This window comes from Lipophrys pholis (assembly GCF_963383615.2).
Source record: "Lipophrys pholis genome assembly, chromosome: 3".
Lineage (NCBI taxonomy): Eukaryota > Metazoa > Chordata > Actinopteri > Blenniiformes > Blenniidae > Lipophrys > Lipophrys pholis.
In genome coordinates, this window is record NC_137627.1 from 9,911,334 (window position 1) to 10,044,208 (window position 132,875).

General features: G+C 41.4%; 7 protein-coding genes across 14 annotated transcripts; 5 read left to right on the forward strand and 2 right to left on the reverse strand.

Moving 5' to 3' along the window:
- Positions 1 to 4,132: 4,132 nt before the first annotated feature.
- On the reverse strand, positions 4,133 to 28,317 carry LOC308107881 (beta-galactosidase-1-like protein 2). Of its 2 annotated transcripts, XM_080460455.1 has the most exons (19): positions 27,847 to 28,317; positions 26,766 to 26,948; positions 26,041 to 26,109; positions 25,478 to 25,573; positions 24,005 to 24,113; positions 23,435 to 23,527; positions 23,228 to 23,309; positions 22,438 to 22,502; positions 21,570 to 21,654; positions 18,821 to 18,964; positions 18,045 to 18,125; positions 14,333 to 14,439; positions 10,065 to 10,211; positions 9,496 to 9,567; positions 9,139 to 9,217; positions 8,913 to 9,000; positions 7,063 to 7,177; positions 5,904 to 6,020; positions 4,133 to 4,629 (listed from the first exon to the last, which is right to left on the reverse strand). In XM_080460455.1, the coding sequence occupies exons 1-19, from the start codon at positions 27,945 to 27,947 to the stop codon at positions 4,543 to 4,545; spliced, it is 1,920 nt and encodes a 639-aa protein (XP_080316581.1). In that variant the 5' UTR covers positions 27,948 to 28,317; the 3' UTR covers positions 4,133 to 4,542. The 2 variants fall into 2 exon arrangements, with proteins under 2 accessions (XP_080316581.1, XP_080316582.1); XM_080460456.1 differs by lacking the exon at positions 18,045 to 18,125 and having other exon boundaries at positions 27,847 to 28,297.
- Positions 28,318 to 31,194: 2,877 nt separating this feature from the next.
- Positions 31,195 to 36,228, forward strand: LOC308107220 (beta-galactosidase-1-like protein 2; the record flags this gene model as incomplete). Its single annotated transcript, XM_080459428.1, has 18 exons — positions 31,195 to 31,358; positions 31,496 to 31,564; positions 31,669 to 31,764; positions 31,845 to 31,953; positions 32,032 to 32,124; positions 32,232 to 32,313; positions 32,399 to 32,463; positions 32,627 to 32,711; positions 32,834 to 32,971; positions 33,053 to 33,133; positions 33,222 to 33,328; positions 33,863 to 34,009; positions 34,148 to 34,219; positions 34,607 to 34,685; positions 35,206 to 35,293; positions 35,540 to 35,654; positions 35,878 to 35,994; positions 36,118 to 36,228. The coding sequence occupies 18 exons, from the start codon at positions 31,195 to 31,197 to the stop codon at positions 36,226 to 36,228; spliced, it is 1,818 nt and encodes a 605-aa protein (XP_080315554.1).
- Positions 36,229 to 37,489: 1,261 nt separating this feature from the next.
- ilvbl (ilvB (bacterial acetolactate synthase)-like) lies at positions 37,490 to 45,267 on the forward strand. Its single transcript, XM_080459666.1, has 14 exons — positions 37,490 to 37,956; positions 38,857 to 39,058; positions 39,236 to 39,363; positions 39,505 to 39,755; positions 39,939 to 40,038; positions 40,156 to 40,253; positions 40,423 to 40,559; positions 41,394 to 41,528; positions 41,643 to 41,757; positions 41,904 to 42,073; positions 42,317 to 42,387; positions 42,473 to 42,544; positions 43,642 to 43,747; positions 43,854 to 45,267. Exons 1-14 carry the CDS (start codon positions 37,843 to 37,845, stop codon positions 44,030 to 44,032), a joined length of 1,878 nt encoding a protein of 625 aa, XP_080315792.1. The 5' UTR covers positions 37,490 to 37,842; the 3' UTR covers positions 44,033 to 45,267.
- Positions 45,268 to 46,109: 842 nt separating this feature from the next.
- fam118b (family with sequence similarity 118 member B) lies at positions 46,110 to 55,674 on the forward strand. Of its 5 annotated transcripts, none has more exons than XR_013935257.1 (9): positions 46,110 to 46,230; positions 47,143 to 47,232; positions 47,487 to 47,739; positions 52,477 to 52,704; positions 53,447 to 53,575; positions 53,701 to 53,998; positions 54,131 to 54,208; positions 54,507 to 54,588; positions 54,668 to 55,643. XR_013935257.1 is itself a non-coding variant. In XM_080460580.1 (8 exons), the coding sequence occupies exons 2-8, from the start codon at positions 47,150 to 47,152 to the stop codon at positions 54,518 to 54,520; spliced, it is 1,083 nt and encodes a 360-aa protein (XP_080316706.1). In that variant the 5' UTR covers positions 46,110 to 46,230; positions 47,143 to 47,149; the 3' UTR covers positions 54,521 to 55,673. The 5 variants fall into 5 exon arrangements, 3 of the variants coding, with proteins under 3 accessions (XP_080316706.1, XP_080316707.1, XP_080316705.1); XR_013935258.1 differs by having other exon boundaries at positions 46,132 to 46,604; positions 54,668 to 55,663; XM_080460580.1 differs by having other exon boundaries at positions 54,507 to 55,673.
- Positions 55,675 to 56,413: 739 nt separating this feature from the next.
- On the reverse strand, positions 56,414 to 61,550 carry srpra (SRP receptor subunit alpha). The gene is made up of 15 exons (XM_080460578.1): positions 61,462 to 61,550; positions 61,206 to 61,343; positions 60,846 to 60,929; positions 60,583 to 60,746; positions 60,116 to 60,276; positions 59,858 to 60,023; positions 59,537 to 59,690; positions 59,302 to 59,432; positions 59,076 to 59,197; positions 58,899 to 58,985; positions 58,499 to 58,671; positions 57,896 to 58,109; positions 57,623 to 57,786; positions 57,432 to 57,530; positions 56,414 to 56,934 (listed from the first exon to the last, which is right to left on the reverse strand). The coding sequence occupies exons 2-15, from the start codon at positions 61,326 to 61,328 to the stop codon at positions 56,806 to 56,808; spliced, it is 1,971 nt and encodes a 656-aa protein (XP_080316704.1). The 5' UTR covers positions 61,329 to 61,343; positions 61,462 to 61,550; the 3' UTR covers positions 56,414 to 56,805.
- Positions 61,551 to 62,131: 581 nt separating this feature from the next.
- On the forward strand, positions 62,132 to 68,503 carry tirap (toll-interleukin 1 receptor (TIR) domain containing adaptor protein; the record flags this gene model as incomplete). The annotated part of the gene is made up of 4 exons (XM_080459693.1): positions 62,132 to 62,234; positions 62,436 to 63,017; positions 63,611 to 63,750; positions 68,456 to 68,503. Exons 1-4 carry the CDS (start codon positions 62,192 to 62,194, stop codon positions 68,501 to 68,503), a joined length of 813 nt encoding a protein of 270 aa, XP_080315819.1. The 5' UTR covers positions 62,132 to 62,191.
- Positions 68,504 to 72,633: 4,130 nt separating this feature from the next.
- Positions 72,634 to 100,147, forward strand: st3gal4 (ST3 beta-galactoside alpha-2,3-sialyltransferase 4). 3 transcript variants are annotated; one of them, XM_080459571.1, is made up of 12 exons: positions 72,634 to 73,070; positions 78,560 to 78,627; positions 81,556 to 81,627; positions 83,261 to 83,342; positions 83,692 to 83,781; positions 85,061 to 85,158; positions 85,947 to 86,010; positions 86,608 to 86,703; positions 89,017 to 89,206; positions 89,682 to 89,819; positions 97,580 to 97,732; positions 97,824 to 100,147. In XM_080459571.1, the coding sequence occupies exons 3-12, from the start codon at positions 81,570 to 81,572 to the stop codon at positions 97,911 to 97,913; spliced, it is 1,059 nt and encodes a 352-aa protein (XP_080315697.1). In that variant the 5' UTR covers positions 72,634 to 73,070; positions 78,560 to 78,627; positions 81,556 to 81,569; the 3' UTR covers positions 97,914 to 100,147. The 3 variants fall into 3 exon arrangements, with proteins under 3 accessions (XP_080315697.1, XP_080315698.1, XP_080315699.1); XM_080459572.1 differs by having other exon boundaries at positions 72,674 to 73,070; positions 81,578 to 81,627; XM_080459573.1 differs by having other exon boundaries at positions 72,723 to 73,070; positions 81,475 to 81,627.
- The last annotated feature ends 32,728 nt before the right edge of the window (positions 100,148 to 132,875 follow it).

Below are 132,875 nucleotides of genomic sequence, written 5' to 3' on the forward strand. Positions count from 1 at the left end.
AACCATGAATAGGTTGACCAAAGATGTTTTACTGCGTTTCCCTTCAACATTTCACATTTCAACTTTGAGCACCAAGTCTATTTGGTTACAATACGGGGGGGGGGGGGAGCAAAGTGTTTTGGGATAAAATAAACATCTCATGTTGCAACTTTAGTGAACTTTTACCTCGTGTTGCACAGTGAAGTGGTTAGAATTCATGTCTTATAGCAAGAAGTCTGAGTTGGTTGTTTCTGAGTGAAGTCTGCATGTCCTCCTTGTGCATGCATGGGTTTTCTCCAACTAGTTTCCTTCGCCAGTTCAAAGAGGTTTAAATGGTGACACTGAAAAATTGCCCATAGGTGTGAATGCGAGTGTGTGTAACCGTCTGTCTCTCTGTATTTGCCCTGTCACAGACTGATGACTTTTCTAGGGGGTACCATGCCCACACCCTTTGCCAGCGCCAGTGTCCCGTGACCCTGAGTTGGATAAATCGGTGTAGAAGATAGATGTGTACGTTTATCTAGTACAGTTCAACACTCTCCTGGGTGAAGGGGCATGGTGTTATCGCTCTATTCACCACCAACAAGCCTTTTTAATGGGGATTCAGTAAGTCTTAGGCTCCGTTTACATGACAACGAATACGAGTGTATCCGCAGAACTTTCTTTACTTTCCGGGGGGGTCCGTTTACGCGACACCCGTGTGCCGAGCCACTGTATCTGCAAATTTTTTATACCGGCTCCCAAGGTGGAAAGATTCTTTCACAGTCACTATTCCCTCCTGCAGTACTGCCGGAGGCTATAGAGCGCTGTTAGTGTGAATGTGCATATCTTTCCCCCTCCCTCCCCTTCCTTCCTCCTTCCTGTTCATCAACGTGTAAACAAACATGGCGGACCCGTAGTGGTATGACTCGCGGTCTGTATTCTAGTTTTATCATCCATATCAGTAGTTTAATAGTTGAGACTCACCCCTGATAGCATCCGATGCGTCATCAGTCCATGCGGATGTCGAGTTCTCTCCATTTTCTTCATGTTTATAGCTTATTGTTCTCTGCACACGTCTCTGTGGTTTTCACTACAAAGTCAAGCAACAGCGCCCTCCCATGGCCTGGCATACTAACTCCATCGTTGTCAGTGTGTCTGCTGATGCAGTGTAAACACACTCCCCCTTTTTTTTTTTTTTTTTTTTTTTTAATGGATTAGGTGTTGTCATGTGAAACGTTGTCATGTAAACGGGGCCCTGATACAATACATATAGATTTGCCTTTTTTGCTGCCATAATGACTATGACCACTAGAGGGTGCCTTCTGTCAAATCTATAGTTTGCATGAATGTGTAATGCTGGCATTTTTTCATTAGTTCAGGATGCAAAACTGTGAAGACGTCCATGCATGGTTTAAATTTATCTGATGTTTCCGTTCTTTTCCAAACTGTTATCCACGTATTAAATCGAATCATGAATGCAGTGCTAAAGTGACAACCGGCTAATGAAAAGCACAACAAAAAGTAAAATTTATTTTTGCTAATGATTCGGTAGTAGTGTTGCCACGCCATCTAAGCTGATGTCATTATCTCATGCTTTGTTTTTGTCTCAGTGTCCATCTGTGTTGTACATTACCTGGATTTCAGAAGGGAGCCTCAGTACCTCCAACAATAGACATTAGTAGAAGCAATAGCGCCGTGTGGCTGAACACTTTAACAAAGTTATTCTGCACCTCGTATAATAGAATCTCTCCTCTGCTTGATAAATCATCCATATAACACACAGTGGTGGCTTGTATCTAACAATGTCCGGCAGAAGTAGATGGAGATAATTCAAACACTGAGCCTCTGTGCTATTGCCAGATTATCTCTGTGCACCCCTTCCAAACCCCCCCCCCACCCCAAACCCCCCTACACACACACACACACACACACACACACACACACACACACCAAGAATCGCAGCAGCACTAAAAAAAAAAAAAACTTAGACCCTCTATCCGCTCAGGCTCATCAGCCAGAGAAGATATATTATTACATATTTCCCTTTGAAGACAATAAGACATGCAGACAATGGCTGCTCTGTATCTCTCATCACGCCAACCGTATTTCATCGACTGCATGATATTAAACTGCGGCGGGATCTCGCGTGGACATCGCAAACTATCCTCCCATTATTTATTCCAAATCAAATTTAATATATTTATTTATCTATTTATTTCAAGCTCAGATGTGCAATTGAATCACAGCAGTGTTCTGCCGCCCAATCTGGATTTGTTTCCAGCTGCTCTATAAATACAGTATGTGCTCATACAGTATAATCCACACAAAACATATAGATCGATAACAGTGCTAAAAATAAGTACAACATAGGCTCTGATATTAAATAAGCTATGCTAAGGTGCCTTGAAAAGCTAATTAGTGAGACGTGATAAGACATTCTGATCATCATTTGAAGAGCAGCATTGTTGGTTGGCAACTTGTTTTTCCAAGAGAAATGTAATACCTACTCTTATTTCCTATTTTGTTTCTTATCAAGGCGGAAGCAAACAACTGTCATGTGGTGTAAACATCAGTGTGCGGTTGAATGGGATCCTGTGACGGTTCCTCAAGCAGCAGAACAACTCAAAGGGCTTCATCTTGAATGAGTGATGTTGCTCCCACTTTGCCCAGCATCTGACGAGAAATTGTAATAATGCATGGAGCAACATCTCACACAATTAGCCTGCTGGAACCCAAACCAACACACGAACTTCAGTATCTAGAGTCAGCGAATGAGCATCACCCTCTGAGGGCTTCTAAAAGGCACAAAGCATTTCACACGAGTCCTCCCTTTTTCCTCATCTCCACCGTCATGTTTCAGCCTCATGTGATTCACATTTTATGCATGTGACTCTTTAAGGTTGTTTATTTGCCACGACAATTATGTCTCAGAGAAAGATGTTAGTTGAATCAAGATAAATAAAATACCTGAGAAGAAGCACACCTGGTACTGTGTATTGTGTTCAATGGACGTCTTTAATGTGCAAGGTTTATTTTCCTGCACCCCAACAGTTGTACGAAGGCTGACCCAACAAATGCTGGAAGTTTTTTTGTGTTCATCTCAAATTAAAAGCCATCCAGTTCGGCTGTACACACGAGGTTCTGACCTTGTCTCGTCATCCTGAAAGATGACACATTTGGGTTATGGCCCCACATCAAATGGCTCAAGGATTTATTTTTTTAAATAACATATTGTTAACAATTTAAGCCTACCGCTGGAACAGTGTTGAGTTTTACTTTCTACAAGTTCCACAAAACTGAAGACACTGCCTAAATGGGAGTCTCACAATTTATTGAAAAACTAATCCGGTTTTAAATTAGCCATTTAAGTAAACTGGCTTTAACTTGAAGTAATACCTTAAAGTTCCATCAGCAAATTTACAACTGACATTATTCCCTGTCCAAACTCCTACCAAAGCTGTAAAGAGAGATAAATATACTAATTAAGTGTGTATAAAATCCAGACACCCAAAAGGGACACGAGCAAGTTCACACCACTTGAATAGATTTCTTTATCATTATTTCAGGGCGGAAAACCGGTTAGCGGCTCCAGCTGGGGGCGCGTGAAATCAACAGATACAAATATACAGATAAATAGGTGAGGGGAAGGCAACGCTGGCCTTCTTTTGAAGCTGGTCACTAAAAGTCTCTGCTGGGGCCAGTGGCCCGTTTATGTCGTGCTCTGCTACCCTCTGCAGGTCCTTCATGTTCTCTATACAGCGTGAGATACGCACAGTGAAGCAGGATATACTGTACACTTGTACATGTATGTGAAATGTACAAAAAGCATCCTTCGTCCCAATATCCCAGGAAGCTGGAGGAGCTGCGTATTAATCTTACGTCAACCTCCCCAAACCAGCATGTACTTTGCCATTTGCTGGAAATGCTTATCCTCAAACTTGACAGCACACCTTCACTGTGGTATCAATCTTCAAAGAGAAAAATGGTGATGACATCCAGACACCCAATGCAGTAGATGAGTTTAAAAAAAAAAAAACACACATGAAAACAGATCTTCAAACAGTTTCTGATCTTATTTTTTTTTCCTCTGCAGAGGCTCGCAGCATATCACCAGAAGGTAAATTTGAAAAGCAACCAGTGTTCAGAATAAATAAAGCAAGTACACAAGCTTCCTTGGCCTTGGTTACTTACACTGGCTTTATTTGCCCTTTTATACACAGTCACCATGTAAGCATATGAATTATGTCTTTTTAGAGGAAGAAACTGAATAATATAATAGAGGAAAAGCTTCTAGTGTGTCCAGATAAGCATCATGCGAAAGGATTCAATAAGATGTTATAAACATGGTCAGTTGTGAAAAAAAAAAAAAAAAAAAAAAAAAAAGCTGCTGAGAGGAGTTTAAACTCAGCTGCACTGCTGATATCATCCTCACTGACATGTGTCTCTTTTGAGTGCTGCAGGGCGGCGGCGGCGCCACCTGTTTGGATGCTGCTCCCAGCGGGTCTCCCCTGTGTCGACTCACACCACTCTCCCATCACTCTCCTCTCCCGAGCGTGCCCTGCGCTCTCCCACCTCACATTCTCACTGGACGTCCACAGGCATGCCGTAGTCAGGGCTGCTGGCGAACTGGATCTTGCCATCCGTTTCCTGCTCTTCAAACACGATGACCTGTGACACGGGCAAAACATACCAGCTCAGCCGGGGTCGTGGAAGGATGCTGGCGAGTAGGCGGCTGAGCGCTGGTATCAATATATGCCCTCTCGCAGAGAAAGAAAGTAAGAAAAGGCAAGGAGACGATACTCAGAAATATACTGGATCCAGCTTAGGGCCTATGCAATAGATTTATGAAGAGCTCTGATACGTTTTAGATTATTTTAATGTTTTGTTTTTAAACGTCTTTGTGGATGTGAAAGGTAGGTAATATACAAAACATAAAATGTGCACAGGCTGTCTAAATCTAACTAAGAATACCAAGGATCAGGCTGTACAGTCTGAAACATTATAAATGGATGAGCTTCGAATGATTTTGAGACCCATAAACTCATGACCATGTGAAGTTAAACACCTACAGATCAATAGAAAATAGATGGACTAAAGTTAGAAGATGACTTTCTAATAAAGTTTAAACAAATTTGGATATTTCCAGGTTTTCTGAACTTTATTGTAAATGGATAATTAGAGTCTGTTAGCTTCAGTGATATAAATTCATTTAGAAGTCTGGATTTTCTGCAAACTTAACCAAATCTGAAGTTATTTGATGAAACTTAGAAGCATTCCAAGTTGAGAAACATTGTACAAGCAGCTGTATAACTTACAGCCGTTTCAAATGACCCAATAACACCTGTCTTTGCCCTTCATGAGCTGTTCCAGTGCCCCACGGCCCTAAACTGTATGAAAATGGATGGGATGGATTAAAAAGTCTTTTGAATGAACATAGAATGCTTTCAGCTAAAAAGTCCTGGAAAATCTGTATTTTTGTTGAAGATATGCAGTTACATTTAGTTTTCCATTAAGTCCACTTTAACCTGTTGTGGAAAAGGTAAAAATCTTTTATCATAAATAGTTTTACCTTGACTAAGACATCCGTTCTACACAGTTTAAATATATGCAGATCCAAAGTCAAACTGAGTTTAGGCCTAACTGTTACACTGCGAATACAAATAATAGTAATAAAAAAAAAAAATGCCCTTAAAAGTCCAAAACCATCACACCTGCTTTACAAGCTACAAATAAACATTGCAACAAAAACTATTAAACTATGGTGACAATTATAGTTTTAAGGATCGGATAAAGATATGACTAATGTTGCTTTTTGCTTTGTACCAGAATCACAAAGAGTACTTTCAGTACCGATTTTTTGTTTTAGTCTTTTCCACACTATTGTACTTCCCTGTCAGCAACGATCCATCCCAGTCTCTTAAATGGTAACCACACAATACTACCTGGTTGTCCCCCCTGTGAAGCCAGGGGCCGGGGACGTAGAGAGTCTGCTGAGGGCCGATGGTCCAATAGCGTCCCAGATTCTTGCCGTTTATGAACACGACGCCTTTGCTCCAGCTCTGTGAACACAAAATGCCAATAAGGGAAAAAAAATGAAATGAAAATTATTTATGTCTACAAGCAAGATCACATTTGTAATTTTGGCCTGGCGAATGCTGGGTTGGTGCTGATGATAGCACTTAACTTCTCCTTCCCCTGGTCAACAAGCACTCGACTTATCCTACTAATAACAGTATTTAGCATAATTGCATAAAAGAAAACGAATCTTTATATATATATTTTTTTTTTTTTTTAAAGAGCCTTTGAACAAATCCTCTGATTCTACTTTATTACTGTGTAAATTTATCCAATGAATTATAAGTAAAGAATTATAATAAAACTGCTCAAAGAGCTTTGCCTGAAGGGCCCATTTCAGATGTTTATTAAATAATATTTAAATTACCAATCATGACACTGATGATGGAAACAAAAGTTAATCATCATCATCATCATCATGTCCTTCTTAATAATAGAGGAATGATTCCAAATAATATAAATATATATATATATATAAAGCAATTCAGAGTGAAGTACAAACCTGATGAATTACATCTGTCCTGAATTAGTAATTCTGATGTGAAAATTCAGAACAGACAATCAAAGTCTGTGGTGACGAGCGTTTGTTCAGCTTATATCAGTCCTGTTGTAACAAATTCACCGAAACGCACCAGCCGATAATGTGATGTTTAATGTGATGTTTAATGTTCATAGCGGTTGTAGAGAAAATCCTCATGGTGTTTAGTTTGAAAATAAGGTATTAAAGTGCAGATAGGCCTACGGCCGAGGTGCAGTAGTGACAAACACAATACGCATTTGTACAGACAACCTCAGCCCTCATAATGTAATTTCTCAGCTTCTATTGTTTGGAAGAGATCGAACTTGTCGGTCGTGTCTCAGCAGATCCATAAAATCTGATTTTAACAAAGAAGTTAAGCAAAACAATTTGAAGACACCCGTCCAAACGACCTCCAGAATAGAAGTGTTGTTGCGTTGTCATGTTCCAGTTCCAGTTTAATAAATGAGGCGGTCCGCACTGAAAGCTGCGTCATCTGTCCCACTCACGGGGAGTTTGATGAAGGTGTCCTTTGGAAAGCTGTTTACATACAACCTGCCCTGGAAAAACCCTGGGAAGGAGGATTGCTGCCGCATTGACACCCAGCGGCCTGATTTCTCAAGTCTGTGGAGAGAAAGAAAAAATCTGCTGTATTGAGGTAGTTTTTTTTTTTTTTTTTGGCCAATTTGATCCAAAAGGGAAAAAACATCAGTTTTGACTTTCATGAGGGCCTGTTTGTACCAGCATATCATATCCTGCATACATTTTTTTTTTTTTATTAACAGTAAGTGTCAAGTTAAAGTTTGTTCACTGGTGACAGGAGAATCGTTCAGCTCTGCTAACGCCATCAGGTATATTTTGCCTTCGAGTAAATTCAAAAGGTTGCCATGATGCGAGATTAAAACTCAGACAAGGCTTCGGGGCTCGACATTTTCAGCACGGTGCAGCAACTTGCTACCGTTTGAGGACAGACCCCTGAATGGCCGGAAGCACAGCTTTGGCGGAGATATTCGCCGAAGAAACTAATCTCAGTGGTGAAGTGACCAAGACGTTCCATATCTTTGGGTAAATGATTTACGGGTTTAGGTTAAATGTAAGAACATTTATGTTAATATCGACAGCAATATATTGGGGGACATTGACATTTTGCAGTATAATTATAAATAATTCATGCGTGGAGCGCACCAGATTATGCAAAGAACCTCATAATGCGTGGTTGATTTGAAGTTCAAGAGAAACAGAATGTGTCAGAGGCTCAATTTCTTAGAATGAGTGATTGCATTCTTTCATTACACTCTTATGCTTGTGAGTTTGTGACAAAGCATCTTGTATTTTTGAAGAGACTGTTTATTTCCATCTCCAATGGTGCCACATTTAAATAAATAGATTGTTCATTTGTGGGTTGAGCAGCTTAACTGAGTCTGTGTGTGTGTGTGTGTGTGTGTGTGTGTTTGTGTGTGTGTGTGTGTGTGTGTGTGTGTGTGTGTGTGTGTGTGTGTGTGTGTGTGTGTGTGTGTGTGTGTGTGTGTGTGTGTGTGTGTGTGTGTGTGTGTGTGTGTGTGTGTGTGTGTGTGTGTGTGTGTGTGTGTGTGTGTGTGTGTGTGTACACCTCTGAAAATGGTAATACAAATCAGATTTTTCTATTTACCTACCAACTCTTGCTCAGATGACACTTATGCACCTGCCTGGCAACAGAGGAGGTCAAAGAAAAGACTCCAGGCGCTAATATGCCTATAATTCACCAATCTAGCCAAAAGGAGTCAACAGCAGAATGGGCCGTTTGGTTTGACCGGGAACATTTTCACGGGTCTCTCAGCTCTGCTGCTCATCCCACAAATGCATGTTCCCAGCAAATGTAGCCCCATTTAAAATCACAGGATTTATTGCCAAGCTGCATCGATACAGCAATGCTTCATGTTTGTTTTTTTCCACAAGTGAATCACCAGATTATTTGTCATTTGACAATCATAAGCATGATCTGTCTTTGACAGTAAGTTGTTAAATGACTTTTTATTTTTTTTTTTTAATGCATTAAGTGTATCACTCAGTAACTCCTTGTTTGTTGAGGCGATCAATAGCAGACGAGCGGTTTCTGCACCCTCTGGCTATTTGACCCCTTTGCAGATGGGAACATATTATGACCTACTTATGAACTACTTTTAATGCTGGTAATTTAACATGTTTGACACTGAATCAGAAGGGGTGTGCTTTGGTTTCTGAGCTGTGCCTTTCGTGTTCCCGTCGTGCTCGTGTTAAGCTGCACGATAATCAGCCACGGTGAATCAGGGGCGGGCTGCAGTAATGACAGGAGAATCACAAACACAGAGAGGAAGCTGGATAATAATTGAGCGACACAAACCTGTTTACAAAGCCCGGCTTCATATCCAGACTGTGAATAATGAAGTCTCGTAGGAGCCGCTTGTTAAACTCGATGTCTCCAACAAGACCTGAAAGGTGGGCCAAAGCTACTTTCAGCTTCCTTCTGAACTCTAGCAGACAGGTTATGTAGTTTCTTTGAGAGTTTTTTTTAAAAAGGAACAGTCTTCGGAGAAACGTGTGATCACTGCAGCGTCTACGAGCTGTACCTTTGCGCTGATCGTCCAGGGTTTTCCCATAATTCACCCTTCCACAGTTCTCCACCAGTAAACTCAGAGTTCTCTTTCCCTTGAGTAAGAAAATACATGAAACTTTAGCAACGCCATCCAAAAGCGACGGACTTCCTCGACAGAAAAAGATCTTGAACCGCAACGAAGGCAAAGAAACACCTTTTCTAATAATTCATGACGTGAATTGGTTATCTGTCATTATAAAATCTGCAGTTGGATTAAGACGGAGCTCTTCCTACCACAAACATTCACCACAGCCTGCTGTTAAAAATTCTCATCTTCCTCTTTTTGAAAGAGCAGACTGGATCTGAAACGACACACACGCCCACGGGTTACCTTCCCATCCGGTACTGCAAGTTCTCGCGTCTGGTAGTCCAGAACACCGACAAAATGTTTGTCCACGAAAACCTGGAAAGGAAAGAAACCAAAAAAAAAAGCTTTCGAGGGTGGCATGGAAAAAGAAACATCAGAATTCAATAAACTGTTGGTTAGAATATTTAAATGGGGCTCATTTAATAGTGTGTGCCACCTCAACGTTCCAAGGTTGGTAGTTTAATCGCCTTACCAAGTGTCTTTGAAGAAACACGATACAGGTAAGAGATATACTTTACCATATAATGTGGCAGCACAGAGGAACTAAAAACACTACTCCGTAGATAGCATGAATATTGTTATATTAAGTAAGTTTGTCCTGCACTGCATTCACTCTTTCACTACAGTCTCCGGACGGGGCCCGGTCACAGTATCAGTTCGTTAGCGGCACTTCACAAGTACAACAATCCGGGGTGAGATTCTTCACAAGTCCGCTGCAGCTTTTGCGGCCGCAAATGTTCTCACAAATACAAGTTTGTAAAGTGTTGTTTGTGGTTTGCGCCGTGTCCGCGTCTGTGCTTCCCGGTCCTCACCAGCGCTCTGTCCCTGACGTTGTTCTTTGAGTTGAGGACGCCGCCGCTGGCGATGGCGGTTTGGTAGAGCGCGTAGCCGTACGACTGCCCGTTGTTGTTGTTGGCAGGCAGATTCTCCATGTTCACCGGCTTCTCCGACTTCAAGGGCTATTAAAAAAAAAGGCAAAATCTATTAATACTTCCGTGTTTAAAATGCACAATTTGTCCTATTCGCTTCTTCGGCAACTCAATATCGCCACCCACCCCCCCCGCAAAAAAATAATGCTGTGTCCTGAATGCAGCTCTGAGCTTTTGACCATTGAGTTTTACTTCAATAGTGAAGTTCATCCCAATTGCTTTCTCTGTGAATTTTAACTTGGGTGACTCGTCATACAAAGAAACAAGGAAAACTGTCAAAATTTGCCACAAACTTACATTCTATTAGTATTTTAAACATTGTTCCCAGCACTTGTTGTGCAGCTTAATTTGAAGCCTTAAATCTCAACCTTTCACGAACATATTGGACTTTAACGCAGCTACAGTACTGCCGAGGTTATTTGAAACATTCGTGATTAGGATTTATTGTCAGACAAGGGTGCAAACGTGACAGCTTGTTGCTGTCTAAAGCTACTGTATTCCATAGATTAAAATTCATTGTGCCAAGTTAGCACCATCTGCTACCTCAGGATAAAGAGCGAGTGGAAGCACTAAGACACCAACAAAGGGAGGAGGCGTCGAAATATCTCAAAATACCCCAAAACACACAATAGAGTCTTAATAAGCTGAATTTGACAGATTGTTTGATGCATTAGTGTCTTGTTATTGTTTTTTTGTTTTTTTGCTCTTGTCAATTGTGTCGTGAAAATGTGATATTTTGACAGCCTTGATTGACACCATTTGAAAAGTTGTCTTTGCAGTTACTGTCCATGATGGTACTAAATGTTTGTTGTACAAATAAAGTCCCCGCATTCCGAACAATACCAGCTTGACACTTTGGCTGACGACAAGCAAATTGAGCTCGCCTTCATTTACATGATATTAAAAACAAAACAAAACAAAACCAAAAAAAAAAAACGGCTGATGAAACTTTAGAGGACAAACTGAACAGATTGCACTAAGACAAAAGAGGATATTCTCTCCGTTGCGGCAACAATTGTTTGTTTCATCCGATTGCACGCTGATGAAAACACAATTTTAACGCCGTCTGCCACGTCTGCTAATGGGAGGAAGCGAATCCTGCACGCCGGACTCTTCCATGTGCAGCTGAAAAGTCCCATTTTAGGCAATGTTTTGAAAATTTGTTCCATAAAGTTCTCTGTATTTAATTAAAAAAGTGCTATCCGGGCAAATTGATTCTTGCGATTCTCCCATTTTCAGAATGACTCGATCCACAGTGATGATTTATCAAACCTAATGATGCTTTCCTGTCGGCCGTTCAGAGCAACTCTTTTATTGAGCAACGCTCTCTCGCGTACCCTTAGGAGGTGCATTATGCGCCTTTCACAAGGCAATAAACACTCACTGCTATGACACAATTAAGCACATACCTCTGAACACAGATACAATATCAAAGTCAGACAGCCCACTCGGTCTCTGACGCCACTGCGGAGAGAGCGTAAATGAGGGTGTGTGGCTAGTCAGGGGCAAAGTAATTGTCGTCTCAGAGGGAGGCAAATTATTGCAATGGGGAGTGAATAATTAATGTTGTAAGCAACTGCCAGACGTGCTGCGTCTGGTTCGGAATACAAATGCCAACCGAGGAACACTGTGTTCAAAAAGAAGCGGTGGACACGGAAGCGAGAATTCATGACAACAACATCCAAACAAGTTGTTGAACCAAGTGCTTTTTTTTTTTTCAGTTTTTTTTTTCCTCTTGGCAAGGGGAGCTTCTCCTGTTGCAGGCAGACTTTATTTCCACAACAATCTGCTTTACAGTCATAAAGCTGCACACAGCTGATTACTGCTGGTCCCTGCACAGGCCACTGGGGTAGTTAGGGAGGAAATGTCTCGCTCAGAAGTGCTTTGCCATTAAAAGCGCAATGTTACTCATTCATTTCCCCACTCGGATTTTTTCTGTTGAACTACAGAGGCAAGCTGTGGCCAATCAGACCTTCAATTAAGACTGCTTTTTTTTTTTTGTTATATCTATTTTTAATGTCTTCTTTCAAAAAAAAAAAAGAAAAGAAAATTATTCTAAATTCCAGGAACATAAGCCAAGTTATTTTGTTTTATTAACATCAACTCAGCACAGATGGTGAGGCAATAAAGCAGTCTTTTCAGCTATCACGTGAAGAATTAATCATTAAATCAATTTTTCTTTTCATCTTGAAGACAAATCTCATAAAACGGCTAATGTAGGCAGAGCGAACTACTGCAATACGTGACAGTCTAGAGCACATTTTACTTCCGGAGCCACATACAACAAAGTTTTTCTCTTCGAGTGGCCCGGACAGGTCGAATACAGACATTATAACTTTTACATTTTAAATTTAAAGCATACCATTGTAATGATAACCCCCCTGGTGCAAAATACAGTGAAATGTCCAATAAACTTATTTTATAGGTGTTGCATTATGCATGTTTTTCTAAACTCACCCTGACAGCAAGACTTTGAAAGTTAATGCCGCCTAACTCATTGCGAGCAAACCGTCTTTCATGGCTACGTCACCAATATCTCAGCTCGAGTCCGAGCGTTGTGTTGTGTCTGCTTCTATCAAAAAATAAATAAATTAGGTTTAAAAATCAATAGTTTCCATGACATTTTTAGGATTTGCTTGGTGGTTTTGAGGGTCAGATTTTAACCTCTTATGGACCGGTTTAGGCCTGTGGGCCTTATGTTTGACACCCCTGGCAAAGACGTTAATGAGAAGTGCGAGCTTGTTTTTGTAGGTTTGCAGGTTCAAATCCCACTGCTGGTTACCACTATGGCTCCCAGAGCGACGCAGCAGCCCACTGCCCCGAGTATGTGGAAACTATGTGTTAATTACTGAGAAATAGAATCCCCAAGGATCAATGAAGTGTTAATCTGTTCCATCACTGTCATTGAACAATGGGCTTGACTCTCTTGATAAATGTATGAACATTTTCATGATACTAAATGCTTAAGTTCACATTGAAACACACCACATCAGATCTAAGAGCAACAAATATTAAAAAAATATTATCCAAACACAACTGTATAACTCCGGGTTTGAATAAAACTTGTGCCGAGGAATGTGATGTGTGGGAGTTTAATTTATTAATGTAAGTTTCCCTCTGGATGTGGGAGAGGTAACACTTTTTTATTTTTTTTTAAACTTAATATTGATATACATTTTTTAGATGTGCTTTGGCCGGTCTGCTGGTGAAGCGGCTCTTTTGAGGGCAGTGGTGGCCTGGAGGCTATAGAAGTAAACTTAGGATCTGGAGTTTGCAGGTTCGAATCCCACAGCTGAAAAGTCACCACTTTGGGTCCTTGAGCAAGACCCTTGACCCCCCCCCCCCCCCCCCCCCCCCCCCCATCAGCTCCCCGGAGCGTTGTAATGTAGCTGCACCTCCACATCCGCATCCGTAATAGGATGGATCAATGTGGAAAAAATAAAGAAATTCCCTTGAGGATTAATAAAGTATATGTCTGGTTAGTTTAGTTAGTTTAATTACTTTGCAGGGGAAATATATTGTGTCTCTCCCTATGGTGAAAGGAATTAAGCAGAAGAGAGCATTAATAATTAAGAGTTCCATTCTTTGCTGATAAATTTACAATACATCTGTCCATTACCAAAAACCATCCTCCACCCAAACACTGAGCAAACTAATATGGAACATAGAAGCATATGGCTCGAACATTAGTCAATCAAAGATGGGTCAGCCAACCAGAGGTAAGATTATACAATTCTGTAAAAGGTGTTTTAGATGCATACAATACAAATTGATGTTTTATTGGGATTAAGACTGCAAATAAAACCTTGAAAAGTTTCACAAATTAGACCATTAATGTGCAGCAATGAGGAGCATTTGCAGGACGTGCAGCAACTATAAATACATCTGACAATACAACAGCCTTGGACAACTCAAATGGAAGGATGCAGGAAAACATTCAGTACAAAAACACACCACTGCTTTGCTAAAAGCACATTTTTTTCCTGACTTACTTGAATTACCTACAGCGGGTTTTTTGTTTTTTTTCTTCCCCCAGTTGCCTGTAAATAACCTGGTTAGGCATTGCGGGAGAATATTATTTTATGAGATGATGGTACTGTTTATTATTTTTTGCCTCCAATCGTGGAACTCTGTGTGCGGCTGAAGCGTACCTTGTCAGTGAAATGCAGAGTGTCCCACAGAGAGAGCTGCTGCTGGATGACAACAGGCTGATACGCGCGCCTTTCCCGGAGAGAGGGCAGATCAGGCAGAGGCTGAGCTTCAAAAATAAAAGAAATTAAAAAAAAAAAAAAAAGAAAGAAAGAAAGAAAGAAATTGAGTGTACATTTCAGTTTGTTTTCATCCTGCACATGCACATGAGACTATTATGTAATAATGCATCAAATTTATGCATAAAGCATATGTATTGATACAATCTGAATACATATATTTGAAGTAGATGCTAATTAAATTCTAACATGGAACTAGAGATATTTCTAGAAACTTTGCCATAAATAAAACCTTTTTTATCAAATTACAGAACAAAAAGAGAAGCAGGGCAGCTCTCATCAATTCATCTCATATACTCAGGCCACGTTTACAAGGGTTTTTACAAAAACGGAGATTTCCCCCGCTACGTTTGACAGTTGCCAGTAAATCGAAAGCCAACAGGCACACCTACAGGCAAATAACAGTAATCACATCATTAAAAATGATAAAATATGCGTAGAAAACCCACAAAGACCCAGGGAGAACATGCAAATCCCACCAAGTAGTCCAACGGGTTCAAACATTCTTGCAGTGATACAACGCTAGTGTTAATCTCTGTAGATTATCTTGAAAGCCATCTACAAAATCACTCCTGTGTACTGGCGTCACAAACGACTACATATTGGTTTTAACAAATACGTCATTAAAAATACACAAATAGGTGTGGAACCTAAAAAAAAAGCATGGCAGGCTAATTCTGACTAGTTTATTCCTTTCTTATGGTAATAAACGATTTCGCATTTTCAAGAAAGATTCAATAAAAGTCAATTTAGGCGTCCAGTGGAAGCTGTCCGTGGCCATTCTCCCTCCACTGCACTGTCCAGCCTGTGTGCTTCAGTTTACAAAACACTTGCTTGACAACGATTAACAGCGTTTCCTCTGGCCTCAAACTGCTTTTAAAGGTGTTAAAGCATGCGGAAGCACCAGCAGTCCCTCGGCAGCATTTCTTTCACACCAAGTGGTAACAGCAAGGTCACTTAAGGGAGGCTTTGTTGAGCACGATGGTCAAAATATTTCTTCTGAATAGTTTTCTCAAGTTCTTATAATCCACTGGCTTCTGCTACATCATGGATTTTATGTAACCGAGCAAGATGGAACAGACTTTTCACCCTTGGTTTATTTTATTTGCCTATTTCACACCTTATTTGAAGATAACGAGGCAGTTTTTGAGCTTTGATATTTATATACATATATATATATAAATATATATATACATACATACATATACATATATATATATATATATATATATATATATATATATATATATATATATATATATATATATATATATATATATATATATATATATATATATATATATATATATATATATTTATTTATCTATTTATTTATTTTTTCTTCGTTCACAGACTATTAGTTGTTGAAAACATTGCTGCTCATTTACTGGCACACTTAGTTATTAAGTGCAAATCAAGAGGTATCAAATCATCCTCACAAACAAGTGCAAATGAATACACTTTGTATGATCACAACGTTTACTGAAATGCCAAGTATATTCAGAAACCAAGAATAAATAAATACAAATCAAATATCTGTGCTTGAAATATAACTTCATTTTTCGTTGCAAAACCCACTGGGTATCCGACCTGCCTCGAAAAGACATTAGCAGCTTGTGGGACACAGTCAGCCCCGTCCCAATACTTTGGACCTACAAGTAAATTTCCTAAAAGCGTATGAATTATTAGACAGGTCACAATAGGATGATGGTACGTTTTAGGTGCATTGGAACCAATTCTCACTTGAAATGACTCAAAACTAAAGTGTTTTTTGAGGTTTAAACCATCAAATGCACATTGATTGAAATTAGAGAAATATGATCAGTCTCATTGAATTAATCGGCAGAATTTGCTCCTATGGTAGATATTCTTCGTCAGAACTTGGCCATCTGTTCGTAAGAATGGAATTTTTTTTAAAGCTCTCACAATGATCAAAGTTGTCCTGCTTTAAACACAATTTCTGGGATGACTTGAGACATTATTGTTCACTGTGGCAGAAAGTTATCTGTCAAACGATTTGTATGCTTTTAAAAATTGATTTGAAAAGTTACATTTCGATCGATTTCAAGTGAAACATCTAAGCAAAATTAATATTTCATTATTTTTGGGATACATATGATGCCTCAGAAATGCAGCCCCACAATATGATGGCGCCTCCACCATGTTTTGCGTCGTATGGCCTTAGTAACGTCTCCAACAATGAAGATGGTGTGCTGCATTGCCAATTTGGTTTACCCTGTTCATTAAACATTATTCAAACAGAACTTTAATTTATTCATGGCCCAATTCATAAATATTATACTTGGGGTTTTGTGTCTTTTTCTAAAAAGTAGTGTCCCCCATATCTCTCTGCCAACGTCTAAATCAATTCTGCGTTTGATGAGAAGTGAAGGTTAAAACCACCATTTGAAACTGATGGAGCTTACCACCGGAAATCTGCTATTGGCAAATAAATCTGTATCACAACGAAACCGATTCCACTGCATTCATATGTGAAGATATTCGTAAATATGTGGTTAGAAATTAGGGGCGAAGAAAGAATCATTCCAGCCTAAAAAAGCCTAAAGACAAACAGAGAATATTAATAGTATGCTCTTGTATTGCTTGTACACAGATACTGAACAGAGAAACTGAACAAGTAGCCCTTTTTTACGAATTTCATATATTGCACCCTTGAAATTTCTGACAGCTGAGGAATAATAACAAAACCCCAAAGCATATGCATCACAGTCTATTTTCAGAGACTTTAATAATCAACGTCTGACGGATGAGCCTGAATTCATGCAAAACATATGCGGGGAAAAAAAAAAAAAAAAAACAAGCCCAAGGGGCAAAGAGCAACTGACACAATGTACATGGCTTGACAACCAAGCAATAATAAAATATCAAGCTGATCTAATTAAAGAATTGGGTCATGTGTTTGTGGTTGTGGAGAAGAACACAAAGCATTCTCAGACTCACTCTATCCAGGCCACTGCTCATTGTTCAGCAGACTACAAAACACAAGGATGAATCACACAGAGGCAGCCTTTCAAACTGTCTTCAAATGACGCAGCACTGGGTGAATGATTACTTTGTTGAGCTGGATTCAATCCAAAAGGTGCCACAAAAAACTCCCCAAAAAAAAACAAAAACAAAGAGTCCAGGCCACGAAACCCTTGAGACTTTTGGCCCTAACTATAGAACTTATGTCCTATAAATTACGTTCAAAAACTAATACAGGTGATTTTTTTCACAACAGGTAGTAACTGTAGATGTCAACTATGTGCACGAAAAAAACCTCTCACACACACACACACACGCACACACACACACACACACACACACACACACACACACACACACACACACACACACACACACACACACACACACACACACACACACACACACACACACACACACACACACACACACACACACACACACACACAATGATCCATGCTCGTAATTTGCAGCATTATCCTGCTGCAGCCAAAAGACAAGAGCTTCCACAAGGAGCATTCACTTCAGTGGGAGCAATGAACAGAAGTGGGAAGAAAGAGAAACAGAATAAAATGCGAGGCCCGTCTCAACAGCAGCACACAACACTCACTGTGGTAACGGCTGAATAAATTCCTCAGAAGATGGTACTTGGAGGTGTAATCCCCAGCCTCGGATAATGGAGCATCGTAATCTGAAAGATAATGCGCTATCAGAACAGCAGACTCGGGAACCAGGGAGAGGCAGGGATGCCTCTTACCGTGGCAGATGCTTTCACTGTGCTTCCCTATCAAACATCTTGAGACAGCAATGGGCCGAGACACATTCTGGTTTATCTTGACAGAAAATGGCGTCTTTTTGAGGCAAGGCGGGGGTAAAACGCATTAGGAGGCGTAAACACAGGTATGGAGACGGCTGAAGGTCAGAGGTGGGCCTTGCCTCGCGAAGGAGTCGTGCACAGAATTCTCCTCTTTTCTGAGGCGCGAGGTCATTACAATGTTAAGCACCCTTGAGGCGGATATAAAACCCATTGTGCCAGGTTCAATTTAGATTTCTCATGCATTTCACGAGGTAATAATTGCATTTGTGAGCACTGCATATTCAAAATTTAGCTCTTCCGGAAGGGGAGACGCGGGTAAATAGCGACTGCAGCATCTAGAAGTGTGTTAAACATCCGAATGATGTTTCGACTCAAGTCAGGAAGACATTTTCAGTGAAAGTATCGATACTGATACGCCATCACTGTTGAGTGTTGTAGTTTATGATAAAGCAAAAGAGAAACAAACATGGCTGGGACTGTTCTAGTATTTTGTACTGAATCCTTCCGGCAGTTACTTCAGTTCACCACGATATACAAGTGTGAGAGATAACCAGATTCATCATTCATACCATAGCTTGTTACCATGGGCTTAGGTGCTGGTAATCCCACAGCGAGTGCGCCATTCATAAAGCCGAAGTTCGTCCCTCCATGGAACATGTAGAGGTTGATGGCCATTTCCTTATTGAGAACTGCAGTGACCACGGGCAACATGTCTGTGAAAACGAAGAGAAGACAAACACGTAATATGGCAGGTGTTTTTCGGGTTGCTTTCTTTTGAGTGATACATGAGCCGGAGAATCTATTTGACTTCGGCTTTAACAAGCCAGAGCCACTATTTGAGTAATCCTATTGGCCTCAATTCCATTTCAATTGAAACACCGACGAACCTCAGCCACACATCCTATTACATGCTACTATAATTCATTAGAGGGCACCGCTCCCACCCATAAAAACGGCCTGCCGCCATGCACAAATTAGCTACCTATATTTTGCAGTGGACAGAGTAAGGCAAGTAATTAAGTATTCAAATTGAACCTTAGCAGTGAAATTGGACTGGGTTTAATGATTTGAATCAAGGGCATGAGCCTCGGTGAATAACAATTGGGCAGGGTGAGTGACAGAGCCGGACTCTGTTGGTTTCGCGGCGGTGGCACAAACTGTGACCAACTGCCAGGCGTGCAGCAGTCTGCAGAGCGCTGAACTGTCAAGGACATGAATCCCCACTGAATATTCCAGTGTTCATTTCATAGCTGTGACACTGTCTAGATGGTGAAGGCCTTTTCTTTTTTTCTTTTTTTTCTCCACCCCCCCCCCCCCCCCCCCCCCCCCTCCCTCTTCCCTTCGCCACCGAGGAGGAAAACACATAAGAAACCTAGACGGCTGCTCCTTTCATTTCAAGAACATTTCTTGTTAAGATGTGGATGGCTGCTGGGAATGACGAGTAAAAAGGAGGCTTGAGGCTCTGCACTGCGTGTCTGAAATAAGATGTTCCCAAGAGCAGTGGAGACGGTGATACCGGAGTGTGTGACAGCCACTAATCTTTACAATTGTGAAAAGGTGCCATCATTCATGTCAAAACTGTACATTAGCCGGAAAATATTACCCTCGTGGCAGCAGCATGTGGCCCATGTTATACGGCACATACGTCAACGATAACGTACCTACGAGTTAGCCAATGGCTCCTTTATATGGATGCTGTATTACGACTAAATCCTTGGACTCCCAATATGTTCAGGGCCCATAGCTGTGATACGGTGATCCTGTCGAAACGGATTCTGATAAAAAAGTTTGCGATATACCACAAGAAGAACACAATGAACACTACGAATACGAATAAAATAAATAAACTATGATACTGTGAATAAACCAGGAGTGACGATGCACTGTTCCACTTTTCCTGTACTCATACTTCACCTGTACATACACTTAATGTTCTTTTCGGTATTTATATTTATACAGCACTCAAGATTGTGCTTAGGGTAACCTTCACACAGCTCCTACACTTATTTATTTATTTTTTTTTAAATCAAGTTGTCTAAAAATGAGGCGCTTTACCCTGCTTTTCTCAAAATACGATGCTAATATGACATGCGTCTTAGAATTCAAATAGATTCTTTTTCTGACTGTCGTGCTACAGGCTACAGCTAACCTTGCAGTCAGTTTCTTTTTTTTTAATGGGTTCATTTAAAAGAAATGTTTTGAACTCCCCTTTGAGCTTGCTTTTACTTTTGAAAATATGTTTTTAGAAGCAAATAAAACCAGGATCGAAGTCAGCTTGGTGCAATCACACTGCAAGAGTTTAAATCTCCCAACGACACATTTTGCATCAAGTAGCCTGAAACTGCTCAACAATGACTATTTTTCAAGAGCGAAAGGTTGCTTGTACGACATCATACAAGAGATCAAGCAACAACAAGAATTTGAACTGTGAAGGTTTTCATTGTAATTGTTTTTACAATCGATGGGGCGGCGTGTCCAGAAAAGCCAAACAATGTAAACATTAAACATCAACAAATAAATAACCAAGACTGCTAACAATGTTGTTGTTTTTTTGTTTTTTGTTAGACCGTCTTTAATGATATATTTTACCTAATCATCTTCAGCAAGTTGTTAATATTGCAGCAAACCGCTGTCATGTGACTTGTCCAGGGTGTGTGTTTGTGTGTGAGTGTGTGTGTGTGTGTGTGTGTGTGTGTGTGTGTGTGTGTGTGTGTGTGTGTGTGTGTGTGTGTGTGTGTGTGTGTGTGTGTGTGTGTGTGTGTGTGTGTGTGTGTGTGTGTCAACAGCAGATGGGAAGTAAAAGGTGCAACAACTCCCCATTATGCACAGGAAGTGGCACTTGGCTCACAACCTGCCACACATGAAATCTATAAAAAAAAAATAATAATCTGCAAAAAAACCCAAGAACAAGAAGGAAATGAATATACAGTCTAAGGCGCTGTGCCCTGAGTGAAGGCTGAAGACCATCTTCCATTAATGCATCTCTCACAACTCCCCGCCATGGCAGTGTGCTACTCCTTACACCGTCTTTCCACTGGCACAGAGAATATTTTATTTTCAGCTAAACAAGTTTATCTCCAGTCTTTCTTACCCTAAGGCGTCAAATCTCTTACCCTGAAGACAGTCCATGTTCCACTCTGAAGTAGCTCGCGGCACAAAATCTGTCTAATCCCTGCCTGAAATTAACCGGCATTAAGAAGCAGTTTCACCTCGACATCATTTTGAATACCTGATTTGGTCATATCAGCGATCGCGTATGTCTGTCGAAAGAAAAACGCCTTGGTGAAATTTTACCAGAGAAAAATAATAGTGCCTCACCTTCAGCAGTGTAAACATGGTGAAGGCCGCCCCAAAGGTCAAACCAGCCGGACCAAAACTCCATCACCATCTTAGGTTTGTGGGGCTACGTGAAGAAAAGAACGCTTTAATGCTTCTGGCAGTGTAAACATTTTGATAGCAAAACACACTCAGCAGAGCAAAGCATGTGTTTGAATGACCTTTTCTTTTTTTATGCCCATTTCTTTTTTTATGCCTATAGTGACTGCCGTACCCTTGAAAATGTTCTCCAAAGTATAATACAAACATTCATTTCAAGATGCATCTCGTATCTCCAGTCGAACTTTGCTTTGTGTTCTTGTAAATAACAAAACGCAACATGACGGTAACAAGTACTGTATAATCAAATGACAAGCGCCTCACCTCAGAACGTACAAATACAACATTGAATGTGCTTTATTGGAGACATCTATTAAAAGAAAAAGTAATTAATGATTAAAAAATATGAATGAGCTGAAGCAGTTTACAATAATTAAATGGTCCGAGGTTTCTCCTGGGCATTGTACAGCTCTGATCAGCAGCTTGGCTGAATTGATTGCTGCCAAAGGAGATTCAACCAGTTAATAAAACTGATTCATTCGCCATTTTTCCACCAACACAATAAATGTTTAATGGACATGTTCAGTAAATACAACAAATACTATAATTGTTGGTTGAGAATGTGTAAAACACATCGCCTCTGTTTATTCTTAGTCCAATTTATGGAAAATTAATGCACAAGACTATTCTCAAAAGGTTCAAATATTTTTCTTGACGCTGTAAATACCTATTCATTGTACAGTTGAATAACATCTGCAGGTAATTAACTAAACACTGAAGGAAAAATAATGGGGACCCAGTTCTGACTCACTTGTATTTCATCCAGATATTCAATATCCTTTTGGTTCAGTTTTTGAAAGTTGATGGTTTCCAATGCTTCCGCCAAGGAAAGAAATCAAATATTAATATAATAATAAATGTCAAACAATTATCAAAATAAGTCAATAACTGTAAAATTATAGAACATGATTCCCCTTTAATTCACAAAGATTGCAAAAAGCAGAACACTATTGTAAGCTGCTGGTATGAGCGAGCCACAATGTTGACAGTACAATGCAATGCAAGCCATGGCTGAGAAAGATGAACAAACAACAAACACAAATACAGTAATAAACCGATATACTTTATGAATTCTCTCAGGAATCGTCATTATAAACTGCGCCAGAGGATCCTCCACTGTAGCAGCAGGAACAATGCTAATGTAGCGGCAATTACAGATAATAAACAACAGTCGTAAAATAAACAAACATGGTTTTAAAGCAATAGTTACACATGTGTGAGCAACACCGCCAGCATATCTCAGCCAGTGTACATGGGATAAAAGGGAATTTACTGGTGCAGTGGATCCTCCGTGTCGAAAATATGGTTGTGAAATGTAGTTGCATGACACTGATATGCCCTTGGCACCATACTGCATAAAACACTCACCATCAACATAGTGTATAATGTGCATCCTTGTGTGTGTGTGTGTGTGTGTGTGTGTGTGTGTGTGTGTGTGTGTGTGTGTGTGTGTGTGTGTGTGTGTGTGTGTGTGTGTGTGTGTGTGTGTGTGTGTGTGTGTGTGTGTGTGTACACAGGCTTGTTTGTCAGTCTGACAGTACCTCCTCTCACTCCTCCGAGCTTCAGTCCTTCCTTGTTGTCCGAGGTCAGCAGCAGCTCTGTGATGCCCCTCGACAGCAACGCCTGGCAGAAACAGAGACGATCAAGCCAACTAAACAAAACTGGTTCTTTGTGGAAGCGCGGTCCCCGTTAAGTGCTCCCAATTAATTCTATGCTCAAAAAAAAAAAATAGAAACGTGCTTTCTTACCTCTTTGATGAAAGGCATGTAGTCTTCATCTTGAGCGTAGGAGCCATACTCATTCTCCACTTGTACCGCTATAATTGGGCCACCCTTGGAGTACTGTCCGTTAATTAGCCAACAAATAGAAGACACACATTAGGGTTTGGCAGGAAGCTCTTGACCACCTCTACCACCAAATAAAAAAATATAATAAAAGGTACTGTTAGTTGGAGCACAGGCAAAACACTGAAAGAACAAGCTGAGCAGTTCATGTAAGTATGACAACCATTGTCAACAATGCTAAGATGATTCACCAGGAGTTGCTGTGTGTCCCCCTCCCTGCCTCCACGGGCTTTGTCTCAAACAAAGCAGAGATCTTAAAAACATGTTATATTGATTGCTGTAGGAAGGAAAATACCAATAAGAATAGCTCCTCTCATTTGAGGTGGACATTGTATTTATTCCTCATCAGCTGTAACACTTAATAGTTTTTTTTCCCTCTATTGGGGAGCTGACAAAAACGTGTTTACTTTTTCCAGGTCAGAAGCCCTTCAACGATCATTTTCAGGGTCCCCGGCGGAGGAAGAAAACGTCTACCTGATGTGGCACGACTTTCTTGATGAGTCGATCAAAGAAGGAGTCGACTGCGTCGGTGAATCCCGAGTAGGTCGTTCTCAGTCTCATGTTCTCATCCCGCAGCAGCCAGCTGAAAACAGATTGAAGCAAAAAAAAAAAAGTCTAAAATGTATTCCTGGGAGCACTCTCTTCAGGTTCCAAAACGTATCACACCAAACTAAGCACGACTGTCAAAATGTGGAGGGAAGGAAATCATGCTTCATGTGTCCCTCGAGACGCCGGCTTGATGAGTATCAGTAAAGTGTTACCTCCACCTCACACTCCCCAAGGTTGGGAACGACTTCCCCTTCTCACAAATCACCAGATTACCTATCTTAATCTATATTGATTACAGTAGGAAATGACCTTGTCCGTTAGGGGGATGTATTTTTGCCAGGTCTCATAGCCGTGCTCTCTAATATGTTTCTAGAATCTCGGCTGGTCTTTGTAGCAAGAGCCAACAAACATATGATATATTTATGCTTCTTTCATTAATGTGGTTAAAGAGAGAATGCCAATTCTCAACTGGCTGTGGGCAAAGGGCAGGAATACACCCCCGGACAGGTCGTCAGTCCATCCCGGGACTAACAGACACACACTCACACCTACAAGCCAAAGCAGGGCCGCTAAAACATGCGGCTCCAATGGCCAAAACCAGCCTGCAAAAAGGTTCAATCTGACCCACGGAATGACTTTGCAAGCAAAATGAAGACATCAGCATCTGGTTTTCCAGGAGCAGTACCTGCTATTTCTAATTTATTCACTGGGGATCGCACTGTTTGAGTGGCCATTAAGCAACACTGAGATCCAAACTGTATCCCACAGAGCAGTGATGAAACCGCGAGTCTGTTTCTTAGTTTCATGGCGAGAAAAGAGTATGAGTTTCAAAGCTTCATAGGATGAAGGTGAGCTTGTGAAAATAATATGCATATCCTAACACACGCTCAGGGAGGTTTTGGTTTTTTTTTTATATTTGCTGATATTTTATGGCATTAAAACTCAGGAAATACATTGTCAGTATGTATAGCTTGTGATTTATTTGGCCCAAATAAGATAAAAAAACAGGGTCGTCTTGTTGGAGATTGCTAACCACTGCACCGCTGTGATGTCCTCCTCTATACATGGAATGATCTGCTTGACAGTCCTGTTGTATCGTATGTAAATCCTTGTAAGGCAGAGCACCAGAACGCAGCGGGTGAAACTGGCCAAACACTTGAATAATTCACGTAACACTCATGAATTATTTCCTAGATTAGTCTAATGCATGTATCCTACAGCAAAGACACTGCAAAACTAACAGATTACCTGAACTGAACAAAATCCATTTCCAATCCAATTTAAAGGATTACTCTTCGCCCCCGCTGCCGAACAATGTAACTCCAGCTGTAAGGCATATGCATAAAGCATCTATAAATGAAATCGGACACTTCGCCGTGGCGCCGGGATTTTTTTTACCTGGGGAGGCCGCCTAAATCCCACTCGGCACAGATGTACGGCCCCGGACGCAGAATCACCCAGAGGCCCAGACTGGCTGCAAGATGAAGGTAAGCTCTACAAAAAGAGATGCAGAGTGTTAAAGATCACTGCCAGCAGGGATCAATTCATGCAGTTTACTCCAGATAATATGAAGAAAAGACAGTTAATCATTCTCCGTTCTAAATAAAGACCGTGTTAATTAGAAATGACGCGTCAGTTCAATAACATACGTCAATTCATTTTTCAGGCCATGCTCTCAGAACCCCGTGGGATGACATTCTGTCTCCAGTATTACGTTGACACCTTTGAAGGATCAATGCAACCATAATCAATATTTAATCACAGCCATTGACAGAGCTCGGCCAATTCTTCAAAAACATTTTTTTTTTTTCTTTTAAAAGGTAGACTTGCACCTTTCAGCAATGTCAAATATCCCCATGAGTGAAGCCAAGTTCTCCTGCAATGCTGCAGTGCCACCTGCAGGACTACACCAGAATTACAACGACGGATTTCAATAAGAACAGAATCTGTCAGGTTCTTACTCCAAATCCAGCTGACCCTCGAAGATGTACACCCCTCTTTCAGGCTCATGCAGGTTCCACGGTACATACCTGAAATGAAACGTTTTCCGTGGTTATATTTTTATTTTTTAACAGCAGCCAATCGACACATTTTTTTTTTAACATATTATTCTAAATTGGAAAAAAAAATGACCGTCCTCTTGCTCCAAAAATACTCAACTGACTTAAATGTCTGTGCTTGAATTTATTCAGATGGCTGATCTGTGAAGCCTCCAGCAAAACTTTCCGTTGCCATTTATTTCATCAGGCTGACACGTATTGATCAGCCGTGACATAACCACTGACAGATGCAGTGAATAACATCGATTATCTCTTTATCATGGCATCTGCATCAAGCATTAATTTCCTCAAAATTGATGTGCTGGAAGCGGGGGGGGGGGGGGGGGGGGGGGGGAATGGCCAAGCGAAAGGATTTGAGGGAATCGGAAGAGGATTAAATTGTGATAGCTGGCGTGAGAGCATCTCCAGGACGGTGTGGCAGCCTGACAAGGTTCATTATTGACCCCACCATTCATCCTTCTAGATTTAAACTGCGAGAATACTACAGCAAACTGCCAGAGGTCCGTTGGAGTCCATGCCTGAATGGGTAAAGACTCTTCTGGCAGCAAACACAGTGAACTTCACAACAATGTTTTTGCCTCACTGGTGTCAATTCAAGCAACTCTAAGTTTGAAGTGTGAGCCTACGTCGTAAGAGTATTTAGGCCACAGGCCTTCATCTTCAACAGCCGGTCCTCCCAGTAAGCTCTCGGGACACGGAAGTAATGGATGGAGCCCCCGAGGAGGGTGAAGGGTTTCCCCTCAAGAGTGAAGTGAGATGAGTCGGCCCTCAGACCTTCCACACGATTCATTTTGACTGCAGGGCGGCTCCTGTGGGAGGGAAAGACAGCAGATGTGATTAAAGGAGGGCTTCTGCGACTGGACGCACGACCATGAAAATCTGGCCCAGAAGAAAGGGGATTAAAAAACAGCATTCATGTGCAATCAAAACAGAAGGTAACGCCACTGGATTGACCCTTCAGAGAGCATTCGTTAAAATAATTCAATGGGCAAGATTTCGACCCCAGGGACCATTTTAAATGACGGAATGTCAAGGGTCAAGTTTCTCTGAGACCCTTTCAAATCAAAATAGTGAAAGATTAAAAGTATGTGGGAGAAGGGTGACACTGACAAATGTGTTGTTGTTTTTTAAAAAAAGGATATATTAAGGTGTTATAAGAATTGCGATGACATCAAATTATACCATGTTTCATATTCTATCACATTTTCAGACTGAAAACCTTGAGCAGGTGATCATTTAAGTGAGATTTTCCAAAGGCAAAGGTGCAAATCACATCTCATCAGGGTTAGGGTTTTAGCAGCAGAGGTGCCTTGCTTTGTTTTTGACGTGATATTCACGATGTGAGGAGGACATCACTTTACAGACAGAATTAAGCAGGGTGGCAGCATGATGAACCCAGTCTCATCCCGATCAGTGAAGGAGATCTCAGGTTGTTGACAGGCTGAGATCTCACCTCACACCATGCAGACGTGTCAGTCACAGATCAGCAGGTCAAAGTTCAGGAAGAACTCGGTTTTATCTCTTGCAAACAAGCAGATGACACAGGGAGCAAACGTGACCAAAGGGGAAAATCAGTTCAAGCAAGGTGCAGGAGGGGCTTGACCGTGATCCAAATTACTGACACTTCAAGTTGAGAGAAGGGGGAGTATTCGTTCACAGATCCAGCTCTTCTCAGATAGATCAACTGCGTGGACCTGTGTCTCTCACCTGTTAAACTGATAAGCGACGATCGCTGCAGCGGCGACGCAGAACAGAAGAAAATATCGCTGCTTTAAGGAAACTCCAAAAAACACGGACGAGCATGCCATTGACAATACCAGCGGGTCTTCTTCAGAGCAAATCACACCTGCAGCTTACGACCCTCAAAAAGTGACTGAGAACATGAATCCTCCGGGTGGTTCGATGCTCCCCGGGAAGCCTCTGGTCCTGCAGCCTCGGGCTCGTCGGGGTCTGCAGTAAGAACCGAGGAGGAGAAGCGTGTCATAAAACTTCCCCGCAATAATAAGAAGCAGACGGCCGCTTTTAATTGTGGACGGCAACTTCCGGAAACTACTTCAAAAGTGTGTCAAAGTTCATGTAAAGTCACAAATAGCTCACTGCTAAGATAATTAGTTTCTAGAAAAATGCTGCAGTGCAGAAGTTGTCAAAGTGTCACTACGACGTCCCCTTTAAGGGACCGTCTCAAAATGACGTTTCTGGATGGACGCGAAGAAAAAGATATGCCTCACTATTTTATTTATTTATTTATTTTTTATTATTTTGCAAAGAAGAAAATAAAAAAAATATTGTGTTCCTAAATTAAAACCAGTTTATGATTATGTTGAAATTGTTTTAGTTTCATTTAATTTCGAATATAATAATAAAAAAAATTCAATACAATGGAAATGAAAACAGCATACTATCAACTAAAAGTGACAAAAATAGATGAATGAACACATTATTAAATAACTACTAATTAAATACATAAATGTGTCATTAAATGTCTTGACTTAATAAGTAGTAACCAGCAAGGTGTAAGGATCCGTCCACTGACTTTGATCGGTGAGTTTGACACATAAAATAAACTCATGAAGCAGGGCAACACTGGACCATGACATAATTAATTAAATAGTGAAATAATTCTATACGTTTTTCATTAAATGAAATTATATTTTAATGAATTGATAATACATTTAAATAACTATTTGATGGTGTATTTATTTATATGCCGTATTTATTTATTTTCAGCACTTATAGTCCTCCATGGGAAATTAATAGGAAGGATAATATGCATATTGAATGCTGCCGCCTCTACCCTGCAAGCAGATAAGCTGGAGTTCATCTATTTCCATCTTGTGATTTTTCCCCAACCAATTACATCCTCATAATTTTAAATATCCACAAAACAAAGTAAATAAGCAACCAAACAGTAAATAAACAAGCATTAAACAAATTGTAAGAATAAGAAACACATAGTTGCATATTCAAGCCTTTATCCACCCTGCACCTGGTGAACATTATCAGTTTGTACCACTGTTTGAAGTGGTTTTTGGACACTGCCTGAGCGCCTTCATCAGTCTGTCCCACAGTTCCGCCCCACTTTTCCAGGACAGGAATACATATAGTTATTTTACACATTCAAGAGTGATTTGAAAGTTGGAACTTTCCGGAAAACATGAAAAAAGAACATGGGAGAGCTTCAAGAAGCTCTTCGAAACCTCCAACACAGCAGAGGTTTTGATAAAAGTTGAAAAGTGTACTTGCTCTGCATCAAATGTTATGTTCATCTTATTCATGCTCTTGAGTATAAATTGTGAAAATACAAAGACATGGACATCAGGTGGAGCACAGTCTTATAAAGAAGGTTGAAACTGTTATATCTGAAGTCAAATCAAACAGTTTGAAAATAAATAAATCACATATTGAGACTGCAGTTTGCCGACGCTCACCACTGTCACTTATACACAACCACATACAGTGAAAAGCAGCCGAGGGTGCCCATGGGTACCTCACCCTGCTGGTCTGTCCAGAGGGTAAAAAAGTAAGCAGCAGTTCAAAGTTGGTGTAAGAAAATCTTACAAAAACTCTGCAACGTGTAGCAGTTACCAAAAACGACTACAAAGGCACCCATAACACTGAATCTAATTAAGATTCACAAACTAAAGGAATCAATTGTAGTAATTTATGAGCCAAGCAGATCAACAGTTGCTATGCAACCTCAAAATGATGAAGAGGTAGAGAATAAATAGCAACCGTGCAGTTCATACAGTGTTTATCTTCAAAAATTCAGTGCGTAAACATAGATCTTGCCTGCCCTCAAGCGATGAACCCACATTTAAAGCAACTGCAAGGTAATCCGGGATTATTACAGCGTGCACAGCTTGTTTGACCAAGTTTTGCGTTACCAAGTGACTTTTACCTTCGCTCTACCTGAGCTTGAACCTGGCAGGCAATCTGCAGGGTCTGGCAACAAGGTGGCATAAAATAAATACAAGTTAACAGTTCGTACATTCACCATCCAGGAGAATTGAAACCTCATCAAAAGTCAGACGTGTTAGGAGAATGAAGGAAAAGGCTCTCGGTGTGGTGACAGCCATACTGAAGGTCTGATGCTCAACAGTAAAAAAGATTATTTTCAATAGAATTTTTTTATTCAGAAGTTTAATATACAGCAAGAGTGCCTAAATGTGGAGTAAAGAATAAATTGTACCTCCTGAGCTTCAGTTCATCCTCCTCTAGTTTAACATGTATGAAAACTGGAAAATAACCACATATTCACATGTGACATAAACAAAATGTTCCGTTTCCCAAAAAAATCCAGTTATTTCCATCTCATTTTTATTTGCACAAATCCTCATGAGCATGTTTTGTACATCTCTGCCCTGAGCACTATGATGTTTAATGTTTCACTAACGCATCACCAAAAACAACCAGAGAAGGACAAAATCATCAATGTGTTGAAAAAAAGACTAATCAGCAGATATCTACAGTCGAACATGATCACTGTGTGCATTGTATTCTGCCCCCTGAATGCTGTGTGTGTGTGTGTGTGTGTGTGTGTGTGTGTGTGTGTGTGTGTGTGTGTGTGTGTGTGTGTGTGTGTGTGTGTGTGTGTGTGTGTGTGTGTGTGTGTGTGTGTGTGTGTGTGTGTGTGTGTGTGTGTGTGTGTGTGAGAGAGAGAGAGAGAGAGAGAGAGACTATTATATTTTTGTTCTGAAGCAACAATAGTTTCCCTTATCCACAGTGTTTGAGGCCTCCCAGCACCATCCACCCTTCAAGCACCCTCTGGTAAGCATCGATTCAAGCCACAGCTTTGACAATGTTATTCGCATTATCTGTGTAATTGGGATTTTTGACATTTCAGACGTTCCTGTCATGCTTTGGTAAGGTTTTGTCGTTCTATTCTATCCTCAACAGATGCGTGATTTATTACAGTTTTTTTTTCGGATTCTTTTGGCACAACTTTTGTATCTCATAATTCATGGGATTCGACCTTCCAACAGAAGATGACTGTTTTACTTACATATTGTGTTCCTTTTTTTTGTTTCCCCAGCAGGAGACGTCACCTTGAAGAGAATGAGCCGTTTGGAGGGTCTGAAGGCCAACTCGTCTCAGTTTACTCTGGAGGGAGAGCCTTTCCAGATCCTGGGCGGCTCCATTCATTACTTCCGTGTGCCCAGAGCATATTGGAAGGACCGACTGCTGAAGATGAAGGCCTGTGGTCTCAATACTCTCACAACGTAGGCTCCCAATGCGCAGTGCATTTTTTTGTAATGGTGAAGGCCAGAAACCAGCAAATATATTTAAACAGTGCACTCTATAACAATATATCTGCCTGAGATTTAACACTTGAAAGGTTTTTTAATAATGTCTTCAGATATGTGCCATGGAACCTTCATGAGCCTGAGCGAGGAATGTTCAACTTTCAGGATCAGCTGGACATCAAGTAAATAGTTTCTTTGTTGTTGTTGTTTTTTAAATCGGTACATTAAATACCTGTCAAACATTTGTATCGGTAGAGAATAGAAAAGGTCATATTTCCCCTCCCAGGGCCTATGTGACGTTGGCGGCTGAGCTGGGTCTGTGGGTGATCCTGCGGCCTGGACCTTACATCTGCGCTGAATGGGAATTAGGTGGATTGCCCAGGTACTGCAACCTACACATGTAACTTAGATGTAAAAAGCAGCATTTCACCAACATTGTTTTCATCTCTCTCTCATTCTCAGCTGGTTGCTCCAAGATAAAGACATGCGGCTGAGAACAACCTATCCCGGATTTGCCGATGCTGTCAGTTTGTATTTTGACAAGCTTGTCTCAATTATCAGACCACTGATGGTAAGTCCAACTCGCTTTCACGTTTTACACCAAATCGATCCGTCAGTGTCAGCGAGATACTTTACCTTTTTTTTTCAGTTTGAAGAAGGAGGACCCATCATTGCCGTCCAAATAGAGAATGAGTATGGATCATATGCAGTGGACGACGGGTACATGCAATTTATCAAGGACGTGAGTTCTTTATCGCCTGTCCTTCAACTTTGAAATGCTTACATTTCACCATAGTGTTTTTAATCCATTATAGGGTTTTTTTTCCCCTCCCCTTTTACTTCCCTTAGTGTCTCCAGTCAAGAGGCATTAATGAGCTCCTGCTGACTTCAGACAACTGGGAAGGCTTGAGATACAAAGGAATGGAAGGAGGTAGTAGAAAAACCTTGAGCTAAAAATATGTTTGACCTTAAAATTATGTATTATGCATGTGAACATGTGATCCTGTTCATTTCAGTTCTTAAAACAGTAAACCTTCAGAGACTTTCGTTTGGTGCGATCCAGCAATTGGCTGACATGCAAGTAGGTGATTTGATGGTTATGGCAGTTTAATATGTATACTGCTGTGATGTGTGAAATATCATTTTTAATAGATATAAATGAGACAATTTGTAATTTGGGAAGTTTCTGGCTTTGGCAAGCTATGTAGCCTATACGGTGTGCATATGTATTTTGTTTTGTGCAGCCCGACAAACCCTTGATGGTGATGGAATATTGGTCTGGCTGGTTCGATGTCTGGGGAGAGCATCATCATGTGTTTCATGCTGAGGGTAGGAGGATGAAGCACTTTTTTTCACACTTTATTTCACTGTTTCACGTCACCTGCCCCTCGATTAAAACGGACACCGTCTTGAGGAATTGCTCCATCTTTTGCGTGCTTCCCCCCCGACAGACATGTTAGCTGTGGTGTCTGAGATCTTGGAGAGAGGCGTTTCCATTAATCTCTACATGTTTCATGGTGGAACCAGCTTCGGCTTCATGAACGGGGCGATGGACTTTGGCGCATACAAATCTCAGGTCACCAGTTATGGTGGGAAGGCGTCGCCATCACAGCTTCCTGTATCATTCCGACACATACTGCTCAAACAAATGTGCTGCGTTTTTGTTTCAGATTACGACGCTCCTCTATCTGAGGCTGGAGACTGCACCACAAAATATCAACTCTTGAGGAATTTATTCGGCCAGTATCACGGTGCGGTGTCCTTAGGCACGATTAGTTTGCTGTTGTCATCATTCAGAATAAAGGATTCAAACATAAGCAGACCTAATTTGTATTCCAGCTGAGCCTCTTCCTGAAGTGCCCTCTCCTCAGGAGAGGAAGGCTTACAGCCCGGTTTTCATCCAGCACCACCTATCACTGTGGGACAGCCTGCACTTCACAGAGAAGGTAAACAGCAGATGCTTAAGCACCTGTCTGATGTGACAGCTGATTAAATAATCTACGAAACTAAAAAAAAAAAAGCTATATCCACAGCTCAGCTAGACCATATCATCATTTAAATGGAGGGTCCTTCTGGAAGGACGGCAGACGTAGTGTTGTGAGTGCGAGACAGACAAAGACATCTCTGTTATCAGCTTGCGCGTCTCGTTATGCAGTGATATAGCAGCGCGCTGCTTATGCTTGAGACGGATGTCTCACACCTGGCGGCCCAGGATTGGCCATGCATCAAGATGTCAACACCCTCGTACTATTTAGAATGAACCTCTCAGATGCTGTGTGGTGAAGTCTTGTTGTGCAGGGGTGTTGCCGTGTCATTGCTCATCCAGATCTTGTACAGTTTTATGTAACAGGAATCGTATTTCCGACCCCAAACTTCGATGATGTATTGCATTTCCTCGTTCCACACAGCTGCAGTATTACCTTCTCTGCGCTTTCTCCTGTCCAATTCCCCACATCTGACATGTTTCGGTATTCATACAGCCGTGCAGGTCAGAAAGGCCAGTGAACATGGAAAATCTTCCCGTCAACAGCAGCAGCGGTCAGTCGTACGGCTACACGTTGTATGAAACCACAATCACCAGCGGAGGAGCTTTGAACTCCAGGAACAATATCAAAGACAGAGCCCTGGTGAGGACCTACAGAGACACACACACACGTGCAGACAGGCTCACGCACTTTGAAACATGCATAATGCAGTTTTCGAGCATATTTCTAGGTGTTGTACACCTCCTCCATCATGGTGTCATACTGCATGTCGCTCTGTAGGTCTTTGTGGACAGACACTGTGTTGGTACTTTGGATTACAAGATTCATGAGCTTGTGCTCCCTGATGGCAAGGTAGGTTTATCGTGAATTATTTTGGGTGTGTTTGTATATAGTGTGTGTCCGTAATCATTTGAACATACATTTAGTTTTTTACAGTTATATTGAGGTGACAAGTAAAGGTGGAGACTCTAACTCAAAAGGATTTTTTTTTGTTTAAAGTCTGTTGAAAACCCTTTTTCTCCCAAAAAAAAAAAGCATGGTCTTTGTTGTGTGGCCGTTTTCAATTGATCTGATCATTGTTGTACACTAGTTGTCTTACATTCTCGGAAATGACAGCTCAACTGCTGAGATTTGGAAGGACACTCCCACAACTAGCACTTCTTTTTTTTTATTCAGTAAATCAGAATATACTATAGCCACACACATGTCTGAGTAATAATTGTAGTTTGTGCATCAAAGGGCAAGAGGACATTGAGCTTTCTGGTGGAGAACTGTGGAAGAGTGAGTTTTGGGAAAGTTCTGGATGAACAACGCAAAGGTATTCTTCCTTCACAGATGAGTAACATATTCTATTGCTTTTGCACGAGTTTAATGATCTGAATCCGTGTTTTCACATTGTACTTATGAACTGAGATTTCAGGTGAGTCATTGTGTTTATTCATTTTACATCAATTAAGTCAACGCCAAAGGAGATATTCCAATTGTATATAATATGACATATAATCATTAATCTGGAACAGACCTGTGCATTGTATAGCCTCCGGGCCACACGTGTCCGTTTTAGCTGTCCCTGACAAGCCCATGAGGGGTTGGATTAGATTAGATATCCCTTTATTAGCCCAAAATATATGGTGCAGAGTCAAGCCAGAAATGTGTGGTACTGTGTTTGTGTGATTTTACAATGAGCACTGTGTACAAAGCAGTAACTGTAGTAACAATGCGACAACGGCTTTTAATTAAAGATGTATGTTATAGCTCAGGTCTCCACAATAGTCTGACTAGTTTTTTCACGTGAAAAGTATCTGTCTATTAAAAATGCTTGTTTTACCTTGTTACAGGTATTGTTGGAGACATTGTGTTGAACCATGCCCCGCTGAGAGGATTTACAATCTTCTGCTTGGATATGAAACCAAGTTTTATAAAAAGGTTTGCATCTAGATTTGTTTTCAATCATGTAAAACTGTAACAACATTCAAAAAAAAAAAAAAAAAAAAAGAGAGAGATGTCTTTTCATGGAAATCTTGGGAAAAAGACAAATATTTCAAATGGAAAATTCTGCTCATCGATAAATAGGGATAATATCTTATGCACGTATACCTATATATGCTCATCGACCTTGTACCTTTTCATGTGTTTAAGTATGATTTTATGTAAATTCTCTCTTTTGTCCAGATTAATAAATGCTGGTCCGTGGAAAACTGACGTTCAGTCAAAGTGTATGCCAGGATTTTTCCAGACCAGACTCTTTGTGGACGACGCCCCCAGAGACACCTTCATCAAGCTCCCTGTGAGTTGATCTTGCTTTCTAAAATTATATAGTCAATGGATATACTTTATTGATCACATGAAGGAAATTGTCGATAGTAGAAGTAAGAGTAGACACAAAAAATATTTACTTTGAGCCCATATTTGAAAAACGAATTCAGCAAGCTATTCATCATGTATTTTTTTTTTTAAACTTCTGGTTGAAGAGTTTGTCTGTCATCTGTGCACTGATCCTTCATCAACAGGGCTGGGGCAAAGGAGCTGTCTTTGTCAATGGACAGAATCTTGGGCGTCATTGGTTCATTGGTCCTCAACATTTCTTGTATCTCCCAGCACCTTGGCTCAAAAGTGGAGAGAATCAGGTAGGTTTATATCAACTATGTAAGACTGCAGTCTTCAGAGATGACAAAGAATCCCTTTTTTGGGGGGAATACTTGATAGTTTGTAACCCATTATGATAACTGTGTCCTTCACTTCTCTTCCAGATTGTTGTTTTTGAGGAACAAAAAGCAGATGACAAAATTCTGTTTGATGTAAACCCGGATCATGGAAAGACCATTGATGTTTACAAACTTCCCTTTTGCACACTGCTTTGAAAAACAAAAAAACAAATGTGCATATAAGTGACATTTCTATGATGAAATGACCGAAGCAATTAATGCTCTATCCATACTATGTGATATGTTGTCTCCTATCATTACATCCTACACTTCTGTACATTTTAAAGATCATCCCAAACATTTTGTAGTATTGGGTTTATTTCCCTTTGAGATTTATATAAGCTCTTGTCTAAATTAACAACATGGCAGAAAATATATCTTACGAGCAATAAACTGATCTGTTCTAGGTGTCAATGAAATACTTTTATCAGTAACATGACTATTGTGTCTGAATGATAGTGTTCTCTGAATTACAAAAATCTTGACATTTGATTAAAATAAATGTGTTATTATACTCAAAATTTAAAGACTAGTTCAGATAATGATGTACAACATTTGTATGTATTGAAAGTTCTGAAATTAGATGAATGAGAAAACTGCTTTGTGTTCTCACTTTAACAAATACAGGAAATCATTATACGGGTTTCAACTTTCTGCTTCTCCTTTTTTACTCCACCTCTTTGAACTTTGCTCTGTTTAGAAATATCTCCTCTTGACCTCAGGCAGAAGACACGCTCTCACCTGTCTCTGATTGGACCAGGGGCTTGTCTATCGTTGTGGGACTGCTCTCTGATTGGACCAGATGCTTGTCTATCACTGGGGGAAATATCTTCTGTCCCACAAACCACTGTATCCGTTTCTCTTTGTTTCATAATAAAATAAACTAGGTATCTTACAGAGCTGCATAAACTTCAAATATCACATTATTAAATCATTCTTGTGTCTGCCTTTTTAAGAGGCGAGGTGCAAAGAATACTATCCCAGGTGGCCGTTTTTTTTAAATGATTATATTAATTTTTTCTTTTTTCTTTTTTTTGTCGAATAACTATTCTCGAACAGTTAGGAGTATGGACACAAAAAGAAAATCAAAATGTGCAAAACGTTCGAGAATAGATTACTATGACTTTTCTTAATGATTCGGCTCACAATTTCTGAATAAATCTCAAAAATCTGCAAAAATGTCCCATACAAAGTGGATGGGAGAAGTATTTCATGGTGGATATCAATGGAGATCAGCGTCAAACGAGAGGGAGCCACGCAAAACTCCCTCTGGAATGTTCTAGTTTGTAATTTTCAATTTGTATTCTGTACATTTGCAAGTAGAAATCCTGCATTTATGTCCTTTAAAACTCACCTGAGATTGTGTAGTTAATGTATGGATTTTATTCTGAAAGTACAAGACGGAAGTAAAGTGAGTGTCGTCAGTTAGCTTAATGGTAAACATCACAGGTATATTACCGATGCTCCGGTGTCGCCGAGCGCAGCAGATGCGGAACGAAAGGTTACCTGGCAGTTTCAACTTACCGAATAGTCGATTAAATGTCCTGCTCCGCATATTTATCATCACCGTGTCGTTGTAGAGTTTCTTCGTGAATGCGCGGCTAAAGTCAGACGTTTAAAATGGTTGTATAGCAGCTGTGGGAGCAGCTCTTTAGTATCTTTAGCTTAGCCTGAAGCGGTCAGCTGCTGAAGAGTGCGAGTCAGAGTCGTTTTTTTTCTGTTTTAATCGTAAGTTCAGAAAAGCCTTTCCGTTTGCTCCCGCATCCTGCCATGGAGTCTTTCGAAGTGATTGGCACTGTTCTCGGGTGCTCTGCTGGCATTGTGGCGACTGGGCTCCTGCTCGCAGCCTACAAACTTGGCTTGCTGTACCAGTTGTTACACAAGGTAGGTGTTGCATTGTAATAAGCCCCCCCCCCCCCCCCCGTCGTGTTTTGCACCGATTGCTAACTAGAATACTATGTGTTGTTGTTTTGTTTTTTTTAAACTGCATGCAAAATACTCGTGCAGTGTCTCTGCACTTGTGTTTCTGTTGAGCCCGTCACAAGTGAGAGGTAACAAAGACTTGTGGGTAAACTTTGAACCAGCCTTGTGGTTTCTCCTGGACAAAGGTTATCTAAACCTTGCACAAACCCCAGAGGCTCATCGCTTCGGCCAACCTGAACAATACGCGGCGATTGTGAAATATGAAAGGCCACATAGATAAAAGGTGAGGAGATAATGTGGCTTGTGATCTGAGGAGAAGCCAGCAGTTCACAGTGACAGCAGTTTATATAGTCCCCTCCAAAAGTATTGGGACAACAAGGCCAAATCTTTTTGCATTTGCTGTTTAGAGAAGACATTTTGGTTTAAGATCTAAAGATAATATTTACAGGTATTTGCATCGAGGTGTGTTAAACAACACGGAACATGCCAACCTTTGTTTGAACCCACCCCATTTTTCAAGGGAGCAAAACTATTGGAACTTGTGACTGACAGGTGTTCGTTGTTGCCTTTTAGGTTTGGGTTTTAGCTTTGGGCTTAACCTATGATTGCTGCATTTCCTGTTAAAGAGGATGAACCAACGTGAAGGCCAGAGAGCTGTCTGTGGGAGAAAAGAAGGGAAATTGATTACAGCCTTTGGACAAACATTGGCCAGCACAACTACCATAATTGGCCTTGTTCCAATAGTTTTGAAAGACACAAGACTGTATCTCTCACTTAATCGCCTACATTTTAACCACTGATGCATCATCAAAAGGTTTGCTTCTCTTCTTCTTCTTATTTCTGTTCTTTGGCTTATTTTAGACGGAGACAAGGAGTCCACGTCATGGGGGCGAGAGTGTGGCGGAGGTCCTTCACGCCCATGGAGTCAAGTTTGTCTTCACCCTCGTCGGTGGGCACATCTCACCCATCTTGGTGGCTTGTGAGAAGCTGGGCATCCGCGTTGTGGACACCAGGCACGAGGCCACTGCTGTCTTCGCTGCTGATGCTGTGGCAAGGCTCTCAGGTGATTTCAGCTGCATAAACAGACGACTGGAAATATGACGTGTCAATGTTGAAAGAGGTTTACATGTGAACCTTTTGCGATGCTCAGCAGTCCATTCAATCTCTCCATGGTGAACACAAGCAATTTTTATTCATCACGACCAGCTTCCATTCTGTTTCTTGTAATATGTTGATTCAGGTACTGTCGGCGTTGCTGCGGTGACGGCTGGCCCGGGCCTCACCAACACTGTGACGGCAGTGAAAAATGCTCAGATGGCTGAATCTCCATTACTGCTCTTGGGTGGAGCTGCCGGTACACTGCTTCAGGTGTGTGGGAATCATTATACAACCCAAATATGATGTTGATGGCCATGTAGAGTAACCTAAAAGCAACTTATGCTGTTGTCACACAGCACAATTGGTGTTGAACGTCTCTTTTTAAAATCTGAATGGTTATTTTTGGCACAGGGCCGAGGAGCGCTGCAGGATATCGACCAGATGTCTCTGTTCAAGCCGCTTTGTAAGTTCTGTGCCTCCATCAGAACTGTCCGGGAGATCGTGCCCACTGTCAGGAAGGCGCTTGCCATCGCTCAGTCGGGAACGCCGGGTCCAGTTTTCATTGAGTTCCCCATTGACACCCTCTACCCGTACCACCTGGTGTCTCAAGAATTTGGTGTTAAGAACCCTCCTAAAGGCCTGATGGGGAAGATTCTGACATGGTATGTCATCTGCGTCTAATAAATCTAAATGTTGTTGTTGGGATTATATAGAACTTAAAACTGCACCATCATACAGTAGAATGTTCCGGCTTTGTTGACTCCAAATGACATTTTCTTTTCTCCGTCCACCTTGAATGCTGTTTTACATTTAGAATAGTTTATTTTGGTCTGATTTATTTCCAGGTACCTCCATAACCACCTCATGAACCTGTTTGCTGGAGCCTGGGAGACGAGAGATGTTTCCCCTCTACCAGTTCACATCCCTCAAGCCACTGATGATCAGGTTGGTTTGGTTAAAAGATCTAATCAGGGAATGCTTTTATTATTTGGTCTATTAAAAGTTTAGGGGTTTTTGTTTTGTCAAATATCTTTTGCCTTTTCTTTCGTTTCTCCAAATCAGGTGCAGAAGTGCATCGAGCTTGTGAGTCGAGCCAAGAAGCCGGTCATTCTGCTGGGGAGCCAAGCAACGTTACCTCCAACGCCAGTCGACAACATCAGGTAGAAGAAGATGTTCGGCTGTAAAATTGTCCTCTGAAATTTGTGTTTGTGATACCTCCGTGCCGTGACCGACCGCGGTTAGATTCTCGTCACTTTCTAAGGCGCACTCGAAATGATATTTCATGCTGCTCGGTTGTGCCATGCGTCTGAATGTTTCCCTGCTTTCCAGGCAGGCTTTGGAAGGTCTGGGGATCCCCTGCTTTCTTGGTGGCATGTCCCGTGGCATGCTGGGTAAAGACAGTCCCATCCACATCCGACAGAACCGAAGAGATGCTCTGAAGGAGGCTGATGTGGTCCTCTTAGCAGGTCGGACTAACAACTCTGCAGTGATCATCGACATTTCAACTTTTTTCATTTTCCCAATGTGGTTTGAATGTGGTTACGTACCAACATATGTAGCAGTCACTATGGGAGATCAGTAAACACCGGTGCCCGTATTCAAAAAGCATCCTAGGACTAAAAGTAGCTCTTAGTGACGTCACTCTTAAAAAAAGAAAATCGTAGAATTCCTCAAAATTTTAAGATTTTTCTTAGAATCTTCCTTTACTAAGATAAAAGTAATTCATCTTAAGCCCTCAGAGAGCTCCGATGGTGGAAAACCGGTAAAAGGAGTGAGGAGGATCTCTAAGAAGCCTAAAAGTTTCTTAAACACACAAGATGACGGAAAGACAACGAGAAAAGAAAGATGTTCTCTGAATCACTTTTTAGCAAAGATTCCTTACTCTGAACCTTCAGGCTGTTAGGAGCTCTCTGAGAGACTCAGACGCTCCGTGATTACGGGCACAGCTTGTGCTAAGAAAAGCTTCCATGTTTGATTGAATTTTCTATGTGAACTATTTATTGTGCACCTGATTTTCTCCAGCATAATAAAGTTAAGTACGTATTTTATCCAGGACAGTGGGACGGCAGCACAGCTGATTTTATATCGATCTTTTAGTTTTTTAATGCCTGACTTTGACCATTAGGAAAATGCTCCGTCAACCAGTGATGGTTGGAAAGCTGTTAAAATAAGATGGAGATTCAGGACTGACAAACTGTCTGCAAATTCTCAGATTTTTTCAGACTCCCCGGTGGAGTCGGTTGAATCACCAACTGGTCAAAATTCATCAAAATATGCTCACGGGAAGTTTGTGTTTTCAGGCACCGTTTGCGACTTCCGTCTGAGCTACGGCCGAGTTCTCAACAGACGCAGCAAGATCATCGCCGTCAACCGGGACAAGACACAGCTGCTGAAAAACTCTGACATGTTCTGGAAACCAACTATAGCAATTCAGGGTAATTTCAGAATTGAAGTAACAACCTCACCCTTCTTTCATACAGGATGACCTCAGACCAACATGTTCATGTGAAATAGATGGACTTTACAGTCGAAATCTGTTGTGCTTTTAGGCGACGCCGGTTCATTTCTAGTGCGACTTTCAGAAGGGCTTAAGGGCCACCGTTGTCCAGAAGAGTGGCCTCAGGGCCTCAAAGCTGGAGATGTGACCAAAGAAAATGCTAACAGGTAAAAAACTAGGCAAGAATTTAAGGTTCTCCGGTGGACCTTTGCACGTCATTATGTTTTGTAAAATCTTCACGGGCACGCTCACAAGTTCTCAGCGGCGTCAATAAAATGTGCTCACGACAAACACCCGCACTTGTTGTATCCAGAGCTAAAGCTGACGAGAAAACCGATCGCCACCTGAATCCTTTGAAAGTGATCCACTGTGTGGATGAGCTGATGGATGAGGACAGCATCATCGTCGCAGACGGGGGAGACTTTGTCGGAAGTGCTGCCTACATCATGAGACCGAGAGGACCAATGCGATGGCTGGATCCAGGTGCGGCTCCACAAACACACAATTTGCGTCACAGGTCTTAATATTTAAATGTTGGAGGCCATTTGACGTTGGAAATGCAAATTGAGACAATTAATTTAACGGTAAAACGAAGCTGCCGTACTTAAGCACGACCTCACGCATCTGAATTACAAGTCATGTGTTGTGTTGTGCATATAAAGAGTGTAATCTGATCTCAGTCCTGCGTCTCTCGTGTCCTATTCACAACGTTCCTTGTTCTTGTAGGAGCGTTTGGAACTCTGGGAGTCGGAGGTGGTTTTGCCCTGGGGGCAAAATTATGCCGGCCTGAATCTGAGGTATGACAGTGATTCAGAGGTTTGTCTGACTGTCTTTTTACGATTTAACACAATTAATTCTGCTCTGTTCCTCTTATTTTTGAAGGTGTGGATCGTCTACGGCGACGGTTCCTTAGGGTACAGTGTTGCAGAGTTTGACACATTCACCAGACACAAGGTAAAGTACCGAAATGCTATGATTTTATCACAAGTAAAAACAGAATCTAATCTACGGGAAGGATGGAAGCTGTGATAGTAGTGACCCCTAAGCGGCCCTCCTTCTGTTCCCGGCATTTGACTCTGCTTTGTTCACGGCTTCATTTTTGGATTCCCCCTGTCTGGACGCTTGAGAATAAACCCTCTTTACTGCCATCGGTCATGACTCTACTCGTGGGTTCACCGCTCGCTCTGACACAACCATGGTGCTACTCTGGTCGCCTCTGTGATTCATCTAAATGTCCTCTGCTGGCCTCTTTCACTTTAAATGAGTATCCATGTCAAATTACTGAGCAAGAAACCGAAATGAGTGATGCATATAATGGTACTTTCTTTCTTGGATTCTTGTGTTGATGTCCTTAAATGGATTCAATCTTGCTGTATGTACACTTCATCTCATCCTAATAGCACCCTTCTTTTAGAATCAGAAGATAACTTAAAATATGCAGTTTGGTATTTTCACACATTTTAAGAGGACTCGTTCAAAAAAGAAATGAAGGCCCCTGCATACTCCCATTTAGAAGCCATAAGAACAAGAAGAAAGTTCTGCTGTGACGTCAGCCAGCTGCCGGAAAGAAATGCTTTTTCGGCAGGGCAGTTCATACTCCGAGAAGTCGCTGTCGAACTCGCAGGCCACGCCCCCTCACGGCAGGCACACGTCTAAGAAGCGGCGTTTTAACTTTTCAGCTGCACAGCTTATTTCTCCCTCCAATGTTTACAGAAATACATTTCTCTGAACTGTTTCAGTAACAAAAGAGAAAGTTGACGTCAGTCCGGTCTTAACCGCAGGAGCTGACAGCTTTGGGTGATGCGTTCAGGTGCATCACGTAAGTCCGCCCTCTGACATGTTAATGAGCTGCAGGGCTCATACAGCAGCGAGGCTACATGCTAAACAGGATATAAAATATGACTGATACAATCATTAGCGAGCTGGAACACACATTCGCAGCACACGGCAGTGCCGAAAGTTTCGGCAGTGCGGCACCGAACCAAATTCCTGTCACGTTCGGAAATGTTTCACGCCCCTCATGAATTAAATTATTATTATTATTTTCACAGACACCAGTTATAGCTGTGGTGGGAAATGATGCATGTTGGAGTCAGATATCCAGAGAACAAGTTCCCATTCTCGGCAGCAACGTGGCGTGCGGCCTCGCGTTCACAGGTAAGTTTTTTTTCCTTGAATCAGTGGTGTTTGTTTAATTGTTCAATGCAAAGTGTCACGCTGTAGATGCTCCGTGCTGGATTGTATGTCCTGCTTGTTTTTGCAGACTATCACGTTGTGGCGGACGGCTACGGCGGTAAGGGCTACCTCGTCGGGCGGGAAGATGAGGACAGGATGAGTGACATCATTAAACAAGCTCAGAAGGAGTCCCGAGAGGGCAAAGCTACGCTCCTCAACGTGCTGATAGGGAAGACCAACTTTAGAGAGGGCTCCATCTCGGTATAGAACAGCTTTGTTTTGGCAATAACTGCGCTTGCCTTCCTCAAGTCTTTTGAAGGAATTCAAACTTTTACCAGGATCAAGGAAGAATCTCAGAAAACAGAAGCGTGATACTCAGTTCAACCCTGACCAGACCTCTTTCCTCCCTTTGTGCCCTCAAAGCCATACTCCACCGGTGGAGGAAATAGTCTGACAATGTGCCGATCTTGCGTAAGAATCCACCAAAACCATCCGTTTGCAGCATCTTGCCTTTCATTTAGTTATTTACAGTCTGGTTTTACTTGTACCTACAAACATAGCTCCAATCCTGCCAAGCTGAGGAACTAAAGCTTTTTGTCTATGCCCTGCTATTCCTGGGTTCATTCTGTGCTGGTACAAAGCAAAAACGGTACATTTTAAAAGGGAAACTCCACGTTGTTGATGGATTAGTCCTCTTCTGGGACTTTCAGGTTAGACACTTGACCTTTATACAGCCTATTGTAACTATTGCAAATAAACCAACGACCGAGCTGATTCACAAGTGAGAACGTTGGTTTACATTTGTCCGGTATGCCTTTTCTCCTGTTCAGACATGCGAACAGAGAGACTTTTTGTATGGAGGTTACAGAAAAACTTTGAGCTGTAATGGTTGATTAGATGGTGATGATTTTGAGATTTTAAAAAAAAAAAGTGAAGGGAGTTTTAATTGAATGTTGAAGAATGAATAATGCTATGCCTTTTAATGTTAGATTTTATCAAATATATTTGTATGTTTTGATTGAAAATACATCTATTGATTGAGTTGCATATACAATACTAACTTATATGCAGTGGCATGGCCTGTATTTATTATATGCCTATTTACAATATGTATTGCACTATGATTATAAGTTATTTCCCCACCAGGTAAATATGTGGGTCATTTCACTCCAGTCTATAATACTGTTTTGTTTGGTCCTTGGACACAGAGGTCAGACTTTATGTCACGTAATATTGATTTTGCAAAATTTTAGAAAAAGTAAATGATTCATGTTCCTTTGGATGATTAAAAACCGAGCCATGGTGTACGAATGTCCACAGTCTCAGGGTTCATATTGTCTCTGTGTTAGCCTCATAGAAGTGTCTTCATCTGTTTATGTTGGGATGTAACAGGATTGAAATGTGGTGCCTCGAGCTTGTTTCAGACATAAATCATGTAAATCGTTTCAGTGTGATTCTTCATCAAACATCAATAAAGACTAGGCACAAGAGCAAAAGCAGTTCTTTGTAATCCATTTCTGGCATTTCTCATCACAATTTATCTGATTTTCATCAAAGAAAATACTTCTATTTCACTTTTTGGAAAGGCTGAAACTTTTCTTCCAAATACCACATGTAGTTCTTTACTTTGGACAGTAGATGGCAGCATACGTTATAAATTCAGCATGAACAACATTGTGAATGAACAATTCCTATCAGACTGACAGCTCAACGTGGAAAGAAAGTATTTTGTCAAAAATGTTGAAATATCAGAAGTTAAATACTAATTATTGCTAGGGGTACATGGAAAGCAATACTTTGATACGTGTAGCAGATCACAGTGTCCTTTTTTTTTTTATTAACAAATGAAAAATAGACAATTAGTATGATGGGAAGTGATCCAGACATTTTTGTCTAAGTGTATATATATATATATATATATTTGCATGCATGACGATAATATTTATGAGATTTCAAATTTGCCATTTTGTGCAGAGCCTGGTGGGAATCCATGGTAAAAAAAAAAACACGAGTTGAAGTCATAGATCATAATGTACTATTTACACTCCTTAAAAAGAACTGCTGCGTTCAAATGTACGATGTACATTTTCAATCTGACGAATGTCATCAGCCGAAGGGGAAGGTATGGTGTTTTGCATTCGAAAAGTGAAGGCAAACAACCATGTCAAAAACGTCCTTCAATCAAAAGCTTGATTCCTCCCCCCCACCTGTTAATAATAACTAATGTTTTCCTTCCGTGTCAGTCAAAAGAACATTGACGTGTCCGTTCGCCCATGCCGCACGTCGAAGCGTCCGAGTGTGAGTTTTTCCCACAGTACGCGAACGCATCAGAAGAGCCGGCTTCAGGCGGCGTCTTTAGCGGCTTCAGACGGGCGATGTGCGTGGAAGCGACGGGAGACCACGGCACAGCCTTTTGTACCCTTTAACCGTATCCAGGAGGAACTGCTGCTCCTCTCGTCTTCACGGTGAATAACCATCGTTTTTAGTCGCCCCGTGTGCAGCATGACGAGGAACCCAGAGGCGCTTTCTGCCGTCTAACAACACCGGAGCGACTTAGCTAGTTAACGCAACAACAAAAACTAAGTCGGTTCGCGAAGCGCCAGCTGGTGTTAGTTTCGCTCGGTTTTGGTAAGCTTTCCAGGTAAACTGTGCAGACGCTGACGTTAACTTTTATTTCCAGGTCAGCATCAGAAAAGCTTAAAAGCGGGTTTAAAGCTATTTAACGAAGCTGAAGTTAATACGCGCTCGACTTGAACTTTACAGGAGTGCGACGTGAACAGAAGTAAACATTGGAGTTTTTTTTTTTTTCTTTTTTTTTTTTTACCTCATTTTCATTAAGGTAAGGACCTGGATTAAAAAGCTGTGTTTGAAGGTAAGCTGTGGTGAATATTGCTCTGAATATTCTGCTCATTGTGCCCAATGCTCAGAGCGGGGTACCACCGAGGACACTTGGGTCTAAGACGTCCACCACACACGTGTCTCTCAATGCCGGACTCTTACCGCATCGATCACTTTACATTATTAGAGACATAATGGCAATAATTCACATGGTTCTGTAACTTGGTGTCAGGTTTCCTGGACAAGTGTGGCGTGTAATTGTGTAATGCTCTTAACCATGTGTCATCAGTGTGGCGTGTTTGCCAGGAGCATTTATAAACTTAGTTCCTGTTTGCCTGGTGTTATGATGTCTAGATGGGAATCAAATCTGCCCATCACATGCAATTTAGGAGTAATAAATATGTTTCAGTGCTGACTTGTCAGTGGAGAGATAGATTTCTTGGTCTATCAAGTATGAGGTTGTTTACTGAAGTAATCGTTATTTAACTTGCTCCACCGAGGCTTTAGATAGTATTTGTCTGATCATGTTTCTCTTCCAGGAGCTGGATGGCTTCTGTTGTGTCAGTGAAAACTGAGAAGCGACCTGCAGCTGATTCTCAGGATGCAGACTCCAATGCCAAAAAGCCCAGGTAAGCTTCGAGTGTTGCCTCATGAGTTTTCAGAGCTGCACATCATTCACTAGTTATGTCATCCAGACTATTTTTGCAAATTCTTTAGTTGCTCGTTCTTGCCTTTCCTTTCATTGAGGTATGCATTAGTTCCACACTGCATGCTTGTGCACTTGAAAACAGTTTGCTTAGCCTTTCATGCTAGTTGGGAAGATTTGGGAAGCATCGTCATCTATGGATCACGTCATCACTCAATCTCTCTGCCTGCCCCAAAGGAAACTGCTGCCCAGCCTGAAGACCAAGCGAGCGCCTGAGCTGGTCCTGGTGATCGGCACAGGGGTCAGCTCTGCCGTGGCCCCTCAGGTCCCGGCTCTCCGCTCCTGGAAAGGTCTCATCCAGGCTTTGCTGGATGCAGCTAATGACTTCGACCTTCTCGAGGAGGAGGAGAGTCGGCGTTTTCAGAAGCACATGAGAGAAGATAAGAATTTGGTGCACGTGGCCCATGACCTCATTCAGAAACTTTCTCCGGTAAGACTGTCTGAGCTTGTTTTGCCCCTGCCTCCGTGTTGTCCGTCGCCCATTCACACACGTTAGACAGTCCTGACCTCAGCTGATGCCGTTTAGTTTCAACCTCTATAGATTGACATGAGCCATTTTTGACCCTATCGGATTAAAAGGCCTGTTGCTAATAAGGCTTCATTGTCTGCCCTGTTTTGAGGAACACATCAATGCTGACACAAAGTTTTTAGTCAATATATAGCTTTATGAAAACACAAGGATGAAGGCAGGTAATGGGAAACACTTTCTTTTTGTCTCACTCCTTTATCAATAGCACTATGCACAATATGCAAACCTGCACAGAGGACGTTTTCTCTTTCTAAAGGTCTTTATACTTTTATTAGCCCTTCATTTTCTAATCCCAAAAAAATAATGCTTGTTTTATTGTAGTGGGGCACTGGCTGAAGATCAGTGCAGAGCACATCATTTGGATCAGAGCGTTTTCTCGCCTCTGCTGTTTCAGTTTAAACCACAAATGCACAAAAGTTTTTATTTGTAAGAGCTTCCAAAAACTGTTGAAGTGATGTAGTGCAAATTTGCTGTTGCTTTTATTTAGCTTATTATGGTTGTTTCTTCAGCCTAAATCCTGTCGCTACAAAAGCTTTCTATTGGGGGGGAAAGAAACACAACATAAATGTTAAGACTTCATCTTACACAGTACATTTCCCTTAAAGAGAGAACACAGAAAATACTGCATTGCAAAGACAAGCTCTGATTGTTAAAAGTTTTGACTGATTATCACAAATATTTTGCACCGTGGACAGACGGCCTATTTGCAACTTGAATCCTTCAATCAGAAATGACATTTTTCCCTCACTTTTTGTTGTTGTTTTCTGCCGTTTGACTGAAACCACAACGTATGAGCATATATACAAGCTAAATGAGCCTTAGTCTATTACGGGAAAACCTCACAGGAGAAGTAATGAATTGCAAATATTCGCATTATTGTATTTAAATAGTATTTTGACTTCTTGTACTTTTGACTTTCAGTCATTTCTGGACATTTAAATGTAGAATGTAATTTTACAAATCTTTCAGCACTGTTTCTACAAATTTGTGAACTAGATTAAATTGTGTAGTGTACACCCACAATATGAATTAACGTTGAATCCGAAGATGCGCGTGCTTGTGTTCCTCATTTTAACAGAGAAAATTCCTGTTTTATATTTAAATTTGTCTACAAAACAAATGATCATACTGTTGTTTAGTGTGACTGTGATCGTTTAATACGTCAAATCTGCTTGCAATTGACAGTGTAATTAAATTAAAGTTACATGTCACTCACACTTTTTTTAGCTTTTAACAAGAGTACTTTGTAGAATGTACTTGTGCTGAGCCCAATTTGGGAAACGTAATAGTAGTTTTCTAAGTTGGATAATCAAAAGCACTTTTCTGAACAATCAGCCAAACCATAGGAACAAAATCATATCAATATCATCTGACGACACGATAAACACATTTCCAGAAAGATCCTGAAGAGCATCACCCTCCGGTTCAGTGAGACACGGCATTTATTTATTTTTATTTTTAGATAGTAGAAAATTCAAAGCCCCAATTAAGCGAGATTTAAAAAAAAAAAAAAAATCCCTTTTTATCATTAGATCATTACAAATATAAACATACGAAAATGGTCCTATTTCCATATGACTCAGTTCCATCCGTAGTAAACCAGTCTGGGCTGGACCAGGGCTGGCAGATGGGAGTCTTAATACCGTTTGCCTCCTGTGTTAGTCATGTCTCATCGCACCTTTGACATTGATAAAACACGCTTTGTTTCAGCCCTCAGCCTGTTGCAACAAAGGGAACAAACAGCGCTTTTATGGCTTTATCCATCGTGTTTATTTCAATCCACAGTCGTGCAGACATCAGCCCGCTCCCGTTGGCTACAGACACACAGCAGGGTCCAGCATGCCGAGGAGAACAAAAAAAACAACAACAACAAAACGAGCACACATTATAATGTGAACCAGCCACCCTCCCCTTTCACCTCTCGCTCGGATTTTCCACTCGGACAGATTTAGAGCAACCCCCAAGTGTACAGTAAGTTAAAGCGGAGCATATGTCCGTATCATAAAACGCCCTTCATAACGTACATGTGCAGATATTTTCTCACACGTAAGCAGGAGAGTTGTGGTGAGGCGTTTTATCGCCTTCTCACAGTAGACAAGGAAATTCCTCCCAAGTTGTGAATCATAGGATTCGCCGTAGGCATTGGGTGAGGTACAGTATGAAGTTTAACCCCGCTTGTTCCAGTAAATCATCCCAGAACGTCTGGTATGTCCAATTGTTCAGGACTGTGAGAAATCTGCCTCCTCTCCACTTTCACTCAAGTGACCATGGGGGGGGGGAGAGAGAGGTTAACCCACTTTTATGGATTTGTGTATCAGCTGAGTTCCTTTGGTGTGTGATGAAGTACTGTGGAAGTAATGAGGGTAATCTGAAGTTAAAACACAATGCGACTGCTTTAACCTTAAACCCTGTCACACCTTTGTGTTTATGTTCGTTAGGATCGTAATCTGAGTTGTATTAATCCTCAATCTGGCACAGAATGCAAATGAGGACTCCACATGTATGTTGCTGAAATAGGTTTAACACAGAAGGACTTTTCCTCAGTCTATTGCATATTATCTGTGGAAAGATTCTGATATATTAGGGGGAAAGTATGTATTCGTTTTGTATGTACATTTAAAACCCGAGGCCTGCACTATGAAACTGGATTTTCTCTTATCAAGGTAAACTCTGGGTTTTACATCCTACAACTCGGGTTCACTTCTTACCGGGGTAAATCACCAATGGTAACTGAATGGCGAACCTGCTCTGAAGCAGGTTATGTTCTGGATAAGAGATCAACGAGTGACCAATCAGATCTCTTGGGGAAATACTATAGAGTGCTTAGGAGAGAAACAATTTTTAGAGATGGATAGATTTAGAGATGTCCTTTTCCCCGACTCCCCGATGAAATGACACAATAAAGCCTCGTCACTGACCGCTTCGAAGGACTTGTTCCCAAGCCTGTTTAGCTACACTAGGGTTGAGCTGAAATGATAAGGTTAATAATAATAATTAAAACAGGCATTCGGTCAAGGACCCATTTCTTTGCGGAACCGAGTTGGTGTCACTCGTTTTTGCGAAAAGTTGGTAAAGTACATGCACGCTAAGTAATAAATAAATAAATAAATCCACGCGGCCCAAAACAGAACCTTTGCCACCAATTTAGCAACGGTAATAATATTGGTCACACGTGGCACAACTGCAGAAACGTGAATCCTCACCATCACGGTGAGAAATTACGCTAATATTCCAAAACTCACACGGGAGAAACTGGGGCTCAAATGAACTCGATGGAAAATATAAACGAAAGGAAAAGCACCGAGGAAGCTCTGCCCTGAACGTCTTTGCACTCTGATCACTCCATTTCCATTGCAGTCAGTTTCTACTGTCCAATGAATTAATATTGTGTAAACTCACGAAGTTACGCATTAACAGAGTCTGGCTTTTGATATGGAAACGGTGTCGCTTTTGCCCTGGATGATGCATTTGAATTCTTCATATTTTCGAGGAATCATAGTTTGCTCCTCTGTGGTGTAATAAGCTGCTCTGCGGCGTTTGATCAAGCGCTGTAAAAAAAAACTCCCCTTTTAAGTGAACGCGCACCAATCAGCGAGTTGATAACCTGCTTCGCAGCGCAGCTTGTCGAGGATCGAGAATGCCGTACAGGCCTGTGGCGTTGCCGACCGGCGTTTTGATTACTTTTGAAACACAAGTTTAGAGATGGTCCAAGGACACAGAGATCAGGTTGGCTGCTCTAGACACTAGATGTGGATAATGAGCTTCTTCCTGTGGAAAGGACTCGTGCTGTTGAGCCCATTAGAGCTGTAATCTGTAGAAGTTGCCTTGTGCTTGGATCACCTTGGTCACTGCTACTCTGCTCTACTCTTTGCTATTCTTAGCAGCCTGACTCCTCCCACCGCTGTATTCTTTTTTTTTTTTTTTAAAGAATAGCCCCATGAAGGTAAGGATGCGCTCCAGACTGAATAATCGCAGCCATTAATCACTCATCCGACGGAGGTTGAAGGAGACTTGAAGAGCAAGATACCGAATCAGAGAGGATTACTTAAAGGAGCATTTGAATCAGAAAACAAACAGATGATTCCGCTCCAACCACCTAAGATGAGTTTATGAAGGGCAGTTCTATGGAAAGCGTTGCTCATAGAAAGATGTGGCGTGTTTAAACCAATTCAGTGGTGACGTAGTAAAGACACAAACACTGCGAATACTTCCGCGGCTTCTTCTGAAGGGGAAATCCTTTTGTCATGCCTTCTGCCCTGAGTGAAGAAACTTCCAACACTCAGCCGTTGCTCAACCTGGGTTAATGCACTCTATTATTTTCAGGATCACATGCTCTCTCTCGAGTCAATCCCATAAAAAGTCTTGTGAGTTTGCACATCGGAGCTACGGTTTGATCGAGTCGCCAGTATTTAAATTTTATTCAACTTGGAATACTTTCTCATACAAAGTTGTCGATTGTGAGCGTTCCATGGGAAAGGAACTGTTACTATCATGTCAGTATTCGGTAGCTCGATCATTATATTAATTGATGTCGTGTCCCCAAAACTAGATTCAACCAGACTTTGCAGACCGCCGTCGCAAATTGGGCCGATCAATTCCTATCAGTCATTGCTGGGTTTATTATTGTTTTCTTTACAGAGAACGGGCAATGTGAGATCCACATTCTTCAAAGATTGTCTGTACGAAGTGTTTGACGATTTGGAGTGCAAGATGGAGCACGCCGGAAAGCATCTCCTGCGGTCCGTGCTGCAGCTGATGGAGAGCGGCGCACTCGTCCTCACTACAAATTTTGACAACCTATTAGAGATCTACGCCGCCCACCAGGCCACCAAACTGGAGTCTCTGGATCTGACGGACGAGAAGAAGGTAAAGAGTGTTTGGATTTTTGCCATGGCGTTAATTGATCCGTCCTCACACAATACGCGTCGTCAGCATTTTGTTAATACCAAGTGCAAAGGTCAGGAAAGCACTCGGATAACGTCGGCACTGCATGTTTAGAAGGGCTCAAAGTGTTTAGCTTTAAAATCCTGACAAATTTTGGTTCCATCTCCACACTGGTAACTCAAGTATTGCTGTCCGATTCCTTTGAAAAACGCAACAGGTAAATCGCCTTGTAACGACTCTTGCTGTTTAAGCCCATTGTTGAATGCAGCCATTGCACAATCGCTCAGGGAATTTACCTGCCGGTTGGAAAAGCAGAAAATGCTCTGACCTGAAAGAGCCCTCTGTCTGACAGGTGGAGCAAAGTTAAAGTTGAGCTGGTGTCGAATTTTATTGATGAAACAATATTTGCTTTCGGAGACTGAAGGGGAAGTGTGTGTTTTTTCCTGGTACGGGTAGATTTATTTCATTCTCTGATCATGTTTTCGGCAAAGCCTCATTTACATACAGTAGCATATAATGTATGTTCCAGTTAACTGAAAGTTAATGGCCCGTTAAAGGGAACAAACAAATCGCAAAGAATTGATCCGTTTTCTTCATCCTTCGGTTTGCCGCTCAGTCCTGGTATTTATGCCTCGTCTCCATCAGGGCTAATACGCTTCCAGCCAAAACAGGATTTTGTTCACCGGACTGTTAAGTGTGTGTGTACGCTCATGTGTTTGCCTAGGTGTTGGAGTGGGCTCAGGAGAAACGGAGGTTAAGTGTTCTCCACATCCATGGCGTGTACACCAACCCCAGCGGCATCGTGCTGCACCCTGCTGGCTATCAGAATGTATTAAGGAACACAGAAGTTATGGTGAGCACCAACCATTTTGATCAAGAAAGTGTGTTTATACATTATGTAAAAAGTATGTCATAGTGCTTCTTTAAAAATAAAAAAAAGGTCTCACTCCTTGGACTGAATTGTCCTTGTTCCCGCAGCGTGAGATCCAGAAGCTGTACGAGACCAAATCCTTTGTGTTCCTCGGGTGCGGGCGCACAGTGGACGACACCACCTTCCAGGCGTTGTTCTTGGAGGCAGTCAAACACAAGTCAGACCTGGAACATTTCATGCTGGTGCGGCGGGAGGACGTGGGCGAGTTCAAGAAGCTGCGCGACAACATGCTGGACAAGGGCATCAAGGTCATCTCCTATGGAGACGAGTATGCCGACCTGCCCGAGTACTTTGAGAGGCTGGCCAACGAGATCTGCAACCGGGACGCGTCTACCAACGGCTTGGGTGAGCACGACGAGGGCCGTTCAAGGAATGCTGAGAGGGAGATGTGGGGATTTTCTCGCAGTCCGCCTCATGAAAGGAGGTCCGACAGGAAGCTGGTCGCATTTAGTAATGTTGTTCAATCTCCATCCACAGGGTCTCCCTCACAAAACGGGGAGGAGCAGCAGCAGCAGCAGCAGAATGGCTGTAGCACACAGAAAAGCCTCCTTCAAGGTTAGGCTGAATGCTTCTCTTTGACTGCGAGTCACTTTCAGGAGACTTTTTTCAGAATGACATTAAAAACCTTGTTGAAGACTCTTTTGTTTTCCTACTGCATGCTGGTAGTCACAAAATCCATGTCTGGTCGTCATTGTCGGTGACAAAGGACCTGCTGGTATTTCTTTACAGTGATACAGCTGACTGTGCAGTATTTTTTATTGTCGCTGGAATCGATGCAGTTGATACTCCCGTGTTTTTCAGCTGTTCACCTAAGTTGTTTTGTTTTTTTTCCCCCCTTTTCTTTTTGCCCCAGACTATCATTCCTGACAGGTACACAATTGGGATCAGTGTCACTCAGTATTCTCCTCACTTCTACAAAGACCACTCTACTCCAGGTAGCAAAGAAATTTGGTTTTATTGAATGGATTAAGGAAGTTTTATTCCAATTGTATTTATTAATTTCTTTTTCCAAAGGGAAAGAGGTTTGTATCATCAACCTCACGACACCCCCCCCCCCAATATCACAGCTCTCGCCATACGCAACGTTAATGAATCCTCAGTGTGGGTGCAGACGAGCAGTGTCAATGTATGCAGATTAAATGGCTTGTTCTCTCATTTGATCTTAAATAACTGACAGAAATTGACTGTAACAATGCAGCAAAACAAGCTGCAGCACCTTGAAAAACCTGCTCTGGAAGAACGTCGGAGGCGCAGGCTGTAACGAGCATTACATACATTTGATCTGCAGAGCCTGGTGTTTATGGAGTAAATGAAACTTGAACCCACATCGACTGTCGGAAAGACGGGGGTTCAAGTCATCCTGAGGCATACCGTAATTTCCGGACTATAAGCCACTACTTTTTTGACACGCTTCGAACCCTGCGGTTTATACAATTTATTTTTTAACGTATCAATGGGCTTCATGCCGCCAGATTCTACTTCCGCATGTAGATACATGCTGTTCTGAGCTCCTCTGCGTCTCCAAAACTGGCCCTAAAAGTTATAGTTCGTCTTGTGTGGCTTTGAGCTGCTGTGAGTGATGCGTTCAGGTGCATCACGTAAAGCCGCCCTGCTGGACTCCGTGGCCGGGAAATCTTCCTCCTCAGGATCACAATCAGCAAGTAACCGATAAAATACTTTGTCAACAGAGATAAAACCTGGACACCTGCAGCTTATAGTCAAGTGTGGCCTATATATGTACTTTTCTTTTTTAATTTTTGCGGGTGCGGCTTATATCAAGATGTGCTCACTAGTCCGGAAACTACGGTAAATGACAAACTGTTCCGCTCGATTATTAATTGTAATGTCAGATGTGTTCATAGCAGTGCTATGTCGGTAGCAATCTCTTGTCACTCCTGTGCTGAAAATAAGAAATGTTCTTTGTAAGCCTTTTTGTATTTTTAATACTCGCATGTGTTTTCTGACCTAGTATTTATAAATACTATTTTCCAAATAAAGCTTTGGGTATCTTATTGGTTCCGACACCGTCGTGTGATCTGGACACAGCCTGCACGTTTCCCTGCAACACAACGAGGTCCAAACGGTTGTAGCATATAGCAGCTTTATTTAGAAACGTTTACATTCTCATAAATTAGCTCAAATCTTGAGTATAACTCTTTATTCTCTCGTATTGCACTACCACAATTTGAATCGAAAGGGGGGAGGGGGCTAGAGATAATTAAGACTTAGATTTTCTCATACAAATAATGAATAAATCGAAAATAAATAAAAGGGCGAATGACTTCAAGCCACCATATAAGATTTATGGACACGAACTAAAATCTTGTCAGCTTCAAACTGAAGGATCCAAGTCTTCATTTGGTAATGAAAATGAGTTAAGTGAGTTGGGGTGAGCAGCTACGGAAAACAGCTCAAAGCAGTATATGGAGAAGTATTGAGCTGCTGTGTGGAAGAGCAGCTTCCACGAAGTCTTGATTTATTTCAAAACATTGACACAAACACCAACTAACCTGACAAGTGGCGTATGGTCAATCGTAATCCGTTTCCTACGCGGAGCGCCGTCTGAACCATGGGGTTATTCTGAGGTGGCTAACCTTCCATGTAGTGGGTGAGTTGACTAACAGAGGAAACAAGAGAGGCACTATGGTCACTAAGCTTTCTTCGGGCACCGGCAGCTGTTGAAACGTCACGTCTAGCGAGCCCTTCACGACCTGACCTCTTTTTACATGAAGATGGGGGGAAAAACCGATTGACAAAATGCCAAGTGGAGAATTTCTTTTATGACGTCTTTACTGTGTAAAGCATCAAAATGACAACACAGGTTAGGTCCATTTTGTCAACTCAAAAAAAAAATCTCTTTTGGATGCGACTTGATGTTTGTTAGAATGCAAACCGATCTGAGGTACTTCCTAGTTTGGCCCAAAAGTTTATAAATATATCGAAGGGAGGCTTATCGGACTTAGTTGTAAAACTAGTGTTTTGAAGTGTGCTCTCGTCCTGTGCACGACTCCAGTTCATCCGTGTAACGCAAAGTAGAGAGGGTGGGTCAGGAGGACGACAGACAGAGGCGAGAGAGGCTGGAACATCTTGTGGCAGCGCGGCAAAGGTTGGCTTCGAGGTGACGACGAATGGACAGCGGAGCATGCGGCCACTTAAGCCTTCATCAGGGCGCTGACCACGGCGCGGGCGTTGAGGCTGCGCAGGTCGTTGTAGGTCTGGCCCGTGCCCACGAACACGATGGGTTGGCCTGTGATGTACGTCATGGAGATGGCAGCGCCGACCTGTGAAGACAGAAGGATGACGCATGAGTGCGATCAGCTTTTGTCACTGCAGCTCTAGTAAACACAAGAGAAGTGTGTGTAAATGCTGCGTTATCTTCATTTGAAAAGGTTAAAGTTTTATCGGATTTAGCGGGAGAGAGGCAAATGGCTCTTGGCGTAGAACAAGGATGGGCAAATTTCATTGATGGTTGTAAAATTGTCAGAAGTCCAATAAATAAATTACTATTCATAAACCTACCACAAAGAATTAAGAGATTAGACAGCTAATGTGTTTATAAGGACTAAATATGTGTCATATTATTAAGATGATTTGAAATCATTTTAACTGATAAGTTATAAACCGCAACTTTATAACTCAGGCAAGTTTAATACAAACATACTTCAACAGGTTGTGACAAAACAAAAGAGCACGACAGTTCACAGATGACTTTGAAAACAATGTTTTAGAGGCCTGGGAAGAATAATTGAGGGTTTAGAAGAAAAGAAGACGACACTACCTTATCATCAATGGTGTCAAACTTGGTGAGAACAATTCCATCAATGAGGCGAGGCTTGTCAGACATGGAGTGATCTGCCAGAGCCTGATTGAACTTCACCTGAAGAAAACAGAACGGAGCACGTGGAGTCATTCGGGAGAACAACACTGACCCCTGCTGGCTCACAGAAGCAAAGAGAAGACGCCACTCACCAGCTGGTCAACTGCTTCGTTTCCCACCAGGGCCTCCCCGACAAACAGCACAAGGTCAGGCATGTTCACTGCGATGAGTTTGGCCAGGGCTGTCATGAGGGGGGCGTTGTCCTGCATACGCCCCGCAGTGTCCACCAGCACCACGTCAAAGGCCTGGTTGCGTGCTGGAGCGACCGAACACAGAGGGAATAAGCGTGAGGCGCTGAGACACAGTTGGTCTTTAACAGGAGGGGAAACACAAGCTAAAAGTTTTTTGTTTTTTTTTAAAGTTACCATAGGCAATGGCCTCCATAGCAATTCCAGCTGCATCCTTGCCGTAGCCCTTCTCATAGAGCTGGACCACCGGCCGGCCCCCGTGCTGCTCTGGGGGGTGCAGAGAGTTCAGGCGGCGCTGATGGGTGCGGAGCTGCTCCACGGCCCCGGCACGAAACGTGTCGCAGGCGGCAATCAAGACGGTAAAACCGTTCTCGATCAACCAGAAGGAGATCTGGATCAAAACGGAGAGAAGGCGGCTTTGAAACTCCAGACATTGTTTGGTATTCTTAATGACTTCATTTATCGAGAACCAATGTTACACTTAAAAAAAAAATGAAACGTTCAAAGTGAAATTTATACATCTTTCGTATACATTTTTTTTTCTCTCCATAGTCTTATTTAAATTATTCACAAAAACTATTATATTACATTCTATAGCTAAGCTATACGTAATCTGATTATTCACTCGGTGATAGCAAATAGAAACCAATGTCCCAACAACAGCTTCTAACTTTATACTAGTCCGCAGACCCATGCTGAGTCAGCACAGTGCAGGTCAGGCCTCCACTGGATGCAGGTTAATGATCAGCAGACTGACGGGACTTCAAGTGATCCACCAACCTTTGCCAGGTTGGTGGATTTTCCAACCCCATTGACGCCACAAAACGTAACGACGAAAGGCCTCCGCTGGTTCTGCGCCTCCATGACATCCCTGAGGATGTCCACCCTCCGCTTGGGCTGCAGAATCTGCACCAGCGAGTCCTGAAGGGCCAGCTTGACAGTTGAGGCCACAGCTACACAAACAGACGGCAATTTATCAGCATTATATTTTTCTTAGATATTATTTCTTCAAACCAACGCATGTTTGGTAACTTACATGTTAAATACACAGTCATTAAACTTCCATTCCTTTTACACTTACAATTGACACTTGTGAATCACTCTTGGTGCCGTTTGTATAAAACTAAAGGGCGAAAACGGTTTAATACAGAACGACTGCACGACATGGACAAATACTTACTGGTGAATGTGCCCATGACTTTGCCCTCCAGTTTTTTGGCTACAGAGTCACAGAGCTGGGAGGCAATCTCGGCTGCTACATTCTTTGCTGTTGGGTCATAAGGGAGAAGAATTAATGTCAAAGGGGGCAAACTCTCTCGTCTTCTGCGGCATTAAGACGATCGGCGTATTATCGTACCGATGAGGTGATCCTTCATCTTCTCCAGCACCGGCTCCATGTCGTCCCGGGAAAGACTCTTGGAGCCCACCAGGCCCTTCAGCATCCCAAACATTCCCCCAAAAGCCCCGCCCCTTTTGGAGCTGACAAACAATCAAACACATTTTCTCTGTAAAATCTTTTAAAGTTTGATCTTAGGGTACTATTGGAGTTTTTTTCCCCCCTTCTCCAAGAAGCACTTTGTTACCTTGTTTTGCTCGTCTCACTGACAACCACTCCCTCGTCCTCGTCCTCCTCCTCCTCCATCATATCCTCTTCCTCACTGGACTCATAGTCCACAGACTGCAGGTCTCCCTTCATAGAGCTCGGCAGCAATCCCTGAAAAACACGAGGCAGCCGATTTAAGCACTTACAACATGTCAAATGTGAACTTCTCTCCACCCTGAAACCTTTTATGACCGAAGTGAAGCTGGATTACATACTGGGTCAATGTGCGTATCCAGATTCTGTTCACCATCGTTGACAAAATCTTCGCCATTCCTGTTGTCGCTGTAGTCCAGGTTCTTGGTGCTGCTTCCACCCATGTCCCAAACACGCATCTGTTTCTCCTTCGGCTTTTGAGGTTTTGGGGACTTACTGTGGGAGAAAGGGAAAAATGTCACAACAATGAAAAGAATGAACCTCATACTAACACTGGAATGGGGAAAAAAAACCAAAATAAAAGTTTAAGTGCTGCTATGTGTTCAGCAGTTTGCCCTTTTAAAACCTTCAAATCCCTCTTTACCTAATCTTCATTGGCTCACCTGGGTTTTTCAACAGGTGCCCCCATGCGCTTGCGGATGAATTCCTCCCTCTTCTTTTGCATGACCTCATCAGCAGTCAAACCCTGGTTGCCATTTACAACCGTTACCTTCTGGCCAGAGGACGAGGCCTTGGCTTGATCCCCTTTTCCAGGCTCAGCTGCAGGAGCTGGAAAACATCGCCACAACAATCACTTCAGATGGAATCCATCTTACTCTCGCCATTTCACAGCTGTCAGAGGGACCACAAACTGCACTCACCCTCCTTTTTGGTATTTTTATTCTTCTTGCCGCCCGGTTCCTTGCCTTTGTCCCCACCCTTGGTTTCAATCATTGACTTCACAGTTTTTTGGGACTTCTCGGACTCCTTGAAGGACCGCATGTAGGCGGGGCTTCGAGCTTTACTGCTCTCCTCTGCCTCTCTTTGGGATAAACATTTGATACGCATCAGCATGGAGCACACAAAAATACATGAACACATATTCTATACATCAATAACACAATTTTGTAAACAGCAAAAAAAAATGTTTTTATCAATACAGATGTACTGTCTTCATCACTGCTGCCTCACAACAATGCATCAATTTCAGACCTACATTTGAATGCAGAAGATTCTCCCCAGCTTCCTCATACAATCAAAAGACATGATTTGATGGGTAACTAATTAGATCATGCGTTGTTGTCTTGTTTGCCTCACTCGGACTTCTTGTGACCGGCATTGTCTTTACCTAAGCAGCATCATGAAGTCGTCTTGGAACTCGAAGCTGTTGTTGAGAAGCTTCAGAGCTCCCTTCTGCTCCAGCTCATTCTTGTAGCGATCCCTGAAGTGGAGCTGCACGTCATCTATAAACTTGTCCACATATGTGAGCGTCAGGATCTTTTGAAAACCCACCTGGACAGAGGGGGGGGGGGGGGGGACATTTAGAGATGCAAACAGAAGCATTACATAGAGTAAAGATACACAGGTACATCCTACATAGAAGAAACTTACCACAAATATCAATTCAAACTCATTGTCGAGCTTGTATTTCAGACTCAGGGCCTCATGATTGAACGAGTTGTTCCCACTTCGCTCCTGCGAAGCCAAACAATCACATGTAATCGCTGTTCACACATGTTGCTGGGAACTTACTGTAGAGCCATTGCTGTGAACCAGCATGTCGCACACAAACAAGCAGAGTGTAAATTGTAAGGTTGTGGGTAGTAATAGTTAAAAGTGGTTTGTTTTGTGGACAGTTGTTACGCAATAGACTACCATTCACTTCACGTTAGCGTTAGCATTAGCCGGTGTAGCCACACACCGCTAAACAACAAGTCTCCCGACAAGACTAAAACATCCTCCGGGTCTCACCTGGAGAATCACCGAGCGGATCAGAGCGTTGACCGGTCCGGTGAAAGACTCAGTGACCCCGGCTCCCTGAAAACACCACAACACGATCCCCCCTTTGCTGAAGATGGTGAAGAAGTCTAGCATCCTGCCACAACGGATCTGGATCACGTTAAAAAGAGCACAGAGGGGAAAGAACACGGAGTTAACAAGACGATCGACAGGGAGGGAAGCGAATTATAAACGTACAAAATGCGACTGCAAGCAGGTCAAACCTCACCAAATGACACCAAGGATGATATTAAATCCCCCACGAGAGAAACCCCACCACCAGTTTTAGACACGTCAGACGCTGATACCGGAAGTGACGCACGCTTCCCGTTTTCGTTTTTTATGCGCATGCGTAACTTGTTTTCATGACCTGAAACGTGCCAACCTTCCAAATACACCATTAAATGTTCACTTAAATGTGTCATTAACGTGTAATGTCATTTATATTTATGTTTTCTGTAAAAAAAAAAAAAAAAAAAACGTAATTATGATTTATATACATATATAAATAAATACAAATAATATATATATATATGCCTTTTAAATTTATGCTTGATTGTTTTTCTTTTTTGTGACACACAGTGTACGTGATTAAATTTCCTATATTTTTGCAAGATTTTGTTGGACAGTTTTGGCCCATTAGCCAAAGGCTTATTTAGGCCATAAAAATCATATCTACAGAGTGCAAAACATGCACACAGTATGATGTCACTTGAAAATATTTTGCATTTCGTCTATGACCATAAGTTTGTGGAAGTTGTGAAGCAAAGTAGGAGTTTGAATCTGCTCAGTGATCCATAGCACTTTGCATATAAACTTCATGTATTCCTCAGTGGTAAAAACACTTCCCCATTTTAAATGGCATGTCATTAACTTTGACTTCTATTGCAGACGTTGTTGCTCCTTCCATTAGTAATGTTTGCTCAGGCAATAGGCAGTCACTATGATGGGAATTAAACATGGAAGCAATATGGATAGGAGTTGTTGACATTAACATGAATGGTAAGTAAAACAAAAAATGTTTTTCTGATGTACAGATGATCTATTGTGTAACTTGTTAAGATTGTCATTACTCTTTTGTTGGCTTGTCATGGATTGCTCACAAACTAGACCTCTCTTTTATTTTTTTTAGTTTTTTGTCATAGGCCAGTCTAAGATTCCTTTCCATCCAATTGTTTAACAGAATTTGTAATTTGCTTTCAGGCTGGTTTCAAAAATTATTTAAAACAAAAGTGTCTATAGTTGCACAACATGAAAGAGACACTAAAGAAACACAAAACCCACGGACCGCTGGCAGCAGTGTGCAACCACTGACATCGACTGGGAGACCACCTTTTGAACAACTCCCAGCGTGTGTTCTGGACTCTGAAGTGAGGTGGAAACAAAAATATGACGTGTTTGTGTGCCACAGCCCTGCCCAGAGTGACATTGAAGAGGCCACACGTTTGGTGTCCTTCCTTGAGGGTCCCCCATACAGCCTCAGGTGCTTCTTCTGGGAGAGGGATACCTGCCCCGGTGCGGCCATTTCCACTGAGTTCTGCAAGGCTTTGCAGAACAGCCACTTGCGGGCTCTTCTCATCACTCCAGCTTTTGTCAAGGATGATTGGTGCGAATATATGATGCACCAGGCAATCTCAGAGGGACCAATATCCAACAGGATGATTCCCTTGATACAGAACCTGCACCACTCTCAGTACCCGCGAGAACTGATGTTCTACTACTACATTGACCTGAGCAAAAATCCTCACCAAGGCTACACCCATGTCATCAAGACTACACTCAAGTGTAAGTTATTATAACAACTTTTTTGTTCATCGTTGATGAGCGGTTTCCACAGGCGCACAAAGCCACCATTTTAGAAACTTTCAAGAACTCTATGTGTAAATCACAGTAAGTATGATATCTGGTTTCAAAAAGAAATAACATCTATTTTTATTGAATATTTTAATATTTTGATATATTGAATTTGTATGCCCCTACTTTATAAACTAATATTATTAACAACCAAAACAAAGAAAGCTTGCTATGTTTCAGTGTATGTGTAGTAATTCAGAAAATATATTGGAGTTTCCTTTTTTCAAAAGAAATTACTTATGTTACCCTTCGATAATGTCATCACAAGTCACCGCATGTCTTTAAACACCTGTGCTACCTATTCAGATACACACCAAGGGCCAATTTTTACGGTCGCAAATGAACTTCAAATGTATGTTTTTTATGGGAACATGCCCTTTTTTCATTTAGTCAAACATTTTGAGAGCCTTTGCATGAAAGGTGCTCTTCAGATCAAGTGTAATTTAAACATTGATTGATTGGTTCATTCATCCATTTACTGGTTGTTGGTTGGTTGGTTGATCCTATTGTTTTTCTCCTTCCAGACCTGGAAGACCTTGTTAAAAAAGGGAAGGTATGTGACTGCAGCAAAGACGGCTCTCAGAGTGGACTAGGGCCAGAAGAGAAGCTGACGCCATCAGAGCATGGCCACACTGGGAAATCTATTCTGCCATGTGAAGCCAAAGTAAGATGCAAGCTTGAGTGACATTTGCTGTGATCACTGTCAACAGTAATTAAATATAAAAAAAGAAAAACAAAAGACACAGTGAGAGATTCAGAAAGGACAATCACTGCTGCTGTTGACTGACCTCGTGTTTTGATGATATTTTTATTTATTCTTATCAAATTCTGCTGCTTGGCAGTGAATTTAAATGATATTCAGACTTCTCTTCATGATGATGAGTGTGTAGTTAGGAGTATACAGGAAATGTTTTTTTTTTCTTCTGGCAGTTTGTGTACGTGTGTGTGTGTGTGTGAGTGTGTGAGGGAAGTTGGCGGATTCTCATTTCCTCTGTCAAACCTACAGAAGTGCAGTGTGCACTGACCTAGTTATAATGACTGCCCTTGGAGGGCATGGTCTTAGATTAAAATTCACACTCTTCCCCGAAATTGAGTTCTCTAATTTTAAAGGAGACATATCATGCTTTTAAATCCTTCCTTTTTACATATAAATCATACAGTTGTGGTCTATACAACGCGAAACTGCAATGCTTGGGTCTGAATTCCTCATTATTATAGCTCCACAGGCCCCTTTTCAACCCCTTTTCTGATGCGCTTCTGAGAGCAACTCGTTTTGGGGCGGTCTCTTCAAATGCAAATGAGACACTTCATACCCCGCCTCCTCTCCAGGTTGCAGAGGTGACACTCGGTTCAACGTCACCCTGTTCGGCCATCTTTGTAGTTTGATAGAACAGATACAATTATCTAGCGGCGCAGAAACTTTATATTCACACATTATTTACAAAATGTCAACAACGGAAGATTTGTCCATCCAGCCATACATGTTGGAGCCAGAGTCGGACCCGGCGAGATGAAAATGACGATGATGCACCTACAGAACAACGTCTTTATATGGATGTAACGCAATGGTGTGTTACTATATTTACACTAACTTCTCCATCCATGCCCACTACTACAATACTGCCTGTATTACAACGACTATTTAACACAGAAGTTACATTATAATCTAAAACGAGCACACAGCGCTAACATATGAAGACGGTGCAACTGCTAATGCTAACAAAACAATGACAGGGACGTCTTATCATCACACTTTTTAGCGTTATATACAGCTTACCGAAGTGCTCTGTTCGTCGTCTCCATAGATAGAAGGAACTGACCGCTCAATCAGACGAAGTCTTTCGGCAAATCCTTCTTTATACTGGCGGAGGTTGTTGAAGCAGTCGTCCTTAAAGTGCTTCGCGCACACAAAAATGACCTTACCCACAGATGTGGGTACATTTCTGTGAAAAATAAAACTCAACCAGGCACTTCGAAAAGGTTCTGATGCTGGGAGACGGTGTAACGAAGCTTGTGGGTTACTACATCCAACAACCGAACATTTCCACTTATCCTCTCGTAACTTCGGTTGGACTACAAAATCGCAGCGAGAAACAAAAATGGCGGATTGCTCGAAATGTCGATGTCCTAATTTGGCAGTTCCACTGAGAATACTGTGACGTCATTGTTCAAAAAACGTAATAGAGAATAGAAAAATCGAAACCGATCGCAAAATATGACCAAAACAGAATATAAAGCTATCAACGGAGCACCTGAAGAGACTACTTTGAACTTTTCTGTACTTCTAAACACTCTAAATATACAACAAAATGCATTTAAGGGCTAAAAAAGTGGATTTAGCATGATATGTCCCCTTTAATATACAACTAATCGTATCGGCTGTGGTAGGAGATTATGTTCACCGCTAGGTGGCATAGTCTCCTTGTGTATTGCAGGGAGAAAAACCCCTGAATGAAGCCACTTGTGAATTTGAGATTTTCTTCAAGAGGAAGGGAGGCTGAAAAGAAAAATGGAAATATCCACCCATAACAAACCGCTGACAGCAGCGTGATGTTTTTATTGAGGTAGGCTTCAAGTAATAGGAGCGGCTAAAAATTCCTGTTGAGACAGAACTTCATGCCCGCCCCTGTTTTTGCTAAAAGATCTCTTAAACGCAGCAAGATACCCAATGGATGGCTTTCATCTGCTCATAATAACAACAGCACAAGTTCTTTAGAGATGTTTATATGCTGTGTGTTAACTGGTTTCTCTAAACTGATCTGAATCTGAGCCACTCAGGATGTGGCCTGCGTAAGTGGATTCGCTGGAGGCCCTTGTAACCCCGAGCAGGTAGCCATTAGATGTGACTGTTGGAGCCACATTCGAACACATTGAGAGGCTGGAAGAAGCACAATTCCTCCTCCTTTCCAAAGAACTCTCAGTTCTTTATTAGATATGATTTAATGTCCTTGGCAGCACCTCCCATTGTTAATCAAACGAGCTGGCAGGTTTCATACGGTTGGCATTGAGTTCACTCAGTGTACTCACTCAATATGAGGTATTTACCAAATCAAGTGGTGTGTAATGTTTATTATCCTATAGCCTTTCTTCAGGATGCAACCAGTACATATAAAGATCTGCACGACCCCTTTTCTGGTTTTTATAAATGCAGTGTCTTTGTTCCAGTATCCCTTCCCTCTAAACAAAAGCAGACATTTTGCATCGCAATAAAAGACACTTGATAATCACCTCTTTTGTGGCAAGCCAACATTGTAATAAAGAAATGTGGCGTAATCTCCAAGAGGCGCAGATGTTCTGTGACAAATTCTGTGAGACTCCTGTTGTTAACAATACAGTCATCTCTCTCTCACACACAAGTAAACACAAACACATGTGAGCGTTATGTGAAGAGCCCACTCACGAACACAACTCATTTCTAAAACCCCAATAACCTTAGCTGTGTGTACCGAACCCTTGACACTAACACATCTTAACATCTTAACCTTAAGTATAATACCCTGACGCTAATCTAACTTCATCAACACAACCTTATTTTGAACTTAAAAAAATACTGTACATTCATGCACGCGCGCACACCCACACACACACACACACACACACACACACACACACACACACACATACAGATTTTTAACATTTTTCCTTTAACATTTGTGACAGATTTTGAGATTTTTTTTAACACTGAAATCAAAAATTATTTTACAATCATGATAGTTTTGATGATTTCAATACTGTAAAACTAAATGTTCACTTTGTTGATTGTGCACATTCTAAATTGTACAGTGTGTACACCATATAGCAATGCTTTCATTTGTTGGGATCTCACCAGACCACAGAAAAGATGCATCATTTATAAAGCGCCACTGCAGCCCCTTGCAAATCCCCCCCCCCCCCCCCCCCCCCCACACACCCATTTCTCATGACACAGGGACGGCCCCTATCTCAACAGACACAACCTTATCAAAAGCCTTTTGGTGAGATTCAGTCACTCCTTCTTTGCTCCTGGTCTTCGATGGAGTACAAGCTGCATCCAAGCAGCTGAGCCGTTAAACCTGCCTGCTAACAACTCCTCAGCTCCTCTTCTGACCCGACTACGAGCGTCAGAATTTTCCCTGAATCAGAGGCCAATACCCAGCGTCTGATCGCTCTCTCGCCGTGTAGCAAGCAGGAAAGTGCTATCTGCAACAGAGGCCAGCAGCTCCCCAGGCCTGGACAACAACCAAACTCCTTCTTCAGAGACGTTAAGGACGTGGTCACTAACAGGATGCTATGCACAGAAGTGTTTAACCTTTATGAAGACGGGATAATTCTATTACATTGTGATTGAGTTCTATTGGTGATTATATTAGGAGTAGCTATCAACCTGTAAACCAACTTTAGCTCTGCCACACAAAGACACAGGGTCTTGCGTGCTAATCTTTGCTTTACGAACTTGTTATCTAACAACCTTCACATATCACATCGAAGACAACATCGCGTACGAAATTGAACGCCATCTGACGACGCCAGACATTTTACAAAGCACATACACTCGTTTTAGAAATGGGCCTTTAACAGTGACACACTCAGGAAGCAGAGATTAGAGACGGGGTCCTCAATTCCAGGACCAGAGGGCCAGTGCATGTTTTAGGTCTCTCCCTGTTGCAACACACTTGAATGCAATAAGAGGCTCCTTATTGGGCTTTTTTATAAGCTTGATGATGACCTCAACTTTAGATTGAGGTGTGCTCCCTTCTGTGCCCTTTTGTTCTAGCGAACACACAATCCAGACCTCGGTTGGCCATCTTGCCTCTCTGATAACTACCATTCGGAAAGTTGTTTATTGAGATCCGCCATTTGTTTAAATTGTAAATAAATATACATTTTTGGAATCATTCTTGCCGTGTTTTTAATGTGCACAAAGGTGAATGAAATGTCCACTATGGATTGGATTTATTCCCTGCATGCATTTCCTATTTATGCTCATATATCTTATTTTACTTTACACTTCCATTTGTATGTTGTTCTAATTTTTTTTTATTTCCGTGTTGTAATTTCAAATGTACTTGTGTATCATGTACCGTGTCTTCGCAATGTCAGCGCCTCTTGTGTTTGTCTTTCCAATGATAGGTTGTACTCACCTGTCTTGTCTGTGACTCTGCACACTTGTCCTTCCTGTGAGTCTCATCCCTGTGCGTCTGATTAGTGTTTATTTTGTCTCACCTGGATCCTCCCCAGTGTATCAATGCCCTGTGCCAGAGCGTCATGGTTCCTCATTTGTCTGAAATCCCACACCCTCCCACGTTTTTGGGTTTTGACTTGGAGTCTGCTTTTTGTTCAACCCGATTTGCGATCCGGCCGTCATGATCCACCCTGATCCCGTTCTGAAGACTGTTATCACAGAGACAGGGCCTCGCCGGACATCTTTAACATCCTGAACCCCCAACGACTTTCACCGAACACATCCGGACCAGCCCGGGCCATTCGGGGTCGGCCATCTTGTCCGTGTCTCCACAAACTTGAAGGGTTTCTGACCAAACGAGATTCGGGAAAGCTTGTTCAAGCATTTATATTCAGTAGGCTGGATTATATTAATGGTGTGTTTACAGTTCTCACTCTAATATCAGTCAGACAGCTGCAGCTCGTCCAGAACACTGCAGCCAGAGTCCTCACCAACACAAAGACAGTGGAGCGCATTACACCTGAGCTTCAATCTCTGCAAAGGATGGTCGTAGAAATCTTACTTCTGGTCTAAAACAACACGACATAAAATAATAACATGGGAAAAGTGCAAAGTAACGTTAATCTAATGAAAAGGATGAAAGTGTGTGTACAAGAATGTGAGAGGTTTTGAAGTATTTAATACTCTTATTGGCTTAAGATTAAGATTCCAATTGCTTTCTTTAAGGTATTTCTTTTATTTCTTTTGTAAGCCACCATGTGACTGAATGGTGCTCTATAAATACATTTGCCTTGCCCTGTCCTGTATCCTCCCCATGCGTCTGATTAATGTCTACCTTATTTCACCTGTGTCTCGCCATTCCCCAGTGAATAAATACCCACTTCCCTCATGTCATACTTTCTCTGTTGTCTGCGAGATCCTCCCCCCTCCTGTTTTCCCAGTGCTTCGAGTGTTTTTTTCTTCTTCAGTTTTTGGACAGTGCTTTCTGCCTGGCTACACTCCACTCTGAACACTGTCGTAAACTGTCTTTACCTGACTTCCCATGGGTCTGCTTTTCGGTTCAACCCGATTCATGACAGACAATAAAGCACCATTAGTTTGATGTTGCTAACAGGTTTTTTTTTTTTTTCTTTTCTTCCTAGACAGGAGTGAGTTGAGTTCTTAAATGTAATGCTAAAATCTCATCTGTTGGTTTTAAACTAAATTACAATATTAGCTGCCTTTTAGGACCTTAGTTCAGAATATAATATCAATGCTTTTCCCCATTGCCCAAAGTTTCAGGTTAAAATCCATCCATCCACTTTTTAAACCACTTTATTCAGTTTATTTCAATTATGCTGGAGCTGATGCTAATTCTAGCGTTAGACGGACAAGTTCACATTAAATGCGAGGAGAATCTGGTCCAAACTGAGGTCCAACCCAAGCAATGATTCTCAACCCCTCTGTGATGTTCTGGTCCCAAGCTGGAGCACCTTCAGCAACTAGACTCATACCAACAAACTGCACCACAGAGCGCCACGGGAGAGCCTCCATTTCTCTGGCAATGAGACTCGGTAACTCCTCCCTGTAAATGGTGTTCGTTGTGTTTTTCTGCTCATGTATATATTAAGATTTAGTTATCTAATATTGATGTATTTACTTCCATCTATTCTGTGTTCTTCCCCGTGGGGAGCTAAAACAAGAATAACCCCTGAGATTAATAAAGCATTTCTATTCTATTCTATTCTATTCTATTCTGGGCTGTGGGAGGGAACCAAGTGCCCAGAAAAAACCTGTACATGCAAAAGGAGAGCATACCAACTCCACATGGAAATGCACCCCCAACTCAAACGGGGTATTTTCTTGCAGTGAGGTGAGCGTGCTAACCACCACGCCACCTATCGGCCCTTCAGTTTCCAAAAATGTGACTTAAAAAAGAAGGAAAGTGTTGAGTAAGTATTACCACACCTCCTGAGGACATTCAAATCTCAGGATGTGAGAGTGAAATGAAAAATAGTTGAAAAAGGGACCACTTGTTCGTCTTGGGAAAGCCCCTGAACCTTCAACATGAAGCACAAATATGAAGGAGCGGAGAGAGATTCGGCCACCAGATGGCAAGCTGGTGTGCTTTGGACCACCAACAGCATTCAGCTGTTAGTCACCGGTGGTCTTGTACTGGGCGCGGTGGCACTGACCTGGACGTTTCTGTCTGCGGGGAGAAAGTTTAGCTGGCCACACTGCAGCAAGAGACCAGCTGGATTGATTAAAGGAGAGCAGGAGATCCAAACATTTTGTTAGGTTCTGAGTGAAAGCACAGCACATTGAAATTCTTCAAAGCACATGCAACTACACAATGATGTCAAGGTCATCTGCTTACCCACCATGAAAGTATTTGGTTAAACAGTATTCAATTAAGAAAAAAGAAAAGAAAATCATATCTGGGATTCCTTTTCTTCCTCTGGAATAACAATCTTAAACTGAAGATTGTGTTCCATACAAAACACTCATCAAAGTAAATGTGTTCTGCATTGGACTTGCACTTTTATGTATATGATCATGTCATCACAAAAAATGCACATCATTCACACAAAAATTTGTGATTTGAAAAAAATGAAGTAATGAAAACACAGCTGCGAGTTGCTTTATTACAGCTACTTATTACCAATTACGTTTTAAGAGGCCAAACCAGGATCACATTTGTTCCAGAGGGGGAAAAAAAACTACCCGAGCTTGTTATTCTCTGTTTAAAAGAATGAACAGGAGTCATTGCGTGTTGAGTCAAACATGAATCACTGACGCCACAATTTGATACTAAAAGACTCCAGTTAAGTTAGTGGGTTCGTTCAAGAGAGATGCAGCCTTCGGGGCTATCTAATTGTTTACAGAACCCCAACATTGTCCTTGGGCCGAAGCCTGCAAACATTTGTTTAACGTGTAATCTTTAGGTTTACATTAGTGCAAAACAGTGCTGTAGCCAAGAGATAGCGCAGATATTTAGACAGCAGTGAATCACAGTCTGATTAAAAGAAAACAAAAAACATAAAAGTTTTGATGAGCTAAAAAGCCACATTGTATCTGTATTAAAAATATCCTCACAATACAGCCGTAAGCCAAAAGCTGAACTTGACTGTGTCCTTGAGCTTCACTTTGTTATCTGCTCTACACAGGATCACAGAATCACTGCCAACAGCAACAAGACCCTCCAGATGTTGGTATCGCTGGGAAAATACATAATCAGAATAAGGAGGGTTGTGGCAAAATGTTTGTAGCGAGGCTTTTGTAATCTGTAAAAGCAGACGCTTACTGACACTGCAAAGGTTCACGAGCCTGTGCACTTCAACGCCAGGATCATCCATCTCAGACCACAACCGTCTTTCACTGATTCAGCCGGGGTATTTGGATGTGTCTGGATCTGCCTGGATCACATTTCATTGGAAATGAACAGCAATTTCAGGATGCGGGGTCCTGCTTAAAAGTGCTTGCATTCGAACAATTCCTTACGCTCAAAGCAAACACTTCGATCAGTTCTTCCTTCCACAGGATGCTAACACGCCTGCAGATTTTCTTCGAGATAAGCTACGTTACGAGACTTATCCCAAAGCCTTACGTATCACCATCGAGACTTGGACATGTTGAAACAGAACTGTGTTAGTTATGGCTAAAACATGATCTTACACGTTTTTCAATGTGAGTATTACAGGCTGCTGAAACGGGTCTTGTTTGATTAAGCATGAATGAAGAGTATGAACATGTTCTTGCACACAAATCGATGAGAGTTTTTTTTTCCCCCACAGTGTTCCACATCATGCATTCAGTCATGTGTGGCTTTGAAATATGTTCCAGCTTATATGCTGCACTGAATCTATACATCATTCAAAAAGCCAAAGATGTACTATATTTACAGTTGTCAGTCTTTACTTGTGTTAACAGATCAGGTGACATTGGGATATGTGGACTATACTCTGGCCAAGTCACAGCCCACCAGAAGACAAACAACACACACTCTCTAAACTTAAACACACTCAGGGACAACATGGAAACTCCACACAGAGTCCGAAATCAAACAGGGGATATTGCCACTGTGAGATGAAAGTCATAACTACTACACCATCTCATTCTAAAGGAACTATTGTCCAATAATATAAGAATATAATGCCATTAATGTGTACCTTAGTTTCTTTTTATATTCATTTGCACCCTCTACAGTAAAGGAACTGAGCTGTTTATGGTTTTAATCTGTTATTTGATGCAACCCAAGCTTTAAAAAAAAGAAAGAAAATCACAACCTACAGAAAAGGCTTTCCAGATGTGGCTCTCTTAATGGGGCAGAATCCGGTTAAAGGCGGATTGAGGACGAGCAGGTGCGACAAACCATATCACGAGCAGATCACGCCAGATGTTTTCATTACACGCGAACTTTTAAACCAACTCCATCAAGTTTTGACTTGTCCTCATTTGAAGCCGAGGAATCTGCAGCCTCTGGAGCGGTGCGCGCTGCGGTGCGCATGCGCAGAGAGCGTGGAAAGGGAAGGGGCTGTTAAACGGGTAGAAAGCGAACCGCTATCCGCATGAGAAACCCATGGAAGTCCGACACAGGGTGGACGGGGAGGGTGCCTGGCGTGTCCGCGCTGCTTTGTCCGGGGGGGATGAGCTCTGACACTCTCATCCCATCATCACGGCGTCTCCTCTCGTGCGCGCGCTGAAGCCAGACGCGCGTTTCTCCGTTTCCCGAGCTGCGAATTTTCACCAGAAAACCACCGTGAACTTGGTTGCAACACCACTGTACAGTACAACAGGGGCGCTCCGCGGATTAAAAGCTCACCCGTCCTGCACTGCTGCCGCTGGTGAGTAAAGATCATGTCAGAGCAAACATCTCGATCCAACCTGGAGTAGAAGAACTCCCCCGGTGCGTTTGTGTTTTTAAGAGTTGAGGACGCGTGAGGAGAAGGTGTAAACATGTGTTGTTAAGTGGCCACATTGCGTACCAAGACGTCACGTTTAATTTAAGTGGCGCGGGTCTTGATCCGCACATCCGTGTCAGTGCCATTATACTTTGATTGTGTTTGGCGGATTGTTTGATGGATAGAGGATGGAACTGTAGATGGGGATGGGGAAGAGTTGGCAGCAGTATGGCTGTGTCTGTGCAGGATAATGACATACATTACTGCATTTATTCAACCACGGAGAGTCCTGTTCCCTCAGATCTGTGGGATTAACTTGAAGTGGAATATAAGCTACAGTCTGGAAACCTCCTGGTCTCCATGTGATTTCTTACCAAACGGGCACCAAAGACAGACATCATTTTGGTCAGTGCTGACAGTGAGTCAAAGGCATCCTGGCATCTATGTGAGTAAAACGATCAGTCTTTTGGCATTAACAGATTTCATTTCATTTCTATACATTTGCTGAGATGGCCTTATTTCACATTTGATTGACATCCACCATGTCTCAAAATTGCCCCTTAGTAGAGTCACCAAAGGATCATTTTAAATGTTAACCTCTGGGTTCACTTTTTGATATTTTTAGAGTATGTATCTGCTCTCTGGAGTTATTTTCGTGACAATTTAAATAGCTGGATACAACAAGATCAGTTGACAGTGACATTGAGCTGCAGTTTTCCTCACTGTATGTCCAACTTGACAAAGGCCCACTCTTTGACAAGATCCTTGTTCCTGGCTGGCCATGTGCCAGTGCGTCCCACAGCTTGATCAGGACAATGTGTGGTCCATTCATCCTCCATACTGATTATCCAGATGAGGATGTAAAGTTGTGAAGTGTGTGATTGGGCGTGTCTGTAGTAGGTGCTACTGTGTGCAAACAAATGTAAAAGAAAAAGAACAGTGCCAGACTCTCTAGACTTTCCCCAGGAATCTGAACTGATGTTATTTTAGCTGGTTTATTACACAGTTTTTATGAGCTCAGGGAGCATTGCATTTAGTCTGTATAATCCCTTATAACAGTGTAATAATGACTTTCAGATTGTTCCACTTTGTATCATCTTGGTGGGGAAATTACCAAATTGAATTTTGGTTGGTACAGCCGTTATATGTAAATAGTGCCATGGTATAACCTCTGATGTCTCCTTGCTGGGAAACAAAAAAAAAAGCATTACTCTGTTTCAGGCTGCTACAAAAGAGAAATGGAGGGTTTTCTCCCCCCCCCCCCCCCCCCCCCCCCCACAGATGTTGCGTTTAATGGGGCCTAGGGATAGCACATGGCAACATGTAGCACATCAGCTAAAACACATGACATGCCCTCCGCAGTGTAATGACTCATTCCTGCTTGAATCAATTAGGCTGGGTTGAAAGATATGATGAGCACGAGTCCTCTTTTACAGCGATCATCACAAGCCAATGTAATAATCCTCTGGTGGCTGCAGTTAAATCCTCCAGCCCCACAAGTCATTTTCAGAGGTTTTCATAGATTTTTCAAGAACTGTTATGGAGTTGGGCCCTTTCATCTTCATGAGAGCATGTTATTATCGGCAAAACTGCAATAAAAGTGAGCTAAATTGGCTGCTGAAATGGGGCCACTGGGATCTCACATTAACAGGATGCACAATGTTTGCAAGATGCAAGATTGCGTGTAACCTAAATATACGCAACACATCGATATCAAAACATCAGGTTTCAAAAAAAGAAACTAAAGACTGTTCTATCATGTTTTTTTTTGTCTTATTCAGAATATTGAGAGAACTCAGATCAGTCAGATTAGTATCAAACTTAACACTGTAATTACTATTTTTCTTATGAAGCTCAAGCAAAACTTGATGTCGGAGATTTCTTCAGAACTCACGCACGCACACGCGCGCAGATTCACAGCACTCCGATTCATTACATTAGAACTGTTGTCAGGTATTGCTGCAGCGCACGAGTGGGCACCCCCCGGCCTTGAAGGTCAACACTGATGACATTATTTGAATGTTTGCCCGCCACATCTGACTTTAATGACGTTCTGCAGAAAGCCATAAAACGAGCTGCTCCTTACAGTCGGGTGCGCGCCGGCACGGACGAGATGAGACCAGGCACGACGGAACCCCTCCAGGATCAGGAGGGCCCACCTTTGGTGGAGCCAATAGTTTCTTTTCCGGGATAGCCTAAGATACGACTGACCCTAAAAACACTAGCAAATAGTCTCGTTTTGATTTTGATTCATATCAAGTTATATTATAGTCTCAGAGTCAAGATGACACTGCGTAGAACGTAATATTGGATGTATATTCTAGTATATTGCTCATTCATGATGAGCAACACCAAAAAAAAGAACAATGCGCCTCCTGCTGTCCATGACACTGAACCTCCCTTCATATGGTAAATGGATTTTTTACTTACAGTATATAGCACTTCTCCACTGCTCCATCGCCCGCCAAATATAGTTACAGGACAATGCAATTTAAAACTGTATAGCAATAAAAAACGGAAAGGACTTATAATAATATACACGGAATTGTGCATTTCTAGAGCTATAAAATCAAAGGTATCAAGTCTCTAACAGTTTTCAGAAAGATCAGTTGGTGGACCCACTCCCCCTTCACAAAAAAAAAAAAAGAAGCTCTTTTTACTCCAAATTGAATATCTGCCCCTGAGCTCAAGCAATGCTACAGTCTTTTCATCACTTTATATAAACGAATTTAGCCATTTAAAAAGTTTGAATCCTTTACCTGTTTTCTTTCATCTCGCTAATCAGTTTTGTTCCCCCGGGAGGAACATCAGGTTGTCTCGATCTTGAAGTGTGGGGGCTCGATTATGGCAGGAAGAGCAGCAATTGTCAGAAAAAATAAAGAAAGAAAAGATAAAGAAAAAGAGTACAGCCCAAGTTGCAATGAGTTGCTATGACAACACATAGGAAAAAGGCGAAACCTGCTCGACAATTAGATTTGTAAGTGAATAAAATTAGATTTGGGTTGAGTACTTAGCCCTCCCTGTATTACCTTTCAGTTGTGTTTTCGGAACGTGCTTCAACCATTGATCAATATTTCCAATTTCAACACATCATGACTTTTAGTTTGCGGGCTTCACTTTTTTTAATCAGTACATCCTGTTTCTGTCCCTGTAGTTACTCCTAAAAGATACACTGATGGGATGTTCCTCTTGCTAAAGACAAACACTTTCAATAGACTTTACGTATTCAGAATGGTAAAAGGCTTGAATACTTTTTTTTTAAATAACGTTTCTCAATTATAAATCCATCTGCCTTCATTTATAGTCAGCATGGATTAACTGGTGCTCCACAAGCTTTAACTGGATAAAATGATATATCAGGTGGATGGATGAGTAGACTGAAGACCATATTTTCAACCAACTGTTTTAGTCGAATTTGAACAGGGTTTTTAACAGTGCCTTAAAGGGGCCATATTATACACCTTTTCAACACTTCCACATTGGTCTCATTAGTCCAAAAGTGTTGGATTTAAAGTTTATTGCCCCATATCTAGTTTTTCCTGGATTTTCATTCAGAATCTGCTGTGTCTGTGTTATCTGGACTGGCTCCGCCCACACATGCCCATCTTGGGAAGAGGAGGAAATACTTCCTGCCATGTGCCAGAATTGCCTAATTGTGGGAGGGTCAAAGGGAGGGTCTACCTTGATTGGGATTGGCTAAACCCCCGATGACACTATGTAGGGTCTGATTTCTGATTGGCTGGTTGGAGCACACAGTTTAAAACACGTCTGGGGCGTCATTCCCAGGTATGGGGACGCATATCACTGTTGAAAAACCATTCCAAAGTGAATTTAGTAAAATAGGACTGCGATAATGTGTGCAGATGAGTTTCAAAGCAGAGAGGGTTCATTAAAGCCTGCAATTTCTTTGAGCACTTCTCATAAAAGCGGTCAAAATGTTATAAATGGGGACTAGATTTATTTCCTCTGACTGGATTAAACTGTAGGATTATGTCTTTTAGAGGTGATTTTCTATTGTGGGAGCAGAAAGGACATGTGATTTTCTTTAGAGAGTGTGTCTGTGGCGGAGGGAAATCATCTGGTGGGTGCGAGGGAGAGGATTTAGAGGAAAAGGTCATTTTGAGTCATTATTTATGTCCGTACTGCAAGGACTTCACCCAGTCAGAATCAACACGATAAATTGCAAAGTAAATCCGTGAGGCCATTTATTCTTTGTTCTGAGTTTATTCACTTTCTACAAGGACACTGCGGCGGTGTCGGCGTGCGTGTGAAATGGAAATGCCGGCGCAGTAACTCAAAATGAGTACGAGCATACAAATCATCCATCAGCTTTTAGAGCTGATGTTTATAAATGACAAAGAGTGGCTGTTTACTTTGTTCACTGTGTCAAAATGACACAGACACAACTCAAAGACTAAAAAGTATCCGCCAGGATAGAATATATGGACCTAGTAGTGTGGAGTGTGTCTTCATTCTCAGTACCCAGCTTGGTTTTCCCAGCCCTCACCTACCCTGGGAATCTGGTCGGAAGCAGCTTCAGCCAATAAATTGCTGACAACAAATTTCCCATGGAGCGCCTTTTCTGAAATTACTTCCACTGAGCTATTTCGTGGTAGATGCCTGACGCATCCTTAATCACTACAGTGTGTGACTAAGCTCTTTAAGTGGTCCGTCTGCATTTCTTTCGCAATCCGCAGTCAGACTTTGGATGCTTTAAAGAGTGTCTGTGGTGAAGGGCACTTCTGACGGGGCTAAATCCTACCCTTGCTCTTTGCTATACTTACCCGGCTCTGCTGGTCCTCAGCATCTCGAGAAGACTTCAGCTCGTGTCACTCAGCCATCCAGCAGGGCTCGTGGCTTTGTAGGCGCTCCCTGCCCGCCAGCCTGTCCTCCCTCCAGTGACTGTGGAGTGGGAGGGACCTGGTATGTGTCTCCAACAGGTTGTGAGTCACAGCGCTCTCGGTAGAGCTAGTTACCTTTATTCACATTTAAAACACTGTCCAAAGATAAACAGTCAAGGAAACTGAGTATGATACGACACGATTCCCTAAAGCCTTAAGATACTTGAATTACAACCAACGTATTTACATTTCCATATTTTACAGCTTGAAAAATTAAACAGCTTCCTTCGATAAATACATTTCTTTGGTAAAATGTTGGTCAGTTGCCGTGCTTCGTGGTACGATAACATACTGTGGTTTCACTTCACTGTGAAGCGGTGCTGCTCCATTTATTCTTCAAAATACACACTTCCACTGTGCACTACTCTGCCCAAGCCTGGCGCTTCTCAAGGGGACTTTTTCTTTGTGTAGCGCTGCAATTACCCTATTAAGTGCAGACTCGAGTTGAAAACAAAAGACAATAACAAGCAAACCGCTCAGATATTCTCCAATTGCTTTCATATGTCTGATTATTTTGTGCTCATTCCACAGGGAGAGTTCAAGACTCATTCTATGTGAATCACTGACGACACAATCTTTTGAGATGAAAGAGGGAAAAGGTAAGATGTCTTGTTCTTTTATACAATTATAGCTTATATATATATATTATCAGCCCGTCAGCACGAGTTATTCATGAAATTAAGAGACTCTTTCCCTTTCTGCATTTCAACAAATTATGCAATGATTAGCTGCAAAATTGACACTTTGGACAATTTGAGAATTAGCAGCGAGCCTAACATAACTTTAAAATGTTGTCTTAGAGGAAACCAAAGTGCAGATGAAGGAGAGACATGTTGACGCCACACACCCCCATTGAAGTGTGAACTAGTGATATTTGCACTCTCGGTTGACACTGCTAACCACTAATCCACCCTGTAAATGTATAGAATACGATAGAATGCAATAGACCAGAAAATACTGTAATAGTCCTAGAGGGAAGTTCTTTTTTATTCATGCGTTCAGTTCAAATATCCAAACATATTCACAAAACAAGGATCAAAAATAATATATTCAGAATAAATGACAAGGCCACATTTTATGCACACTGATGAAATATACAAATTTCACAAGTATTACTCATCAGTGAATGTTTGGGTGCATGACATAATGTGTGAAGTTTTGGCCTCGCCTCTTGGTTCAACAGCTTGAAGTCTTGCCAATAAAGAGAGAGAAGGAAAAAAGAACTGACTCTGCATGTTTCACGAAAGAAAAAAGAGAAAGATGCACTGAGCTTGCTCCTGCCCACATTCTTCAGCCCATTTGTAATTTTCTAAACAATAACATAGGAAACAAACAGAACCCGGCCTCGTGTCCGGCTCAGGACGAACACACACCGACTCCATTTGAGACCCAGACTCATGAGGCAGTTGTATCATGTCATGCCTCATATTGTGAAATGAGTGTTTAGTTTCCTATGGCGGTGGGGGTGGACTGCTCATGTTTAGCAGTAAAATCTGCAGCCTCTCTCTCTTCATGGTAATCGATCATGTGGCTTCGCTCTGCAAGTTCAGGCAAGCATTATTAACTGGGAGATTTTGCAGCAGTATTATGTTACTGTTATTTCAATGTGGCATGTGCATGCACATGTATCTCAAAATAGACCTTCAGCTGTGCACTCTTTCACTTCACTATTGATTCCCAGTCATTTGTTGGTTTTGAGGCTGAGCTCAGGCATAGAAACCCTTCTCGAAGGCACTCTGGGCTCTACATGTCATGCATTAGAAGAGATTGAGGGTAAGATGTGCATTGTGCAATAAATAGTCAGATGTGTGTTGTGTTAAATGCCCTTTAAGCTGATCTGAGCCATAATCTGAACTCTCCAAAGCATAGCTGAACTGAGGCTGATGTAGTATATCCCTCATTTCAGGGTAGTATCAGTCCCGCGTTATCCTCTTAAACTGATCGGCCTTCATCTGCTGTCCTTCTCCCTTTCAGCTTTCTGTGCCTGTTTCACTTTTTTTTTTTTTATTATTACCTTCGCCAACGAAAGTGGGTGACCAACGAAGTTGGCCGAGAAGGTTCTGATTTTGTCTATCTATCTATCTATCTATCTATCTATCTATCTATCTATCTATCTATCTATCTATCTATCTATCTATCTATCTATCTATCTATCTATCTATCTATCTATCTATCTATTTATCTATCGATCGATCTATCTATCTATCTATCTATCTATCTATCTATCTATCTATCTATCTATCTATCTATCTATCTATCTATCTATCTATCTATCTATCTATCATTTATTTATTTATTTATTTATTTATTTATTTATTTATTTATTTATTTATTTATTATCTTTGCCGACGAAAGTTGAGCAACTAACAAAGTTGGCCGAAAAGGTTATGTTTTCGTCTGTGTGTATGTATGTATGTATGTATGTATGTATGTATGTATGTATGTATGTATGTATGTATGTATGTATGTTTAAATGCTTGTATGTATGTATTTTACCAATCTTTCGCAAAGCTACTTACCCGAATTGCATGAAATTTTCAGGGATTATTTTTCATTGTCGAAGAACCAATCGATTACATTTTAGGACGTTAACGACTAACCGTTTCCGAAACAATCCCCCAAAACTGCCAAATTGCGAAAAAATGTCCCTTTCATCTCCTTTCATCTCATCACACTAAATGTCCTTTGGAATTTTCTAGTATTAATACCACTAGTACGCCTCCCAGAAAGCCTTGCAGCCTCTCCATCACCTGGTAGTTGAGCCGTTTCCATAGGGACAAGTCACGCACACAAACGCACAAACGGTATCGTCTCAGTGGGGTTCAGATGCTATGAGCATTTTATCTGATGCTATCTTCAATCTCAGACCAGAGAGAGGAACGACACTCCTTTACTTATTGGTTTGTTTGTATTTTTATCTGTATGTATATATGTATGCATGTTATCAACTTTTCGTTAAAACGATGTACCCGAATTGCATGAAATTTTCAGGGATGATTTGTCATCATCCAAGGAACAATCAATTAGATTTTGGGATTTAACGGCCAACCGTTTCCGAATAAATCCCGTTTCCTGCTCAGTGTTTCACACATTGATGTAGCTACCTGACCGACCTAGGTAGGATCAATATGAGCTAACGGCTATCATGCTAGCGATGCTAACTCAGTTCTGCAAACTGTTGTTGTTGTTGTTGTCTTACATTGTTGTGCACATGCTGTGCCTTGTTCTGTAGTACTGGGGGTGTAAACTTGACTGTAAACCAACTTATGGGGACAAAAAGTTAAGTTTGCATTCAGTATAGTCTTAACTTATTAAATGAACTCTTAATTGACTGAATGTAGAATTGTGGTGAAGGAAGTCTTTAGACTGAATCTACAGGAAGTGACTGATTGGGAACAATTTCCCTTAAAATGGCCATTCTGACTCAGTGTGTGTGTGTTTTACAGTGGTTCCTCTTTCAGACTGTGTGCTTCAGAAGTCGCTTCAGAAGTGCTAATAAACATTCTCCTTTCTGTGACTGTAATCAGGATGACTTTGTGCAATGTGTAGACAGGAGAAGACCGAGGAGTATGTGAAGATGTCCCAGAAGGCAACTAAAAGTAAGCTCCATTCGACTTGATGGGTGTGAAAATCTGTGCATAAAATGCATATATGTTTTCTTTTCAACAGATGTTGCTGATGTTTATGTTATCAACTGGGTTTTACTGTGGACACAGCGGATTACTCCAGTAGCTCTCAGCATAAGTAGTGCTAAGTAAAGATATTGAGATGATTTACAGACACTGAATGCACTTTGTCAAACTGTGACCACATAATTAACATGAAAGCAGTAAAAGCTTTCACCAGCCACGTTATTAGAATAACGTGTGCAGCATAGTGTGTGCTACCACAGCAGCTTTAACCGTGACTTCCACCTTTGCAAATGTAAAGTGTAGGATGTGATTGAACTATATAAGTCGAGAGGCTGTAGTTTTCAGCAGGGTTCATATTGTTGAGTGTATATATGTACCTAATGAAAGAATGAATCATAGTTATGATCATTTTTTTTTTATCAATGTTACTGATATAATAACCCTGGTAACCATCCCTACTTCATTTATTAACTACTATGTCGTACACACACATGCACACACTGAGTGTGTTAAACATCAAACAAATAGAAAATAAGTAAGATCATGAGTAGTCCAGGTGCAGGTGCAGATTTATGGATTTTGCTGCCTTTTTATCTTAAAAAAAAGTATCGGTCGATGCTTCACTCAATTCAGCCCCTCTTTGTCTGCTTTATCACATAGTGCTGTTTTTAAGTTTCACTTTAAATTTAATGACATGGGGGCAAATATACTGCTCATGTGAAGTGAGGGGGTAAATAGAAACTGAGTCATGTGCCTCCAAACTCACTTTCACTGTCATTTGACAGCATGAGCAAAAGAAACAGCATATGAGTTATTTGTCGACTTCCTGGCCCAAGGCAGTTTAGTGAGCGTTTACCTAAACTTACTCCGTTTACCAGCAAAACAGACCTGCAGCATTTAATATTATATGTGCTTAAATTCAAACCAATCAAGTGTTTCATGTATTTTGGCCAAAATACAAAATATGTATTTCTGCCACGATGCTCAAATTCAAGTGATTCTCGCTCATTTGTTAGTTTTTCTCATTTCTCTCACACGGAAACCACTATGAGTGCGCTGGTTCCTGTAAACCTGTGTATCCAGTACTGAAAATCTAATATTATCCATTCAAGTATTGTTTTTCAGTAACCATTTTCGTGAAAGATAAAGCCACACACCTGCTTCAAATGGTGTAACAGAAAAACCGTCGTTTGTTAATTAAAAGCCCATTTGGTTATTTATTTTGTCCAGTAGTCAGCCCCTGCACTGTTTTTAACCCATTATGACCTGAAGTGAAATGTAAGCAATGCTCCCTTTAGAGCAAAGGACTCAAATATATACCCAGAGGGTCCAGCCCAGAGGATGATCTTGCAAAGTGTAAATATAAACATGATAAACAGGATTGCCAATTGAGTGAAAATGTTCAGGTTGTGGTGTTGCACTTATATTTACTTCAAAAAACTCTGACTTGCTCACCGATAATGCAGTCTATCGAAAAAAAGGAATGAAAGTAGATGCTGCTGCAGGTCTTCATGGGTTAAACAGTTTAGATCTCACTGTACAGTGAAGCCAGACTGCATGTTCTCATATGTCCGCCTCTGTTCTTTTGTGTTCACTCCAGCATGGTGCCTTAGGCTTCTCCCAGTTCTCCTCTTCTTCATCTCCTTTGTCACATACTACTGTTCCTATGTTATACTTCAAAGGTAATTACACACATACACACTAATGCAGACGTGCCTTTCTTTCTCCTTTGGTTTTTTTGTTTTTGGCTGCTCTGGTACTGGGGTCACACAATCACAAAATTGCCCATTTCTGGTATATGAAGGAATCTCATGAGGCCTGAGCAGTGCTGAGTCACTAAAAGTTAAGCCAACAGTCCACATTCTGATCATGGAGTGGTCAGAGCCACAGGTCAGCTGAGGCCTTCACACATTTTGTTTTGACTGGTCTGGACCCACTTACTGGCATTATGCGTTTTTTTTTTGTTGTTGTTTTTTTTTACGGACCAAGTGCTCATTTTCATGCCAGCTGTGGTAATTGTCTGTCTTTCAGCTACAACAACAACAGCAAGTCTTTACACAGTAGCAAGTCGCCGTGTGGTGGCTGGCTCACCGTGAAGAAATGGGAGAGTCTTAACTTCAAGTGAGTTATGGCATGTCTGTGTTTTTTTTAAAAAACAGGAGGCAGTGTAAAGCTTATTAAAGAAGGACGGTGTGCCAACGGTTTTACTTGAACTCGAGGTGCCAGGTTCCTTCAGATTTCGCCAGTCAGAAGGAGATTTTTGTGAAAAAGAACAGAGCTTATTATTTAATATCTGAAGTTTTGATCATTGAAGTGGAATGTGGTGCTGAAATGCTTGCGGGGTAGACTTATCCTTAAAAACTGGTTGACTCAACTGAATAAAGTTTTCTGGAAATGGACAATAGCTTGTTATGTAAGTAATCATTGTTCCACATTGCGTGAGCCTGCTCACATTTATTTCTCTCTGGCTTCACTATTTGCGAGTCCTATTGTATGTCAGCTCATCTGTTACCAAACAGTGATATGGCCTCCACCTGCAGCAGTATCTCCCACGCTTGTCAAAGGACACTGTAGAACTTCCACTGCCTGACCTTTGACCTTTCAGATGGATACGATTCACAATCCTTGTGTTTTAGCCCCCCCACTCATTACAGAACGCGATTTGTATTAGGCTGCCAGTCCGCTGTTCTCGGATTGCCACATCAGTCATTACAGTCACAAGGAGGCCTTCCAGGCACTCACAGTGACATTTCTCTAATTAGGCCCCTCCCCGGGACTTATCCTGACCTCCCGCAGAGCGCGAGCTGGCACACACGGATTATAAATGTCTGAGCGACTCACTGTCAAACACAGCAGGTCATAAACAGCTGGAGTTGTGAGCCAGCAAACACAGAAAGGCAACTGTTTCACATATTACAACCTGCCACATTTGTCTCCCTCCGCAGGATCTGTGAATGTTATTGTTTTCTTTTCCCCCTCCTCAGCAGAGAGAATGCCAACAGCGGATTTTAATGAGGGGAATTGCGACTGAATGACATAATGTACACGCCTGATTTTGTTATAATGAGACTGGTTTACCTGCCTAATGGATCCCAGAACACTTGGCAAAGCTCAGGCATCAGTCAAACGCAAACGGCTGTTTTTCATGTCCACATGAACACTGTACTGTTTGGCAGTGCACATGATATTGTCTATTGTGCGGTTTAAAAGTGGTTTTAGCCCAAAAATGAAAAAAAAAAAAAAAACTCAAAGGAGGTTTCATCTTCCCGGCAGTCTCGTGCCTCGTTCGTATCCTCCCCTGCTCTTTTAGCCACAAAGCCTCCTGTAATATAAGTCATGTATACATTAAAACACTGCAGAGTCTCATGCTGTGATGCCTGATGTGACGCTTCTCGTGCAGCGTCACTCGACGGACTCAGCTCTTTCTGAAACTGGAGGATTTCTTCTGGCGGGAGCATCTGTCGAAGCAGGCGTTACCTTATGGCATTAAGGGCAGTGGTATGTTGACTTAAGCTTCCTCGCCATGTTTCACAAGTTACTCTTGAATTGGTCATCATTGTGGCAGTCGCTCCTCAGTAGCTGGAGTTGTTTACCAGTCCCAAGGCTGGGTTAGGGTTCGTGACTGATTATGTAAATCATGACTGCTGGAGTGGTAAAATATGCTCCATGAAATGAAGTTGCATTTTAAAATCCATCGATAAATGGGACACACTGAGGATCACATCTGCCATAAAGTGCATTTGCTTTCATGAATATGGCATATTAGGTAATGATTAATAATAATAATTTAAAAAAAAACCTTCAATATAATTAAAAATGTCTGAAAAACCTTTGCAGGGTTTCTGATTGTGTTTATTGTCTGTAATTAACACGTTTGAAAAGGGAATGCGGCTCAGCCTTCAGGCGCTGTTATGTGTTGTAATCCTTCTTAGTTCAGAATTATTTGCTGTGACACCTTGTTCCACCAACGTGTTCAGCAGTATCGCATTTCAAACAGATGGGGTTCATCATATCATTCCATTTTGAACCCCGGAGAAAATAAAAAAACCGAAACTGCCGTTTCCAGCAGGTCATACAAACAGAGCCTAATGTTTGGACCTTCATTTGGAACATGAAGAAAACACAGCTTACGCGCTAAACACAGCATCACCCTGGTGCATAGAAACAGCCCAAGAGAGAGAAGACACATGACACAAATCTTTTAGTCTTAAAACAGCCGTTTTAATGTGATCTGCCTTCACGCTTGACTGTCTCACCTGTTGTTTTTTTCTCACTTTCCCTCGCAGAGCCGCTGCTTCTCAAAGTTCTGGCTGTGACTACAACTTATCAGTTACCAGATGACATTGAAAAGTAAGTGTCAGCATGCTTTTGAAGCTTGGCACATATTCAAGGTCTTTGATTTGTTGCCACAATGTACTGTAGCTGTATACGTTTATTTATTTGGCTCTCCCAAGGTGGTGTAGGATTTGTATTGTCGGATCTAGTGAATACTTGATCCAGCATGTCTAAAGTCTGGAATTGTTTGGTTTTTCTCTGTAAAAGTGCCTAGTCGTGTTGTATTTGGAGATATGTAAGTAAAGTTGAACTGAATTGAATAATGTACCCAAACTTAGGCGCTGGTGATGATGAGTTGTTGGTTACGCTCGAGCAAATTTCTAATAAAAGTATTTTAAAATCCTATTAAAGCCACAATCAAAGTCATTCTGATAACTTAAATATCGCAAAGCTCATGTTGCAAAGTTTGATTGACGTTGGCCTTCTTAAAGCTGTTCACTGTATAACAGTTTCTCTGCTTCATGATTTCAAGTGTAATTCTGATAAATTGAATTTAACTCCACTTGATCGTGATTTCACGTAAATAATTACAATAACTACGGGGGGGGGATGGGGGGGGGGCATGCTGGGAATTAAATATGTATTTGTGATTGTTGATTTTTTTTCTTCCAGTCCTGAATGCAGAACGTGTGCAGTCATCGGCAATGGCTTCGCCATAAAAAACAGCTCCTTGGGAAGCGTCATCAACAATTACGACGTAGTCTTTCGGTACGCAAGAACAACACCACACCAAAGTGTCTGAAAAGTATAATCACATATACTCATTATTCCAATCTAATGATTCTAATATACGCAAGTTCTGTATTTTGCCAAGTACTCGTAATAACACTTAAGGCAAAAACTGTCCTCGTATCTACCATCATGTTTCAAGACAGTTATGACCGGGAAATTAAAAACAGACTGATCTTGGATGACCTTAAAAATGGAGCGTTGCAAATTCTTTCCCCCTCCAACTCTTAAGAGAAGGATATAAATTCACTTGGCTGCAGATTCGTGATGGACACTATCCAACCATGTAACATCTGACTCTGACACAGAGCCGTCCTCATGGCAATTAGGGAAATTCTGATTGAAAAAAAAAAAAGGTCTTTCAAGGAGAGGAGAAAGCATCGTTTTTACTCATAGACCAAGGCACTTTGCAAATCTGACTTTACAGCTTTGGAAGGAGCCCATGCATTCTGAGTTTTTCTAAGCCCATTTCAAACAGCTCGAATTTGGCTTGGCCACAATGCATTTTTCTCCCTCCCCTCCCCTCCACACCACCACCACCAGCCGCCGTCCCCCACTTCCCTCACATGCCTCCTCTCAGAAACTTTTTGGTTTCCCCCCGGCCAAGTCGAGTAGGGTTATTGACACTCAGTGATCGCTGCATGCCTGAGTGTTTGACGTCACCGGGCTGCTTCCGTCATAGAAACACAGTTCGGCCGTTTTAAAGCCTGTCGAGACTTAAACTTTCAAAGTGCACACTAATCATTAAACAAAACAAGGCCTTCTGTGTGTGTGTGTGTGTGTGTGTGTGTGTGTGTGTGTGTGTGTGTGTGTGTGTGTGTGTGTGTGTGTGTGTGTGTGTGTGTGTGTGTGTGTGTGTGTGTGTGTGTGTGTGTGTGAGCTGTTGGCTTAATTAATTGGTGAGGGATGGAGTTACTGTGTGATTTTATAAACTTTTGTCCAAGAATTTGTTCAGCTCAATAAAACATGAATGTTGAGCCCCTCCACATTCCAGTTTGCAAGACGACTTTTTCCAGCGCTTTTTCACAGCGTGTTTTCACATCCGAGACGCTTGCCACCGAGTCACTACAGTCTTCATGAAATGACGGTGTCACCTTTACAAGAGTTGAACAAGAATTCAACATTAACTTTAATTAAAAAAAAATTGAAAATGACATGCAATTATAGGACTGAATCAAGTAAATCTTAAAATTCAATTTGACTGCATGTGAAATTAGCAAACGTTTGCTTGTTTGGTATTAATGCAGATGTGAAACAAGTTGCTGATGTTGCTTATCAACAGTCGATAACAGGATAGTGAAATTCAATTCTGTATAATATTACAAGAAAAATAATTGTGTACAATTAGGAATAAGAAAACACAGTAAATACAACAGAAATGCTGTCAAGGGACATGTTGCAGCGGTAATCACAATGTTCTGTCTGATATGGAAATTTGCACGTCTTTTACGGTTAAGAGTGACTTATATAGGCAGACAACAAATCATTATATTTGTAGCAAAGCAAGGCAGGTTTATTTACAGAGCACCATTCAGACACAAGCCAATTCACAGTGTTTTACGACGAAAAGAAAGAAATAGATTAAAACAACACGATTAATAAATCTATTGTGAATCGGATAGTCTGAGCAAATGATAGTGTTCTCAAGCCTCATTTAAAAGAAGTTTCAGCAGTCTCCAGGTGTTTAGGAGCTGTGCGCCACATGTGAAAAGTGTAGTAACAACAAGCTGCTTCACCTTGTTCCTTCTTACTGAAATAATTAGTGAACCTCTTCCCAAAGACCTCAGCGGTCTGGGTGTTCCTTATGCTGTGAGTTCCACTGCACACTGGCCTATCCGCTGCTCTTTTAAGTCGATAACAGTAAAATTAAAACTTAAAAAAATGAGTGATGAATAAATTTCGTCAAAAAATAGTGCCGGGTGTATTTTTAATGCAACATTTAAATTGCTAGTATACTGAATATCTGGGTTCCCTCAAAATGGGACACTGTGAGAGATATGAATAAGAACAGACTTGCTGTAATTTTGAAAGCTGACCTGAATCAAAAAATGATGCTGAATCGAAAAGAAAAGAAAAAAAAAAAAATCATACTTTACCCTCATATTTTATTTCTCCAGGCTTTTTTCAGTCTGGGTTGTGATGGAGTATGTACATACAGTAGTGTTTCATCACATTTTAAACACCACCGGTACTTGTAGCACATCAAACTCAGCCATATTGTTCCCATCCAAATGTTTGAGTTTCTGAGTTTCAGTCCCGTTTCCTGAGTGTAACAGTGTGCTCCGGCTCCAGGCTGAACGATGCCCCAGTGAGAGGCTACGAGGACGACGTGGGGAACAAGACCACCATGAGGTTCTTCTACCCCGAGTCAGCCTCCTCCAACCCCGGACAGCACAACGAGCCCGGCACTCTAATGGTCATGGTGCCTTTCAAACAGCAAGACCTACGGTGGCTCAAAGAGATCCTCTATAATGAGAAGAGGGTACAGGATATGTGTGAGAATGCACTCTCTCACACACAAACATACACAGCTTTTCGCTTCCTTCTCAAACTCTCCGCCTCGCACTGTGTTTAGTTTCGTTTCCAGCTCTTGCCAGACGTCCATACCAGGATCAAATACTTAAAGAGGTTCAACTCGAGCGGTGCCAATGGCCTTGAGAGTTAAATGCAGTTTCCATCACAGACATCCTTCACTCTGTTGCTCCCGGCACCTCCGGGCCCCCCTCCTGCTAATAGTTGCAGGGTCATTACCCGCTAATTTGCACATCGATTTAGTTGCCTCCAGACATGAAGGAGTCACAGGTTCAATTGTGTCTCTGTTTGCATAAATGAACGTATTCTACAGGCTAAGAATAGCAAACTTTAACTCTCTGTCTTTTTTTATTTATTTTTTTGTTCCTTGCAGTTTCATGAGATCCTGTTTGTCGTCTTCCCCTTTTGCTCTGTGTGCATTCCAGGTCAGGAAAGGTTTTTGGAAGCCCCCTCCTCAAATCTGGTTAGGGGATATGAATAAAATCCGAGTGCTGGATCCACACTTTTTGCACCAAACTGCAGACAAACTGCTGCAGATCCCTCTGCAGCCCAAGAGCAAACAGGTGAGGGATCACGAATCTTGAACCAAAATGTGACTGAGCTTGAACCTGATTCCTGTCATTCTGCTTTCGCTGATTCTTGAATCTCAAACTTGTGCATTTATGGCTTCTTTCAGTGGCACATTTCACTCCGCACTCCTTCCCCACGTGTTTGTTTTCTCGCTTTCTTTCATCCCACTCTTGTTTTTTTTGTTTGTTTTTTTTGCCCCTTTTGCCCTTCACCACCTCCCACATGAACGTTAACAAGGGCGGATGGGCCGTCCGCTGATTAGCCACGGTTTCTCCAGTGAAATGTCCTGAGCCCGCTGATAAACAGTTTATTGGAAGAGGCATCGCTCCCGAAATGTTTAGGTGAAATGCTGAAGGTCAGTGGCAATCTTGTGGACGCGAGAACCCGAAAACATGGTGATTAGCTCCCGCTTGGCATCCTGGTATCTCATTACAAGATAAGTGCCTCTTGTCTTACAAGCCTCATGGTGGATCCCTGAAAAATAATTGGCTTTTGAAGGGAAGCGATAATATTGTGTATGTTTTAGTCAGAGGCTGAGTTCTTTGGATAAAGGACAGTTCTCGGCGTTCCTGCTCTGAGAGGCCGATTCCCACCGGTGAAACAGAAAAACATCCAGAATTAAGACCTTGACGCAAATATCTTCTCCCCCCCCCCCCTGAATTTCCTGGTTTAGTCCATCTTTGTTGACTATGAAAGACTTAGAAGCCTCAGCAAAACAAACGCGGACGCGTTGCCCTGAACTTACTTGTGCGAGAGCAACAATTGTGCAACGGGAAAACGTGACACATGGCATTTCTTGCGGATCAGATTTTTAAAACACCCTGGGATTCGACTCGGGCCACAATTCATGCGGAGTGACGTTTTTATTGCATCCCATCTGCCGAAATGGGACTCGTGTGTTTGCGTGTGGATTGTTCCTGATGTGGGCCCAGGCCAAGTTGTGTTTTGGTTCCGCCGTTCCCCCCCCCCCCCCCCCCCTCCCGGTCTCCCGAGTCCTTTTTGTCAAAGAGTGACGGGGTGGTTACCCTTTTGCACTGCAGTACAAACACAACTGAATGGTGCATGAGAAGAGTGAGCAGTGGGAAGGCGGCGGTCCTGCAGGCAGTCAGCAGGCCAACCCGACAGGAGCTCTCCACCATCTGCACGGATGGTATGGAAAGAGCCTCGGGGGAGAGGAAGGTGGGCAAGAGGAGGAGGAGGAGGAGGAGAAGGAGGAGAAAAATGTTGAGATGAAGCGTCGGGAGGATCGGGACGGGCAGTTAAAAGTTGCAGAATTTAAAAAAATATATATAAAAAATCAGAAACTAACATTTTCCTAGTCATAAGGGAAAACATTCAAAAACTTTGATTTGTTTCGTTGTCATCAGTGTGTTTTGTTTGAATTCTTGTTCTCTGTCCTGGGGTATTCCTCATCCGCCAAACACCAGCAGGAGTCCTGACTGTAGCGGGCCTCCTCTTAGCACATACCCCCACCCTCCCTCAGTTAATGACCCAGCTGGATAGACAAGGACCTCCTCAACACACACACACACACACACACATGGACACACACACACACACACACACACACACACACACACACACACACACACACACACACACACACACACACACACACACACACACACACACAGCACAAACTCTCACACATGCAAACACTTTCTATCCCCCTTCTCTCTCCCTCTCTCTCGCTCTCACTCTCTCTCCAGTGTGCACATCCAACAACACATTCTGTCTGTTATCCTGAGTGAAAAGATTGTGCACAAGTTGTGTAGGTGTGTTGGTCTGCACCCCCCCCCCCCCTCCCCCCTCCCCAACCACCAAGGGATCCACGGGCCTATGTCCAAACTATGTGCCGGGCTGCTCCAGAGCTTTCGGTGCTCCCCCGTTCACATGAGGCGGACACGTATAGAATGTCAGCTGTGTCCCATGGTGGGGTGCTCGTCTGTGTCTAGATTAAAGAAGCGGCGGCAGCGGGGGTTTCGGGCTTCTTATCGTGGTTTTTCCGGCCCGATATTCAGTTACAGCACACTTTATTTTGGGGAAAATCTAACCACTTGTGCCACTGAGTCCAGCAGCTGACTAATGAAGCGCTGCTGCCTGGTACATGTGTACCCATTCTTTCTTTTCACTGATCGCTCAGGGAAGCCTGCGGTCGTGAGCCTGTCCCCGGCATGTGAGTGCTGCTGCTGATAACCGATGATTCCTTCATATTGCACACTTTCTTAGTCTGAGCTGATGCCTCTTTTGCCAAATGGTACTTAGCATGATAAGTGGAATTTTAATGGTTCTGAAAGTGGAGATTATTCCTTTTTTGAGGGTTTTAGAGTGAGTTGCTGGCAATATTGGGGTGTATATAGGCATGTGTATATGCAAATGCCACTTCATTAATGCAATGCACCTGCACACTCGGGGAGAAAAACCATCCTTAACTGAAATATGGTTTCCAAATGTTGGAGGGAGAAATCAGTCTTTCATAAACAAATACTTGTATTGTATAATAAGTCAGAGTAAACAAGTATGAAGGATTCAAATAACCGGGAGGGGTTCACACTCCCTTTGTGGGTTTTCCTAAATTGTATTTTAATCTGAGATCCTCCCACTTAGTGACTGAAGCTACGTCACCAGCTGACTGGATTAAACCCTGTCAAATAAATATCTATTCTTTTAGAAGTGCACCAGGGCTGACAACTCTCACACGACATTGAAATTTACTGACAAACACCAACAACCATATTGTGCCTCATGTTCAGTCGTCCTAAAATGTGTTTTTAATGAATCAGCTTTAACCCATGCCTATTTTCTCCGACCATGTTGCTATGTTTGCAGCTGGTTATCTCCATGGATACTATTTCAGATTGAAGTAGATACTATTAAAATGAGAGTAACCTAAATGACTCTGTCTGAGTCCGTTTTTTTTTTTTTTCTGTGAGCAAGGATCTTGAGTTTAGGCAAAAACAAAAAAAATCAATACTTTGGAAACTCCAGTTTTGAGAAATATTGGAAGAAAGCCATTGCAAATGTTGGCACATGCACCGGCGAGCACTAGACAAAAGGAAAGTCCTTGCAGCCAGGTTCTTGCATAAGGAAGCACAACGATATTATTAAAGAGGAGGAGAAGGATGTGAAAGAAATTGCTGGGAAAGCATGCTGTATTTTGCAGTGAGATGGGCAGAGCTTCCTCTTCTTGCTTCTGTAAGCATGGATAATCATTGACAGAGTTGTACGGAAGAGGCAAACAACAATGTCACATGTCTGTGCAAAACCTGAGGCAGCCCGGGGCAACGCAGCAAACGTTTCTCATCTCATTAAATCTCTGCATTAGCTTTATTTCTTTATTCCCCCCCAAACAAGGCAAAAGATGCCAGTGGAGTCAGATAATGTGTCTTATTTATTTATTTTCTTCCTTGTTTATCTATCTATCTGTCTATCTATCTATCTATCTATCTATCTATCTATCTATCTATCTATCTATCTATCTATCTATCTATCTATCTATCTATCTATCTATCTATCTATCTATCTATCTATCTATCTATCTATCTATCTATCTATCTATCTATCTATCTATCTGTCTGTCTATCTATCTATCTATCTATCTATCTATCTATCTATCTATCTATCTATCTATCTATCTATCTATCTATCTATCTATCTATCTATCTATCTATCTATCTATCTATGTATATATAAAGAGAGAGAGAGATTTTTTTGTTTGTTTGTTTTTTTACTTACAACAATAGGATTGTTACTATACAAACCAAGTTACTTATATATTTTTTAATTTTCTTTCGTACATTTAAACAACTTAAAACTCTCTCTTGTGACCAGCATTGAACTTTAAAAAATGGGTGAAACGCAGAGAAAATACAGAGCAACATAATTACACTGGTCATACGATGAGACATTATTAAGTTATGCTTGAAGATGTAGGAAAATGTATGGCAGGACTACTTTCAGGGGAGCAGAGGCAAACACGGCACAGTCATATCAAGATACTTTTACAGAGAGAGAAAAAACCAACAGTCCCTTCTTGAGCAAGCAAAGGGTGACAGTGGAAAATAAGAACTATCTTAAAACAAGCACTGAATGACATGTTACAGTGAAACATCAGTGTATGGCGAGTGAGAGAGGAAAGAAGCTTAGTGTAGGGTCATCCAACACTCTAAACCAATAGAAACTTCACCTGAAAATGGTCCGGGGAGTCCTGAACCAGCCCTAACGGAGACTTTTCAAGCAGTTATTTGGACACTGATAAGAGGGTTACAGTAGTGTAATCTAAAAGTAACAAATGCATGGATTAGTTTCTCATCGTCAGTCTGAGTCAACATGTTCTTGATCTTAGAAACATTACATAGGTTAAACAAAGCAGTCATGCAGACTTATTTAAAGTGGGAGTTGAAGGATAAGTCAAAAAAATCATTAGGCTTCAAAGATAAATAGATTTGTGTGTCATCTGCATAGGCATGAAGGTTGAAGGAGTGTTTTCTGATAATAATCCTGACAGGAAGGCTGTATAATGTGAGAAGTCTAAGTCCTAAGACAGGATCCTTTTTAGACTTTTTATGTTAATACAGTTTAACACAAATATCCATCCTTTTTGTTTTAAACTCCACGAGGACAATTGGGAGTGAAAGAATCATAGTGACAGATAGTCACAGTTATTCATACTAAGGATGCACAATTTAACAAATGTACTAATATGATAAAGTAAGACGTCCTACTTCCTTCCACAAACCCCCACCCCCCCCACAATTTTTTTTTTAAATATTCAAGATAAATTGAAAAGGCATGGAGTGTCAGTAAATTTCAGAGTTTGTTGGAATTCTTAAAATTTATTATTACTTTTTTTTTACTTATGAAAGCGAAGCATTTAATATTCTTCCTGCTTGTTGAAGCTACTTTCTTGTGTGATTTGATAAAAACTTTGTAGTGATACATTATCACACACCAACTAATTCATATCATCATGTCACATGAAGGATCGCAATGAAGAAATAACCTTTAGTGTAGTTTAGTGAATAAAAACATTCCTTGAGTGTCCTTGAACTTTAAACTGTACTTGATATGTGCCTTTTATTTACAAAAACAACAAGCAATGTTGGATCTGTTTCACAATGATCCGATTGGGATCAATATCTCTGGTAGACTTTTTGGGTCTTAGTGAGTCGTACCGAGTGCCATGAAAAAGTCACGTTAACTCAGCCTAACGCGCAGTATTAGTTAAGAATAGTTTGAACTTGTTGCGAAAACAATGAGAAGCGATTTAAAACCAGCTTCAATGATCACAGGCAGTCAAGGAAGACAAGTAATTGGGTGTAATTTTGTTGGTGTCGATAAGGACCCCGGCTGCATTTTATGAAGCAGCTCTCTTTTGTAAGTTATTGGAAATTACAGGCTGTAATTATATCATTGACAGCGGAGAAAAGACATGAAATAAGGGTTGAGAGAAGAGAGAAATGGTGCGGTGGATTTGTGGACGCGAGCTAAATCACCTGACCACAGGGAGGTCCTCATAGAAGGTTTTTTTTTTTTTTTTTCTTGTTAGACTTGAGTGGATCATTCTGGTTAGAAACATCCGGGGATCATGGGAGTGCCCGAAGTTTTGTAGTCTGGTATTTGTGTTCCGATCTCATCTTTGTAATTGTTTTCGGATCGACCTAATGGGCCACTCAGTCAGTCGCTGCTGCCTGACACAATTACAAGGATTGTCAGCGGATCTCAGACTTTGCAAACGAAACAGAAAGATATTTGCTCTCTGCATTGAAAAAAAACAAAAAAACAACCATGCACATTCTCTTTCAACTGGCAACTTAGGCCGACTCTCATATATCTGGCTTTGATATAGGCTTTGAGCATCTGAACAAGAACGCCTTTATAGATGCACTTTGCTCCTGTTCCAAGTGCTCGCTTACATATTTGAACCCTGAGAATGATGCATTTTAGCTGAAAGTAAATCATTCTTCAAATATTTTGCTTAAGGAAAGAAAATCCAATCTCACAAAGAGAGCAGAGAGCTTACTGGCATCAAGAGCGCTTCTCTTCGGGAGAGCCTGCAGCAACCGAGCCGGTGGAATAACCCCAGTTTACAGAGTGACACTCCATTGAAGTGCGGTGAAATGTTACAGGCAGAGATATCAAAAGAAGATACATCTGTGCTGTAGGAATGATGGAAATTTATTGTCTTTTGACAGGTTCTTTCACCTCGCCTTAGATCCACAATCATCTGGGTTTGCTTAGCGGGTTGCCGTTTCAAATAAAGTAAAACGTCGCCTAATAATTCCACTCTTACAAAGTTTAAAATGTGTTTTAAGCTGCCATTTAGATGTATGTTGTGCATTATATTTAAAGCTTATTAAACTAGAATGAATAGAGTTGAAATGTTTATGTGTAGTATATTTCTGTAGCAGAGTTTAGGAAATAATTACGTTTTGATTTGCAAAAGACATACATACAATTAACATATGCTCATTGGGCTGCAGTCTGCACGTGTGTCGTCTTCTAGCGGCACCTCGCGCTTCCCTCTGCTGCCATCTAGTGGCCAAATAAGAGACTTTCATCTGTCACTGATGGCTGCAAAATAAATGTATTGTTCATCGTTTTGTCAGTTATAGAAAGACAAATATAAAGTATTCAAGCTTAGAAAAATGGGATTTGTGAGATGCTGTGTTTTTTATTAAGATGCAAAAACTTTCATTGGGTGGATCAGGATGGATAAGAATAAAAACTGACCAGCTCCAGATAAAGCTATATTTAAATAGTTTGGACATATGCTGTGTAGAGATGGAGCTGCCAGGGAGAACGAGAAGAGGAAAACCTCAGAGAAGCTTCCTGGGTGTCGTGGATCTGAGCTGGTGTAACAGTAGAGGAGGCAGTAGATGAGATGAGGACAGGTGGCCTGCTGTGGCAAACCCTGAAGAAAGCATCAGAAAGATGAACAGGAACGTGATTTATAGCCTAAAACTTTTTATTGTTTTTTTTTTTTTTTTTTAATTGTGTGAAACATTCCTGTTTGTGTGTAATAAATTCACATAAATATGGAAGATTTACCGTTTGAAATCAAGTAACTTGTTTTGGACGCATGTTCAAGCAAACTGATAAATCAATGTCCCAAGCGCCGTTTCACTTCATAATAGATTTAAAATGTTTGTTTTTTTTTCTTTATATGATTGATTGTTAAGTCTTTTCAGATAACCTTTCTCTTGTTTTCTTTGCTCCAGCTATTTCAGCATTATTAGTTTAGCCGCTGCTGAAGGTTTTCATTACGTTCATGCTTTATGCAGCTGGATATAAGTAACATCTGGTTCACACTAAAGGAAGTCTCGGACCTTTAACACTTCCCTTGACTCATGATAACATCACATGTCATCAAGGGGCTTATAGTGCCTTTCTCAACCTGTGTGTTGCCGTCGCAGCTGATGGGATTCGGCATGCGTTCTCCTCATATCCATAACTTAATAGGTTGTGTGTGATCTCTAGGCAGTTTCTAAACTTCCAGAAAGCAGTGAGATAGAGTACAGGCTGTACAGTTTTCATTACTGTGGGCTGCACAGTAATGAAATATTGTATACAATCCAAGAGGGCGAATCTGACTTTTTTTCCAGATTATTTCATTGCGTGACTGATTCTCCAGACTACAATCTCTGAGCCCATTCCCGGTGTCTCTTTTAATTTTACTACGTTAATGTCTGGAACCGTCAAACCACGCTCGTCATTTGCCGCCGGCCGTCACGAAGTGTGTCGTTCGTTTCAGATGCCGGTGCATCCGACCACGGGTATCCTCGCTGTCTTCGTTGCTCTCAACTACTGTGATGTAGTCCACGTCGCTGGATTTGGATACCCCAGCTCAAGGACCCCGCGGCAGCCGATCCATTACTACGGATACGACACCATGAAGTCTATGAAAGTGGGTAACACTCCTTTCTAGCGTCTGTGAAGCCTCGCTGTTCCCAATACTGACGCTTCTCCTCCTCCTTCTCCCCGTTGGCCCTTTGCAGAACTCTTACCACGACGTCCAGCATGAAGCAGAAGTCTTGAAGAGACTGGAGGATTCTGGAGCCATTTTTTACCTGCACCCACATTTATGATGCAGACTTTTCCAGATTAAAAAAAACAAACAAAAACAAAGCAAAAGAATAAAGAACAACCAAAATTCCAAATTTGGTTTGTGTCGCAGGAGCTTCACGGGACACCGGTGTGCCTTCAGCAGTGGGATGCCGGGGCATTTCTGCTGCTTCATCGTCACTTGGTACCATTAATGAACACGTACCTCCCTTGCACCTTATGTTACATACATACTGTATGGAAACAAAGACTTGATATGTAATTTTTCTGCTTTTAAGAGGCTTCACTTTGGTATGACTTTTGGTAACGTGGCTCACCGTTTCAAATAACTTCTGGAAGACAGTCAACGTTTTAGGTTAATCTTCTGGACACTGACAAGTTAATGTAGTGACCCACTCTCCTGGCTGCGATCACCCACTTCCTGTTTCATCTGTTTACATTTGATCTTGGATAGTTCCACTGGGCGTAACACTGGCACATTACGGGAATCAAGCGTTTCACAACCCGAGCCCAGATGAGAGTTGTTTCTTCCAGACGATCCGTGTTTTAGCGAGCTGCGGGACAGATGAGTCTGGATTATTCCTTTTACACTCACCACGGTTTCAAATTCATTTTGCTCTTCGACATATTCTTTTCCTCTGAACTGAGACATGTTCTTTCAAGTACAGGGACGTGCTGGAGCCTGGTTGGATTTACTTTGAGTATGTGTTTTATTTCCAATGAGAAGAAAATGAATTGCCCACAAATCTACAGTTGGAGTCACTTTACTTTATTGGACTGTAAAAACTGCCTGTATTTTGTTCTTTATTTCACATTTTGATCACAATAATTGCGTCATTCATTTAATTTATTCAGATGTTGTTGGTTTTTTTTTTAGATACGAATAGTGCCACTGGATATTTTTAATGTACATAATGAACATAAATGTATTAAAAAAATGACGAGAATTATTTTCAATTTATATATGTTTTGTTTGCTTTTTCTGCTGTTCGGAGCAGATCTAACCAAGCTGACATGTCATGTCGTATCATTGATCGCCGCTAGATGGCAGAGAGTCTATTGCATGCACAATGTGCTTCTCGGTCGTCCACTGCACTGCACATGGTGCAGTCATGCAGCAGCCCATCTTTAAGTGCCTGAGGTGATGGTAACAGGGAAACGAGCACTAGTCCATGTGCATGGCAACACATCTGCAGTACGAACATCTGGAAGACCAGAGATTTTGCACAATGCTGATAATCGAGAATGACTAACACACAGTCGCTGCTGGCGACAGATGTTAATGATGGTTTTCTGCTCTGTGTTCACGTGGCCCCTTCATTAGTGTTGACATGAATGGAGCAGGGCCCTTGGCATTTATAAACTGTGATTACCCACATGGTAGTACTACAGCCGCCGTGACGGGGGGCGGGGGAAGCGCATCATCCAACACCACAATAACACAGGACAACTGTTTTAGAAATTCGCAAGAAAGTACAGTGAATGCTGTAATGCAGTCATGATTGCTGCTGTTAATATGAATTTATCCCATTTGCTGTATACAACAATGGTGATACTACAAAACGTGTGCTCTAATGCCCCCGGTCTGAAGCGGCAATACACTTGAGTGCAGTGTTGCGTCTTTTGAATAGCGATGCAGACTTTCTTCTCAAGGTCAGACCATGAAAGAGTTATCGCTAAGCTGCAATTCACTGCACAGTGTCAGTGTATCAGCTGAGCTCAGCACACACCGTTTGAAAGATGTGTTTTAACCACGACAGACTGCAGCCTTAATTATGACGTTGTAATATGTCAACAACACAGGATGGAGTAATTTCAGTAATTTGTGCTTCTGCAAAACCCATATATCACGATACGGCGGATCAGACGTGGAGGGAAAGTCATTTTAAACTGTTAATTAAATGTTATGACACTGCCACATTATTTATGTATTTTTTATTTTTTTAAACGTGAAACTGCAATCTCACGATGGTTGCGTTCTCACATGGGCTATTGTAACATGGTTTAGCTGTAAATTGCATTTTCAGATTTCATGGTGAACATCTTACTATTATTCCCAAATCACAATCACGCCCGTCTTAATGGATATTAACAGCTTTTTGTTTTGTTTTTTTACAGACAAATGATTGGATTCATTATAGTTCTTTATTGGAATCTTCTACCTCTTTTTTTAAAAGTCATTTTACATTGAGAAGCATTTTTCATTGTTTCAAATAAAATCGAAGCTGAGAAATTGTGCTTCAGACTTGAAATTTTCAATTGAACTTATTCGTGGTGGTGTTGACATTGACATTCTTGCTTCACATTCAACGTAACCTTAGTTTGGTTTTCAGATCCCGTGCGTGGATTTTCCCTCTGGGTACTCCGGTTTTCCCGACAGTCCAAAAAACAAGCACCGGGGGGGACCCTGGGCCCCCTCGCCGGCTCCCCCTGAGCACTAGACTGTGTGGCTTTCTACTGATGAAGTGAAGAAATTTACCCAAGGGGATTAATAAAGCACGATTCTTGAGTTTAACGTGGGACTCTAAATCACCTGTGTGTGAATGTGAGCGCCTGACGGTCTCTCGACGGTGGTGACCTTTGCGTTTTGTCCGATGTGACATGCAACATGTCTGTTTCAGTTGGAGCGCCACACTTGCATGGAGAGGGCGTAGTCTGTCACTGTGAAACCATCTGTTGTCAACCCCACCCCCTCACCCCCACCCCCAAATCTCAAAAGAACAGCACTTACACAAGTTCCGTGTCTCTTATAGTTTCAAGCTCAATCTATTGTATGTATAGATGGATTGCTGCTTTTGTTTTAGTTCCACCTTATTGTGCAGCACTTTATAAATAAAATGTACTTAGTTACGAGCACAAAACATGGCACAGACAATTAAGGAATGGATTTTCTTTTGGGTTTTTTTTTTTTCATTGTAAAATGGCTTTAAAGCTCTCTTCTTAGAATACCAACAGAGGAGTATGTTGGTTGCACCATTAATAAATGTACCAATATATATTGGTAATTTTACCATTTTATTTATCTAAAGGTGAATCTAATCGCATGTGGAAAGATCACACAGCTCCAACAGCCTGGTAGGTACCTTCTTTTGCTGGTCACTGGTCTTGTGGATTGAATCACAAATCAACAAAACAAAACCAAAAAAAAACAAGTCGTAGTTGCCAACTAGCATCGTTTCGGAAAATGGAGAATTCACCCCACTCTCTTGACCCTTGTGCCATGTTTATGTTACCTAATCACGATATGTAACACGCCGTTTTGTGTTGTAAAATAATAAGGATTTGTTTTCCCAGCAACACGGGGGGGGGGGGATGTTTGTCGTTTCATGCTTGGTGGGCTGCGCTCGTCTCCGTCACACAACAGGGCGTTACATAATTGAACAGGGTTTGTGTGAACCTGTGGGGTGTTTATATGACAACTTACAAATCAGGTCAGACATTTCGAGGACAGTTTATTGTACTGTGCGCACACCTTCTGAACCCCTCAACCTCTTGTCTCCGCCATGTTTTGGTATGTCGCAACACAGCGATGGCCCGGTGCCGTTTGTTAACGGCAGCGTCGTACAGCCAGTTCAAATATTTTTTAGCCTGACCCGCTCCTGCGTGAATTGGACTCCTAACCCTGTCACTGATTACTCCGTGGGCCCATTTATGCATGTCGTGGCGACCTAATGACTCCCAAAGCTGCTCTAAACAATGTGGAATCATTTGAAATGCATAGCTTTGAACGCTCCGGCAGACCCCCGGCAGCTACACTGTGACCCTGGACGCGTTGGATGAGATTTTTTACAATGCAGCAATTTCACGGAAAAAAATATATGGTCCGTGATGATTGCTTTGCTTCATGTAGGCAGAAGCTCTGACAGTGCGATTGTTATTACAGTAGATCTCATTATACCATCTGCTCTCTGCACAGAGCCTGCCTACAACGTCTTAGTTTAAAGCAGCTGTTTTCCACCTTCAGGTCATGAACCAACACAAAAAAAAATCACAAGGAAATTTTCCACACACACGAAGGAGGAACAATATATTTTGCCCATGTTTTTATTTCTACTGTTTCGAATGCACGCATAAAAATGCAGATTCTTGTATCAGCCGCTTTTGCACCAAAGGGAATCCTGTCATTTTATGAGCCAAAAGCCATTACAATAAAGGTAGAAGAGCCATTGCCGGGGTGAGTTTTCTCTCTTGAGTCTTTGACCTGATGATGTCAGGTACACAATGGTCGAGTCAAACCACCCGAGGCCTCCTTATCGGTGCTCCTTTGAGTAAAAAAAGAAACATGAGGTTTGGCTTTACACTGCATCCGTGTTAGGAGGCCAGTGGACAGTATGTGTAGGAAGAAGGCTGGAAGAGGTACAGTATGTAGTCGGCTACCCAGGGAGAGGGCATCTGGCTTGGCTCACTAATAACACCCCCACAGCCCAGAGAGCTACCGTGAGTCAGGTGCTCATCCAAACACAACACTGCCATGGGAACCAGGAGAACGAGTAGAAAATACAATGAGTGAGGCAGGAGGGGGGAAAAAAGAGAAAAAAATAAAAAGAAAAAAAAAATAAGCAGCTTTTCTCAAGTGCAAGTTTTGCTGTTTGTGCTTTTTTTTTTTTTTTTCCCCAGGCATAAAGACCCTTTTCTTGACTCTCATGAGGACGGTGATTCCATGTGACATTGGATTTTCTGTTGGATTTCCATTTGTTAGTCCCTCCTGCGAGGCTTTCAACCTAACAGCACTTACGTGGAATGCAGTTTTCTTGTGCGGCTGAAGAGAACAACCTGCAAAAAAAATAAAAAATAGAACCGGACCAGTTTGCAACACTTTATGTTAAGTGGCTCCATGTATCTGCAGCCCAAAGGTCAGCCAACTCAGCTGGTTTTAAAGGCTAACATGCTATCATTGTTTCCCTCGGAGGCAGGGGGGAAAAGAACATTTTATGTGTGTTTCTGCCGTGAACTCATTAAAAGCGACACAACATTTTAGTGTAAAGCGGGCTGCTGGGACAAAAACAACAAATACTGTCTCCAGGTTTTGTTACAGGTCATGTTTGTCTCCCTTTTAAAAAATTATTGCTGATGCATAGAAACCACTGCGGAGTTCAGCATCAATGGAAATAAGACGTAGGGTGTTAAGACTGAGTAAATTTGTCTGCTATAGAGCAAGTCCGGCTCCGAGTCTTTCAAAGAAAAGCTGCGTAGTAAGAGGTCACTGCAGTAGCACGCTGCGAGAAGAAGATCAGAGTGCATTTACTGCCTCGCATCATCATCGAATGCATATAGAAGCACTGTGAGTGCATATTAAGTGCAACCCGAGCCAGGCAAGAACCTCTGCATCTGAGGTCCAAACAACAATACAGACAAGAAAAAAAAAAAAAGCACAATAAGCATGGGGTTTTATTTTCTTGAGGTCTAATGTGAAACGAAAGGTGGCAAATGTTACATCACAAATCAGTAAAATAGCTCAACTGCATAACTGAGGTGAGTCAACTGCTCGTGTTGTAGCCTGGCAGTCTACAGATGTGCAATACATGCTAAATTACGCTCTTGATGGCTCGATGATTTCCTGTAATGTGTTGGACTGGAACAATGAATAAAACACATATACGAAGGTTGCTTTTAGCTTGCGTGCATTTCAATTATTTAAAAAAAAAAAATGGTTGCGTATGCAGTAGGCCCTGTGCGTACTTGAGCAATCAGCTGGAGGTGGTATTGCTTCTGTATCGTGCTATTGTAAAAAAGTATGAAAGCAAATAAATCAGAATTGGGCAAAAAAAAGAAAAGATTGGTGGGTGAGGATCTTTCACAAAATCAAATCTGGAGGAAAAAAAAAAAAAAGGAGCATAACAAGGGATTTATGAAATATTCCAATGAGATGTACGATCCATAAAATATGTGATAATGAAGTCTGCTAATAAATGCTTTTATATGAGTCACAAACAAGGGAATGTTGGATTAATCTGTAAGCATGAAGAACTCCCAGTATTTGGCACAATCTTTATCACATGCCTGATACCTTCTTATTCATGAAGGCAAACAAAAGCTAAATTGATAGTTTTTTATAATTTAGTCTATGAGGTGCAATCCTTGGTGGGCCCATTTATAGACCAGCTTCTACATGAGTGTGTGAGACACCAAACTGCCTGCTTTATATGTGCAAACCTTTTTATAGATCAGGCCATGTATATGGTAAAGAAATATGTCATTAGTTGACAGCTGTTGGCATAAATTATATGATGGTTTGATTGTTTGTTTTTTTACTCCTTGATTTTCCGATAATTATTCCGTATGATTTTTTTATTTTTAATATATTTTTTAACGCATTGACACAGGAGATCTCTGATTGAGGTCAGATTATCGAGCCTCTGGCTTTGATGGATATATCAAAGAAGACATGCATAATTCAAATGAGAAATATGCAACATTTGGTGTGATGGCAGCAACATGAAAACATGTCATTTGAGCCTCAGCTGCAGCAGCATATACGATACCTGTTTCCCCGATGGCCACAGTAGCCTCATTCTCAATGACCCCGGGATGCACCAGAGCATATATGGTCATTCTAACTTTGTTTGTGTTTTTTTTTGTTTTTTTTTGCCATACGTGTGTTCAGATGCCGCATGTGCCATCTCCAGTTTGGTCCGGTTGCCATATAAGGCGTTTATCCCGCTGCACACATGGAGCGCGGCTCGACAATCCTGCTCTGCTTCTGTTGTGCCAAGGAGGGTGGAGTTTCACCCTGGCACCGCTCTGTCTGTCAGTCTGTTGGTACATCTGTCTGCTTGTCCACAAGTACTTGATGTCTGGAGGCGGCGGTGTGTGTGTACTGTGCCTCCATATAACAGGACCCTGTATTTTATTTTATTTCGTGTGTGTCACTGGAGAACGACCTCTTGTGAGCGGCATCACCTGATTCCCGCAGCGGCGAACTGCACACCGCAGTGACGGAGTGTTGAGGGGTCACAGAACACACATCAGAAGCACACACAAAAAGCAATGCTTTGCAAACCAATCGTTTATTTCCAATAAACGACAAACAACGAGGAATATTTTGTCAAGTCGTGGAAAATACCAGTTCCTCGCGGTCATGTTCAGACCCAGGTGGAGCCATGCTTGTGTGACATAGGCAGTATGTGGCTCCCGCTGGAATATGAAGAACTCCTTCAAAGAGACGGTGATGAGACCAAGATGCTGCTTTTAAAACCTCCACGTACTTTTCAGAATCGATGGATCGTTTCCAGATGCGTGCACGCCTTCAATGCTACTGCAACTCCATAACATCGGGGGAACGTATTGACACCCCCCCCCCCCCCCCCCCCCGCCAAAGGTTCCAAAATTTAGCTCAATGTGACTATTTTAGATGACCGGAGAAAACTGTGTTTTTGATCTTTTTAACCGGTAAGTTATTTATTGGACTGCACACAAGCAGTGGTGTAAAGTTGAGAATCTCGTCTATTGCAAAGCATGGAGATCTCTCCCGGAATTCGGAATGTTTTGTTCTTCAGTTTGAATGATACGTCGATCAAAGTCTTCTCATTTTGAGGAACATATTTTCTGGAATCGAGCTACAATCTTTCTCGGTTCTTTTATACCCAGCAGTGTCCTGACATGTTTCAATTAAACATATTAAGTTGTCAAATATCATCCAAATTTTTTTTTTTTTTTTTTTTGATTGATTCTGATAACTTTTGCTGCCATTTGTTGCCCCTACTCCAATTTTCAAGATATGTTGCTGCCATCAAAATCAAAATGAACTAGTATTTTCCAGAAGATTTATCAGTTTCAACTTGTGTTGTTCATCTTCTCTTGTTGTTTAAAATGGATTCATGAGATTTGCAAAATAAAGGACCCTGTAAAATACTCATGTTTCACCTGAGACAGAGAGAGAGAGAGAGAGAGAGAGAGAGAGAAATAGACAAACTATATATTCACTGTGTAACCCACAGACTAACTGTTGTCCATGTTGTCTCCGACATCATTTAAAAAAGCTCTTTCCTTTTACACCAATTGCAATTTCTTTGAATTGTTGTGTCAGGTCTTAATTAATTATCCCAGGGGTGAACCCGAGAATATATTTACTCCATCTAATTTATTAAATGCACAATACAAACACAACCTTTGACCATCAATGAAAACCTGATATCAGAAGAGGAAAAAACATCTCTAATATTATTCTCGACTCCCAGTGTGAAATCCCAGGATCCAAATGTCACACCTCCACAATAAAATCTTTACAGCCATTAGTGGAACTGGAATGAATTATGACTTGACCTCGTGTAATATAGTCAACATATCAACCTGACCTCTCGATGGGAAAACGGCAGGAGAGGGTAGGATATATGGTTCAATTTGCACTCACACTAATCCAGTTTTTAATAATGCTTTTTTCTTTTTTTCTATTTTTTTTCACTTAACGGATTTGATCTGCAGGACAACTGTTATATATTTCATATCCTGCCTCATAGTTATACATTACAAGTTTGAACACATCACTCCAAGCGGTGGATGGAGGTCTACCCTCTCTCCGGTCAATGCAGCCACCCTTTCAGGTGAATTGTTTTCTTCATCACAGGGGGATAAAATCGAACTACTGCTCACAGTGACAGCGACTTCACAGGTACGTCGGCGAAAACTCATAAAAACAAATGTATTTTAAAATTTATAGAAAGCCCGGAACCAGCTCTCATGCATAAGAAGTAAACGCTGAGACATGTGCCCCGATCTAGTCGAGGCTCGTGAGTTTAAAAATTGGCACAATATGATATTGCACACAAACCCACACGGAAGCTGATCTACAAACTGGATCACAGCTCATAAACACACAAAATAACGCATATCAGTTTAGCACATTTAGCGTCATGATTATTTAATATAGTGTGTGTTTATATAAGAAAGCAAAGTCCATTCACAAAAAGAGCTCGGGTTGTTTATTGTTGCATGTGTTTTCAACATGTCTGTGAAGCAGATGGAAACATACGTTACCTTCAGAAAATGCTGTTGTTATTGTTGTGAGAGGCATTTTCTCAACCTGCTCCCCACAACTTTTATTTCGGGATTTAATTATGAAGTTTTGTTTCTGTGTCGCACTCCTTCCTCGGTCTTGCCGTCCTTTATTAATCTTTTCCATTCCTCTTTTTCCCCCCAACAGCTTTGACACTGTAACAGAGCATTCCCCATATACTTTTACATCTACAAATTCACATTTATGTGCTGTAATTATTCTATTGCAATGCTATTATTATTTTTTTTAACTTTCTCCACCAACACGTCTAACTGCACAATGTCATTTTCTGTGTTCAACGCTTGAGCCAACCACTCAAATCACTGTCAAGTCTGTGCAAACAATCCCATAAACAATACAGTTTCCAGCAGATTGTACTTGTGTAAACAGGATCTCATGCACACAAAACCCTCATTTGAATACTGTTTGTACGTGATGTCACTCACGCTGTTGTTCTGAGCATAATCTTTTTGTGTGGGCCTGTGATTCAGTACGTTTTATACAGGAGGCGAGGAGTAAGCGGGGAGGATATCCTCATGCTTAGCTGTGAATTTTGGTAGAGATCAGACTTGCCAATTTTGCACAACACAAATGACTGCTCACGGCCGCTGGGATCCATATGTAATGAAAAAGCATGTCAGAAGTTGGATGGTTATATCCATAACGATGCGCATACTCAATTGCTGCCAGTCGAACATCCCTTGTTTGCATCATTTTCTTTTCAATAGCAGATTCCATGTTTTGTGCAGTACTTGTTAATGTTAATTCTAATCTTCCTCCCAATCTTTTTCTCAATTTGTCCATAATTGTATGTCTTTCGATTGAGCAATGAATGCAATGGTATCTCATTTAGTTGTTCTTTGAGCACAATGACAATAAAGATTGGGATTCTGATTCTATATCACAGGCCTGCAACTGTCATACCTGTTAAACTCATGGTTGTTTACTGTGACTTATTCTGTCATCTTTAATTTGTCTCTATTAAATTTGACTTTGCATTGAATTCTGAAATTAGTCTTTTAATGAATAAATGTTGAAAATGTAATCCCTCACTCCGGTTTCCTTACAAATCACTCCCTGACATGTATCTGACATAAGTTTGTTTCCAAGACGCTCCCTCACGTGTCTTGTGAACATTTGTTCTTTGCTAAAAATTGCTGACACAAGACTCATCAGGTGATGTTGACTGTAAATCCAGATGTACTGTTGGAGAGGAGTGATGATGGGATCTGCCACGGTGCGCTTAATCTTACTGTTATTGATATACACAGGTAAATAAAAGTCTGTCTGTGCTAATGTACTTAAAACTGATGCAAGTACTCACTCTGTTTTTCTCTGACAAAGAGATGGTGTCGAAAAGAAAAACACTTTAATGGAAAGATGGCACTTTTTTTTTTCTTTTTTTTTTATCCCGTGATGTGCTTTTTTACTCAATAAGTCAATGTTGCTTTTTCAATATCCAATCGACTTTTTTTGGAGTCAGCTGAAGCCTTTTGTACCTTTCAACCACCTCTCAATGCGGTAATGTCTACCCACGCTATGAAGAGGTCAATTCTCTCTTTCCCTCTCGCCCTGTCTGCTTGAATAATAAGCATGCAAAACAATGTTAGAAAAATAAAAAAATAAAAAAAAATAATCTGCCAGAAGTGGACCCTTTCATAATGCTTCAAAATGATTTTTTCCCCCCCGTCCAAATGATATTCATGAGCAAATACTGTGAGTGGGATAAAAGAGCTTCTTTACAGAATCCTCTCGTCAGCACTGTTACGGCAGTGTCACGAGAATGACTGTTTTGTACACAGGTTTTGTGCTGTTTTGTTGGTGGATGGTGCAAATGTCAAATGTCTCAACGCACAGTGTGAATGACATTAAAAAGGAACAAATAAAGAGGTCATTCCATGGATGTCGGAGCAATCTACGTCAAGTCCTCAAGATGATGTGAAGCAGCAGTGCAATTCCCACTGTAGGACCACTAATACTGAAACCTAATACTGTACATTATTTGTCATCTCTGAAATGATCGAACCTCACATGTCATGATAACAGTGTAGATGTACAAGACATTAATACACTGCAAGTCGACCGTTAAATCTCCTCTTTCACGTGAAAAAAGAATTGCTCAATGTCTGCCATGCCCTGCGTCGGATAGTCTTTGGTCCAGGCTGTGTTTACAAATGGAGCCGCAGTGCATTAAGAAGCAAAACAAGGTTGCTTTTTAAACTGTTGGTGGCACAAATGTATTGCAGTAATGCATCAGTGTTCACTTTAATTGGACTAAAGATGAGCAAGAGTGTGAATTCACCTTTAACTCCTACCCTGTTATTAATTCCTATGATATATAAAGGTCAAAACCAATGCACCATTTTAACATGCTTCAAGAACTAATGGCTGTTCTCAGTAGTGAAAACAGGATGTCAATATAAAGTTTAAAGGTTTATATACACTATATCTCATGGCTGCACCAGCAGCTGCTGTCAGAGTGTATTTATTTTCCACAGTTGTGTGGGGTTTTTTTTTTGCCTCAAATACACAAGAGGACAAGCCTCTCACTGTACTGCAAGCCCAGTTTCTGCCATCTGGGGCTAACTTGAGAGAGGTTTGGGCTTTCTTCTCCCTGAGCCGTCACATGACAGTGATAGATGATGCTGTCATTAGAAGCAATGGAGCTCATCTACTGACCCTATTTGCTGATTTCTGTTACCCCCGCCCTCCTTTTTTTTTTTTACCTCTTTCTATAAAAGACACAGGCAACTGTCAAGAAATCTACCCCCAGCCCCTCCAAGTGGAGGCAAGTCTGTAACCTGACCTTTATCCAAACATGACACAGAGATCTTAATCCCATCGGAAGGAAATAAAACATACTTTAGCTACAAGGCAGGAATCAGAGGATCGATTGAAAGGAAGTGGCTTGAGCTTAGCATGATGAAATAAAACGCAGGGTCTTACGTGACATCATCTAGGTGCTGGGATCAGTGAGCCCCACACTCCTGGCCTCGGCAAGAAATCCATTTTCCTCTGAGTGCCTTATTCTATCTCCCAACAGATTTTTCAAAAGGAGACCATATCTGACAACACGTGAATTTATTTCATCCTGAGGAAAAAGTGCAACAGTAAGCAGAGAACCGGACAGGAGCTTGATTAGCTGGCGCTATGGTAAAGCTGGCTCGCGGCTATGAATGAGACCTTGGTGAAAGATTTCCCCCTTTGCGTTGTTGAGGGAATCGAACCACATGACGAAACAAGGAAGTGCAAGCTGGAGAATCTGTATACATTGTTATCTCATGGCAACAAACTAATCAAACCTTAAGCCAGCATGGTTTATACCTCAGTGGCCTGAAAAGAAAGGAAAACCCCTTATGGCTCGTACTAAGTTAATTACATTTGAAAGATGTCGGATGTAATGTTGTGAGCTGCGCTCCATGCAACCGTGAGCAGAAGGAAGGACACTGCTCTTTGTCTGCAATACGGCTTTTGCTGATTGTGGGTCTTGATGTGCACGATGGGTGAATGACTCTTGTGTGTTTCAGTTGGACCTGGAGATTTGCCTTGTTTTGAGGACAAACTAAATTTGTGGAATCCAGATTGGTCTAAATTTTGGCGGGACGGGCCTTTCATTGGGAGGCCATGTAGGTTGACAGTAACAGGAAAAATATGAGGGTCAGAGCGATGCCACTTCATGTAATTCTTTAGAGAATATACCACGATACAAAAAAAAAACAACAACACATTTTTAGATCTGAATTCATTATCAGTGTACTTGATGTGAATAAAATTGATATAAAATTGAACAAATGTTAAATTTATTTTGCTACAGACTAAATATGAAAACTTAAGACTCACAGTACAGGCAACATTAAAGTGGGTCTGCATAATATAACATAGATGATAATATCGGTTACATTTTCAAATGAATTCTGAGTAATGTATCTTTCATACCAATGAGAGCTTATCAATTTGCCTGCCCAATGGCTGCAGGTAGATATCACTCTTTGGAAAATATACCAGTTAATCCATTATCATATGGAGTAAGTAGCATTTTCATGAGGATAAAACTTGCAGGGATAGTAAAATGACAATTTGAAATACTTAACACGTTCGCACATCGTCATATGCACCTTGGGAGATATTTGTAACTGGGAGAAGAAAAATGTTCACATGGGGTAAATGGGTATGTGCTCTTCTAACATTGTACAGCAAAGACATCCATACTATTGTTCAGTAAAACTGCCATTAATGCAGTGTCGTATTGAGACTTATGCAGAATAAAGAGCTAACTATGGGTGAAGGCAGGATAAGATAAGATAAGATAAGATAAGATAAGATAAGATAAGATAAGATAAGATAAGATAAGATAAGATATCCCTTTATTTATCTCACATGTGGAGAAATTGTAATTGAAATCATGCTGTGGTACAACAGGATAGTAAAGAGAAAGAAGCACACATAGCAGAGACAAAATAAAAAATCATGAAATTAGAATTCCAACCAGTCACTGTCAACGGACATGTGGCATTGCATCATTACTTTTGTTTTCTTTTTATGCCTTATCAATATGTTAATTTGTACATGACGGAGGCATACCTCAATTTTAGAAGAGTTATTGATGGATACTCTGCGAGCGGAATAAAGGCTTTCAGTATGTTCAACCTGCAGTTCCAAGATTTAACAGTAGGTGGCGTTGCACATCAGAACCACGTTTTTTCCCACGCGTCACGTGTACGCCGCTGCACGCGCAGCTTTCAGCTGATTAATTGGCTGCCACGATAGCAGGTCCTTATGAAGGTAAGTGTATGTTAATGTTAATATATGGCAAGTACTGTGGATTCATGTTATTGTTACTTACAGTTGGACATGGGCATGTCACTGTGCGATTTCATTGTTTGTCGTTTAGTAAAACTGGACTTTAGTGAAACAGTAAAGTGCTGCTCCTTCGTGAAGAAAACGTTTGGCATTAGTGTTCAGATTGTTGATTGAAAACAAAAGTGAAAATAAATACAGTATTTTTCAATTAATATCTGTCTGCCTATGCGAAATTCCCAAATGTTTCCAAAGATTAAAAAAAAAAAAAAGGCCACAAACATCTAAATACATCATAAATGTAAACTCTTTTTAAAACATTTTTTTTTATCAGTTTCATCAAAAGCTCTCCAGAAAGGTGTTGTGAAATATACATTCCGGGGCCAAAACAGGCATGCCACAGTGTCCAATCCAGCAGAATGACTTTGTAAAGCCTGCAAATGGCAAAATATATATTAACTGGAAGGTTCCAATTAAAACAACTGTTGCAGATGTTTTTTTTTTTTTTTTTAAGAAGAGACCAATGAAAGACAGCTACCACTTTGCTTAAGATACGATTTTGCTCATCCCAAAATTCACTTATCAAAGCAGCTCCACATTGCACAAAAACTGTGGAAATAAGAGTATTAAAGAATAAGAAATATTTGATTACTGTGAATATAAAAAAAAATAAAAAATGTAGACAACAATAAGAATTTGCAATAAAGACGGCAATATTTACAACACAACATGAGTAGAAAAACAAAGTGGAAATGTTCCAAAATGGAAAAAAAATAAAATAAAATACACAGTGGATTTTTACAGGGAACGATTATGTTAGACCAGCTGTTTTAAACTGTTTTATTGCAGAGGGTGTGAATGATCCGTGGTAGGAAAGCAGCAGCAGTCTGCCACTCAAGGAGCTGGTTGAGGCTCCCACATGTTGTGGAGGGGGTGAGAGATGTTGTCCATGATGGATCTCAGCTTAGCTAAGATCCTCTTTTCACCCACTGGCTCGGTGGTCTCCAGGGGTGTCCCCAGCTTGCGAAGCATCATCAAGTATGAGCCTTCATGCGTGCAAAACACATACATGAGGGCTGCAGAATACAGAACTTTGTATGATGGGCATGCCACTGTATTTTGCATCAGGAGACGTTGTTAAAAAAAATTAGCGTGATGTTGAAATTGCGCTTGTCTTCAAACAAAGGAAAACAAATTTGAGGACAACATTTTTGTATTTAAAGTAGTTATGCTCTAAAGTGACTGATCTCGCCCCCTCGAGACAGAATGGGGCCATATGTGGCCCCTGGACTAAAATGAGTTTGACACTCCTTTCACACATAATCCTGCCATATTAGACTCACTTCTGTTCTCTTGCTAAAATGTTTGTCTGTGGTTTTTCCTCATCCTTTTCTTTAAGTGTGCAGCATCTCAATGACTTGACATGTTGTGACATGATACTTTACAGGTCAGTTTCAAAATGCAGACATCTGCCAGATGGATTGCCCCGAGTGACAATCATCAGGTTTACTGTTCAGCTGTCGCCATTCTTGAATGTTCTTTAATCGAAGTGTCAGACTTGACAGTGATGAGTCACAGTCAATTCTGAAAGCATCGTCAGTGTCACAGTTGGCAAAATTAAAACTCCCACGACACCGAGGTCTTGTGTTCAGTCAGTGTTTTCCAAAGTAGTGTCCAGATCAGTGTCGGCTCTTTTTCAAAGATTATGTGACACGCACCAGTCAGCAGGTTTCAGCTTTAAAGGGGGTGATAATTTCACCCAAAAGACCGGAATTAGTGTCCACTGGGGGGGGGGGGGAGAGAAGAGAGGAGAGAGAGAAAGAGAAGAGGAGAGAGAGAGAGAAGAGGAGAGAGAGAGAGAGAGAGAGAGCGAGAGCTTTCCATTGAGATCATTTAAATCAGTCTGAATGTAGTTGAGGGGAATGGCAACATGAATAGCATTCATAAAAATACTTATGGATTACAATTTCTGGTGGATTCCATAAAGTCGAGTAGAGATCTCACAATGTTGTTGTCCTTACTATCCTCGACAAAACATACACATGTCATTGTTCTGATGGATTCCACCTTATGGAGAGATCGTGTGCTGGACTTGGGAATGGCTTAAACACTGCTCACATCGTTGGGGTAGTGGTGGCCTCGAAGTGAGCTGTGTAATTAGAATTCACCATGAATAAGATGGGTAAAATGCAGAGAAATGATTTCTCCAAGGAGATCAACAAGATATTTAATCATGATCTAAATTTGCAGTCGTTTCTAAATCAACCTGAATAACATGGACGTCAAAATCTGATAGCTCAATCATGTTCCCGCACGCCCACGTCACAGACTGTCACCCTGCGCCCTGCATTTCTAATGAGATGTTAGAGATATGACTTTGGAAATAAAATGATTGCTGCTGAAATTTGGCTGAAAACCTTTTACAGATGAGTTGAGGGTATTGCTACAACACATCACACATTAGTGGTCCGTCATGCTCTTTGCGTATTTAGTTATGTTTTTGAGGATTTCTGTGGCCGCATTGATTAGATTTTTGATGAAACAAAATGAAAGAGGAAAAATATTAAGAACTTTGTTTGGGTGTATGTGTCGATGAGGCTCCTTTTGTCTGTGGTCCTCCGTTTGAAACTCACCTGAGACAAACAAAGAGGCTATTATCAGAGCTTTGGCAGAGTTCAATGATAGGCTATTAAGTTAAATCAGGTGCGCTGGCAAGAGAGAACAAACATCTAAAACATGCCCCACTTTTAAACCTCTTTCCTGAAGGAGAAAACAGTAAAAAGCTTTTCCCACACAGAGACCAGTCAACTGAATACAAAGCAAGATGGGGGATTGTGTAAGAAGAAGCATCTGATGCAGCTGATTCACTTTACTGTATTTCTACAACAAGTCATTGTTTCTCATGTTGAAGGTTTGGCTTGTTCTTGAGTAAGACGCCTTTCCTGCCACAATCAGAGGACGAACCTGCCCCCCCCCCCCCCCCCCCCCAAGACTAAACTCAACTGATGCAGAAACATACCATGATAATGTCTCATTTGTCTCTCTTAAGGACGTTAGATAAGCATTGACTAAATAAATTCCTATCCTAGCTGATTTTGGGCAAAGGCCAGAGAACACCATTGACCGCTGCCTCCGCAATACCGGGCCAACGAAATCAGAAAGACGGTCACAGTCACATGCACACTCACTCACATAGTGATGTATGGTGGTGAATCATAAATCAACCAGGAGTGTACTCCCTAATAAGGACTGTATGTCTTTCTATTGCGAGGGAACATGTGGGGAAAACCCGGTGTAAGGAGAACATGCAGACCGAATTTGGAACCTGGGTCATCAGCCTATGAGGCGAGGGTGAGGGCGCGAACCACCACGCCGCCACGAAGAAGGTGAGTACCATAAAAATCAAAGCATTTGGTTAGCTCATCTTACACACGAGAAGCCTTGCAGCGGAAGCGTCACTGAACACTGTCCGGCGCAGTATGTCTAAAGTCTGCCGAGACACTTCCGCAGTTTCCGGTGTCAAACTCAAATACAGGAAGGGCTGCATGCTGTTGTAGGACTTCAGTGTTCTTTGTAAAGTTACAAATGTCACTTCCGATGCCTCCTCCAGATTGGCGTCCTCAACTTCTCGTTCTTCCTCCCGTTGTCTGAAACCTACGCTCTTTTTTTTTTTTTTATCTTTTCCCCCAGCTCTCATGTAGGTGTATTCTCTCAGTGTGTACGTGTGGCTGCATGCGTGTTGGTCTCAAAGGAGTGACTTGACCCAAGGGTACAGAGGTGGAGCAGCTGGAGATCTGCTCTCCCTCGGTCCCTGCCCCAATTAATTACAATGGACATGGATGTCTCCACGTGCACAGATGTACAGTAGGTTATATAGTGAATCTTGTGGTCTGATTCCAGGAAGTTCTTTCAGTCGTAAACCCTTTGCAGCCTCTGAGCTGAAAACAGTCTAATGTAGTCCTGAATGGACAGAAGTTGATACCACATCCACATCCTGAACTTTTAGAGCCAGAGTGTCCTTACATTTTAAATATCACGACCGGTCATTTAACTCTTGAGAAAGAAACAGTGACAAACCTGCCAGAGCTGTGCTTTCTTTTGCCATTGGCTGGTATGTGGTTATGAAATCTTCTGATTTAGGTTGGAGACAAAGATTGTGGTTTTGGTTGACTGGAGTGCCCGCAATCCCTTGAATTACAAACTACAACGCACTCGCTTTCTCCACTTTTTATTTCACTTTCAATTCAAGAAAGTGACGTCTTGTTTAAATTCTGCTGTTGTCCATGTTGTTACACGAGTGAGTTCTGCCCAAGCCGGAGCTGTCGACTGGTTCAGAATGCAGCCACATCCAATTGAACTTTATGTTGGCCGGCTTTCATTTAAAAAAAAAAAAATGATTACCCTCAAGGCAAAACTAGGCCTCCCCTCAAGCGATGTCAACTGAGCATGTAACTCCTTTGGGGAATTATTGGACACAATATACCCTTGAGCTAAAAGAAAGAAAATTGCCCCCCAGTAGACAATATATCGTGATCTGAGGATGAGTCCCTATTATATGAGCGTCAAAGATCAGAATCGGCACACACACACACATCTGTGTGCAGTTCACAATGACGTGTCATTGTTGGCAAAAAGTAGACAAAGATTAAAAAAAAAAAGGCCATTGTAAATGTAAAATATGTCATCTGCTAGCAATTTTACCCTAACAAAGAGCGTCACCAACCTTTACAAGCTTCCCAAGAGTCCGTCTCGCAAGCAGTGTGTGTGCTGTTTGATGAAAGTACCCCTGTGTACTTTTGGCATGCCCTGAACCTGTTCAGTTTGGTATGCACACGAAGCACTGAACGACGTTAAATCCTGCCTCTGTTCGCTTTCGTGTAAAATTCAAACTCCCATTCCAATGTGGGAAAACATTAAACATCCACTGTGTATTAACCTCAACTGAGTGTACATCGAAATTGGACGGGGCAATTTCCGTCACCTGATGCCAGCTACCTGGTCTCGCGGGCGCATGCATGCCGACCGGAAGGCAACTCATCCAAACTACTAATGCTGTAATGTGAACGCATCACACAGACTCCTAATTAAACAATACTGTGAAACCATTCTCTCACCCGTCCAAGAAGGAGCATATCATTAGTAATAGTAACCCAGTACCAGCCTGCCTCATTATGGGAACATTGCCGCAAGTAATAACCGCGTTGGCACATGTTATCTGCGTCTCTCGTTTTGCTCTGCCATTAGTTTTGTAATGCGTCGCTCTGCTTCTTCTCCCGGAAGTAAGCTGCCTCGGGTGTCTGACGCTCGATGTTACAGCAGCTCACTGACTTTACTTTTTCCTCACAGCTTTTCAACCTTGCCAGACTCTCTGTGCTGTAAAAAAAGAAAGAAAAAAAAAGACAGATAGCGTGACAGAGCAGAGGAGAGCGGTGAAGTGTTTTAGAGCTTTCGGCCAGGTGGGCTTGATCACCCAATACCTGGCAGTGAGGAATGATCCCAGTGGAAGGCAAACATGAATTTGATTTGCATTTTTTTCATCTGTTTTCTTAAAAAAAAAAAAAAAAAGCATTGTTGATTTCCCTCTACTTTTGTAGTAAATAAAGCATGGACTGGGGTGTGTTATTCAGAATTAAAACCAGAATAGCACTATAAGACCATGACGTTAATGAGATGTATCCTTCCTACTGAAGACCGACACTGCATTTTATTTACACTGAGGTGTCCGCTTTACTTTTCCTGTGATGACATTTCATTTCCATATAGGTGCAGTGCACATTTAGAAGCAGTCAAGCGTGCCGGTGGGAAGACTTGGCAGCACGCGCAATTTCAGTCCCATATTTCCGTCTGCACTCAATATAAGCCGCCATCTGTTTGCATGAGATTGACAGCCGTCAGAGGAAGAAAGAACTACACTGAAGGAGTAGACCAAATAAGAAATACTGAATCGGAATGGTAGATGGAAATGAAAAAAAACAAACAAACAAAAAAAAAAGAAAGAAAAAAGAAACATGTTGACCATCAACAGGCGAGGCGTTTCAGATTAAGATGGAGTGGACGGGGGGAATCGGGGTTATTAGACGGGCTCCCTGCAGTGGTGCCGGGGCCAAAGGACCTCCTTAACCTCAGCTCAGATCACTATATCAAAACATTGGCTAATAAAAACTCAGCCGCAGGGGCATATTACGTTCTGCAAGTCTGACATCAAAGGGCTGCTGTCAGCTGTAGCTGGTTGTTACATTAATTAGTGTAGGACTGGAAGGGCTGCTAGTTGAGAAATAGAGATAGAGGCCATCATTTTTCTTTAGCCAACCGATTTTGTTAGAGGGATGTCGGTGTCATAAGATTCCCTGAATTGAGCGAGTAAGACCTCTGGTTCAAATAATGATCGTGTCATGGAGAGTAAGTCTTTTTGTGTACAGTTTCACTGTGTGAGCCGCACTGACATTATCGTGTTGGTTGCACTCATTTGTATTTCAGAGATAAGACAGCAGCTTGGGGATACAACCAGTGCTTTTTTTTTTTTTGTATCACATAACAAAAACACAGTCAAAAAACACCTACTCTACATTGTTAAACTGATTAACATAAGATCTTTTTGTTTTGTTTCTCATCAGGACCATCTCATTCATTATTCGTTCATCCATAGCCTACAGCTTTATCCAGCTCAAGGTTACGTGTCGCTGAAGCCAACCACACTTGAGTGTTGGCCACCAGTCCATCACGGGACATAGACTCATAGTTACAAACTATATAGGGTCACCAATTAATATCAAATGCATGTCCTTGGACTGTGGGATGGAAATCTGACTACCTGTTGAAAAATTGCACAGGAAGAACAGGCAAACTCTCAACACTCAAACAGAAAGGCCTCCACGCCCTCCCCTCCAACTGGGGCCAAACTCATTATGACTGTTAACCTCCGTACTATTTTCCAATTCCATATTCAGTGTGTGGATGTAAACATATACACATTTTCAGATTTATAAACACATTTAGCACGTTTTAGCGATACAGTATGAAATTCCACATATGACTGAGAACACAAGAGATGTTGTGTAATCATTAATATTCTTCTTCTTTTGAATTCTTTTTTGGTGTTAACTCAGTCAGTATGAACTCAACCTTCAGCATTTCCATTGAATTACGGGCAACCTTGAAGTAACACTCATTTAAATACATCAAAATATAGTACTTATTTATATTTATTTGGCTTGAGGACTGTGAAATATGGAATTAACAGAGTAAAACACTATTTCCCGCTTGACAAAACTCTGCAACGTGCCATGTTTTACCATTTATTTTTGATCAGGAGAAGTGAGAGAGGAACTAGTTACAGTTGTTTTGAATTAAAGCGGAGTGGATTGCTGTGATTTGCACTATGAACCATACTAATGACTGCAATTGTCAATAGACCCTTTATGCCCTTGGTACCGTTGAACATTGGTCTTCCTTTTCACTTAACTTACCATTTCATGAAAGTTTCCCAAGAAAATGTGATATAGATCATCCTCTGCTATCAGAGCAAGTCATAGTCAGGCTTTTATTTTTTACTGCATGCCTATTCAAAAGCTGAAAGGGCAATGTAGGAAATGTCTAACTGATTCAGCACAGAATGCTTCTTGTCGTCACTTGGTCAAGTTCAGGCATGCAGTACGGCATCATCCGAGTTGCCCATCTGTGGGGAAGTGGAATCTAGGCTGAGGCTGCAGCAGCTCACCATCTTACATGTGCAGCATCATAACAGACACCGAGGAAACAGATGCCAGATGCAGACAGTCGGCAAGAAAGCAGAAGCAAGCAATGCAAGCGCGTGACGCTTTGTTTTGGTTTTGCGACAAAAATCATTCCCTGCACTCTTGGATACCGGCCCACAGCACACACCCACTACTGAGCAGTGTCAATCTCATTTGTAGTCACATCTACCGTGTACACTCATATATTCCCCCTACTTATTTATGCATTGAGCTGTCACAGTTTAAAAAAAGAAAAAAAATGCAAATTTTTGTGTTTGACAAATTTCTTAAACAAATGGCTGAGATTTTGCATTTCTTCAGCCATGGAACAGCTTCCCATCAGAGATCACACCTGCAGTATAAGTGGGCCTGAATTTGAACTATTTGGAGCTGGCACACCGAGTGAAGCAACTCGCTCTGACGGGAAGTATTGCCTTCTTATATTTGATGTCTCTGTCTGTGCCAGCAGGAAAGTCTGGTATGGTCTCTGATGGGCTCAGAAGCAGTTCACACAAACAAACCCGCAATAAGAAGCGCGTACCATGATATCTTATACTCGTTTGAAACACATTTATGAATGGAATTTGTATTGATTGCAAGAGTCACACTCAGACTGTACCCTCGTGAAATTTAGGCCTCTGCCTTGTTTTAACGAAAAAGGCGCCAAACGGATAAATTCAGGCCTGAGGCAGGACTCTGTTTAATGTAAATGAGAAATTTCAAGCGGAAAAAGGGGTCTTTTTCTTCAGTAAATATGACAGTTTTTTGATCCACAGTGTGCTTATAAAAAAAGGAAAACAACTCACTGAGGCTTCCCAGGAGCTCACCAAATCACATGACATCCTCCTGATGATGCTGTCATGCAGCAGATGGCTGACAGCCCCTTCACCCATAACATCAACCCGTCGGGAATATGCGTGGGTTAAGAATGACATTAACGGGAGCCATCAAAGGGCATTCGTCAGATGGAGCATTAGTGTTTTATTCAAATTGCAAAAGTGCGCTATGCCATTGTTGCTCTGTCATCCTAATTGTCACCATGATGAAGCACAGAGGCCCATGCAATTAAGTGAGAGTAAGACACTGTCTTTTATTGGAGATTAATTAAATTTTTTTACGAGTTGAACAGGCATAAGATGGTCTCCCGTGCGTGACACACAATGGCAGAGGAAAAAAAAACCAAAAAACCAAAACGAGGCCTCTCCTCTATGATGAATAAAGCACAACGGTTTAATAAAACTTGGTCAAAAGAAGTTCTTCATTTCTAATTCAGGAAAGCTTCCTCCCATTGGAGGTTTCAGCCTGGTGTAATATCTGACAATACTCACAATACAAGGAGTCATCCAGTCCTAATTAAAGCCCTTTTACAGCTGAGTCCTTGCAAATAATACTGACGCAGACTCGCACTGACAGGCAGCTACGCACAGACTGGCACCATCGTTTCAACTTTTGATAGCGCCACCGTTTTGTATATATCCCTAATTCAATTCTGGGCGGATAAAAAAAAAATAAAAAATACACATTGTGCCATTTTTACACAGGCAATGCTTTTATTGTGCACGTGTTTGGGATTTCTTATCACAGATTTCTGTGATATCGGTATGAGTTGATGCTATTTTCAGCTTCACTCAGCTCAAGATAACAAGTCCATGTTGGTAATATCTTACTAAGGAATGATAACTTCTCAAAATGATGTCGGAGATATCCCCAAGTGAATTTAAATCATGGAATTCTTTTACAAAGTGAGATATTTTGAAATGAGGTTTGATAGAGATAGCCGTGTATCTTCAACTGTAATTCTTCCAAATAAAAATGTAATTACAGATATCTTGAATCAGGGCGAAATGATCTCTGATATCTGTACAACGGAAGCGGCGGCAGTGAGGTGCTGTGCGTGCGTTTGTGGAACATTCCATTTTATATTTCAGGGCTTCCTGTTGTAGCAGCCTTTAGCTGGAATTTTACTCTGGGAATTTTAATGCTCCAGCCGTGCACAGCAGGAGCTGTCAGAGGAAAACACAACTTCACTCCAGAATGGCAGATCAGTGCTCTACAGCCATTCAAGCTTTGTCAGAGTTCCTGGAAATAATACACTTTAAATATGTGCTGGATTTGCAGCATAAGTGAATGATGCTGTCAGCAGCTGCACATTTTATAACAAACCTGCACTGTTGTACAGGATTTTCAGCGCCACATGTCATCAGCCACTGCTAACAGGAAAGGGGGGGGGGGGGTTAATTGAGTGACGTGTTGTAAGATTGCATCAGTGCTTTTGCTCATGTCTGGACTTTACATCCAGTAAATGTCCAGGGATGGAGCCAAATGCTGCCTTAACTGCTGTTCCTTCTTCAGTCTGTAGGCCAGGTGCTTAAAGGTAGATGCTTTGGCTCTGCGCCAAACAGGCATAATGAAATGTAGCCAGAATACTCAAACAAGCAATAGCACTTGCCCCCACCGCCTCCCACCCAAGGAGCCAGTGTGGCTGTGACTCACTCAAAGACACAATCTGGACTACTGACTAGAACCACTTCCAGGGATTTTTGAGAATTTTAATCTACAACCTGTGTAACTGTAGTTGAGGGCAAAATCAAATGGAAGACAGATTTCGGCGTGTTTTTTGATGACCTAAAACTTTATTTACAATATATAACGATTTATGTATTTTCTAATTGAAATCACTGCCAATATGGTGTTGTAGTGGTTAGCACTCTCGCCTCACAGCCAGAATATTCCCAGTTTCTTTTGTGGCGTTTACATGTTCTCTCTGTGCATGGATGGGCTTTCTCTAAGTGCTCCGGTTTCCCACCACAGTGGGATAGCAGTATGTCTGTGATGGACTGGGGATCTCTGCAGGAGGTACAATGCCTCTTGCGGATGGTCAGCTTGGATCATATTCTATATTAGATGAAGCAGTTAGGGTTGGACCCGAATGCCCATGTGTCCGAATACTCAGTCGTTGTGGTGGTATTCAGGTATTCATTTTGAGATCCAAACTGAGATCCCGCTCTGTCTCTGTGAAAACGGAGGTAAAGGGAAGCTTTCGTGAAATTCAGCTAATGCGAAATAACGCAGTAGCAGAATTAGTATGGCCTTAGTAAATACTTCTTCTGCACGTCCACAAGTAGATGGATAGTAACAACAATGGCGGCCTCCACAGTCTCATGACTCTCAGTCCATATTCTCTTGAGACTTTGTAGTTTTATAGTTGAGTCATCTGGAATGCCAATCCAACTTTGTCGTCTGTGAGTGCAAATGTCTGTGCACTCACCATTGTTCGTGTTTATATGGTATTGTTCTCTGTGTGCATTTGTGTGTGGTTTCATTGCACTAACAAACAACAGCACCCACTAGTGGCCCAAACACACAAACTATAGTTTTTCATAATTTTTGCCATTTTTGGGTAAGTTGACATCGTTTTCCCAGTGTTAACGTGAAATCTATGGATTTCGCGATTATGTAGATTATGTTTTTCCGTTTTTATTATTGTTTTTCTTTACTTTAAAAATTATTTTAAGAGGTTCTGTGGTGGACATTGAGTGTAGTTACCAAAGAACAAGTGTCAGCTTTAAAGTAGAAGGAAAAAAAACAACCCCAACTGTTCTTTAATTTCGATTTCCCTTTGTCTCATCAACAATAGACGTGTGAACCAAGACAGCAGCAGATTATAGGAACACAAGCAGCTGAATTTACAGCCCATCACAATTTAGTAGCATGATAATAAACGGCCCATCAGTGTCCTGAAGTATTCACTAAACATAGTTCATCATCTCTCGAGAGCCTTCATAAGTCTGCTGTCATGGGGTTTTTCGCTTGATTAGGTGATGTGGAGTGTGGACACGGGAGATACGGGGGAATGAATTTTCATTATGCAACAAATGTGAAAGCTGGGACCAGCATGAAGTGAAGAGCCCACATACAAATTCATCTTCTGAAACACTTGAAAGTGACCATTGAGGATTTTCAAGTGCTTTTTTTTTTTTTGAAACATAAATTTCATCCCTCTTGTTTTATCTTCAGGAATACAAATTACTTGAACCTACCCTGGTAATATTAAAAAAAACTAATCAAACAGTCACCCCGAGAATCAATATCAGAGATCACACTGCCTGCAGGGAAAACCAATCTTTGTAATCAAAGAAGTAAAAGAATTCTGGTCTCTCAGTGTGAAGAAGATTCAGTTTTCAGATTTGATTTTTGACCATGTCTGCTGAAGTTTCAGCACGCAAGGAAACCAAACGCACACGGACCCATTCAATGAGCGAACATGGTGACTGTTCACTGTGCGAGGCTACCTGTTTTTAAGACGTCTCTCGCTCACATGGCTTTCAGGTGTCCCGCGTACATGTTTTGTAACAAAGCGTTTGCATAACCAGTGTTTGCTGCATAATGCTTGACACCTTTATTTTTAACGGGAAAGTTGCTCCTTTCACTCCCCCAAAAAAGCAATGTCCCCGTTTCACAATCTTTTTGTTCAAGTGCTGATAGAATGTGCTCCAAATAGATACTGTATTTTATCAGAAAGACGGAAAAATTAAGTTTTAATGAGATTTGTGTTACTTGAGATTAGAATCAAGATACACACCACAAGGGTTTTTCAGATTATCTGCAAAACTGATTAAATAACAAACTGTGGGTTGAAGCGAAGGAATTATAGATCTAATGTTGCTTCATTTTGTGGGAAATCTACAGTATCGGTTTGCCTCTTAATTAATTCAGTGATTGCCATGCTAAATCTCCATCGGATTACTGTAGCACTGAAGCCTGTACACATCAACTGATGTGGGTGTTTTCTGACTTTCTTTATTCATTCGATGTAGGTAAGGCTGCTTTTTGCGGTAAATGTGATAGATTCAAGTTAAACTGTAGCAATGAGGAAAGAAACATTTTACATACCAAATCCTTCCAATTGGTTCTACTACAGAGTAGGTTGGAAGTAAAAATTCATCTTGAGGCTACATGATCCGCAAAATATCTAAATGTTTGTAATTACAGTTGCATTATGATCAATCATGGAATTAAAATTGATAGTAATATTGGTGTTGACAAGGAAAAGCATGAGTGAAAAAGACAAGGTAGCTGTTTTTTTTATGCAATTTATAATTCAATCACACTACTTTTTGAACAAATAGGTAGGCACTGTATTCAAACTCAAATTTATTATAACTTGCTCCATATGTTTTATGACTAAATAAGGAATAAACTGCTGTTGCATCACGGTCTTGCCCCTGAGATGTCTATAGAGACCCAGCTGTTGTGTGTCCATAGGCTCCTACAAACAGCTGGAAGCAGCAAGCACGACATCAGCTCCTGGCATTTCGGACGATTTGTTGTGTGCAACATGTTGAGTGCTTGCGTTCCCTTTTTTTTCTTGCCTAAATTGCAATCAACCTGGTGTTGACAATACCTTTCTTTAAGGGCAAATGTGCCCAGAAGTGGCTGCATCACTTCTGCAATGTAAACAGTATGGGTGCTGGATGAGAAAATGACAGTTGCGCAGAGCTATGAACCTGACATCTTTGCTTGGTGCCACTTTGCAAAAATAAGGATTCTGAAGTCTTAGGTAACATCACAAAGATTTGCCTTTGGTCAGTATTTCCAACCATGTGACTGCAGAATGCTGATCTCCCATTAACAAGCATCGATAGGTTGCAATTCAATAACAGGTACAGCTTGGTCTGAGTACACGAAGGTCCAGGAGGGAGAGGATTACTTCAACATGTTACTGGCTATCCAGTGACATTAATCCTTACCATCATATTCTCAATTCAGAATTTCTAATAGAAGACTCTTCCCAAGGTTCATTTATTTCAGACAGACCAAATTGCTTACAGAGAATCGATGTCGCAGGGTTAAACGCTTCCTGAAAATAACTTGCATTGATTTCAGGAAAAAAACAAAAAACAGGTGGTGCTTAATTAGAAACAGTGAGCAGCTCTTCCTTTGTGATCCCCACCAACAGTTTAGGATTTAATGAGCCTTGAGGACGTTTACATTTTCTTGTTATTGTCCCGGGCCTGTCGGCCCCATTTTTCCAATGTCGACAGCAGGTAACGTCCAGATTGAAAAATAAAATCTAAAAATAAGATTCCTTATTTTTAGATTAAACGAGGCAACTTCTCAGCTGGGGTGAAACTTTGCAAGACATTGCTCTTCGGCTTTGATCAGAGGATTACATGAAAGAGACGTGACTTAACAGCTTGATCTGGATCGCGGAATTAGCGGGGATTCATCAGGACACTCGACACGGGGGGTATATTTGTTATCGCCGTCTGAGAAAGTGCAGTTACGCAAGGGAGTCTCTCACTCGCTCTCTGAATGTACTTCAGCAGCTAATGTATGCGAGGACTCCCCTTACCCTTCGCAGCCATACTCATGTGAACCGATCTTCAACAGCAGCTCTTTAACAATGGGATAACAATGAGGTGAAAAAAGAAGCTGCGATGAAAGAAGAAGAAAAAACAGGGATTTGTGTTAAAGATTATGGACTTGGCAGAGTGTGTGGTGGAGGCTGACAGATATGCCTTCCAGAAGCTAGGTGCTCATTAGCATACTTCATTTGTCTAAATATAGTCCTAATCCAATGCTGAAGGGCAAACAAACAAATCGCAGCATGTGAGTAGTGTGTGTGTGTGTGGGTGTGGGTGTGTGGAGGCTGGGTGGTGGTGGTTATTACTTATTCTTCACCCTTGAATTATTTCATCATGACAACAGCATGCAGGATTCCGGTAAAAACCCGTCCAATACCTACTTCTGATGGTTGACACACAGTTTATGACCCTTTTGGAAACGTTTACTATGCTGCCGGTGACAGAGCACACTGCAAATGACTGCAGGCTTTGGTGATGCCAGGGGAATCTGTTAAAAGGTCACGGGCAAAACAGCGAGCTTGGCTGGAGGGAGGACATGCAGTGACAAGGAAGCACGTGTTGAAGATGCATAAAGCTTCTGGGACTCCAAGAGTCTTCGAGACTCATCGGCTTAGTTTGCAAAGATGAAGAGTGAGACGTAGGGAGCATGTCCCTCAACCGTGAACAGCGGTGAGTGGCATCCTGTGAATGCAGATGAAAACAGAGGCGATATATATATGCGGCGTACGCCTGATGTGATTATAGAATGACTCATAAAGGATGACTGCCTTATGCATGAGTTAGGATACAAAGCAGTTCACAGATGCATGTTAATACCAGGACCCAAAGGAGACAATAGCCCCGGTTGAAAATGCTTCAATTCGGTTCAACTCAACGCAACACCGTTTAGTCACGTCTATAAATATTTGATATTTCTCTTCGAAACCCAAACGGCCCACAGAGGCTGAAGTGACTTTGTACTGTACAAGTGATGTGATTTGGCAGTATGAGTAATAACAGAACATGTCTTTTAAGAGGCAAGGATTTGGCTGGCGATACACACCCCCTGTCAGCTGGTGGAATGCTGCATTTTGTAACACACTTTAAATAGACTATTCTGGAGTTTGTGGAGAAATTGAAAGTTGGTTGCAGTTGCCTGAAGCGTGAGGAAAGCAATATCAGTTGCATGACAAAAGAAAGAGATGTGGATAGATTGTTGGTTGAATTGTGGTTTAAGACCATTTGGTATTTTGGATAAATCCAAATTCTCCCAAAAAAAGCACCAACATAATGGCAGTTTAGCTTAATATTGATTTTGGTGTTACTGATGGTCATTTTACTGTGGACTCCAAGCTTGAGGGTGTTCAGCATTTCATTTTGTCTTGAAACCGGTTACTCATCCACAGGCATGTTGGAACCGGACAGCACTCTTTCCTGTTCTAGTATTGTTTTGGTGTGTAGGAGGGAGAGGAGTCAGGAGGGTTACCAACTCAATGAGCTGGAGAGGGAGCAGGAGAGGGAGGGAGAGAAATGAAAAGATAAATATAGAGCGTACAAACGTATCGCTGCATGAGGTAATTTGGTTCTCTGCAGTTGCTTCTTTCAGACACACTGTTAAACTGCACAATTTGCAGCCTAATGCTGTTTCGTGATTTAAAGTGCCTCGTTTACTTTGCACGCCGTGTTGTCACTATTAATCGCACATAAGGATTCCCGCACTGCTTCACTTGTAATTTGATGATTCCCTTCTACTGAATCCACTGTGTTTCCTCGCATTATAATACACTACTCTCACACAGTATGAGCTAATGGCAATTTGAGTCACCATACTCTAACTTGATTTGTACGATTCTCAGAAAAAGGGGGACGCTTCAGTGGCTTGGATATAGATTTGGACACTTGTGAGTATCTGGTGTTACAAAATCAATAAACCCTTAAACTGACTAAAAGCAGTGGCCGCACTGGCCTTGATTGTTGCCTTATTTATTTTTTCCATCGATGCAAGGTTTCATTTCTCCTTGAATGGGAGACGGCCTACTATTATAAACTTGACCGCCAGCGTGGGGGAAAAGTCTTGCGATGCTTGAATTCCTCTCGGAACAAAGTGAACACAGTTCCCAGACAAAGCTTAACCACTGCCTTCATTTAATGCAGTTGTGTGGAACTATTGATTTATCTCTACCATTGATGTGGGATCTCTCACATCTCGCAGACTTCACTTGCTTTTCTCCTACACATCCAAAGCTCCTTGAGTGGGCTTAAATCTACCATGAGTCCACAGCGTGACGCAGTTTCATCCAATTTTTTCCCCTACATTTACAGGAGCAATATTGATATGACAGAGAAAATGTTGACGTGACGGTAAAGGAAGCGTTTGAAGGAGAATATTACTGTCCAACTTGTCACAGGGAGGCCGTTTCGGATTTTACTCCCATTAAATGAAAAAAACTCGCACAAAAAAAAAAATAAAATAAAATAAAATCCAATATCTGAATCATGGTGACATCCAGTGTTTGCTGCACAGCTCTGTGTTGTACCAGGATGAGTCAGTAAGCTTGCAAAGTGTTTGCGGATTAGAAACTCCTCTCTCCACATCCAGAAGCTCTAAATTCTGCGCAGGTTTCAGTGCAGTATTAATGCAGAAGTAATGGCTGACAATGATGCTTAAAAGGTCACTGTTAATTAATCCCACCCCGGTATGCTCTGTTGGCTTGTGCAGTTTTAAAGAAGGCCTGTGGTGACAGAACTGGCCCACGGAGCTTGAGAGAAACCACAGCTCGACACGCTTCTGACATGTGAAGCACATTTTTACCACTTTGTGTTACCCAGGAGAGTGTCCATGTAGTGATTTACATTTGAGGGCATGCCTTGTATTTGATCATTTTCTTTCATTCAAACCCATTTTAAGAGCATTATTTTTGACCAAGGTTAACATACACACTCCTTTTCAACTGCCACTGCCTATAGCTTAATATCCACTGCTGAATATAATCTTCTAGTCATCACATCTATTCACCCAAATTTCAAAGTATCACTTTGACTGACAAAGCAACTGCTTAATCGTCCTCCGATTTTCAGTGTTGCCGGCCTGCATTTCTCAGCAGGTGAGAGTAAGCCATCTCGATCTGAGGCCACAGCCACTCCACAGCCATAGAAATTTTCATCAAAGGCTGCCAACATCCAAAAAACATCAAAGGGAAGTTTTCGGTCTTCTGGGCCGTGAAGAGGCAAAGGTTTTCTTGTCCATGCATCTCTCTGCAAGTCCCATTCTAAACTATGAGACTCTACCGGTTCTCTCTCTCTCTTTCTTCTTTTTTTTTTTTTTTTAATACTTCCATCTATTCCCTTTAAAACTCCAGCGTTCACACGTTTGTAGGCAGCATGTGCGAAAGGCGTGCAGTGCTTGACACGAGGCCGGCAAAACATGATCTTCCAGGTCTGGCTGTAACATTAATAGATCAAGTTACTGTTTTTATATCAAAATTCGAAAACAATGTCACTTGGATTTGCTTCCGACCGCTCAACTGACCTGCGCCGAGACAAATTCAGCATGAACCAAGAGCAGACTGAAACACGTCACATCTCCGAGCGCGATTGGCTCGTTTGCTCAGCGTGAAGAGGTATTACATAAGGCTCAGTAACATGTTTGCTGCTGCTCGCAGCTTTTGTTCAGGGGGACACTGCAGACACAGATTCGCCTGGAAAACCCAAACAGATCCTGCATTTTAAGATGCATGTGCACAAAATATCTGGCTGAAGCCACAATGATCCACACGAGAGCGAGCAGAGGAGTGGAATCACAAGCTTTAAAGGGAGAGAAACAAAGAGCGAGAGAACTAAATGACATACATAAAGCCTTCTTTTACCAGTGGGAGCTGCAAGGGAATGAAGACGGGGGTAGCATTATTGTACCACGTACGATGAGATTTGAATGCCTAATAAGATATAATTGCAGCAGGGAGACTCGGTTGCTAAAAAGGGGACAATAGGGTTTAAGAGCTTGTCTTTTAGACTTTGGATGGTGCTGAAAGAAAAATAAGACATTGCCAAGCAGAACATGAGAAATTTAGAACTTGTTCCGTTTTCCTCTGTTTGTCAAAGTGCAGGAAAAGATGTTGGACAGTTTCGGCCTCTTTGCAAGGGAGACGCCGAGAGAGAGTCCACAAGACAACGGTAAAGAAGTCAAACAAGTGTGTCGTGTCAGAGCAGAATTGGTCCTACCTGGTTCTTCTTCCATATGCTTTTATTTCTCTTCCTTATGCAGGATGTTTTATTCTTACTCCGCAGTGTTAATGGCCAATGTGCTTCCTCCTTTGTCACGAGAATGCATTATTTAACAGAGGAGGGGAGAGTATTAGTTAGCCACGGCGAGAGAAAGAACAATAGCTAGTTACTCCTTTTGGTCTGGTGCCATTCATCAGCTTTAGAAAATGCATCTGCTTTTGTTCCGCGCCTTTCAGAATTTCCTCTCAGTAACAAAGGCCAGGTCCAACTCGGCAGAAATGTAAATGAATATTTTTTTTTTTTTTTGCGTGTGTCCTTGTGTGTGTGTGCACTTTTGGCTTGAGGTTGCGATGACTGATTGAATCTATCCCCTTTTTCCTCTTTCACACACACACACACACACACACACACACACACACACACACACACACACACACACACACACACACACACACACACACACACACACACACACACACACACACACACACACACACACACACACACTGCCGCGTTCACCCACGTGCACCTGCCCTGGGTACCTATTTCAATGCACCATTCAATGGAAGCATTATATTCATCATCGTGCATTATTCAGACTTGAATCAGGGGCTGTCAGCTTGCTGACGATTCCTGCTTCCAAATTTAATAGGTTGGACAAGAATAGCCTTGACGGTGCAGCACTGCGATTTAGAATTTCTATGACACACTGGCCTTCAAATACAACACTGTCTTTAACTTTTCCGGCTGGGCGTACGCTGTAGATATTGTATAGTTGTCATTACCCCCTGTGACGTTTGCAATGTTTTGTCAATTGCAAGTCATTAGCTGTGGTGGCCTTTGTATTGTTAGCAGCGTGCCAGCTGTTTTTGTGTGATCCTTCTCTCTGTCTGTGTGTGTGTGTTGTGTGTGTGTGCGTGTGCGTGTGCGTGTGTGTGTGTGTGCGTGTGCGTGTGTGTGTGAGCTCATCTATTACACTGTGCTAACCTGGATCCTGGGGACTCGAGCAGCCATGAGAAAACAGTGCATACTTGCTGTAGGATTTTCGTTAATTAACGAGGACATGGTAAGGGGGCAACAAAGCTTCCGATGCTATCTCTTTTGTAGCCGTTTCACAAGCATGTGCAAAAGCAGATTTGGCCTCAAGCTTTAGTGCAGGACAAGATTGTTTTGAGCTGATAATTGAAGGTTGCGCAAGTTTTCTTTTCATGATTTCACACAGCGCTAATCCAGTTTTCAGGTGTAATGATTATGTATGTCTGTGTCGCCTCGATCCCCATAGGTTAAATTTGTGTGATCATCACACGGTAGCTGATAGTGAGACCCGGGTCTCACTCTAAATTATGATACTTTCGGATCCTTTTTTGCAAAATTCTGTGCAAAACGAGGACGCACTTCTCTCATACGCTCGTTCATTCATGCACACGTTATCTAAAGGGAACATGCTGTTCTTTTTGGACATATTATGTTTATTCCCATGAGAACACACAGAAACAGATGACATTCCAGCAATGAAAGGTGATCTCTCACTCTCTAATGACGAACGTATTGTTCAGCAAATGGTGCTAAAGGTGCTAAAATGTCACAGTGGGGGGAAAAAAAAAACAAACAAACAAAAAACATTGAATGGACAAATATCGGCTTCCAACAAAATAAAACAAAAACAAAAACAAAACAATGTAACATCAAACTGGAAAGTGGGAGATTTAAGTATGAGGATACTCATATTCTTTCAACAAATCATAGTTTGATATTAATACACTGTCTGATAATATATTGTAGAAATCTCACAATTTGCATGCCTAGAAAATACCCTGTGTTTCTGACTGTATTAAACTTACTCCACAGTTGGGGGGGGGGGGGGGTAAGGGTTGTGTAATGCATGCAAGCTTAGTGTCTTTTAAAGAAAAATTAAAAACATGTTGCAGATCATGGCCCTCATAGGTCAAGCTACCAAATCAGTAGTCAAGTGCCATGAAATATATAAAGCAAAAAGACCTAAGGGTGGTTGCGGAAAAGGGCCAAACTGCTGAGTGAATAAAAAAAAAGACTTAAGAGCAACAGCAAAAGCTGAAGATGATGGAAATAATACTATTAACAACAAAAAGGCAGACAATGTGTTGGCAAGATAAAGTTGAGAGATTAATCCTGGAAAAAATAAAAAAAATACTGCTTCTATCATCAGCACTTTTATGCGACTGCAAAAATGTAGGTTTGAACATTTTTTAAATAAAAACAAAACAAACAGAATGATACATGAAGTATTTCGTTTTGCTCGTGGAGGCTTTGCAATATTCATATACATGATGGTGGGGGGGGGGGGGGGGGGGAGAAAGAATCACAAACATTTCAAAAAGAAGTTAAGCATAAATACTTTATATAAATACTTGAATCTACATTAGAATGTTGTCTTCAGCTCAGACTGACATGCATCAGTCGGTAGCGGTGGTGAGGTGAGCAGCTGAGCCGCATGGAAAATTGTGCTTTATGTGCCAGGGAAAGGGGCTTGGAGTTAATTCTTTAGTTACTTCACTGGAAATAGGAATCAGTGTTTCAACCAGTGGGAGATTTCAAAAAAGATCTAATTCGAAGCGTATCTCGCTTTCACCAGCTTTCATTGTTGTTGATTTAAAACCATAAACATTTGTAAAAAAAAAAAAGAAAAAGAAATACTGGCTAGCTCCTTTTGGGTCAAGCTCCCACTGTGTAGGAGACTTAATCAGACACACGATGAGAGTAATTATGACAGTACACCCACGAGGAAATGAACAAACAAAACCAAACTTCTTATGATTGCCAGTGCATGTTGCCTTGTGTATAAGTGCCTATGCAAAACTAGCGGTCTTGCACCGTTCACTCTAAGTGAATGGGCTTCCTGACACAATGACAACA

Excerpts from the sequence above, each read along its gene's own strand:
- LOC308107881 (XM_080460455.1), bottom strand. The coding sequence starts at position 27,947 with ATGGCATGCTCGTCCGTGTTTTTTGGAGTTTCCTTAAAGCAGCGATAT. Across the intron at positions 18,126-18,820 it reads GCCCATGGTAACAAGCTATG|ATTACGATGCTCCATTATCC; the intron begins GTATGAATGATG and ends ATTATCTTTCAG. Across the intron at positions 9,218-9,495 it reads TTGCAGTACCGGATGGGAAG|GGAAAGAGAACTCTGAGTTT; the intron begins GTAACCCGTGGG and ends TTCTTACTCAAG.
- ilvbl (XM_080459666.1), top strand. The coding sequence starts at position 37,843 with ATGGAGTCTTTCGAAGTGATTGGCACTGTTCTCGGGTGCTCTGCTGGC. Across the intron at positions 40,254-40,422 it reads ACGCCAGTCGACAACATCAG|GCAGGCTTTGGAAGGTCTGG; the intron begins GTAGAAGAAGAT and ends CCTGCTTTCCAG. Across the intron at positions 42,388-42,472 it reads TATGCCGGCCTGAATCTGAG|GTGTGGATCGTCTACGGCGA; the intron begins GTATGACAGTGA and ends TTATTTTTGAAG.
- srpra (XM_080460578.1), bottom strand. The coding sequence starts at position 61,328 with ATGCTAGACTTCTTCACCATCTTCAGCAAAGGGGGGATCGTGTTGTGG. Across the intron at positions 58,672-58,898 it reads AGTCATGGGCACATTCACCA|CTGTGGCCTCAACTGTCAAG; the intron begins GTAAGTATTTGT and ends CTGTTTGTGTAG. Across the intron at positions 57,787-57,895 it reads TATGGAGGCCATTGCCTATG|CACGCAACCAGGCCTTTGAC; the intron begins GTAACTTTAAAA and ends CGGTCGCTCCAG.
- st3gal4 (XM_080459571.1), top strand. The coding sequence starts at position 81,570 with ATGTGTAGACAGGAGAAGACCGAGGAGTATGTGAAGATGTCCCAGAAG. Across the intron at positions 85,159-85,946 it reads TTATGGCATTAAGGGCAGTG|AGCCGCTGCTTCTCAAAGTT; the intron begins GTATGTTGACTT and ends TTTCCCTCGCAG. Across the intron at positions 86,011-86,607 it reads TTACCAGATGACATTGAAAA|TCCTGAATGCAGAACGTGTG; the intron begins GTAAGTGTCAGC and ends TTTTTCTTCCAG.
- fam118b (XM_080460580.1), top strand. The coding sequence starts at position 47,150 with ATGGCTTCTGTTGTGTCAGTGAAAACTGAGAAGCGACCTGCAGCTGAT. Across the intron at positions 47,740-52,476 it reads TCATTCAGAAACTTTCTCCG|AGAACGGGCAATGTGAGATC; the intron begins GTAAGACTGTCT and ends TTTTCTTTACAG. Across the intron at positions 52,705-53,446 it reads ATCTGACGGACGAGAAGAAG|GTGTTGGAGTGGGCTCAGGA; the intron begins GTAAAGAGTGTT and ends GTGTTTGCCTAG.